Genomic DNA, 144,179 nt, shown 5'->3' on the forward strand with positions numbered 1-144,179 from the left:
ACCCCACCAGCGTCCTGATGGGTTCAAAAAACCCCTGCAGGTCTAAACATACCTCACCGGACCGGATGAGTCCAAACAACCCCTTCCAGATAGGTCTAAACAATCCCTGCAGGTCCAAACATACCTCACCGATGTCCAGGATGAGTCCAAATAGTCCCTACCGACATAATCGGATAGGTCTTAAAGATCACTGCAGGTCCACTTATACTCAAATTATCTCTGAAACTCTTTAAACATCAAAAAACAACAATATCCTATATGCGAAGTATCATTGAAAACATTAACATGAATTCACTTGAAGCAATTTAATAACTATCACTTCTATTGAAATATCTCTAAGTAGCCATCTCAACATTTTGTGCAATAATTTCTAAAAAGTAATAGTTCTGAAGGACATTCTTGAAATCTAACGTGATAACAGTCTTAGTATCAATAGACGAACTTTTATGAGAATTCAAAATTAAATACAGAAGTATCACAATTTATGGAATTACCAATTTATAAATAATCATTTCCTAGGCAATACTACAATCAAGTGCAAAAATATTAGTTTTTCAAATAATGAGGCAGACATTTGCATATGAATTTTACAATGTCTAAATATTCAAAAACAGTAGAAGGAAATCTCATAATTTTACTAAACGCGGAAATATCACATTTATTTCTAATAATTTACAGTATTTAAAATTCTGAAAAATAGACAGGAAAATTATAAATTTATTTCTAACAATTTACAGCATTTAAAATTCCTAACAATAGATAAAATATCACAGTTTGACTAAAAAGATTATTTTTCAAAACAATGAGGTCACTTACCTATAATATTTGAGAGAGAACTTTCGATAAAATTCGGCTAGAGAGAGAAAGAGTTCACTGCATTTGTAAGAGGGAGAGCGAGAAAAGAAGTTCTGTAGGGCGAGAGTCCTTACCCTCTTTCTATTAAACTTCTCAAAACTTATTATTATATTACTTTATTAAACTCCACTTAATACATGAGGTGTAGTACTAATATTAAATGTGTAATGTTTAAAACCCACGTCAACTAAAGGACGTGGCACTTGAAAGAAAAACGTAAAGGGTAAAAAATGAATAAGAGTAGTGATGGTCCATAAGGACCATAATGCCTATATGAACCATCATACTATAAAGAGCTTTTTTTATTTATATATATAAAGCTCATCCAAGATAGAGAGAGACTTTGTTATAGAGAGAGAATTTGTTTAGGAGATAGAGAGAGGTATTTTTCATGACACCTCAAGTAAGAGGTGTTAATAAAATATTAAATGAAAATATAAAATAGGTAAATAGATTATAATATAAAATGGGAGATGGCATACTAGCCTGTCACGTCAAAAGTAACAAGAGAGAGGGCCAAACACGTTAATTTTGGTATTATAGGTAACAAAAGAGAAGGCTAACCCATTAATTAAAAGGAGTAAGATAAGGAGTGGTCTTTTATGGACCACTCTATGTAAATAGTCCACATGGTATAATATTAGTATGTTGGACTCTCATTCAAAATTATTTCTTTATGTAAGTATTATATCTTATTTATTTATTTATTATTATTATTATTGTTTGTATTTATTTCTATCAACAATATTAACATTATTTTTCAGTTCCCAAAATTCAGGGTCGTTACAACTGTGTTCAGTTTGGTCAGGCAGTAGGGCTTCGACACTGTGTAAAGTGCCGTCTAGCAATTGAAAAGGGCAGTACGACAGTTGAAAATGGCGGTATGACAGTTGCAAAGGGTGGTCCGGCGGTCTGGCACTTGTGCGATACGGCAATGCGATAGTGAGATTCGACAATGTGCTGCTAGGGTCCAAAAGTCAACGTGTGTACGAGAAGGGCATTTTCACCTAAAAAATAAACTTTTTCTCTTGGGGGTATTTGCATAGAAAGTTTGTTTTGGGGGAAAAAATGAGATAAAAAGTTAAGGTAGGGGTAAGTTGCATTGAAAGTGTGGTCTTTGGGATGTTTTTGTAATTTTTCCTTTATTTTTATTTTTGGAGAGGTTGATGTTTTTTTAGAGATAGAATAAAATATTGGATTTAAAGAGAGAGAAAGTTGTTAGAGATAGAAAGAGAACTAGGTTTCACATATAGAAAGAGATTTTGGGTTCTTAGAGAGAAATTTAGAAACAAATTGGGTTTTTAGAGAGAGAAATATTGAGTTTTGAGAGAGAGATTGGATTTTAATAGAGAGAGAATGGGTTTTTAGATAGAGAAAAAAGATTGAGTTTCTAGAGAGAGAGTGGTTTAATATTTTTTTTTAATAGAGAGAAAATGGGTTTTAGAATGGGTTTATTGCCTTGCTCTACGCATTAAAATTTTGAAGAATGAAGCTTTTAATAAATAAATAAATAAATAAAGAGGCATGCTAAATGGGCCGGGCTTTATTTGGGCCCATACAAGACACTAACGGGCTAAAAAAGGGACAACCTAGCCCGGTGGACAAATTTCGGGCTCATCAAGCTCGACCTGGAGCCCGCTAGTGACCCGTTTACCAGCCCGTTAGCCAACCCTGCATGGAAGCCCGTAGGAAGGCCCTGTCCATTGGCAGCCCTGAGATTCTAAACTGACCATTTCATATCCTTCATATTTATTGTGAGATTGTCTACAAAGAGATCATTTACTTTTGAAAATTTGTTTCATGCGAGCTGGACCGCATTTCAAGGAAGTGGAAAGCACCATCTTTAAGATGGATGCAAGTAGGTTGGCCATCTAAAAAAAATGGAAATTAATGGTCCAAATGCTTTTTTACTAGAATTATTATTTCTAGTTTTTTAAATATATTATTTTCTCATATTCAGGATCTCCATGTTAGAGACTACATGTCCTTAAAAATTAAGCCTTAAAATCCATCTCAAAAATAGATTTATTAAGAGACCCGCATTTCTACATATGTGGGCTTCACCGCATAGAAACCAGGTCCTTTACTTTTTGTAAAAGAAGGTCACAACTATTCCCACTCATTAGATGTTAAATTGGATGGCTTAGAGTGAGTCATTAAGTTCGAGAATTTTTTGAACTTGGTGTTTAATCAGTGGTACTCTTATAACCACCCATATTGAAATCTAAGGGCCAAGAATGATTGTGACCCCTTTGCACAAAAGGTGGCCTCTTTGTCAACAATCTTATTTAGGAAAGGTTTCTATATTTCTCCAACAACATAGAAGTTCTATCCCCTCCTACCATCCAGCCGTCCAATTTTGTTCAAGAGAGCCACTCACCGTTTGATCTTAAATTCGATGTCTCAATGTATTTTATTTTTAGTTTTTTTTTATACAAATTGCATGAATATGAAATTTTGTACGTGCCATGTTCTCATTGGGGCGCACCTATGAAAAATATTAAAAATATTTTTTGATAAAATATAATGACCAAAATACTTCTTGAAACTTTCAAGGGTATTTTGATCATTTTTTTTATTGAAAATATTTTTTTTATATTTTTGCTAGTACGAGTTTAATAGAGGAATGGAAGTCCAAAATTTGGTATCAAAATAGTTTATAAAAAAAATTAAAAATAAAAATAGTGTAGAGACGTGACATTGTGATTGGGGCAATCTTAGCCCTCCATTTAGAATGGACGGTTGAATAAGGGGGAGGATAGAACTTCTATGTTATAGGAGAAGCATAGAAAGCTTGCCCATCTTATTTAATGCAAAACTTTTAAATCTTTCATATTTAGAACATGCAAAATATATACTGAGACTATTTATCTTGAATACAAGGTTGTCTCAAACTCACAATTAATTTTGACCATTAGATGTGAAATTGGGTGGCTACAGTTATTTTATTGACCAAGCTCAAAGTTCAAAAGAAATTTTTTAGAAATTTGTGATACGCCCAAGCTATCAGATTTCACATCGGATGGTTTTAAGTAATTGTGACCACCTTGTACTAAATGTAAATGGTCTTATTGTATACAATCCTTTTAGAATATATAGTATTTTAAGGCTTGAAATTTTTTTTTTCATAACCGCAATAGTCAAAGTCGAGATGATCAATTTGAAGGTTTTTTAATACCATTATAGTGCAAAAAGTAAAAGGTGATGCGATCAAGCAAGAGCGAATCGACGAAGGGGTAATAAGTCCCTAGTATTGTCGCCAAACTGGTCGGATGCCTCGATCTCGCCTACTCGGATCTAGGTGATCGGGTGACACATGTCTTGGGTTCGGAAGACCTGAGATTGAGATCGCTCTCTCGAGAACCTTGTTCATAGAACAAGGGCAGGGGTCCAATTAGTGAGAGACGAATTTTATTCGTGAGGTGGGGACCAACCTCACCTGGGTCCGTAACTTATTCGGGCTGACTTACGTGGGCACCCTCTTAGATCATGACGAAAAGCCCCTCAGCTGCTTCATCTGGTTCAAAATCGCCTCCCTTGACCTGCAATCTCCTTGTTTTTTGTACAACACTGTCATGGTTAACTTGTAAGATAAGTGGGCCGAAGGACCCACCTTTGTCTTAGGGCAATGCACATTTATATGGCAGAGAAGATGAGAAGTTATGGTAATGAAGAAGAAGGTTCGAATAAAGAAAGAGAAGAGAAGAGAATTTGACCAGGGGACGAGCTAGCATGATGGTTGGACTAGTACAGTGACCAACTCGGAGTAGTAACTAGATGGGCATGGTAACTTAGAAAGGCACGACGACAATACTACTCTAAACCAATGTCGATATGACTATCCTAATCTGGTGTGGCGGCAAGATGGACATGGTACTTAGGACTAGCACGACGGCAATACTGCTCAACAATCAGACCGCTATGATAGTGCTAGATTGATTCTACCCTCCAGTCAAGCGAGAATGAGGAGAAAAGAAGAAAAGAGAATGAAGAGAAGGAGCGAGAAGCAAAGAGGGAGGATCCTGACGGCGTTGAGCATCGCCACCCAAGCTGTGGAGTAACAGTGTCGTGGCCCCTGGACGACGTTGAACACTGCTGCTCACGGTGAAAGGGGCAAGCAGCGAACTTCAAACGGCGTTAGGCATCGCCATTGGCAAGACGAGAAGGCAGCGCATCCCTTGCTGGCGATGATAGGCATCGTCATTGGCAACACGAGAAGGAAGCACATCCCTTGCGAGTAGCGATAGCTTCTGGTGAGGTGCACAGTGATAGCTTCTTGTGAAGCGCACAACGACTGCTTCTCGTGAAATGCACGACGAAAGGTGTGGGACACAAGAGAAGCCTATAGATGACGATAGGCACCGAACACACAAAAGAAGCCTACACACGGTGATTGGCACTGATCGCACGAAAGAAGCTTGCGCACGGTGATAGGCACCGAGTGCATGAAAGAGGCTTGCGCGCGACGATAGGCATCGAGCATGCGAAAGAAGCCTGCAGACGGTGATAGACACTGCCACGACCCTTCGCGGGCGGCGATAGACATTGTCGTCTATGATAGGCACGAAATGGGGTGAGACCCCTACAGACGCCGATGAGAAGCGCCATCTTTAACGTAGAGGATACTCCTGCGGATGGCGATGATACTCCTGCGAACGGCGAGGGACGCCTGCGGACGGTGATGAGCAGCACCATCTGCGAACTTCTTTGAGAGATAGAGACGAACAAAGAAAGGGAGAAAGAAGCTCACGCATGGTGCTACCATTGCCATTCACGACCTGCGGAACCACAGAAAGGGAAAAAAAAGGAGAAGAAAGAGGCGTGCACGGCATTGGCACTGCCGTGCATAGCCTCTGAGAAAAACTTAGACGGAAGAGAAAGAGAAGACGAGAGAGAATAGAAGAGAGGAGAGAAGGGAGGAGAGAGAAAGAGGTTTACCTTAAACCTAGGGGTGCCGACCTAAAAGTTTCTCTCTCCTTCCTCTCTCTCTCAAGATGCAACCCAACAATGAGAAAAGATTGAAATTTTACTAAGCAAAGTTTGGTCCATGTACAATGAGAGTACGTGATTTATATAGAGTTTTGCCCAAACATGGGTGGATTGATCAAAATTAAACCTAATTGCCAAAAATTAAGATTTAATTGAATTAAATAAAATAGGAAAACAAGGTGCAAAATGACTAACAACTGGAGAAATTCCATAACAGTCCCTACTGCTACCCTAGAACGTAGGTGATCTTTCATGGATGATCCGGGGTAGCGTTGGTGTCCGTTTGCCCGAAAGATGACCGTTTTCTTGTAGGGATCGACATGGTGATCGATTTGATACCAACTTCGAGCCATTTTTAAGCCACGATCATGTGACTTGAAATTTGGATGAATCTTGCAAACTTCGGATCGATCGTGTGCTCATTCCTTGATGTTTTTCTATGATTTCTTCATTGGATCACACTGAGAATACCGTCACGATCGCAAGGCAATAAATGTAGCTTGATTTCATGCCCGAACCAAGATTTCGTAACTTTGGAGTTTTGGTCGGAATTTGGAATTTTGGTGTTGAAATTTGCAACCATTTCATTGGCGTTGTGTATGAAATCTGACCGTTCATCATGCGTGGGGTTCAGATCAGTGATAGTCATGGACCTTACGCATGCGATGCAACTAGTTATGTCGATCGGGCTCGCGAGCGCCGTGATTTGACCGCTTGAGCGAGGCATTTCACTATTGATTTTCCTGCAACTTTCTTCACAGATTGGCAACTTCTCTCTAGCTTTTCTCTGCACTTGGGCGTCATCACGGGGTGTTCCACATCTTAAAATACCCGTCTTGACGAGACGAACATGCTCACAAAATTTGAGCATGATCCGACTTTAGACGAGTGAGATATGAGCATTACAAGTCACTATTCATGACTACCCCTTTAATGGTGATTACTTGTAGGGTGGTCGCACAGGAATAGTGTGTTGCTCCTCATGTTTTGATCTTTGACCAATAACTTCTTCCTGGAGTGTTTGTTTAATTTGAAATTTGATCCCTGGGAATTTTCAACCGTGTCGGATCTAATGGGGGTGGTCCTATAGCTTTTCGACGCACAAAAAATATAGTTTTAGTTATGGGGTCCGTTTCAGGGTGTTAGATACTCATTCTGCCGAAATTGTTTCTCAATCTGCACTGCCTTAGATATGTCTAAATGTGACAAAACTTGGAAGAAAACTTTTTGAAGTCCTTATGAAGAACATGACTAGATCTGGGGCCATTCTGAGACTGTCAAAATTTACATTGTTTGTCAGGCTTTATTGACCAGCTTCTCTTTTTAATCCATATCGGGGACCCATGGTGTAGAAGAATGTCTTCAAACAAAGTGAAGCCAGCAATGTTTCTTAACTCGCTGAATCATAGGATGGGGTTAGGTAAAAATGGAATGAGAGGGTCGCACCCCCACCCCACCCAAAAAAATATTTATATGATGAGACTAGTGAGTGGTGCCTTGCAAGGTAAGTGCCTATCAAAAACTCCAATGCGCACTGGGGACCATGTGCATGAGTATGAGAGCATTACGAAGTGGATTTACCTACTTGTCATTGCCCTCCCTCCTAAGATATGGTAGAGGTCCTAAGCAATGAGATTGGCTGGATTTACCTGCTTGTCATTGTCCTCCCTCCTGAGATATGGTAGAGGTCCTAAGCAATGGGATTGGCTTAGCTTGATGGATAGGGCCTCTACTTCAGGAGTAGGTGAACTAAGGAGTGAGTGGGTAATGCTTGAGTAGTAACTGAGAATGATGATATTTATAATGATGAATGATAATTATGATGTTTGAATATGATGCCTGTCATAGATGCACTGATCTGATTACTAATTTACATGATAGTAGCACTGTGTCTTCTTATAGTTGCAGGAACTACTATGATGCCTGAATGGACTCATTAATGATGCATAGTATTTAGATCTACTTACTGAGCTTTATAGCTCATCCCCCTATATCTCTCCTCTTGTAGATTGACAGTGCCAGGCCGAGGTCGTGTTTTACGGTTGGAAGTTGAAGTCTTAATTCACTTAAGAAGAAACTCAGATCTTGTAGGTGGTTGGGCATTCTATACTTGAATTTTGTTTATTTTAGAAAATATGTACGTTTGGACCCGGGTGCCCCAGACTCAACTGTAATATTTTGGGAAGAACTTTATCTAATGCCCTTTTTATGATGTATGGGTTCTCTAAATTTTAATTATTCACTAGTACCTAGAATTATTGATTTAGATATTTTTCATGGTTTGCTCTATTTACCACGTTATTAAAGCATTGAATTCACTCCGACCTGAGTGATGTACGCTACATCGAGATTACGAACCCGCACCCAAGCACCCTTCGTCACGTATGGTAAAGGGATCAAGGGTGGGGTCGTGACAGTTATGGTATCAGAGCAGTCGGGATAGGATTCTTAGCCTAGGGAGTTTTAGAAGATTCCTTAGAATAGTTTTAGGATAAATTAGTGGCTGGGTGCTCCTGTGATAGGTTGAAGATGTCGAGGACTTGTGCCAACAATGCAAGTTCCAGCAATGAGAACACCGATACGCCCGGTGAGTTTTTTAGGACTCTGTGGGCAATGACCCAAATGATGAAGGAGTCGATGCCAGCCCAGTCTATGCTTACCCCAAAGCAAAATGATAGTAGCCTGATAGAAAGATTCAGAAGACTGGTATCCCCAACTTCTTAGGGCTCGGAGGGGTGGAGAAAGCTGAGAGGTAGAAGAGGGAGATAGAGAAGCTCTTGGAAGTGTTGCACTGCTCGGACGAGCAAAGAGTCAGATTAGGGGCCTTCATGCTAGAAGGAGAGGCGAAGTATTGGTGGGACTTGGTTAAGCAATCCTGGAGGTAGTCAGGAATCGAGACCACATGGGAAAACTTCCTGGCGGCGTTTGACGAGAAATACTTCCCAAACTCCTTCAGGGAGAGGAAAGAAATAGAGTTTATTGAACTCCAATAAGGGAGAATGACAGTTGAACAATACGCCGCTAAATTTGCAAAGCTGTCTAGGTATGTGCCTCACATTATTAACACCGAGGCGTGAAAGGCCACCAAATTTGAGAGGGGCCTTCGGCCGGATATCAGAGGAAGAGTATTGTCGACCAACTTGAAGGTTTACACCCCATTGGTAGACCTCACCCTAAAGTTTGGGAGGGACTGCGAGGACCATAGATCAATGAGGGAAGAAAGACGAAGCCCGTGCAATCGGGAAACTTTGGGAAGAAGCCCCGACAATTTCAAAGGAGGGATGTTAGGGCAATACCTTACCTGCATAACCAGAGGGCCAAGAAGAATTTCCCAGGTGGCATGGAGAATGATCGACGCCCGGTCTGTTCTCATTACTGAAAGGACAAGCACACGACCGCTAAATGTTACAAGAAGCAGAACGTGTGCCTCATGTGTGGCAAGCCCAACCATTGGGTTAAGGATTGCCCTATGATGAAGACAAAGGACGACCAAAGACGTAAGGATGACTATTTTCCCCCACCGAACAACAAGCTAAGGTGTCCACCTCGGTGATTAGAGGTACGTTCTCTATTTGTGGTGTTAAAGCTAGTGCCTTAATTAACCCTAGTTCCTCCCATGCTTTTGTTGCACCCCATTTTGCTTGCTATCTAAATGTTGAGCCTGCAAGTCTTGATTTTACTCTAGTAGTATGCACACATGTGGGGGATTCTATAGAAACTGATAGAGTGTATAAACAGTGTGGAATTACAATTGATGCGTATGACCTGCTTGTGGACTTGATCATCCTAGATATTCAGGATTATTTTGATGTTATTCTGGGCATGGATTGGTTGTATACACACCATGCCACCGTCAATTGCCATGAAAAGATGGTGACCTTTAAACGCCCTGACCAAACTGAGCTTCACCTTGAGGGCACTAAGGATACTCCCCCTCTACACCTTATTTCTGCTCTTCAGGCCTCTCGCCTCCTAGTTAAGAGATGTGAGGGGTATCTAGCCTATGTAATAGAGAATCGAGATGTTCAGTCCCAACTACAAGGGATACCAGTAATAAGAGAGTACCTTGAGGTATTCCCAGATGAGTTGCCATCCCTACCTCTAATTAGGGGAATTGAATTTGAGATAGATGTAGTCTCTGACACTGTTCCCATTTCTAAAGCTCCGTATAGAATGACTCCAGCAGAGTTGAAAGAGAAGTTGCAAGAATTATTGGATAAGGGATTCATCTGACCTAGCGTGCCATCCTGGGGTGCATCTGTCCTATTTGTGAAACAGAAGGATGGGTACCTGAGGTTATGCATCGACTATAGGCAGTTGAATCAAGTAACAGTGAAGAATAAGTATTCCCTGCCTATGATTGATGACCTTTTTAAACAACTCCAAGGGGCCCAAGTGTTTTCAAAGATTGATCTTCAATCGAATTATCACCAACTGCGAGTCATGGAGGGTGACATCCCAAATACCGCTTTCAGCACTCGATACGATCATTATGAGTTCCTTATGATGCCATTCGAGTTAACTAATGCCCCCGTTGTGTTCATGGATTTGATGAATATGGTGTTCAGACCTTTTCTAGATGATTTTGTAGTGGTCTTTATTGATGATTGTTTGAACACATTTTTCAGCACCTTGGTCCTCGATGCAGAATAAATAGGAAGCATGTCAATAAAGCCTACAAAACAGTAGAAATTTTGACAATCTCAGAATGACCACAGAATTGGTCAAGACCTTTATTAGCACTCCAAAAGGTCACCTGCCAAGTTTTATCACAATCAGACATTTCTAAGGTAGTGAACACAAAGAAACAGTTTCGACAAAAATTGACCTCTAGCATCCTGAAATGGACCCCGTAACTAGAACTATATTTTTGATGTGTCAAATAGTTTGTGACCACTGCCATTGGATCCGGCACAGTCTAAAACCCCTATGGGTCAAGTTTCGACTTAATCAGGCACTTCAAGACAAAGTTATGGGTAAAATACTTAAAAGGGGTAGGCCACACACTATTCCTGTATGGCCATCCTGCACCAAAACACCATTAAGGGTGGTTGTTTTTATAATCACGGGCAGTGACTTTCGGGGTCCATATCTCACTCAATTCAAGTCAGATTACGCTCAAATTTTGTGAGTATGTTCGTCGCATCAAAACTAGCGTTTCAATATATGGTACGCCTCGTGACAATGCCCGTCTAGAAGTTTCTGATCCGTGAAGAAACTTGCAGAAAATTCAACAGCAGCACGCCGCACTCCGGTAGTCAAATCACGATGCTCACATACCCGATCGGCATGAAACCAATTGCATTATGTGTATAAGGTTCGAGGCTATCTCTGGTCCGAACCTCACGTATAATGAATGGTTTGATTTTACACACGATGGCGTCGAAGCCTCTGTAAATTTCGATGGTCGGATTTCAAGATTCCAGCCAAAAATCCAAGACGATGAAATCTTCATGCAGACACAAAATCAAGCCGTGCTTTTTGCAACGTGATCATGACGGCATGATCAGTGTAATTTAACGAAGAAACGAAAGAAAAACATCAAAGAACAAGTACACAATCGATCCAAAGTTTTCAAGATTCATCCAAAATTCAAGTCTCATGATCATGGCTAAAAAACATGATTCATGGCTTGAAGTTGGTATCAAATAGATCACCATGCCGAGCCCTACAAGAAAACCATCATCTTTCGAACAAACGGGCATCAAAGCAACGCCGGATCAGTCATGGAAGATCATGCAAGTTCTCGGGCAACAGCAGGGACTATTATGAAATTCCACACATTGTTAGGCAGGGGATAAACAATCCTTTTCCACCCATTTTTAGAATTTATTTTAATTCAATTAAATTGTAATTATCTTCAATTTCAGGTAGTTTTTGGGCGTCCACCCATGTTTGGGCCCAATTCTATATAAACATGCAAAGTCAAATTGTAAAACGACCCTCCATTCATTTCACACAACCATCAATAAAGTTTCAATGTCTTCTTGAGTTCTTAGGTGCGTCTTGGAGAGAGAGAGGAGAGAGAAGAAAAAGGTCGGTACCTTCAATAAGATAACTTTCTCTCTCCTCCCCTCTTTCTCTCTCCTCTTCTTTCTCTTTTTCTCTCCTCCGTTCTCTCTTTTTCTTTATCCTCCCCTCTTTCTCTCTCCTCTTCTTTCTCTTTCTCTCTCCTCCCTTCTTACTTTTTCTTTCTCTCTCTTCCCCTCTTTTCTCATCTCTATCTCTCTATATTCTTCTCATCCTTATCTCTTTCTCTCTCTTCTTCTCATCCCTATCTCTTTTCTTCTCATCTCTATCTCTCTCTCTTCTTCTCATCTCTATCTCTCTCTTGTTCTCATCACTATCTCTTTTTTTCTTATCTCTATCTCTATTTCTCTCTCTTCTTCCCATGCTTTATCCCCTTCTTTTGACACAACAGACAAAGCTTAGTGCCAATTGTGTCCTCTCTCTCCTCTATACAGTATAGTCGGTAAAGCTCAACGTCAATTGTGTCCTCTCTCTCTCCTTTGTCCAGTACAATTGACAATGCTCAACGCCCATTGTGTCCTCTCTCTTTTCTTTGTTAAGCATAGTTGGTGAAGCTCAACATCGACTGTGTCTTCTCTCTCTTCTTTATCCAGTCATCTCAACAAAGCTCAATGTCGACATTATTCTCTCTCTTCTTTGTTGAACGTAGCCGACGATGCTCAAAACCAACTTTGTTATCTCTATCTTCTTTATCCAATGTAGTCGACGATGCTCAGCACCGACTGTGTTCTCTCTCTCTTATTTGTCTAACACACTCAGTGACCCTCAGTGCCAACTGTATTCTCTCTCTCTTCTTTATCTAACAGTGCCGGTGCATCTTAACGTCGACTGTGTTCTCTCTCTTCTTTGTCTAACACAGCTGGCAACACTCAGCGTTGACTGTGTCCTCTTCCTCGTCTTTGCCTTATACAACCGGCGATGCCTAACGTCGTCTGTGTTCTTCTCTTTTCTTTCACACTCTTATCCTCCTTTCCTTCTCTCTCTCTCATTCTTTCTATTCTCTTCTTCTTCTCTTATCTTACTTCATATTCTTTCTTTATGATCTCCACTCTTTCTGTTATTCTTTTGTTTGATTAAAGAGGGGTTGAGATTACCCTATCATGGTAGTCTTGTTGTCAAGCCGTAATGTTGTTATGTCAGAACTACTGTGCCCGCTTTATTTCCACGACAGACAAACCATCGAGTCTAGTTAGTCAGTATCGGTATTGACGTCTAGTAGTAATTCTGTTGAGCCGGTCTTAGTTATCGAGCCCTCTTTACTACCACGTCAGGCCAATTACCCACCAGCTTAGTCATTGTGCTGATCTCCCCGCCTAGTCAAATTCTTCTCTCTCTCTCATCTTCCTTCTCTTATTCTTCTCTTCTTCTTATGATTGTGCACACTTCTGTACGTTCACCAAAGAGGCATGGTGAGGTCTGCTGACCAACCTGCCTTATAACATTTTCCATATGTGTGTGATTGAAGAAAACACGAGAATACAAGCTGAGGGAGGTAATTTCGAACCAGTTTTACTACTTAGGGGCTTTCTTCGTGATCTAAGAGGGCGTCCACGGGAGCCAGCTAGAGTAAGTCTGGAACCCACCTTAAATTCCTCTCTCATCGATTGATAATACCTACCCTTGTTCTCGAACAAGGTTCCTGAGAGAGTGATCTCAAAAAGTCCCTAGTCTCTTTGAAACCCGAGACGCATGCCGCTCTATCATCCTGATCCGGAGGGCAACATCGAGACCTAACTAGCTTAACGACTCCACTGGGGACTTACTACTCAGCACACACAAGCACACCCTGTAAGGGGCAGGTGTCCACCTGTTCTCTTATAAACACTTGCTCACAGTTCTCGGCCTCTTAAGGCTAGACCACTTGCTCGAGGCTGAGCTGACCCCCTAGTCACTCGTGATCCTTCTTCAAGGGGCGCACACGCGTCATCATTTCAAACAGCCCCGCACCCTCGACTCAGGCACTCTCATGGGTCAACCCTGATCTTGCCTGCTCCTCCTCCTTCGAGCAAGCACCTTCAGCCATGGTACTCGAAGACCTTCCCCAAGAGCACCATCTTGAACCAGCCCCATCACTTTGGTCACGTCTCTGGAGCCCACAAGAGAGCTTGGGGCAAAGACCTTATAGACGATCAAGTCTTTCATCCTCCCCGGCCCAAGATCCTTCTAGTCACTGGCCCTCATCCTTTGCCACAATTGATGGAGATAACTTTCTCTTGTGTAAGAAGAGCTGACCAGCCACATGCCCGATCACAGTTTTGACGCAAGGTCCATCAAAACCTCAAAGCTAAATGTGATAGGGGTCTACGAATTTTCACCAAGCAAGTGACTAAGTCGATGAGGGTAACCAGCTCTGATTACGCTCTTCGCTTGAACCCCTTCTACCCTCTTCAGATGACGAAGCCTGATGAAAAGTTCCATGAGCCCTACACTGTGGTTAGCATTGTAGAAGACAACCTAGCCCCTCAGCAGCCCCGGTCCCAAGACCGTCAAGAACCAGTCCTCATGCGATCAGCATACAAAAATCGAGTTCAGTCAGGGCATGCTGGCCCCCTGCTGACTGATCTGCCGTGTGCGACCCATCAAGTCCGCAAGCCCTCAACTACAACTAAGGTTGACCTCCCTGGGGAAACAGTCAGCGTGATGGTTATAAACAAACCTGACTCGCAACTAGACCTCATGAACAAGTTTGAAGATATGGTGCGCACAATGATGAAGAAGATTAATCGTATAGACGCCGCACGACAATCAGCTAACCATGAGGTCAATTTCCAGCACTCGGATGGTGCACCTCTAAGGCAATCCCTCCCCTCTGCCTCATAGGATAATTCTGTCTGTCACCCCATCTCGCAGGCAAACACAACACCTTATCAAAGGTCGTACCCTTCATACATTGACCAGGTCCTGTTTCCCTCAGATTACAAGAAAGAGAAGTTTCCCATATTCAACAAAACCACGTCCACGAATGAGCGTTTCGCTTACTTCCAAAGAAGCGTGTTGAGAAACAACGGCTGATGGGAGACTCCTTCTCCATCAGTTTGTTGAAACCCTTGATGGCCCAGCTTTTCAGTGGTATGCTCGACTTCCCCCAAAATCGTTACATACTTAGGAGGAAATGGACAAGCTGTTCCACTAGCGTTTCTATGAGGTCGAGAGAGAGGTTCAAACCATTGAACTTCTCACCCTGACTCAAGATCCCCGATGAGCCCGTGGGCCAGTTCATATCAAGATGGAGAAATTTAGCTGCTCGCCATCCCAATCCCATGCTTGAGAAGGAATCAGTCCAAACTTGTGTGCGGAATGTGCTACCTAAAATTGCTCTACATGTTGAGGCCTCTAATATGACTTCCATGTCGGAGCTGATTTCTAAATTAGTCTGCAAAAAAATTCTATCACGTCACCATGACGAGTAACGACAACCGTCTGCAAGCTCTGGGAACAATCGGGGTAATGGTAGCTCTCGGACTAACACTTGGGGTAGCCAACCGAAATGAGTGATCAGTGTAGCTGTCACGGTCACTAATCCAAAGAAAGCCCCCTCCCAAACTTTGGACCTCTCTAAAGGGGTAAGCACAACAAAGATAACGCCTCAGGGGAGCAAGCAACAACAGTCGTACAATCGAGTACCCTTACCGACGAATCTTAATTGTGATGATTATTTCATCAAGCATAGGAACAAGGTCTACCACTTTGAGAATGAATGGGTCCCTGTGCTGTTCTGGTTATTATCCGAACATAATATGATCGAGCTTCTAAAAGCCAAATTCCCTGAGCAAGTTGGGTTCGATACTCAGGCAAATTATTGTGCTTGCCATCGAAGGATCAACCACCCCACAGATGACTGTTACACGCTAAAAGATAATATCAAGGCCCTAATCTAGAAGGGTCAGATAATTATCGAAGACTTAAAGAAGGCATCCGAGGCATCAGAAGCCTTCCATACAGTAGCCATCCAAGAGGAAGATGAAGCCCATGGTATTCTTCATGCCTTCTTTGTTATAATGCTTCAGGAAGGCCTAATCACACTGTAGCCGGCAAGGCAGCCTCGACGCCTTACTCAAGGCACTAAGGACCGCTGGTGCCTGTATAACCAGATATGGTGCCACTACCTGTGAGAATGCACCATATTCCATGATATATTCGCAAAGAAAATACAGGAATGTCAGAAGTTTTACAATGTTGCAGTAAGTGATCCCCAAACCACTGCTCCACCGGTGCAAGAGGATCTTCCAATACAAGACCTTCCCAATAACGATTCAGACTCTGCTGAACCCTCGATTTCCCAGCCATGGATAGTCCACCATGGGTGAAGTAGAGTCAAGTCCTTAAGACGAGAAGCAGTTTGCCCAGCTAGGGTTGTTCATAAGCTTAGCGAGATGAATCAAGCACCACCTTAGAAAATCAGAAGGAGACGCACACCAAGGGCTACTCGCCAGAGAAACGAGACTTCTCAACCTCCAGTTGAACAAGAATTTCTCAAGCCCCTTCCCCCACTACCAACCTTACTGGACTTCATCCTTGGCACGATCCTTCTTCCTTCTTTGTACCATCAAGAAGACGTTCCAATGTCATCTTCTCCTCAGAGCATGTCCAATGAGGGTGACGATGTTAAAAGCACTCCCCAAAGGTCTAAGCAAGGGAAAGACCTAAAAGACCCCCTGCACACGTCCAACCATGGTGATGACGTAAAAAGCTGCCTAGATCAGTCTGATGAGGGGAATGACCTTAAAAGTCCCCCACTTTCTGACCCTTCTCCTTCTCCTTCTTCTACTTCTCATATTTCTTCTCCTTTGTCTCCTACAGGTACAACCTTGAAATGTCCGGACTTTGAGGCTTTCGACAGAGAATTTGAAGGAATCAATGTAAGACGAACGCAACAAAAACGATTCAGAAAGACCCTGACACAAGCAGCAGGATTCCTAATAGTTGCTAATGCCCTAGCAGCTAAAGCTAAAGCACAACCATCTACTTTGAAGAAATCCCAGTGGCCCCCTGAGCCCGAGTTTGAGCTGAGACTTAGAGAATCAAGAGGGCAAAACTTCTACTCTCAGGAAGCTTGCCACATGGTACAAGTCTACGAAGTGCCAACCAACGTGGCACAAACATTGCAGACACCCGTTCAAAGACCGTGTGATTCATACGAGGACACTTCTTGCGCTACAAGCATTGAATCTCAAATTGCATGTAATCTCCAAGTCAAACTTCTTCAGCCTGAGAAACAACCTATATTTACGGAAGATCCTTCCATCCCTCAATCTGGGGAAGGTGCAGAAATTATGATCCACCCTGGACCTCTATCAGAGGTGGAGATGTCAGGATCATGGGTCTCTGCACTTGAGGTCAATAAAAAAACCTCTAATAGTTCACTTGTGAGACTAGTTTAATATGGACAAGATTTTGCATCAAGAGTTATCTTGGTTGGTGAAATGTTAAGTGCTCTTTAAAAGCCTGTTAAACTTGAGAATGAAAATTTCTAGAACTGTGACTATTCTTGCATCGATTTTCAAGTGGTCAAATGGGGTCCAAATGGGGCCAAACTGGTTTCGCATGAAAGATATGCTTGTCTATTTCAATTTTGCTTTTTACATCATGATAAAACTTTGTATGAGTTATAAGATAGGCCCCGAAACATGAAGGTATTCCACTGTTCCCAGTTGCAGGAACTCTTAGTACTATTACTCACTTTGCGTCCGGCGTGGAACGTCGTGTGCGTAAGACTATGCATATAACGCCGCGTGCGTAGCGCCTTGAGTGTAGCACCGGGCGCGTAGCGCCGTGCATGTAACGCCGGGCATGTAACACCATGTGCGTAATGTCGTGCTTGTAACGTTGTGCATGTAGGGCCGGGTGTGACACTGCTACTTGAGAGACGTTCGGGACTGGAATGATAGTTTTCACGTGATGCCATAGTGTTATGTGAAGCTATGCGTTATGTGAAAATTAATGATGCCATGCTATTGTGATAATTCCATGACAAACGCTACATGACGAGTGCCGTAATACTAATGTTGATTGCTAGGCATAATGCAATATGATAGCTCTCATACTATGGGTATTTTATGCTGGGTGTCATAATATTATGTGACTGTTGGATAGTTCGGAGTAAGACTCAAACTGTGCTTAATGAAAATTTGAATTATATGTCATGAGGTACTAATTTAGCATGAATGAATTTAATGCTTGAGCATGTTATGGTGTCATGATAATAACCACTATGCAATGGGACACCCATTGGTAGTGGGTACTGTTCTGTTAAGGTATTGTGATATTGGCCACTACACGATGGGGCACCCATCGGTAGTAGATACTGTTATACTGATACTGGCCGTTACTCGATGGGACACCCATCGGTAGTGGATACTGTTACATTGAGAAAAGTGAAGCCGACAATATTCCCTAACTCGCTGAATGATAGGATGGGGTTAGGTGAAAATGGATCGGGACGATCGAAGCCCCCCCTGAAATTTATATGATGAGACTAGTGAGTGATATCATGCAAGGTAAGTGCCTATCGAAAACCCTAATGCACGCTGAGAACCGTGTGCATGAGTATGAGGGCATTATGAAGTGGATTTGCCTACTTGTGATTGCCCTACCTCTTGAGATATGGTAGAGGTTCTAAGCGATGGGATTGGCTTAGCCTGATGGATAGGTCCTCTACTTTGGGAGTAGGTGAACCAAGGAAAGAGTGGGTAATACATGAGTGGCAAATGAGAATGAGATAATTATAATGATCGAATGATAATTATGATATTTGAATATGATACCCGCCGTAGAAGCATTGATCTGATTACCGATTTACATGGCACTAGCACTGTGACTTCTTATAGTTGAATGAATTGCTATGATGCATGAATGGACTCATTATTGATGCATAATACTTAGATCTACTTATTGGTCTTTATAGCTCATTCTCCTGTATCTCCCCTCTTGTAGATTGACAGCGTCAGGCTGAGGGCCTAAAGCTCGTGTTTTACAGTTGGAAGCTGATGTCTTATTTCACTTGGGAAGAAACTTAGATCTTATAGGTGGTTGGGTGTTTCTAGCCTAGAATTTTGTCTATTTTGAAAAATATGTACTTTTGGGCCTGGTGCCCCAGACTCAAGTGTAATATTTTTTGAAGAACTTTATGTAACGCCCATTTTATGATGTATGGGTTCTCCAAATTTTAATTATTCACTTGTACGGAATATTGATTTAGTTATTTTCCATGGTTATCTCCGTTTAGCGCATTATTAAAGTGTTGACTTCACTCCGACTTGAGTGACGTACGTTACATCGAGCTCACAAACCTACACCCAATCATCCTCCGTCATGTACGATAAAGCGATCGGGGGCGGGGTCTTGATAGTTATGGTATCAAAGATGCCAGGATAGGATTTTTGGCCTAAGGAGTTTTAGAAAAATCCTCAAAATAGGTTTAGGATAAATTAGCGACTGGGTGCTCCTTTGTTAGGTTGAAGATGTTGAGGACTCGTGCCAACAATGCGAGTTCCAGCAATGAAACACTGATACACTTGGTGAGTTTTATAGGACTCTAGGGGCAATGACCCAAATGATGAAGGAGTCAATGCCAGCCCAGTCTACGCTTACCCCAACGAAAAATGATAGCAGCCTGATAGAAAGATTTAGAAGACTGGCACCCCCAACCTTCTTAGGGCTAGGAGGGGTGGAGAAAGCTGAGAGGTGGAAGAGGCAGATAGAGAAGATCTTCGAAGTGTTGCACTGCTCAGATGAGCAGAAAGTTAGATTAGGATCCTTCATGCTAGATGGAGAGGCGGAACATTGGTGGGACTCGGTTAAGCAATCCTGGAGGGAGTCAGGAACCAAGGTCACATGGGAAAACTTCCTGGTGGCATTTGACAAGAAATACTTCCCAAACTCCGTCAGGGAGAGGAAAGAAGTAGAGTTTATTGAACTCCAACAAGGGACTATGATAGTTGAATAATACACCGCTAAATTGGTGTAACTGTCTAGGTGCGTACTACACTTTATTAACATTGAGGCGCGAAAGGCAGCTAAATTTGAGAGGGGCCTTCGACCGGATATCAGAGGAAGAGTAATTTTGGTCAACCTGAGGCTTACCACACATTGGTAGACCTTGCCATAAAGATCAAGAGGGACTGCGAGGACCATAGATCAAGGAGGGAAGGAAAGACGAAGCTCGTGCCATCAGAATGCTTTAGGAAGAAGCCCCGATAATTTCCAAGGAGGGATGTTAGGGGAAGACCTTACCAGCATAACCACAGGGCCCAGAAGAATTTCTTGGGCAACATGGAGAATGATCGATGCCCGGTCTGTTCTCATTGCTGGAAGGACAACCACACGACCGCCAAATGTTACAAGAAGAGTTACATGTGCCTCAGGTGTGGCAAGCCTGGCCATTGGGTTAAGGATTGCTCTATGATGAAGACAGAGGACTGACCCAAGATGTAAGGACGAGTGTTTTCCCTCACCGAACAAGAAGCTAAGGAGTCCACCTCGATGATCATAGGTACGCTCTCTATTTGTGGTGTTAAAGCTAGAGCCTTAATTAACCCTAGTTCCTCTCACTCTTTTGCTGCACCCCATTTTGCTTGCTATCTAAATGTTGAGCCTGCATGTCTAGATTTTACTCTAGTAGTATGCACACCTGTGGGGGATTCTATGGAAACTGATAGAGTGGGTAGACAGTGTGGAATTACGATTGATTGGTGTGACCTGCCTGTGGACTTGATCATCCTAGATATTCAGGATTTGGATGTTATTCTAGGCATGGATTGGTTGTATACGCACCATGCCACCGTCAAGTGCCATGAAAATAAGGTGACCTTTAAATGCCCTGACCAAACTAAGTTACACCTTGAATCAAGTAATAGGGAAGATTAAGTATCCCCTTCCTAGGACTGACGACCGTTTTTACCAACTCCGGGTGGCCCAAGTGTTTTCAAAGATTGATATTCGGTCGGGTTATCACCAACTGTGAGTCAAGGAGGGAGACATCCCAAAGACTGCTTTCAAAACTCGATACGGTCATTATGAGTTCCTTGTTATGTCGTTCGGGATAACTAATTCCCCCACTATGTTTATGGATTTGATGAATAGGGTGTTCAGACCTTTCTTAGATGATTTTATAGTGGTCTTTATTGATGATATCTAGATATATTCAAAGACTCGGGAACTGCATGAACAACATCTGAGAATTGTCTTGCTAACTATGAAGTCGGAGAGATTGTATGCTAAGTTGAGCAAGAGCGAGTTTTGGCTCCCTAGTGTGGCCTTCCTTAAGCACATTATTTCAAAGGATGGAATCACGGTCGACCCCTCTAAGATTGAAGTTGTGCTTAAGTGGGAGAGACCAACAAATGTGACTGAAGTTCGTAATTTTCTGTGGTTAGCAGGATACTACAGGCGCTTTGTAGAGGGATTCTCAAAGATAACGCTTTCCCTTACTCGGCTGGCCTAGAAGAGTGTGAGATTTATGTGGTCTGAGGACTGTAAGAGAGGTTTCCAGGAACTTAAGAAAAGACTAACCACAGCCCCGATACTGACCTTTGCTAAAGGAAATGAGGCCTTTGTGGTTTATACCAATACATCCCATAAAGGGCTCGGATGTGTGCTCATGAAGAGAGGTAAGATCATTGCTTACGCCTGCAGACAGTTGAAGTTGTATGAGCAAAACTATCCAACTCATGACTTAGAGCTTGCGGTCATAGTGTTTGCGTTGAAGATCTAGAGACACTACCTTTATGAGGCCCAATTTAAGGTGTTCACAGATCACAAAAGCCTCAAGTACCTATTTTCCCAAAAGGAGTTGAACATGAGGCAAAGAAGATGGATGGACTTGCTGAATGATTACGACTGTACAATTGATTACCATCCAGGCAAGACTAACGTGGTAGCCGACGCTCTAAGCCGGAAAGTTGTAGTGTCAGTGTCACACCTGATGATTCGAGAGATGAGATTGCTAGAGGATGCAGTGGAATGGCACCCAACTCTACCTCTCAATGAGGGGGACATAATGCTTTCGTGGATGAGAATAGAGCCCCAACTCTTTCAACGGATCCGAGTAGCACAAAAAGAAGATCTTATGAAATCCTTGAAGAAATAAAAATGGAAGGAAAAGAGAATTTCACTATGAGCAGTGATGAATTGTTAAGGTTGCCCATCTATTAGGATGAGGTGGGCAAAAGAAAATTGTTGGGTCATGAAATCATTCAAATAACCTCCGAGAAGATCGCCCTAATTCATGAGCGGCTCAAGAAATCCCAGAGTCAATAGAAGAGTTACATCGATAATCATAGAAGAGGCCTCGAATTTGAAGTGGGTGATCGAGTCTTCCTGAAAGTATTGCCGACAAAGGGCATAATGAGATTCGGTAGGAGGGTAAAGTTGAGCCCACAGTTTATTGGGCCTTTTGAGATTGTGGAATGACTTGGGAACATGGCATACCGGCTTTCCCTACCACCTGAATTGGCCAACATTCACAATGTTTTTCATGTATCACTGTTGAGAAAATATCAATTTGACTTGTCTCATGTGTTGAAGCGCAAACCAATCTAGATCAGGGAAGACTTGACCTATGTTGAACAACCAATTGGGATATTAGACAGGAGAGTGCATGTCTCATGCAATAAAGAAATCCCCCTGGTCTGGGTATGGAACATCATTCAAGAGAGGAATCAACATGGGAACGGGAGGATGAGATTCGGGAGAAGTACCCTCACCTTTTTTACTGATACTGATATGATTTTGAGGAAAAAATCCTTTTTAAGGGGGGGGATGACGTAAGGACCATAAATTTTCCCAGTCATGAGGTGCGCATGGCATTGGTTTTGAGGACAAAATCCATTTTGTCCTCAAAAAGGATTTTGAGGACAAAATCCTTTTTAAAAATTGGTTTATATAAAGGTTATTGATGCATAGATACTAAACCCACTTACCTGGTGTTCATAGTGTCTTCAAATCTCCCACTCGCAAGTCCCCTCAAGCTCTACGCAATGGTTTCTCCAAGGCAGCAGTTAACTCCCACTGGTTCTAGAGGGAGAAAGTGCAAGGGAAAAGTGAGGGGAACGATGGAAAAAGGGGAGGATAGAGGGCTTAAGCACGTGAGGTGGGTGGCATCCACTATGGCTAACCGAGTAGGTGGAGATCACTATAACTGATGTTCACGGCGCTGACAAGTGTGGCGCTGGTACATAGGGCAGCAATCACATCTTCACTTTACACTCACGGCACTACGCACGCACGGCGTTGCCTTCCTTTCATGACCGACATTACCTCTTTTCTGCCTTCACGTGCTGTGATACTCCATTTCACGCGGTGCGTTACTCCATTTCACGCGCGGCATTACTCCATTTCTCGTGTGGCGATAGTCCGTCGTGAAATGGAGTAATGCCGCACGTGAAATGGAGTAACGCCACGCGTGAAATGGAGTAATGTCGTGCATGAAATGGAATATCGCCGAGCATGAAATGAAGTATCGCCGCACGAGAAATGCAGTAACGCCGCGTGTGAATTGGAGTAACGCCCCACGTGAAATGTATCACAGCATGTGAAGGAAGAAAAGAGGTAACGCTGCACATGAAAGGAAGGCAACACTGTGTGTGCGGAGCACTGTGTAAAGTGAAGATGTGACTGTTGTCGTACGTATCAGTGCCACACTTGTTAGTGTCGTGCACGTCAGTTACAATGATCTCCAACTACTCGGTTAGCCACAGTGGATCCCACCCACCTCATGTCCTTAAGCCCTCTCCCCTCCCCTTTTTCCACCGTTCCCCCTCACTTTTCCCTTGCACTTTCTCTCTTCAGAACCAGTGGGAGTTAACTGCTACCTTGGAGAAGCCATTGCTTAGAGCTTGAGGTGGCCTGCAAGTGGGAGATTTGAAGACACTGTGAACACCAGGTAAGTGGGTTTAGTATCTATGCATCAATAACCTTTATCTAAACCAATTTTTAAGTATTGAAAGCGGGTAAAATGATAAGATAAAAACTATGAGCGTGAATGGGTTGAAATGAGATTTAAAATTCGAATTTATTCGTTTATTGATTGAGCAATGTAAATAATATTTGTAATCATGAAGATTTACAAAATAGTTCACTTGTGAGACTAGTTTAATATGGACAAAGTTTTGGATCAAGAGTTATCTTGGTTGGTGAAATGTTAAGTGTTCTTTAAATCATGTTAAACTTGAGAATAAAAATTTCCAGAACTGTGGCTGTCCTTGCATCACATTTACAGTCGTCAAATGGTATCAAAATGGGGCCAAACCAGTTTCAAATGAAAGATATGCTTGTTTATTTCAAGTTTGCTTTTTACATCTTGATAATATTCTGTATGAGTTATGAGATAGGCCCCGAAACATGAGGGTATGCCACTGTTCCCAGTTGCAGGAACTCGTAGTACTATTACTCACTTTGCACCAGCCAATGTGCATAACACCATGCGTGTAACGCCGCGCGGGTAGCACCATGCGTGTAACGTTGTGCATGTAGCGCCGCGCGTGTAACACCGTGTGCGTAACAGCAGGTGTGTAGCACCGTGCGCGTAGCACCGTGCATGTAACACCGGGCATGTAACGTCATGTGCATAACGTCGTGCATGTAACGTCGTGCATGTAGCATGTAGTGCCAGGCATAATACTGCTACCTGAGCGACATTCACGATCGGAATGATAGTTTTCACGTGATGAATACTAAATGCCATAGTGTTATGTGAATGGTGCTATGCAACTATGCGTTATGTGAAAATTAATGATGTCATGCAACTGTGATAATTCCATGACAAACGCTACATGATGAGTGTCGTAATACTAATGTTGATTGCTAGGCGTAATGCAATATGATAGCTCTCATACCGTGGGTATTTTATGCTGAGTGTCATAATACTATGCGACTGTTGGATAGTTCTGAGTAAGACTCAAACTGTGCTTGATGAAAATTTGAATTATCTATCATAAGGTACTAATTTAGCATGAATGAATTTAATGCTTGAGCATGTTATGGTGTCATGATAATGACCACTACGCAATGAGACACCCATTGGTAGTGGGTACTGTTTTGTTAAGGTTTTGTGATACTGACCACTACGGGATGGGACACCCATCGGTAGTGGATACTGTTATACAGATATTGGCCGCTACCCGATGGAATACCCATCCGAGTGGATACTGTTACACTGAGAAAAGCGAAGCCACTAATGTTCCCTAACTCGCTGAATAATAGGATGCGGTTAGGTGACAATGGAATGGGAGGTTTGCACCCCCTCCCCCGAAAATTTATATGATGAGACTAGTGAGTGATGCCTTGCAAGGTAAGTGCCTATCGAAAACCTCAATGCGCGCTGGGGACCGTGTGTGTGAGTATGAGGCCATTACGAAGTGGATTTACCCAGTTGTCATTACCCTCCCTCCTGAGATATGGTAGAGGTCCTAATCAATGGGATTGGCTTAGCCTGATGGATATGGCCTCTATTTCGGGAGTAGGTGAACTAAGGAGTGAGTGGTTAATGCTTGAGTAGTGAATAAGAATGATGATAATTATAATGATTGAATGATAATTATGATGTTTAAATATGATGTATGTCATAGATGCACTCATCTGATGACTGATTTACATGACAATAACACTGTGACTTCTTATAGTTGAATGAACTACTATGATGCATGAATGGACTCATTTATGATGCATAGTACTTAGATCTACTTACTGGGCTTTATAGCTCACCGCCTTGTATCTCCCCTCTTGTAAATTGATAGCGCCAAGCCGAGGGCCTAAAGCTCGTGTTTTGCGGTTGGAAGTTGAAGTCTTATTTCACTTGGGAAGAAACTAAGATCTTGTAGGTGATTGGGCGTTTCTAACCCTGAATTTTGTCTATTTTGGAAAATATGTACTTGTAGGCCCCATTGCCCTAGACTCAAGTGTAATAATTTTTGAAGAACTTTATGTAATGCCCTTTTTATGATATATGGGTTCTCCAAATTTTAATTATTCACTTGTACCTGGAATTATTGATTTAGTTATTTTCCATGGTTTGTTCCGTTTATCGCATTATTAAAGCGTTGCGTTCACTCCAACCTGAGTGACGTACGCTACATCGAGATCACGAACCCGCACCTGGTCATCCTCCATTGCGTACGGTAAAGGGATCGAGGGCGGGGTTATGACAAGATGGCTAGGCACGGGTGGAGGTGTGGTGTGGATGAGTGAACGTCTCAGCGCCGGTGATAGTGTGGTGTGGATGAGTGAACGTGTAGCGCAGGTGGAGGTGTGTCGTGGATGAATGAACATGTACGCATGGGTAGAGGTGTGGCGTGGATGAGTAACGTGTAAGCGCGGGGTTGAGGTGTGGCATGGACGAGTCAACGTGTAGGTGTGGGTGCGCTGCAGAGCTAGGAGCAGGTGCGCTACAGAGCTAAGCGCTGGTTGAGAGTCTACTACAAAGCGAAGCATGGGTTGAGAGTGCACTACAAAGCTAAGTGTGGGTTGAGAGTGCGCTGCAGAGGTAAGTGCGGGTTGAGAGTGCGTTGCAAAGCTAAGCACGGGTGGACGAGCGCGCGTAGAGTGTGGGTTGAGAAGTGTGCATTAAGCGTGGGTAGAGAAGTGCACGTTGAGCGTAGGTAGACAAGTGCGCGTTAATCGCAAGCAGACAAGTGCGCGTTGAGCATGGGTAGACAAGTGTGCGTTAAGCAAGGGTAGACAAGTGCACGTTAAGCGTGGGTCGACGAGAGGAGTGAATGAGATGATAGAAAGAGAGAAGGGAGTTGGGCTCACGCTAGGCGTGGGTCTGTGACTTCAAGTGAGAGAAAATGAGAGAAGAAGCAAGAGAAGGGAGAAAAAAAGAGAGGAGAGAGAGTGGACTTATGGTATGTGTGTGCTTAGGTTCACCCCATGCGTCCTCTTGAAGGCACATGAGAGAGAGCGTTAGGGTTTAGGTGTGTTGTATGAGATGTGGTGTAGTGTATGGTGTATGAAATGGGCTAAGGTAGAGTAGGGAATGGGCTGCAGTGTATGGTGGTCTATGGGTATCTCTCCCCAACAAATGTTTCTCTCTCATCTCCCTTCGGTCTTGCATGTGTGAGCAAGGCAAATATAATAAACTGAAATTCACTCCAAAATGCTACACATATTGCCAATGAATACTAAAATAGAGAGTTCAAAGAAAAAAATTCCAAGATCGTCATAAAAGATATATGGGGTTCCTTATATAAAGCAACCACTAAACATGGGTGGAATGCTCAAAAGTAACCCAAATTATCAAAAAATGCACAATTACTGAATTAAAATAATCATCGCATATTTGGACTAAATGACCAAAATACCCCTAAGCACTTTTCAAATGATAAAACCATCCCTCCATGAGGGGCCTCTTGCCATGGCTAGTCTTCATGAGCTTTTTCGGATACCTATGATGGTAATTCGGGCGATCAATCGTCGTAGAATTGATTCTTGAAATTTGGTGAATGTTTTGATACCCTTTGATCGTCTTGAATGGATTTTTTAGGAACCAAAATCCGGCCAAGTCCATAAACTTTGCAAATCTTTAACCATTAATGTTGCTTGAGTTGTGATGTTCCAAGTCTTCTTTTTTGTCACAAATTGGAGAGGACACTGTCACAATCATTTTGCAGTAATTTTCGTCCGTTTTGTTCCGTAATTCCAAATTTGGGAGGTCGTCGGAAAATGGGATTCCAGCGACCAAAAAAATGTGCATTTCTTCAATCTTAAATTCACATCATCCAGCTTCCGATTATCCACAAAACTTGTACCAAATTGTAGCTTTTCGACTTACGGTCGCAACGGACCAGTATTTGAGATGATATGGCATCAGAATCTTGAGCTATGGCCTTCCAAAGAATTGGATGTTTTCTTATGAATTTCCACGTTTCTGAGCACATCTTCTCTTTAGAAATTCACTCACCTAAGGTCACGCTAAGATGCGTGCCTTATATCAAAATGATTGGATCGTCAAGATCTAGCTCGTGTCCAAATTTGAGCTTAATTGAACAAAAAACGAGCAAGATACGGTCATTTAAAAATCATCCCGAAATGAGAAGACATAGTTTCCATGAATGGAAACTAGTTCGCTGAGGATGCACCACAATAGTATAAAACCCATCTTTTTACAGTAAGTTAGGCCCAGAATGGTCCCGGAGGGTCCGATTGAGCCAAAATTTGGTACACAGGGATTTTTCGACATTTCGAATATAATGGGGTGGTATGGTAGTATTTTGAAACCCAGAAAATAGGGCTATAGTTCCAGGGTCTATTTTTCAACATAACAGAAGTTGGATTTGAAAACCAAGTTTCGTCCTAATCATATCAAAACTTATCAGAACTTGATGAAACTTTGCGAGTGTCCTTCCAATATCCCAAACTACCATTTTTCATGCATTTTGAAGCCATTACAATACTTCTTTGGATATTTCCTAGTTTTAGGCTTATTTTTGTAGTGTTCCCATGGTCTGGTGGTATCTTGGGTACCGGTGGGACCAGGTTGCTACTAGCTCTCTTCTTATTCATACCGGGGATACATGTACATAAAAACTGATGTATAACAGTCACACCTTTGGGTTAAGCTCAATTTGACAGAGCTTACGTGCTTAATGTGTGAAATTTCTCTCTGTTGCCTAAGGTCAAGAGGTCTATTTATAGCCAAATTGGGCTCAAGATAGCCATTGGATTGTTTCTAGGGGCAATCTTGACTATCCCTTTCTTGGAGATATTTGGAATTTCTCTGACGCCACTAGCAATGGTGCCACTGGCAATGGTGCCAGTGCCATTAGGACATGCTCCATGAGCCAAAATGCCACGTGTTGTGTTCTGAATGGCTGCCCATATGGGGAGTCAGGATGCATCATTTCTTGAACTCCCTCCGATGCCATTCTGAGTGGTAATGATATCTCATGGCTACTTTGATGCATCATACAGTCGGCGGTTGAGTGGACATTTACTCAACCACCAAAAGTCGACACACAAGTCCGTACTGACAATAAGGGACACGTCAGTATGTCTCGATAGGTGTAATTCCATACTGACAAGGGGCACCGACGCCACTATGAATGGCGTCGAGCCCTCCTCTCTCCATTCTAGTTGCTGGTTCCTGCTGTTTTGGGGTTCACCTTCGTGTCACCACTAGGAGTGGCTCTAGTGCCATTTGGAGTGGCATCATTTAGTTTGATTGCCTTGATGCTAGTTCTAGCTCATCTCGCTTTTCAAGTGCCTTCAGCTCTGCCCAAGTGTTCTAAGGGCTTGTAAAGGCTAGTTTGCAGCTGGATTAAGGTGGGTGTGAGTGGTTCAAGTATAGAGGTAGCTAGCCGAGGGTATTTGGTCCGCCATGGTTTCCTCAATCGAGATCAGGGTATCTACAACAAGCAATATGATCATTAAATTATTTGATGAACTGCACACGCTCTGACATAGCTTATGCAGTGAGGTTTGCTAGCCATTATATGAGTAACCCAAGCATGGAATATTGAAAGCTTGTAAAGAGAATATTTAGATATCTTAGAAAGACCACCAATTATAGCCTATGCTATGGAGATGACAAATTAGAACTGCAAGGCTATAGTGATGCTAATTGGGCTGGTAGAGAGAATGAATTCAGATCTACATTTGGCTGGCTTTTCACTTATTGAGGAGCATGTATATTGTATATCATTGGGCAAACATATACAAAAGAGTATGTCACAATCGACTATGGAGGCGGAGTATGTAGCCTTATATGAGGTAGCCAATGTGGCAATTTATTAAAAAAAATTGCTCAATGGGATACCATTGGCCAAGTTTGAAAGCACTACAACAGTTGTTTTGTGTGACAACCAAGCTGTTATAGCTATTTCTAAATCCTATGTATCACAATACAGCAAAACACATTAATAGAAAATATTATTTTGTGAAAGAGTATTTAGAATGAAAGGATATAAAAATAACATATCTCCACACATATTTCATAATAGCTAACCCCTTAACTAAAGGTGTCAACATCAACACACATGACAGGTGTGTAAGGGCATTGGATTAAGATCCACAAGTTTCTTGTGATACATCTGTGATGAACCTTAGTGGTGTAGTTATGGACCATGTGGAATGTTATTTGATTACCCTTTGCCTATGTGACATATCCGCCTTTGTGGCGACGAGGCCTGTGTAGCATACCCGCCTTTGTGGTGATGAGACATGTGTGGCATGTGCAAGCGCCCTCCGAAGGTGATCAGGTTATGTCTTTGAACATTTAATGGTCCATATATGTGGCAAAATCCCTCAGAGGGGTAAGTGTTTCGAACCACCGCCAGCTAACAATCTTTTGACCATGTTACCCACATTATGAGACTAGATTGGGCAGTTATACTTACCAAGGCTTATTGCGCATGACCTCTAGCTAGTAGTCTTTTGACTTTGGATAGCTAGCTTGGATGTCTGGACAAATTGAACATGACCTCCAACTAGCGGTCTTTTGACTCTGTGATCTGTTTTGTGATGGCTCAACTAAATGTATTTGACATAACTCACTGAGCATGACCTCTAGTTGGCATATACCATGTTCCACTTTATGATGGCTAGATTGGACAGTTTGAGGATCTTTATGGGGATCATGGCATGATTCAATGTATTGATGGTTACTCATTTTTCAGATTGACAGATACTCTTTTCGGTGATGTATGTCTTCACGGTGTGAGTGTCCGATGCATTTCAGATGACACTAACGAGAGAGAAAAAGTCTATTAATCTAGAAGCATATAGATGAAGTTCATGATATGGTCGATGATCACCCAATACGTCACGACAATTGATGAACGTGTGAATGTGTGTGGTTGATGTTATTGAGTAGATGGATCATATATGTGGATGGATTTCTTGTTTGAGGATGTACAGCTTAAGCAACTTATATATAGGGCTAAAACTTTTGTACGTTGGTTTTACAAATATTTTCAAACAAGTGGGGAAATATTAGAGAAAATTTGTTTCTAAATATTTGCAACTTATATATAGGTACAAAATTTTTTTTTTCTCTCTTAAGCTTGTGAGCTAGGTGTTTGGGGACGTGATTTTCATCTATGTAAGGCCTTCCAGTATCATAGGATAAATTACAACACAGTATTGCATCTCATAGTAGTTTCTCTCTCTAGATTATTTTCTAACCATTGGTTTGCAACAGGCTTATCTTCCCTTTTATACATTATGTTCATGGAATGCTCAAAGTTCAACTGTTTTGGGCCAACAAAACATGGGTGCGTATGATATCTGAAGGTGATCGGTAACCAGCCTAAATCTTAATTACCCAACGAGCTTCCAAACTATACCTTTTATTGTCAGATGATTTTCAGTTGTCATGGAATCGGATGCTAGGAGTCCCTTGAAGCAGATAATGTGCCTACCATTATTCATGGCAGGGAAACATGCTGTTCCATTTATGAAAATGCTGATGATCGGGGAAAAGTACCTAAGAGAGAGGATTCTATATGCCTTGATTTTGGGGCGACTGCATGGTGGTCCAAGAGCAGCACAATAATGGTCTGGCACAAAATACCACGAACCCTGTTCCGATCATGACCAACTAAAAACTCTATTCGTAGTGTCCCAACACTCATATCAAATCCGAACATATAGATCAGGTCCACACATACATACATTAGAATTCTAATTGTCTTCATTTTATGTTGAAAGCAAATAAAAACGGATGTAGTTTCTAGAAGGCTTAGGCTTAATGAAAATAAAGTAAAGCCTCATCTCGAATCCTCGTCCAAAAAGTGCTTTCGGCATCCGAAATCTCCATGATAGCACTAAAATCAATTTTTAACACCGACTATAATTTGAAGCTCTAAAATGGTACAGATCTTGCAAATCCATGAACACTTATTTTTAGGGTGCAATGGACGGTCTAGATAAATGTCTTACAATATACATTATTTTTAGGGCTTGAAATTTTTATTTTTTTTCACAATCATAGTGGTCAAGGTTGAAATGATCAATTTGAAGGTTTTTTTACTCTAGAATTGAAATTTTCAATGAGTTTTGAGGTAAGACTTTACTTATTTTGATAGGGCAGCTCTATCAAAACATTTTCCAAATAAAAATGGTGTCCTGGCTATGTCCCAAATTTCAATTACTCAAACCCTAAAACAGCACGCATTTGCCTCACATGTTGTGAAGCTCGAGCAAGGAAGGACCCTCAATGAGTTGTTTTTTTTGGGTGAGTAAAAGGTGGTAAGTCAGTGGAGATTTGAGCTCCTATCCTTTGATGAGAATAGAGTCAGAGATCTCACTATAGAGCTCGGCAATATGACCGCCAAGGCCCCAAGCCATTCTCAACCCTCAATGAGATAACTAAGACTCCTTATCCATTTTATGACTGAACAGTAGATACGATGGACTTGTTTACTGAATGATTATTCTGAAATTATAAAACACAAGTTCGATGAACAGTAGTACCAAGAATCAGGCATTGGCAATTCAATTGGTACATTGGTAGCTACGAAAAAATCTGAATGCATCATCTTTTCCCATGCAATTTAATTCATGGAAACCTTTTTCTGCTATTAGCAGTGTAGTGCTAAACGCTAAAGAAATTTAGATTGATAACTTCTCAAATGAGATCGGTTCGGAAGATAAGTGCTTTAACTGAAACCACAACCAATTATTGATGCTGACTCATTGAGAAATAATTAAAGGAAAACTGTCATGTATAAGGGGACACATTCTTACCTTTGGAAATGGGGTTGGGTCGTGGTGATAGCATCACATATACCCCAGTTAAAGTCTAAACTTCTATTCTCACTTAATGCATTAAAAAATCATTAATGATTTCAAAAGACAGGTAGGAACTCGTTATCCCTACTGAATTACCTAAAAATAAAAACACATTCTTACATTTGTCCCCTAAAAACATAAAACATCCATCTTAAAGATGGATGCAAATGGATGGTCCCTGCAAAAAAAGTTAAAATCAATGGTCTTCATTTTTACACATTCATGATCTCCATGTTAGACATTATATATTCCTTAAAAATTAGGTCCAAAATCCATTTCAAAAATAAATTCATTCCTAACATGAGTCTTAGGACTCATAGGAACTGTGTCCATAATTAAATACTTCAATTCCACGGAAACTGTGCTCTAACTCCCTTACTGATGATCAACAAATTTCCAAACTCGACTTTATATTAGCAGGCCACTGCACATTTTCATTATCATTAAGACACAATCAACCAACAAACTAATGGGGTCTAGGTTTGACTTTCTCTCTCTCTCTGTCACTCTCTCTCTCACTCTCTCTCTCTGGAAGGGACTTCCATACAACTTTGGCCATTGGCCATGCCATGCTCACACCTGGCCAACTTCAGTCATAAGATTCTGTGAATAGTTTAATGCTTCACAAATAATTTCACTTACAATGTTTCCTAGGCAAGCATACTAACCAAAATAGAACAGTTTGAAGACCATCATGAAAGTACTTTCTAATTCATGAAAAATGCATTGCAAACCATCAAAGGAAATGCACCAGAGAACCATGGTCGTTTAGCAGAAATTTAATCATAAATCCCATGGATTTATAGAAACACCACTTATGTTTCCAATTTACCAACTTTGTAACATGGAGGATACAGGACTTGAGCTTTTCTCATTATCTTCTTCAGCTCAATCAAAGTACACATGACCACAAGAAGTAATACAGTAGAATTGAATTCCAAACAAATAAGATTTATCAAAATTTCAATGTATGGCATTCTAAATATGGCAAAACAAACATGAGAAAAAAATAAAAGCACGAACAGGTAAATACTTTTACATATGAATTGACAATGTGCGGCCCAGTATGTCATTGATGAAACGGACATGAAATTAGTGCCAATCAACTCATGTGCTTCCTCAGTCTTTACAAATGCCCCCTCAAAAATGTTTATACAACAAAAATTGAAGAATAAATTTCTTGTCCCATGTGATCACGAAACTTACAGCACATCCACTGATACTTCTTACAAGAATCACAGGAGTCAAAGATTACACTGCTAAAGCGGAACAAGTCAAAAAGCAAACTATGGATCTTGTCCCAATCTCTTCTCAGATGCCCGGCTTGGAAATCCCATTTTTACTGATGTGCAAGTAGTTCAAAAAAGCAAATTTTTCACACGAACTCCTTCAGGGTTCATCCTTTCCACAGAAAGGTTCATGAGAACCCGGTTCAGAGTTATTCTCAAGCATTTGCCTTTTTCTGTCAACTTGCAAGGAGCGACAAAGGGATTCCAACTTTTCCTTCTGACACTTCACTTTTTCTAGTTGTTTCTTCAAGGATTCACGCTGTGGAGATCACAAATAGCACGCATCAATGTTCATAATTAGAAGATCAAACCTACAAACTTGATATAAACCAAAAGTACATTATAAAAGAGAACGATAAGAGCTTACCATTTCTTCCAACGTCAGCATATAACTAAGTAATCAAAGTAAAAATCAATGATTCATGAGCTTGAAGTGGCAATAGATGGCCCTTATCGATGGGTATGATTAGTTCTTATCATGAAGACAAGGTGGATTTTCATGAGCAGAGCTCAATGGGCTGAAGTCAGACTAAGGTCAATTACATGTGAAAATATACCCAAGTGCTAGTCAAATTCGCGACGAAGGTGCTAGGCGCTTTAAGGGCAGCGAAACAGGACATCACTATTTTGAGTGTCCCAGGAGCAAGCTGGAACACATCTTTGTGAGACAGATCAGAACTGTTAAAGGGATGTTGAGACGGGGCCTATTTATGATGAGTTCGATGATGCACCAGAAGGGACTAGTGTAGAATTATATTCAAATGAAGGGGAGTTGCTTTTAATTAGGCAACTTATTATCTGTTCCAAAGGCAGTGGAAGACCGTGGCTCTGAAGAAACATCTTACACCTAGATTTACAGCATAGGGGAAGGTGTATGCCATTATCATCAATAGTGGGATAAGGTGTGTGTATGCCATTATCATCAATAGTGGGAGCTACATGGTGTCACACGAGATAGTGGACAAACTCAAGCCAAAGTGCAAAAAAATCCTCAACCATATAGGATCTCTGCTTGAAAGCGAGTTAGCGAGACCCCTGTTAACCAATTGCATGCAAAATTTTATTATTAGAAAGACCTATGAAGAGTCTATTTAGTATGATGTACTTCCTAGGGATGCAAACCATATACTATTGAGTCGCCAATGGACAGTATGACAACTTCACTATACACCGTGGGAGACGATATATATATTAATTGGAAGAACGGTGTCAAGATTATCCTGTAACCCTAAAAAGAGGATATCTAACCCAAATCCAGAAAAGGGTAAGGTGATGTTATACTTTCTATGAATTGGTTTCTTATTGAAAGCTGAAAACATGGGATTGTGTATAAGAATTAACAAAAGACCCCTCCCATATTTTTCTCCCCATCTCCATGATAGCCTATGGAATCAAATCCACGTTAAAAGACTAAAAAAATCTCACTCACAATGGACTTCACAATCTCAAATTAAAACTCAATTGCATCACATATACTCACATGAACTTCAATTACAGCCACTTACACATGAATTACAACCACATTTTGGACATCCATACCCTTTAAAATCCAAGTATTACACCTCTATTTATGTATCTAAACAAAGTCCAACCAAAACTACACAAGGAGATTGAGTATAGTCAACATAAAACTCAAGTGCTATTAAATTCAGCACCATACAAATATAATTAAACATCAATTCCAAATTACATACACTCCATAAAACTCAATCCCCACATACAAACACAAAGATACACAAGCGCTTACAAGATCTTGATCATGGGAAGCCAAATATCGAGCTCCTTGTGCCAAATATACCGCTAAGGACTTTGTTGCATACTATGGAAAGAGTACTCGTACAGCACCAAGAACATTTCACATCATTTTATGGGAATCTTTTAAGCACCATATTAACTACACTCTGGCACTTTTCCGCAGAGAAGTAGCTCATGAAATTTGATGAAAATCATGGGAGAAAAATGTGTACTCACAATTTGGTGATGAAATATGTAATATAGGTGGGAGGAATTTTTGGCATAGTTGCACCGTAATTTTAGGTGAATTAAATGACTATTTTGGATCCAAAAGTTGCAGAAAAATCAGTCAGAAAATTCTCAAGAAAACTCAATCATAATCTCTCCAAATTGTGATCAAAGAACTAGGAATTAAAGGCCCAAACCCTAGGATCAATTTGAACCAAATATCCCATGAAATAAGAAGGTAAGGGCTATGATGTCGTGCTATAAATAAAGAGTTATAGCCACCATAAACTCCATATATGCATGGCTTGCTGAAGAATTCTCCAAAATTAGTCACCATGGAGCTAGGGTTTGTCCTCAAAGCTTGAAATGAATCTTTAATGGAGCTTCAATCCCACTTTCTTCTACTTAGATCACACACTCTACACTTTATTTTCTCAATCTCTATATGAAGAGAGGGAGAGCCCTAAGGGGGGGCATGCCACTCTATGGATTAATTAGACACTCTCAAATCGGTGAATAGGATTACTATTTATAAGCTTGTACAGTAGATTAATCTTGGGCATTGACATTAGAGAGGACTTGATCCTTGCCATTCATCACTCTGGTGGGGTTATGTGGTCATTTAAAGGCCTTACGAGAGCATGAAAAACTATGACCATAGTGATATGATAACTCCATTGCAGTGTTCGAAAATTCGCCTGCCCGACCTCTTAGGCGGAAATATTTTAAAAACGACTAAGCGCTTGCTTGGCCGGATCATTATGGGTCTTGCGTCTGGGCACCTGCCTAGGCGCCGTCTAAGCGCTACAGTCTAGGGGCCGCCTCGTGACAGGTTGAGAAAACACGGAATGGGTCTCGTTGAGGGTTAAAAACAGTCATTCTCCCTCCCCCCCGCCGCCCCTCTAAAAAGGGGGGAAAAGGGTATTGGGGGGGCATTCTAAACGCTCGAAACCAAAACCGTGGCTTTTAGGGTGAGAAAAACTCCCCAAAAACCGCTCTTTCGAGATTTATCGAAAGATTGATAACTTTTTTATTTTTTCAATTTCTTCCCAAAACAAAGGCAATAGTTTGTGGGTGGAATTGAGCTTCTAGTAGTTGATTTTGAGGACATTTGGCAATCTAATAGACGAGGTTTGCACCGACATCAATTTGATTTTGCTATTTTTAAAGTACTATCATAATTGAAAGAGGGTTTTTATTTTTTACAAGTTACAATCTCTTTGAGACTTGTATCCGTAAATCTCGTGTGATTGTACTATTACATTTTTGTCTATTTCACGAGGAGTTTGGGGCTCTAAAATTTCCCTAAAACCTCCCTAAGGCTTAAAACCATGCCCGAAGAACTCCTTGTTTTTTTATTTTTCTTGAGGGGATTTCAATTTTTGTGAGGGCACTCTATCTTAGAGGGTGCCTAGGTGGCCAGGCACCCAAAACGCACGCCTAGGCGGTCGAATCTGCATTTTTTGAACACTACTCCAATGGGAGTATGTACGTTCCAGAGGGACCAAAGGATCATGGTCCAGAGGGGTCGATGTTGGCAATATTGATGCCAAGACTCAAACTAGGCTTTACGAACTAGGCCGAGTTGAGTTCTAAAACCCTATGAGACCAGGCATAAAGCACAACCGAGGGTTAGCCATTGATGAGGTTGGAGAGATGCTCAGGATAGTTGACCAAGGGACTTACTGACCCTGGTGTGATTGGTAGGCCTAAAGGGACAAGAGCTAAATCCTCATCATGACCATCACACGGCATGTACCTATGATTGTCGTACTAGGAAGTATATTCCCATACATTAATTGCGATGAGCATGCACAGGTCTGTGTGACCTAGGCTTGTCTCTAAGGTAGAACCTATAGTCCAGAGACTAAAATTGTGTTGCGATCACTTATTGGCTGGCTTTGGTAGTCCAATTATGAACCCTTATGAGGGACTGTGAGTCATGGGAACTACTGAGTCAATTTGAGAAAGTGAATGTGGGACATAATCACTAGTAGAGATGGAGTGCCTCAGTATATTCGCATTTTTGTTAACGTCAACGAAGTTGAACTTGATTCCCATCAAATTATTTTAAAATAATTAATTGTGTTAAATAATTTTTAGAATATTAATATGAATTCTTAAAAGGCTCTTGATATTTTATTTTATCAAAATCAATTTCTTAAATTAGCTAAAATTGAATTTTTAGGTACTTAAATATCCAGAGAGAAAAATAAAATATTTATGGTTTTCTAAAAATTAATTTAGATTGTGAAGGCCCACTTATGTGGGGTGTCAGGCCAGCTTGTGTCATGCATAAGCGGGGCGCCCCACTCTTACCTATTTTGTGAATAGTGTGGCTTTGTCCATGAAGCCATCTAGGTGATTTGAAATTGAAATAGAATGTTCTATAAAATAAGGATGATTATTTTCAAAATAGGAAGGTGTAGAGATTGATTGGAATTAAATAAATTACATAAGATATTCATACATTACATTTTTTTTTTAACACAAAATGCCTCTTTAATTTCGTATAAACTCTTCAATAAGTAATAGAGAATCTATGATTGGATTTCGTTATTTTCTTATGTTGACCATTTGCTTATGCAATAGACTCTAAATTAATTTTTATTTTTATTTTTGGGAAAATGACCTCTAACCCCCTCTTTGAAATTTTCATTCCTATTAACCCCTAGGGTTAACCAAAATCCCTTGCACCCCCTCAAGTTTTAAACTTTAGGACCATTAGCCCCCTAATTATCTTTTTCTTTTTTCTTTTTACAAATTTGATCTATTTGTTTTACAAAATGCCAAACCCATACGTTAGTCATCCATATTTTTTTTGTGACTTGATATATAAATTTTATTGATAATAATAATTTATAATTTTTATAATTATTATAATTAATTAATAACTATAATAATAACAATAACAACAACAATAATATATTAATTGTTAAATATTTCATCGCTTATAAGTATTTTGATAAAGTTTTTTAATAAATAAATAATAATAACCATTAAAAATAGTAACAAATAGCTTGATTAATCATTTTCAAGTTCAAACGATATTGATATAATTGTAAAATAGGTCATAATTTTAAAGAAATTTTTTTTTTTTTTTTCATGTCTAAATTTATAGAGAGATCCACAGAGGTAAGATTGGTTTTAGGCAACGGAAGAAGAAGGGAACGGAAAATTTTCTAAAATAAAAAGATCTAATTTGTACAAAACAAAACAAAGAAAAACACAATTAGGGGGCTAACAGTCCCTAAATTTTAAATTTGAGGGGGTACAATGGATTTTGGTGAACCCAAGGGGCTAATTGGGATGGAAATTTCAGGGAGGGGGGTAGAGGTCATTTTCCCCTTTTTTTCTTGGATTTCATACTTTTTTATGGGACTTTCTAGCAATAAAGTTCTTATTAGCATGCGTTCAGCACATTGATAATGCCAAAAGATTGATTGCTTTTTTTTCTTTTTTTTTTATGATATTAACTGTTTTAATAAAAGAGTACAACAATTAGGGTTGAGAATACCACAGACTGGGTCTCTCAACCAAAAAAGGGCCACTAAGAAGTCGACCTGTACAAAAAATGACGAGCTAAAACCCCCCAAAGGCAAAAATAAGAGCTATCCAAAGAAGAGGGGCTTATATAATACGCCCGTTAACGAGGGAAAAAGTTATGCAAAAGATGAAGAGAAAGGGAGCTCCTGCAGAGGTCCAGAGCAAAAAAGGAGATGGACCAGCGACCAAACCAAGGATAGTGCAGATATGTCGCAACTATACAAGGGTTGTAGGTTGATTCCGAGCAGCTTCCTTAGCCAAACGATCTAGGAAGTCATTCGACATCCTCTAGATATACATCCATGAGATGTCTATAACTCTGTAAATATGCTCAATCTCATAAAAAATATGGGCAAGATACCAAGGAGGAGAGGCCTTTCCAGAGACCCAAGATATAATGTTTTTGGCATCTCCCTCGACTTGCAACTGGGAACCCCATGAAGGGTTGAATTTCTTGATACCCATCAAAAGGATTGTAGCCTCTGCAAACCGTGAGTCTGCGAGGCCTAGGTGTTCTGAGTAAGATGCCAAAATATCGCCATTATGGTCACAAAAAATTCCTTCAGTACCAGCTGGGCTTGGGTTCCCCCGAGAGCATCCATCAAAATTGAGATTTATGGATCCAACCGGGGGAGGCGTCCAATTAGATGCTCTTGAGACGCAAGGGGGTGCGAGGTGAATAAGATTCTCCCAGTTGCAAAGGAATGTAGCAGCCGAAGTTCCAGCGAATACTCTGTCATTGGATGCCCAAAAGATTACCAATGAAGTAATCTTATGAAAAAGAGCTGGGAATTCGCTTTTAATTCCACGGAAAATTCTTGAATTTCTTTCGAGCCAAATTATCCATAAGGTTGCTGCTAAAGAAGCTTTCCAAAGGATTATGCCCGACTTCGGCCAGTGAGAATCGAAAGAACTTGATAGCAACGCCGGTATAGAAGGAGGGGTAACCCAAAATACTCCGAAGAGTTGGATAAGATGGCTCCAAAGTTGAAGGGCAAGCTGGCAATGAATGAACAAGTGAGTGTTCATTTCTTCCTCGCAAAAGCACATGACGCACCTATTGGGAGTTTGCATGTTCAGAGCAGGCGATCCAGTTAAAAGCTTGCACTTTTTGAGGTGCAATGGAGGACCACACTTTGGATAAAACTGAGTTCAGGTTGGGAAACGTAAGCGGTTGCAGCAGCCTTATATAGAAAGAGACCAACGAAAAAGAGCCCGTAGGAGAGAAAGTCTAGACAAGGTGTCCATCCCCGAAAGGCCAAGGAAAGTCGAGTGGAGGGATGCCAAGAGGGAAATGAAATTCATTCTGATAGTGACATATTTGTTAGTATATGCACACAAATACATTGATGATTTATCATACAGGTAATTGCAATAATATATAGTAATAATTGAGGATACTACACACACATACAATATACAAATTTATAATATGGGATGTTCCCCTTGTGCTCCCATATACATGTAATGCATATATAGGAGATTCCTCCCACGTCGCTCCCTAGGCAGCAGTCTCAAGCGCTCTAAGGGTAAGGAGCTTCAGGCAAGGGTCGATCCTAGGCTCCCACACCTGCACCTGCACGCACACCCGCTCCCAATAACTATGGTTTCTCTCCCTAGAACTGCCATCTGTCTCTCTAGCCAGTTCCATCTCTTCTCTCTCCACATTCCCTATCTCTCTTCATTTATTGGTGTCCATCTCTCTCTATTCACCATCACCACACCCGCTCCCAATAACTATGGTTTCTCTCCCTAGAACTGCCATCTGTCTCTCTAGCCACTTCTATCTCTTCTCTCTCCACATTCTCTGTCTCTCTTCATTTATTGATGTCCATCTCTCTCTATTCACCATCACCCCCCCCCCCCTTCTCTCTCTTTTTCAAGTCATTTTACAATCACTAAAACCAGTTTATAGTGGATGAAAAGCCCCTTATGTTGTCTTCCTGAGTTCCTCTACCCGTATCCCCTTTCTCACTCTTTACAGCCCCTCTCCCATACCAGCAAGAGAGACAATATAATTGTTTCCTCCTTCTATGCTTCTTACTTCTCCACTTACGGCTCCATCATTCCCATCTTCCTTGCATTGAACCTAGAATCTCAACCTCAAAAAAGACCCCAAAATTGTCTTAAAACCAGCAAATGAAGAAAAGATAACAGAGTTTAGTCACTTAGTTTGGTTAATCAATTTCTTCCATCTTCAAGACTCAATTCAAATCAGCAAAGGGAACTTATAAAGGAGGTTTCTTTAGAAAATGAAGAGTCAGAGTGCACTAGGGCGGGATGGCTTCAAAATGAAATTCTATAAATTCAATTGGGAGGTGATCAAGAAGGATCATTTTATAGCTCTTCATGATTTTTTCAAGAAAGTTAAATTTCTCAAACAAATACATTCCACTTTCATTTGCCTTATCCCTAAAGTCAATTCCCCTTGTGTTATGAAGGAATTCAGACCTATTGCCTTATGCAATGTTCGCTATAAGACCATAAGCAAACTCATTTTTAATCGATTACTTGCATATCTTTATAGATCATAGACAAGCGATGCTCCTTAATACTTCTCACAAATAATATATTGATGGCAAATGAACTTATTTCCCTATGTCACAAGAACACAACCAACCCTAAGATATGCTTGCAGCTTGATCTAAGTAGTGCCTGTAATCGTGTTTCTTGGAGTTTTGTACTTGCTAGGTTGCATGCATTGGGTTTTCCAAATATTTTTGTCTCCTGAATTCGACATTGTAGTACCACTCCCTCCTTTTCGGTACTTTATAATGGCTCCCCAAAGGGATGCTTCAGAGGTAAAAGGGGTTACGACAAGGTGACCCTTTATCTCCATATCATTTCTTATTGGTCATGGACTTCTTAAGCAGGCAATTGTATCATGCTGTGACACAAGGTATGCTACTTGGGGCTTCCCTCTAGTTGTGATTTTGGGGTTTTACATCTTTTTTATGTTGATGATGCAGTTATTTTTTGTGAAGCTTGTAGTACAACAACAAGACATATAATTCTATCATTTCTACTTGTGGAGAAACCACAGGGTAGAAATTGAATGCAAATAAAAATAAGGCCTTCTTCTTTGGAGTATCCCTGGGTTCCAAGCATTGATCTTGAAAGAACTGAGTTTTGGTGAAGGTTCTCTTCTGGTGAGATATTTGGGGTTGCCTCAGTTTCATGGTAATCTGAAGCATCACAATTGCCATAGTTTGGTGGGGAAGCTCATTGCTGAGATAATGACATGGCAGGCTTTATCGTTCTCTTATGCAGGTCGGCTACAACTATTGAGATCGATTCTCAGCTTATCAGCCATTTTCTGAGTCTCATCTTTCATCTTGCCCAAACGCACATGCAATACGGTAGAGAGGTTGCAACCAAATTTTGTAATAGCAGACATAGCTCATAAGAAAGGGATCCATCTATTGAAATGGAAAAATGTATGTCCTCCACTAGAAGACGGGGGGCTTGGGATTCGTGACATTATACAGTTCAATATTGCAGTTATAATAAAGTTGGTATGGAGGATCCTGGCATATCCTTCCTCTCTGATAGCACCTTTTTTCAAGCACAGGTACTTCAGGACTTACTCTATCTAGAGAACTCATACAAAGAATTGCTCATATGTTTGGAAAGGCATTCAAATGGGGTTATCTTTCTTGTTCCACAATGTTAGATGGATTATTGGAGATGGAAGGAAAGTAGATTTTTTTGGAAGATCTATGGTTATCAAAAAGATCCACTATGGAATCTTATGGTTCCATATTCAGCACGACATGGTAAAGGTTGCAAATTATTTACATGGCTCCCCACAGACTTGGCATCTGCCTCCGCCTACATATGGCCCTTTCTTGAGAACATCTGGCACTTTACTGAGAATATGGAAGCAGGTGGAGGATTTTTCAATTCCTCTTAAACCACAAGATGAATTTTTGGTATGGATTCAATCTGCTAATGGAATATTCTCGGTTAAAGAGACATGGAATTTTATTCATTGAAGGAGTTCTTCTCAACCAATTTTCAGAACACTATGGGCCTCTAAGTGTCATCCTAGGGTGAAATGGTTCTCTTGGCTGAGCCTTCACCATCGACTATCTCTTATGCATCAAAGAGGAATTACCTTGGCTCATATGCACCCCTTTTGTCACACTAATGATGATAATTTATGTCATCTAATGGTTATGTTTTTCGCAGGGGATTTGGAGGTCCATAGCATGGAGATGTGGTAAACGATTCACGCCGGACTTATCAATGGCAGCAAAGTTGTGGAAACAGATAGCATTCAAATTCAAGTATGATGGTCTTCTCAACATCTGCCATTCTTTATTTTTCACAACAGTTTGGATCCTTTGGGACGAGCACAATCATCATATGTTTCAAGAAAAGGTGTCCAAACGTGAACAGCTAATTAAGAGGATCGCTTGTCATGTTCGAGACTTGGCAGATGCTAAGGCCTAGTCATTTCACATTTCAGAGAAGGCAATTACAGAAAATCTAAAAGTAACATGACGTCAACAAAGAATCAAGTTACCCAGATTTGTTGCATGGTCATTTCCTCAACCACAACATTTTAAGCTAAATGTTGATGGTTCTTCTTTTCAGAATCCAAGCAGAGCAGGTTGTGGAGGCATTATCAAAAGGGACGATGGTTCTTTTGTTGTTGCATTTGCTATCTCCTTGGGTATCACATCCAACAATTATGCAGAATTCTATGGTTTGGAAGCAGGTGTTGACTTAGCTATTCAGATGGATTGCTTCCCTCTATAGATTGAAAGCGATTCCTCCCTGTTTGTGCAGGTTATTCGTGGCGGTTGCACATCTCCATAGGCACTTCACACCATAACTGCTAATTGCAAGTTCAGACTTGCAAATCATTCATGGTCTATTTGCCATATTTTTTGTGAGGCTAATATAGTGGTTGATGTACTTGCTAAAAAGGCTGTAGTTTTTTCAGATGCTACCATTTAGCGCTCTAGAAGGTGATAACTTTAAACTTTTCCTTAACCCATCAGATGCCCGGGTAAAAGGGCAGGGTTGTGTTATGTAGGCAGCCAACATAAAATTTTGCCAAAACCCATCATGAATCCTAATAGAGAATCAAGATTCATGTAGCCGACCCCAATTAATTGGGAAAAAACAAAAATGATGATGATGATGATGATAACTATTTAGCGCTCTAGACCTCCAAACTTTATTTTTGTCCCTTTACTTTATGATGTTGCACAACGACCCCATTGTAGGGTTGTAAAATAGTGTGCTGTAATTTTTTTATCTTTCATTAATAAAAACGGGTAGGGGGCCTTCACCTCCACCGATTTACCCCAAAAAAAAAAAAAAAAGTTCAGTCACTCAAATAGAGAGAGAGAGAGAGAGAGAGAGAGAGAGAGAGAGAGAGAGAGAGAGAGAGAGAGAGCATTAGCGGCCCTGTTTTTATGAACAATGAAAGGAAAGCTGAGTCACCACCAAATCCCCTTTCTTCCCTTGGAACAAGAAGAAAGGGGTTTGCCCTAACTGGCCTGTTTAGAAACATAATGGTAGAGATCAATCTGCTTCGAGCGATATAGAGGAGAAGGGGCAAGGAAATTAATAACTCATTGCTAACACATATAATTCTTGGAGTTGTGGTCCATTGCTAAAGGAAAGCTTAGCAATGTAGAGATAGGTCATCCGGTGAGAGGTTTCCTTGATTTTGTGGGTTATGGAGAGGTTCGGTTTCACATGACTTTTGTAGGGCATTGTTAATGTTATTCTGCAATATATGGGATTAATGACTGGGGTTTATAAAAGGAAAAACATAAGGTCATACGGATTGAGTATTGGGGCTATTAGATGGGCATAGAGAGGCATTGTTTTCACAAGGTTTTCATGGTTCCATTGATGCCACTCCACAATAGATGGGAGTGATCAGTGGGGGCTTTAGTTAGTTAGAGAGAAAGAGATGGAGCAAAGACCTTGGATTGAGGAAAAAGCAGGGGTTTGTTAAATTTTACCAAAACACCCTTTACATTGAATAGAATGAATTATAAGAGGGGTATTCTTGCTAAATATGCCATTCACAATTCCCTCTAAACATCACCTGTTGTTTTTTGAGGGGTGTGGACAATAGAGTAACTCATATCTATCTATCTATCTATCTACATACAAATATACATACATACATACATACATACATATATATATATATATATATATATATATATATATATATATATATATATATATATATATATATTATGCGGTTTGTATAAAGCCGAGGCTCTAAACAAGCAAAGTAGAGCACACCATCAAATAGTGTCGAGAAATGTGGTTTCAATACTAGAAATCTTTGTGATAGCCTTAGAATATATTTGCATCTCTAATTATACAATTTAAAGCTTCAAAAAAAGTATAGATCAAGCAGATCTATGAAAACTTGAAAATATTGAAAATTGACGATCTAAAAATGCATTACAAGATGCACTATTTCCAAAACATGAAATCTATTGTTTTCTCATGTCCATGCATCGTGATATCGAAATGATCAATTTTAGGATATTTGGGCATCAAAACAACCTCTTCTAGAGAAATTTTTAGGTGGGCTCTAATTTGATTATTTAGAGCCTCGGCCCTATATATATGGATATATATATATATAAGCTACAGATAGGTTGTCACCAAGAAACAAATAGCAATTTCGGTTATATGCTCCCAACTATCAAACCTTGATCGGATGGTCAAGTATGTATGCTATAGTTTGAATTTTAATCCGTTTTCTACAAATTAGATTAAGCTGAAATTTTAGGCATATCTACTTGACAACATCACACCATAGATAAACATAAACCAAATATTTCCAGAAACGTATGTGAGCAAAATACCCCTGACAAATTTTAGTAGTATCTACTTGACATTTGTTTTACTTTTATACTTTTTTCTTGTGTGCCACAATATGTAGCACACACGCCCAAAATTTCAGCTTTTGTAAAAAAATATTAAAATTCAAATAGTAATATACACTTCCAACCATCCGATCAAGGTCTATGGCTACAAGCATAACCAAATTAGTATGCATCTTAGGTGACAAACTATTTGTAACTATTTGTAACTTTTTTTATGGAAAAAGTTTATATAAGGTTGGAACCTTAAAATGTAGGATTACATATGCGCCTAAAAAATCCATCGAAAAATGTTGTTTTATTGTTGAAAAACCCTCTAATTGATCATCTTGACATTGAGATGTATGAATATGAAAAAAAAAAGATTTTGAGTCCCAGAAATAATGCATCTTGCAACACATTATCTAGACCGTCCATATTCAAGATTTTCATATATTTATAGATTTATTTGATTTTAACTATTTATTTAGTTTAAAATTTTATAATTAGATATAAAAATAGATTTTAAGATAATCTTAATATATTTTTACGCCAACATTACATTTTATGATAAAATTTGGAGGTGCGCCTTAATTGGATTGTTTGAGGTTGCAACCTTGTAGAAACCACACCCTATATATATATATATATATATATATATGAAAATGATCTTGTGAGCCAATGGGCTCACAAGAAAAAATGAGCCCAACGGCCCAGATTGAATCTGGGCCGATCTGACGATCACAGATGCCAGATGCTTTTTGAATTTTAATTTCTTTCCTACGAATCAAAATCACTTGAAATTTTAGGCATGTGTTCATCAAAAATAGGTGAATCTTCGAAAAATATCAAAAAACTATTTTACATGAAAACAATTGACCAAAATACCCCCGAAAAATTTTGGGGGTATTTTTGTCAATTTTTGTTGTGGAATATTTGTTTTATATTTTTATTAGGTGCGGCTTGATGAGAAGAACACACGCCTAAAATTTCAAGTGATTTAGATTTGTAGAAAAAAAATTAAAATTCAAACACTATCAGGCATCCGTGATCGTCCCAAATTCAATCTGGACCGCTGGGCTCATTTTTTCTTGTGAGCCCACTGGCTCATAGGACCATTTTCCATATATATATATATATATATATATATATATATATATAGGCTGGCGGGCTTGAATCCTATTTCATTATGCATTACAACACATTATCCCTAAAATGCTAGGGCAGTCGCCTGCAGATGATTTGGCTATAACTTTTGGAGTAGAGTAAACATTCACGATGCTGCTGATAAGCCCCTTTTTGCAAGTGGATTCAAAAAGAAACCCCAAACTCATTTTTTCCGTTATTATATGGCTTGAAATTGGGCGCCACGCTCATCCAATTAGAGATTTAATGTGTGGCACTCCCATGCAAAGCCTTAATGATGCTGGCAAAAAACACAAAATATTTTTTTAGTATGCTAAAAGAAATTAAAATACAACAGTATTATGACAAAAAAAAATTTAGTATGCTAAAAGAAATTAAAATACTACAGTATTATGACAATGTGAAACCCCAGAAGTTACATAGATCTCAAAATGGCACAAATAAAGAATTCAATTGCAAACAAAAAATTTTAGTAGGACCTCATGCCTAATAGAAATTCAAACATATAGTTTACATACCTCCTCCACAAGTTCAATGAGTGAAATATCTGACTTCTCACATTTGCTCTTAAGAAAAGTATTTTCCTTCTTAAGCTGCTTAATTGACTTTGCCATCTTGATGCCATGTGAAACAAAAGGTCAACTTGTTCAATATACATTCTAGAAAATGCAAAAAGAAACAAAATGGAGAATATTGCTTCAAAAGAAGGCATAGTCATACATGAAAACCATTGGCAAAGAAAGCTTTACTGATTACCTTCTCCATTTCCCTCTTAAATGATTCAAACACATCATTGCTTTTCACTAGTGCCTCCTGCACAAAGAAGAAGAATAAGACTCAAGTGTAAGAACTGGAAAACTGGATATTGGCTGTAATAATTTGTAGATACAAATGTACGTAAATACAATATTTCTCCTTTAAAGTATTACAGTGCTAATGACAAGAATATGGCTTTAAATTAATAATTATTCACTTGAACGTGTTGACTTTGGCATTATCAGACCTTGATGGTAGGGACGTGTATTCTTCTATACCTTGTGGATGATATAGTTTTATAAATTTCATGGTGATCAACACTGAAAACCTTAACATAGTACACAGTAACAGACACATCTAATGTTCCATTGCCAGCTATAATTAAGATTAATATCTACACTTGGTACAAGAGCAATGGATACGACTTAAGTTCATGTTTAACTACATACATGCGGCCAATATCATCATTTTCAAGAGTCCAAAGCCAGGTTGCCAGCCAGAAACCTTGTTTTCATGCGAACATAAAATATTGATGGCCTCCACCACTTCATTTTCTCCTCTACTGTCTTCTTGCCAGGAAAAAAATTTGCAGATGAAAATAGTGCTCTGTATGTGGGGCACTTCCAAAGAATATATCTAGGAGTTATTGAACAAATATGGCATGACGACATCCATATTCAAGCATGAGGAGTGTTGGAGTGTTTTGAAATGTAAGGGGATGCTTTGGCCATTCTGTATTCATCTGTACCACTCAAACACATACCGGTGCCCTACTGCTTTTAGCATTGAAGCTCTCCCGCCCCTTTCACAATGATCTCAAGGTTTGCTTTGATACCATAATGGATATCCAATTTATATGGTATTTATGGTCCTTCTCTTCCAATTAAACATATCATACAAAATATCATGGATGCACAACTATTTCAGTGACCGTTGTACACATTCAGCTCAAAGAGAAAATAGATAATTTCCTATCAGAAAGCCCTAATAAGTATACAAGTACTCAAATATGAATAAAAGCTTTGAAGAATTAAGGGAGGATATGTAAGGATTTGTATATGAGAGGAGTGACCTGGAATTGCTGAAATTTTTCTCCATCGGTAGTCAACTGCAAACGCAAATTCTTCTCAGTTAACAATAGCTGTGAAACCTGATCTGCGTATATCTGCATTTGGGATTGTTCATGAGAGGACTTATCTAAATGTTGTTGAAGTTTTAGTTCCGCAAGTTGTACTTCAAGTGATTTCTTCTTCAACTGCATTATAGCCATCAAGGCAAGATTACCTTTAAATAAACAGTCTTGGGTATGCATTCAATATATTGAATCACACAAGATTATAATTGCAATCAGTGGTTTTAAACATGGACACAGGCCAGGAACCAGGCAGGGCCCAAATCCGAGTCGACATGTCAAACTCAGCCAAGTCTGAGTCAGAAACAGCTGATCTCCAGAAAAATAACAAAGAAATCTTGGGAACTGATGATACTCGGCTAGTTCCAAAGGTTTCTCAGTAACAGCAGAGTGCCGGGTATGACTACCTTGACTGACCCCAAGCCAGATGGCTAGTCCTTAAAGCACTGATTTCAATGCATGTTTACATGAAACTTTTCATTAACACATGATGCACTTTACCTGTTGTACAAATTGCTGTTCAGCAATAGCATACTGTTCAGAGAGATGCTTCAATCTATTTCTCAACCTGGAAGAAATTTTAGATGCATATTTTCAGACTCATATTTGGCAATTAATCCGATGATCAAGTAACTATTGATGAGTATTCTAGTGCTTCAAATTTTAGCAACTATACAATAACAAGACATGATGCAGAGTTCTAGATATGGATAAACAAACACTGAAAATGGTCAATCGCATGAATTAAACAAATCAAGAAGCAAAGCCAACATGATTTTGTGTAAAATTATTTCTAGCAGCCATAAAAGCTAAAAACTAATCCAACACATTGCCATGTCATAACCTGAATTCACTAGGACTATATGGCAAAGAAGGTTTCTAAAGCTTTACATATTCCTGCTTTTAAATTTTATTTATTTATTTGTTTAGCTAACTAAAAAGAGAACCCACTACACAACAATTTGTGCCATTGGAGCAAACAAAGAGCGATGTGCCTAGTCAGGTGGGAGACAGAAAAATAGGGGAGGAGTAAAGTAAGAAAGTCTTAAAGTGTAAAACCAAGCAAGGAGCCCTCTCTGCCATTTCCATCTCGGGCTAAAGATTGCTCTAGGTCATTTGCCCCCCTAGAGACAATGAAATGTCGCTGCTTTCCCAGGGAAGGACTTTTATCGCTTGCAACTCACCTACAAGACTTCTTAACCTAGGACGCTCTTCCCTTGTCCACCATATAACATTTATAGGATTCTTTCTAAAATCAGTGGGTACAAGAAGGATTTGTTGGGGTTTTTGGCCTTTAAAGCCTGCAAGATCATGTAATTTGCCTTAGTTAACTGATCAAGGGTTAGGAGATCTATGGTCCTAGTCATATTCAAAACCTTCACCCCTAGGCATATGGCACTACCATAAGGGATTTCAAAGGGTCACCGCTTGTTGAGGTCGAAGAGATGCCCAGGGATGGTTTGTAGGCTAGGAGAGCTTCGTGGTTTCCTGTATAACTATGAAAGCAAGAGCTAAATCCTCAACAAACATCCATATAGCATGCACACATGACAGCCGCCTACCAGGAAGCAACCCAACAAAAGGACATATGTACATGTACATAAAGAACGTACCCCTTACACTATAGTGATATGTGCGTGTGACTTGCTTGCTCTAAAGGGGAGGGACCTATAATCCACGTTCCAAGACTATGGTTTTACTATTTATTGGCCAACTTTGACGAGACAATCATGAGACCCTTCATGAGACTGTGGGTCATGTGTCTCATTAGGTTGATTTAAGAAGAGAATCGAGGACCACAGTTACTAGGTGGGTAGAGTGCCCTGACTTCCTGACCCATTGGTATCACTCCACTTGTAGAGAATATTTTTTGTTTTGAAAATATTCTGTCAATCTTTGATTTAGATCAAATCTTTTTTACTTTAAATTCCTACAATATTTTATGACTTCTAATCAAGATAAGAGATGATTTTTATTGATCTTATCCTAGGTTGACCAGAAGTGGATATGGGCCAAAGAATCAGAGACCAAGGTTCCTACATTCCTCCGTAAATCATGATGGCTGATTCATGGGAAGGAAAGCTCAGATTTGTTTCTCTCTCACCTCACAGATTATTTAAGGTCCTATTGCCAAGATGAATTCTAAATCAAATAGGCATACCTAGACCCTCTTGGAGACTATATAAGGAAGGGACACCCACCCCCTCCCCCTCCCCCTCTCACTCGCACTCTCTACACCTCATTCTAATCTCTCTCTTCCTTGTCTCTCCATCTCTCTCTCTCTCTTCCTTGTCTCTCCATCTCTCTCTCTCTCTCTCTCTCACATCACCAAATGGCATCACACACCACCCTAGGCTACAATGGGTGATACGCAACCCAAAGATAACAGAGAGGAGCATGCCCAGCCCAAGACCAAGGGAGGTGCCTTCAAAGCATGCCCTAGAGAGGTCTAAAACGGGATCTAGAAACCCTAATCTTGTTTATGCTCTCAAAACCCTAGATTTGAAAGGTATTGCATAAGGAAGCTTCCGGACCCTTTAAATTCAGCACAGCCAATAGGATGAGATTGTGCCAACGGTGAGATAATCAAGTGTGAGGTGGACCAAGTCCTAAGGGTTGACCCTAAGCATATTCAAGTAAGTCTTCCGAGCTGTATGGTTTTATTTTTTAGTCATTCTTTGCTTATTTATTTGAATTTTCAAGAACATTATTTTTACTAAAATTTATAGCCAAAGCTTGTTTTTTAATCCTGGATTGTATCTAATCTATTTGGCAGTAAACGGAAAGATCATAAGTTGTGTTTGGGGATTTAATTCATGTTTATTGCAGTATTTTGTAGCACTTGTATGTGGAATTTGTTTTTTTTTTAACCTGTTGTAAGTGGATTCAAATTCACTAATAAAGAAAAGAGAAAAACTTTTACTGTATTCTTTGGAATTCCACATTGCCACTTCTTTCATTGGTATAAGAGCAGTCATATTTTACTACCATAGTCTAAGGATTTTCTTTTATTCTTGAGTCAAAAAAGAAGGCAGCAAAAAGCCTTTAAGGCTAAACTTATTAAATCTGAAAATTTCAATGGGGAGAATTATGAAATCTGGAAGGAGAAAATTGACTGCATCGTCTTCAAAGGACAAGGCTAGATGTTTACAGAAAACCCCCCACCAGGGCTAAGAGGGAGTGTTTATGGAAGGCCATCTATGTGGGATGCTTATACTCAGTGGGAGCATGAAAATATCCTGGCTAAGCATCACCTCCTCATGGCAATGGATACACAAGCCCTCATGTACGAGCCCCTGAAGACTACAAAAATCCATTAGAAGCGCGAAGTTGATTATGCTACTCCTCCCCTCACTAGAAGAACCATGGCAATGAAGCAGTACTTAGATCTAAAGATGAAAGAAGGGAAGTTGACTGAGCACATTCAAATTGTCAGAGCACTCATCTAAGAGCTTGAGGCTGCCAACATAAAACCAGATGAGAAGATGCAAGTATGCAAGTATGCTAACTACTGAACACTATGCCAAGCTCATGGGAAGACTTCACCGTAGCCCTCACAGCACAAGAGAGCAGGCCATAGTTGGACAAGGTCATCGCCAAGCATATAGCAGAGGAAGAAAGAAGGATGACTTGTGATACACCAGCTACAAATGAATCTGTAAACCTCATAAACCTCAAACCCAACCCACAACCATTTAAGAAAAATAAAAGCTAGGGCAAAAATAAGAATAAGAATAATGAGAATCAAAAAGGGGAACAATGGGCCTAAGAAAAAGAGGGAATTGAAGAATACCCATGGCAATGCAGCAGTACTTAGATCTAAAGATTAAAGCAGGGAAGCTGACTGAGCAAATTCAAATTGTCAGAGCACTCATCTAAGAGCTTAAGGCTGCCAACATAAAACCAAATGAGAAGATGCAAGTATGCTAACTACTGAACACTATGCCAAGCTCATGGGAAGACTTCATCGTAGCCCTCACAGCCAAGCGAGCAGGCCAAAGTTGGACAAGGTCATCGCCAAGCATATGGCAGAAGAAGAAAGAAGGATGACTTGTCATACACCAGCTACAAATGAATCTGTGAACCTCATAAACCTCAAACCCAACCCAGGACCATTTAAGAAAACTAAGAGCTAGGGCAAGAATAAGAATAAGAATAATGAGAATCAAGAAGGGGAATAATGGGCCTAAGAAAAAGAGGGAATTGAAGAATACCCAGTGTCATAACAGCAAGAGGTTTGGGCATATAGTCAGGTACTATAGAGCACCTAAGAATGTGAACCCCAAAGGCGATAAGGAGCATGCTTGTGTGTGTTGTGGTTCATATCTTTTAAAGGCTATGAGAGCATGTAAAAAGACATTTATAGTGGATTATACACTTTTGTGAGAGTGTATATTATTTGATTGACCAAGGGTTAAACGGGCTATACCCCTAGCAATGTCTAAACCCCTTACCTCTAGGTGTGAGGCACTACCGAAAAGGGTTTACAGAGGGTCATCCCCGGTTGAGGTCAAAGAGATGCACAAGGATGGCTTTTTCGGATGTGTTTTTCAGTTGACAAACCTAGGGTTAGGTGGTCTACAACTCTAGTCATGTATAAAACCCAAACTTGTGGGCATATGGGACTACCATAGTTTTAGAGTGTCATCCCTTGCAGAGGTCTGAGCGATGCCCATGGATGGTTTGTAAGCCAAGAGAGCTTCATGATCTCTTGTGTCCGGATGTAGGGCTGTGATAGCGAGGGTCAAAATCCCCAACAAATTTTCATACGGCATGTACACATGACAATCGCATTACCAGGAAGCAACCCTACAAAGGATACATACACGTGTGCATAGAAAGAGTTCCCCTTGCGCTATAGTCATATGTGTGTGTGACTTGCTCTTACGGGTGGGAACCTATCATCCACATTCTATGTGGGGCCCATAGGGCCCACACCTTTCACCTTGGTGGTGGAACGCCCGCTTCCTCTCTTCTTGATTTTCTTTTTCAATATAAGAAGTTCCATTAAAGAAGGATAACTTGTGTAATATTTGAAAAGACTATGTGACCTTATTTTGTAGGGAGTAGAGAATATTTTATATTTTGATAATGTTCTTTTAATCTTTGATTTTGACTATGACTTTGAATTCCTACAATCTTTTATGAATTCTAGTCAAGATTGGAGGTGTTGGTCATTTGGTATTATCGTAGGTTGACTTGAAGCGGATGTGGGTCAAAGAATCAAGAGATAAGGTTCCTAGATTCAAACTAAATCATAACGGATGATTCATAGGATGGATGGCTCTCTCACCTCACAGATTATATAGGAGTCCTATTGTCAAGATGAATCTACATCAAATAATCTACATCAAATAGGAATATTAGACCCTCATGGAGGCTATATAAGGTGGGGACCCCGTCATTCTCTACATCTCATTCTAGTCTCTTTCTCTCTCTTCTCTCTCCTCCATGCCCCACTCTATATCTCTATCTCTCCTCTTTAGCCACAAAGGGTGGCACGCACCACCCTAGGCTACTGGGAGTGGTACGTCAGGCAAAGATAACAGAGAGGGGTATGCCTAGCCCAAAGTAAGACCAAGGAAGGCGCCTTATAAAGGATCTAGAAACCCTAATCTTGTTTATGCTCTTAAAACCCAAAATCTGAAAAGGTATTGCCTAAGAAAGCTTCCCCACTCGGAAAATTCAGCAGAGGGCCACTAGGATCAGAATATGCCATCAGTTAAGTAATTAGATGTGTGGGTTGTCCTAAGTCCTAATGGGATGACCCTAGGAAAATTCAAGTAAGCCTTCCCGGCTGTTTAGTTTTGTTTTGCAGTCGTTCTTTGCTTTCTTATTTAAATTTCCAGGAATATTATTGGTACTAATTTATAGTCAAAGCTAGTCAATGAATCCTGGATTGTGTCTATTCTATTTGGCAATAAAAGGAAAGATCCTAGGTTGTATTTAAGATTTTATTTCTTGTTTACCGTAGTTCTTGTGGCACTTGTACGTGGAATTCAGATGCATTAATAAAAGAAAAGAGAAATATTTTTTATTTTATTCTGTGGAATTCCATATTGCCACTTCTTTTAGGATTGGGAATACATTCTCAGCCAGTAAGAAGTTCTTTTGTCACAGTCATATTTGCATAACCAGAGCCCTTCAGACCAGTAAAATCATTCCAATGGATCCTTGATGATCTCTCACGGCCCCACTTACCCTGGAAGGGCCAGGGTTACCATAGGAGCAGCCATCAAAGTCCAGCTTCAGCATGCCCATGGAAGAAGTGGTCCAAGTCACATGTATAATATTTCTGACACGCAACTAGTTGCCAGCACTTCCTATTCAGCGATCAAGTCTAGGCTCAATACTCAATGAATCCATCCCTACACCCATAAGATGATGAGATTCTCTAATCCCCTTAGAACGTACTCTCACCCTAAAACATTTGTCGTCAAATACATGTTTAATTCACTCCATTCATGTGCCCAAGAATGTGATGATAGACCTAAGTGACCAAAGAGTTTTATTCTTCAGACATAAATTACGATGCAAGTGGACATATGATGCTAATGGGCATTAAAGTATTGACATATTCATCAAGAATATTCTTGTATGTGTCCCTTTAGTGCTTTTAGATTCATAGTCACAGATAACAAGCAGAAATATTCTCATTTACAAGTTCTAACATGATCCTCCAAACATGGTATATGAATTGTCTTAAACAAAAGAAATGCAAGATCAGTTCCTTATAAAACCGAATCATGAGGATTTCATCTTGAAACTACAGAACTTAGGCTTTCATTGGAATTGAAGACTAATTATCTTAATACTCTAGGCTTTTTCATGTTTCTATGTCTCCATAGAATATAAACTTTGCGTTTATTCAGGCATCATAAGTTGTTTGTGTAATAAAGTCAAGAATAGTCAAACGACAGCTAATATGGCCAAAGGAGTGTAGATTTTGCAATGGGATTATGGAGCCACATTACATGCAGTACACAGAGTATACATGTGCATGAAGCCATACTGCATGCAACATACAAACCATACACATGACTCAATCAGCCATTCTCTACAACGAACTGTGGAGATGAACCACTCCTCCCCTTACTAGAATATGAGCATACTTAAGCAGCGGATTGGTTCATCTCAACAGATAATTGCCGCGAAAACACAGCCGAAAGTACAATGCAGTTTCTATATCATATGTAGTATGTTGTACCTTAGCAATTGAGATCTCCCAAACTGGTGGTGATCCCAGCAATTCCACATTCCCAGAGCAGGACCTTAGGTAGATCCCGCTCCCATATTCAAGGAAAGCCTCAGGGATTGGTCAATATATTTGACACCCATGTTAGATATATCTTTTAGAAGAACAAGTTTTAAATGCATATCAGTAAAAAAAAGAAAGTAATTATATTGCAAAATCGTGTCATGCATATCCCTAAGAGAAAGTGATGCTTTAATCCATATCTATCAAAAAAGAGTCTTAAATGTATTACAATAAAAAAAGAGAGAAATATAAATGGAAATCCTTGGATGGTATATATTCTTTTTTCAGAAGAAAAGATGCCTAAATCCACATCAATAAAGAAAAAGAAAGCCCTAAGTGCAAAGGTTTATAATCACATTATAGAAGGAATGATGGGTCCAAATGAGCAACTCCAGATGAAAAATCATGTCTTATCTGTCTATAATTATTCTCTTTCTAGCTATTCTGCAGTTTCTTTTAGGTTTATAATGAAGGAGTGCAAAAGAAAAGCGACATATTTTGATTGAAATTTACTTATATCTTTAATTAAAATTATGATATAATGATAATAAATAAATATGAGTTGCAATTTGTATGTAAAATAAATATCTTCCTAATATATATATATATATATATATATATATATATATATATATATGAGTTACGTTAGGGTGCTCACACTATGGAGTAATTTATCAATGTACTCAACAAAATTTGGACGTATATATACCCTTGTTTTGTACATGGAACTTTTTTGTAGTAAGGGTATTTTTTATCATTAGGAGGGATGTGATGTCATCCACATGGGATGTGTCATCACCCATGTGGATGACATCACACCCTCCTAATGGCCAAAAATACCCTTATTAAAAAAAATCCATGTACAAAACAAGGGTATATATGTGTCCAAATTTTGTTGAGTATAATGATAAATTACTCCATAGTGTGAGCACCCTAATATAACCCTATATATAGCTATATATATATATATATATATATATATATATATATATATATATATATATATAAAATCATGTGTACTTTTTAAATAAAAAAAATTCCATAAATTTTTTTAAGAGCACTCTTGTGATGCTCACAAACTAGGGAGCTTCTTACAAGCAACAATCAACCACCCCCACACTCACTCTCACTCCCGCTTCCAATAACTACGTGTTATACCCCATATTTTGATTATGACTTGATTAACATCATCTTCAAGGTTTAACAAAGAAACAACAACCTAAAATTCTCAATATGGGCAACCATATAAAATAACATTGTGATTCCAAGGGAGATAGCTTACATTTCATTTTCCTTGAGCTGAGAAAGACATTCAGTTTTCTGTTCATCCAGCTTGTTACTTACATCCTGGAATCATCAGCACAGAAATACTCATTGCCTAAACAAAACGCTTAGTGCCAAATTATGCATGTTACACATGCGAAGTAATGCATGCCTGATTGCACAAGAATAGAAAATTTGAGCCATTAAACGAACACTAGAAAACTACGAAAAGCTGAGGGTGTCAAAAGATATAACTCGCAAGCAACATGAGAATATAACTTGTAAGAAATACTAGAATAGAAAAGGATGAGCACAAACGTGGCCTTCTCACGTATAAATCTCGGAGACATAGTTCTTGGGATCAAACCAAGGATGAAAGCTCCCTACCTTGGGAGTGCTTGGGGAGCATCGTTTAGGCAGCCATTTGGTAGTGGCCTATGATATATGACTATGTGACCATAGTTAGCATTGTCTTAAATCCATATCCATTAAAAAAGACAAAGTAATTACGTTGTAAGATCATGTTTTATATATTTTTCAGATAGAAAAGAGAAACTTTTACCAAATGGGTCTTGCACCTTTAGAATTTATCATGCGATCCCAAGAAGTTGGGATCCAGCTCCCCAACATGTTGGAATCGAGATAGTTCCCTAAAATTTAGGGCAGACAATGATCCCAACCATAAGGAATTCCCAGCCTATCAAGGTCCCACTTTCCAATCCCACCCCCAATCCCAACAACTATGTATGGGCACCTATAGATAGACATTTAAAAAACTGAGAAATGTATAATCGACTCTTTAGCATAATACACACAGACAAACGATAACAAAACTTAATTTTAACCTAGACAACTATAGATTTTCATTTACGTGGATTTGGTGCATATCCATGGAGAAAAAAAAAAAGAAAAAAACTAGGATGTTGACGAATCGATCAAATCAGCTCACCAATTATGGGCAATTCATCCAATATGATGGAAATAATCATGGGAAAAAAAATCGACCTACCATTTAGGGATTGACCGAGTCTCCATTGTGAACTGCCCATTTCTTGACAATGCAAGTGATGGTTCAAAACCATCCAAGAACGATGGCTCTATGGTCACCAGTCTTCAACAACTAATGCAAACCATGACCATGAAAATGGAAAGCAAAATATTGTTGATAGGTAATCGTCAGCTAGAAAGTTATCAAGAAATGAAATAATTAGCACGAAATCAACGACACTGAGTTCAGAATCAGAAAACTTTTAAAACTCCCCCTGAGATCAAAATACCGTCAAACCAGGATTGTAACCCCATTTTCAGTGGAGTAGGGATCCCCCTACCAGTGGGATGAAGATCCTTTTAGTCAAGGATCATTATCCCTTTCAATTCGAGACCATGACACTTCTAAGATGAGAATCAAGATCCCATAAGATCGCCAGAGCGAGATCTAAGTGTTAGAAACTTAAATTTCAATTTATTTATTTTTTTTAGTAATCAACTAATTCTTCAGTGGCGCCCAAATTTTCAAATTGAAAAACTTCTCCCAAGTAGGTTTTTTGACCAAGGGAGTGGAAGTAAACTATGCTTCTGAGGGCGCATGGTATGTGTGCTCTTGTTATAAACCATAAACACATGACACAACACTCTCATTGCCTCGCTCTCACATATCAAACCTCCTGTGACACCCTCTCACTTTTTCCCATCCTCTACACATTCTCTCTACCTCATCCTCATTTTCCCTCTCCATCCCATTCTTCAAGCTCTCCTTCTTGAATCAATAGAGAGAGAGGACTAACTGGTTTGGTAGGTCGAGAAGGAGAGAGAGGGAAGGGGTAGAGAGAGCGGTTTCAACGGTTATGAGTTTGTATATGTTTTTTTGGGATATGGCTTAAAGGTGGAATAGAATAAATAAGAGGTTTAAAACAGTAATTTGGATAGTGAAAAAATGAGAGAGGCCATCTAATGTCTTATTGATCCATGGGTTTTACATGGACCCGAGGTTGTACACGGGATGACAGTCCACCATAGGGGGGTGGGCCTTTCCCTATTAATTAATCAATCTAACATGTCAAAATAATATAAACATGAACCAGGTCATGTCATCCTAAAATAGGGAGAAAGTTCTGTTCAACAAAAATCATGACTAATAAGTCGTTGGTACACCACAACTTGTGTTTCAGGCTAGACCCAATTGTCACAAAATGTATTAGTCATTTAAATGACATAAAGTTTTGGCTTAAGCTAATTTTTTTCCTCTCTATTTCCATGAATGACAAGTCACAATCCCTTATAATCATTGCAAGTTGGAGCCGTTAGAGAGCGAAAAGGTAACTGGTTTGAAGTGGTGATTGGACTTTAGAGAAATAAGGAAGCTATAAGCTAGATATTTTCCCACATTAGACTTCGAGAAAAACATGGACCAACAGCAGGATTTATCCTGTTATATGGAAAATATCTCACTCTGATACAGTAGTGATGTGTATTCGAAAGGAAAAGCTCACTAAAAATCTATTTTTGCACCATTTATCACATGTATGGGCATAAATAAGCACCTGCTGCTTTTGTGAAAACCACAGAGAGATTTCCATCATTATACATGTAGCAGACCTTGAGAATTGAAACTGAACCAATTAAACATTTTCAACAGATCTTTCCTTGAGAAAGTCAAGATTTGGATTGACAAAAATAAACATGTTACATAGGTTTTAGGAAGAAGACAAGCGAGAGCTACATCAAACCTACTTCCACACTTTCCAGGAATTCTAAGGTGATATTTCCATTGAAGGCATATAGAACAACCATCCTTTTCTGAGAAATTTATGCTATCAAGCTAATGTAGAAAGAAGAAGATATTTAAACAGATACATGGGTTTCTGATATATTTTAAAATTTGAAACCCTAAAATACCAATAAAAATGGAATTCCTTGTATGATTAGTAAATTTTTCTACGCATTGTGCCAACTTTCAACATTCAGATGTAGGTGCTAAAGGCACACTTATATATTTGAAAGGAGCAAACACGCGCACAGACACCCAATTTTGAGTATACAAATAAGACACATACATAAACCCAAAAATATCAGACATGAATACATGTGTGCGTCATATATTTTCTAGTTATTGCATGAATAGAATTTGAAAGGCACAATTCCATCTCATTAACAAGGTCAGCAGAATGGCCTTTTTATGGATATCAGGAAAAGCTACCTTTCTGGTTGAGGCATACTACGCAAATGAGGCATACTACGCAAATGAGATGATAGGGAGTGCTACTCATGAATGATTTGAACAACATATGTCCCACATATTCCATTTAAAAAAGGGCAGCCAGAGATGCTCTGTAGAATAATAATGCACTTAATTGACATATATAACAGATTCAAGGAGACGGTTGCTTGCAAACCTTGATGGCATCATCGAATCTTGTAGATAATTCTGATCGTAAATGCTGACCTTCCATTGAGACTTTCTTGCATTCATCCTGAACAAGGCAATCAAAAGCCTCATGTTTTGTTGGTTTCGCAGTGATCTAGATTTATTAGAGAGAAGAAATGGACTTCATAAGATACTAAAATACAAGTGCATTAACAACACTTTCAAAAATGCCAATACCATCAGTTAATCATCCAACCCTTCAGGAAAATTAATGTTTTCAAGTGGAAAGCTATGGGAAATGGTTCTAACATTCAAGGCCTTGATCGGATGACTGTACAACTTCACCGAGGAAAGGAACTATTCATAAATGAGGAAAGAAAAGTTAATTGTTTCTGCAGGGTTATGACATCATGGCGGGGCTTTGTTGATGAGAGAAGTTGCAAAAGTCCATCACCAAGGAATAGTGGAGCGGACCAAGCTGGCCATTTTTCGGATATGATAGTCAAGAAACTAGGCAGAGAGGCATCTCAATTAACTTCAATAGAAAAAATTAATTAATGTATTCTATTATGCTGTAACTTCCAACAGCATTCGAGGTTGGCTTCAAAGAAGCTGATAAAAAAGAGGCTCCAGATCTATATCTAAATTCCAGCCAGATTTTAGAAACACCACACAGCCTGAAGTTTGAGGACACACCAAGATCATATAGAACAAATGGATTTTGGAAAGTTCTGGAAGGGAAGGATAAACAACAATAAAGCTTTTTACAATGGACATCTACCCTAGCAAACACATGATTGAACTAGTAGTTTGCATAATAGGTCTCTGTTGGGGTTATGTGGCCATTTAAAGGACTTTTGAGAGCATGTAAAACTATGACTATAGTGATGTGATACTCCAATGATAGTATGGTCCAGAGGGACCAAAGGAGGCACTTTTACGCCATGACTCATCCGAGCTATGCCTGGGTTGATGTCTAAAACCCTTAACCCTGCGCATATGGCACAACCAAAGAGGATCATCCCTTGAAGAGGTTGGAGATGAAAGGAGTGGCTACGTAGAACTCAAGGTAATAAATTCAAAAAAAAAAATTTACTTCTATTCAATATACCTGAATCCCACCTACATGGGCCACTATATGTTACCGTAAAATTAAAATAATGCCCTAGATACAACCTATGATCTTTATTTTTACTATCAAAATAAATAGAAAATCTTGGAGCTTAAAACAAACTTCCACTATAATTTTTAGCATAAAAAATGTTCCTGAAAATTCACAAAGACTAAGAAATAATACTAAAATTAATTAAAACTACTGGGAAGACTTACTAAAAGAGGCCTGGAGTTACCCTCACAGGTCTTCGTAGTACCCCACACCCAATTCCTAACCAATGATGCACGTTTACCCCCTTTATGCTTAAAAAAAAAGTCGTGCCTCCCTAGGGGGTAATATGGGCCCCAGATGGGTGGCACACACATGTGGAGGCTGGATCCTTGGTCCCCACATGTACTTTGTAGAGTTTTGATATTTCAAAAATACCCTTTTGATGAATATTAAAGCAGAAATAATATTTTAAAATTCTGAAAATCTTTAAAAATCATAAAAATATTTATAATATCAAAATAAAATATACTGAGAGTGGACTGGTACCAGTGCGCCAAAATTTGCGACAATAAGGGCACTTCATTCACCCCAGAAACCATGATCCATAATTGTTTTCTTATACAACCATGACCCACTGTTTCATTTTAGAGGCTCATGATTGGCTTGTCGAAGTCGAACAATAAACAATGAGATCATGATCCAAATGGGGATTTTAGTTCCCCCCTTTGAGATCAAGTCAAACACTTGTCACCACAATACAAATGGGGCTCTCTCTATGCAAATGTACACATGTCCCTTTATAGGGCTGTTAACAACTAATACGGTTGTCATGTGTACATACCGTGCGAAAGTTTGTTGAGACATTAGCCATTGCTCTCACAGGCCTACAACCGCACATAGGAGATCACACAGTTCTCATGTCCTACAATCATCAACTTTGGGCATCTCCCAACCTCAACAAGGGATGATCCACTGCATACCCTTCTCGATTGTACCACACGCCAGGGGTAAGGGTTTTGAACACGACCAGGGCCATAAACTGCCCAACCCTTGATTAGTCATTACACACACTCCCACTGAAGTGCATATTCCATTATAAAATATCATATTTACAAGCTCTCTAGGCCTTTAAAGGCCAAAAAACTCAATAGGAGAGATGCCCAGGGTGGTTAACCAAGGGACTGTGTTACACTTGTGTGCAGTTGACTGGCCTAAGAGAATAAGGGCCAAAATCCTTATCATGGCCAATGCACGACATGTAAACTAGACAGTCGTCCTAGGAAGCAGCCCGTTGGGGCATGTCGCATAGATGTGCTTAAGAGATGACTCCTTGCACCACTAAGATAATGTGATAAGGTACAATGGGATAGTGTGCAAAATGGGACTTGGAATTTTCCTCGAGGGGTGAACCTGAAATCCATGGATACTTCACATAGAGCGAGAGAGAGAGAAGCATGCTCAAGTTTTTGTCCTTTTTGTTGTTTCCCTGTTGGGTACATTAGCTTCCACCACGCTCCAGGGATTTGCTGGTTGGGCATATACTAACAGCCCTAGGTCATCCATATGGTTGGACATATACTAACGGCCCTAGGCCATTCATATGAGAAGTGTTTGTTACTCTAACGTTTGTATTTAAAACCACAAAAAAGGAGGCAGAAGGACAACTACCATTAGAGTTGTTCTCTCAGTGTGTGAGAAGAAGAAGAAAGAGAAACCAAGGGAAGTGAGAAACATGAGAATGGAGGTATGAAACTCAGTTTCCATTGGCAAAATTTTATTTTGTAATGCATAGTCGAACAAGAATCCAAGAATGTGAAACAAAAGAGGACATCAAACATGAGATAAGAGAGACATCACGTAAGAGAGGAGATAGAGAGATTGTGCATGCAATAAAATATAAAAAAAGATCACTCACATGCAAACCCAAAGGAGTAGAAATCTCCATAAAAGCGATGATGAAGAGAGAGAGAGAGAGAATAACACAATTGTGAAGATGGATACTGCTTCATTCCCTACAAGTTAGAGAGAAATCCTCAACCGATTCTCCTCCTAGTTCTTCTACCATGAAATCTTGATGGAATCTCATTGGCAATAATATCGAGAAAAAAGTATATATAATACAGAGTTTGGGGTTGGTATAAATGCCATTAGGATACTGCACAGTTACAAGAGATTAAACATGCTGCAGTAATAATAATAAAAAACTCAAGCTATATTAAGAACAATTCTAATAGAAAACCGAGAATCAATTCATCCTACTATGACTCTTTCACTCTCATGTGATTTCCACATGCAAGATGAGATAGCAACAAGTAAGATATCAAGTCATGATCTACAAAGTATATTTTAGCACACAGAACGATAATTCGTATCGAAAAACCAGCAACATGATCTACAACAAAGCATAAAGTAAACCGAGTCCCGCATTTTTTGTAACTCAACACAACCTATGAATACCTTAACAAGAACTGAAAATTCTCATGAAAAAAAGGTATTGAATACAATTGTACCAGTCATAGAAAAATAAAAAAGTGACAGGAAACTCGGATTCTTTTATCCATAAGCAGTGAAATATTAACTATCAACAAAGCAGGCCATAGAATTGGGCCTGGGGTCGAGTGTTAAGCAATTGATGTTAGCAATGCTACATCTCAAGTTCAATTCCTACCACTGAGCATCCCAACAAAAAACAATGGCCATAAATTTCCTAAAAAACAATAACACAAGGCACCAAACAAATACATAGCAAAAAGAATTTACCATGAGCATCTTGTTTTGGCGTTGTAGCTCCCTGCACAAGGATTCGAGCTTTTCTCTCACAGCAATAGCTAAAGAAATAAAATACCTAGTACTTTAATTAAAATGTGTGCAGAATCAAGGAAGCAACATATAAAAAATTTAATACTAAACAAGATGGGCGTCAATCAAATTTTCACAAGGCTATCACTTTAATTCAAGAATACAGAAAGTCGATTATGTAGAGATTTTCCTAATCATCATGGTATGAATAAATTCATGTTCTCGTTGAAAAAGTGAATCTCAAGCAGAGCCAAATTTCATGCTGTACATGTATTCAATTTTCAAAGAAGGAAATTTATAAGATTGAAAAAATTTCATAGGAAATGCAGGTAACCTTCTACCACGTGCTACATAATTATCAAAATGCCACCAATTATCCGAAATATAGGGAGTAAGAGAAAGGGAGAAGACTAAATACCAAGATCTGTTGGCTTGTGAAATCAAAACACATGATTTTTCCAAGATCTAAGGAGTCTGCAAATGTTATAATAAGTGAATTGTCCCCACCCAAAAATGTTTGTATAGGGAGACTTCTTTTTTTTTTATCAGTAGAGAGCACTTGGACACTCAAGAGAATGCCCGGACATAATAAATCTGTTCCACCATAGCTTGAACACCCCTTTACAATGTCTTACTCCCAACTGTCACTGATACTCTTACTTAAGAAAAAGGTTCACCATCCTTATTGTCCCATATGTTGGCATGTTGTGGCCATTTATAGGCCTTTTGAGAGCATGTGAAACTATGATTATAGTGATATAATGGCTCCAATGGGAGTAGGGTCCATGGGCTCAATAGGGCATGTTTTGTCATGTTGTGACTCACCCAGATTTGCTAAGCTAGGCCTGGAATGGAGTCTAAAAACCCTCTAGCCCTGAGCATAAGGCACAAAAGTGAAGGATTTGCAGGGTTAGGCTTTGAGGAGGTCGGAGAGATGCCTAGGGTGGTTTGTTGCCAAGAGACCTCGTGACCATGTGTACAGTTGGCGGGCCCGAGAGGACTAGGGCCAAATTATCATCATTGCCATCGCACAGCATGAACACATGATAGTCGTCTTTGGGAAGCAAACCCTAAGGGAATGACGTGTACATGTGCAAAAGCGATGACCCCCAGCATTATAGGGAGTGACTTTGGGTGTCAATCTTGCATGGTTTCCTAGACATGTATGTATAGGTGTTGGGTTTTTGTGACCTTTAAGGACCTAGAGAGCTTGTAAAAATGATATATAATAACATATACACTGCAGCGAGGGTGTGTTGACTAACTAAGGTTGGGCGGTTTATGGCCCTAGACATGTCCAAAACCCTTAGCCTTGGGCATGTAGCACTACCGAGAAGGGTTTGGAGTGGGTCATCCCTTGTTGAGGTCGGAGAGATGCCTAGGGATAATGTTTGTAGGCCAGGAGAACTGTGTAGCCTCCTGCATGCTGTTGTAGGCCTATGAAAGCAAGGACCAATGCCTCAACAAATTTTCATACGGCATGTACACATGACAACCGCATTACTGAGAAGCAACGCTATAAAGGAACACGCATACATGTGCATAGAGAGAGCCCCCTTTGCACTGTGGTGACAAGCGCTAGACTTGCTCTTAAAAGGGGGGGAATTGAAATCCACATTCCAAAATCATGATCTCACTGTTTCTTGTCCAACTTTCACAAGCCAATCATGAGCCCCAAAAATGAGACTATGGATCTTGGGTCTTGTTGGGTTCGATAAGAAGACAACACTGGATTATAATTTCTAGGGCGAGTGGAGTACCCTTAATGTCGCTAATTTTGACCCATTGGTACCAATCCACTTCTAGTATATTTTTTTTGGTATTAGAAATGATTCTATGAGTTTTAAATATTTTTTATAATTTTAAAATATTATTTCTGCTATAATTGTTTTTGTTAAAAGGGTATTTTTGAAATTTCAGTACTGTAAATGATACATGTGGGACCAAGGATCTAGCCCCACATGTGTGTTTCTTTTATGAGTAGAGTCTGGTGGGACTGATTGGGTATGATTTGTCAATCCCGTGACTCACCTAGGTTGGACGAGCTAGACCTGGGATGGAGTCTGAAAAACCTGTAGCCCATGGCATAAGGCACAACCATTGAGGGTTTATAGGGTTAGCCCTTGATGAGGTTCGAAGAGATGCTCAGTGTGGTTTGTTCGCCAAGCAACTTTGTGACCCCTATCTATGGTTGGTAGTCCTGAGAGGACAAGGGTCAAATCCTCATCATTGCCATCGCACAACATATATACATGATAACCCTCTTTTAGAAGCAACCCATAAGGGTATTTTGTGCACATGTGTACAAGAGATGACCCCCAGCACCATTGCAATAGTGTGCGTATGTCCAGTGGGACACAACACGTCCTCAAGAGGTAACTTGGTATCTATAGACTAGAACCATGTTATCTTAAATTATTGACAAACTTTAATGGACCAATCATGAACCCTTGCGATGGGTTGTGGTTCATGGATTTTATTGGGTTGGTTTGAGAGGGTGATTGTAGCTCACAGTTGCTAGTATAGGCCGAGTCCCTCAATTAAATTGCATGATTCTTGACATGATGGATCCAATTCAAAATGAATGTATAAAATGCTCTACATATTTTATTTTCTCAAAATGATTTTTTACTTGGCTAAAAATTTATTTTTAGCCTTTGTTTTATGAATGCAAAGCTATTCTAAAAGCATTGTATGGTCTTTAAAAATTATTTTAAGAATTTTAAAATTTGTTTGGGGGTGTGGGGGCCCTTATGGAGTAGGGCCTACCACATGGGAGACTCACCAAAGTGAGGCGTGGGGTCCACAAGGGTCCCACATGCCTCCCATGCCCCACATTCCATTCCCTCACTCTCTGACTTGTTGGTCAAGTCTTCTAGAAAGAAGAATAAATTTTGGAAAATATTTTGATTGAATATTGAGAGAGAGGAAAGGACGATTCAGTGTTTTTACGGTAAGTCATTCCATATTTGGAGATTTTATGAGACACATGCTATATTTTCATAAAATCTAATATAAGATGGGAATGGATCCAGGAAACTGAGGGATAAGCATTCTATAACCTTTCCTCATGATGGCTGATTTATGGAATGGATGGTTGATATCTCTTCACTCCATAGAACTCCTTAGATAAAAGTCAAGATTAAGTCTCATTATAACGGCAAACCCTAGACCCTATAAACTCTAATTAGAAGCCATAAATGCCCCATTGGGGGTAGCCTTTACACACTCTTTCTAGACCTATTTTTCTCTCTCCTAGGGTTCCACGTGACCCTCTCTCCACTCTCTTTCTCTCTCCCCTTCTCTACAATAGACAAAGAAAGGGGTGCCATGCCCCAAGCATTTAAGGGTTTTGCCTTGGCTTCTCATTTTCTGAGATAGAGAGAGACCTAGATCATGTGCGCCATCGGTGTTGGAGATCTTGGTTGGGATGTACTAAGTCCTTGGAGATGATCCAAGGTAAGGTAATATGGTATTTTATGGTTCCATGTTTCTTGATTCACTCTTGTGCAGTGTATCTTTTGATTTTTATTTAATAAGAGAGTTTTTTTTATGGCATGCAAGTGAAGATACTTTTTTTCAAAAAAAGATCCTCGAGGGTATTATGGTCTTGTTCTATGATTTTTGAGTTGTAATCAGCGCTTGTAAGTGGTCTAGTAGGCATAAATAAAACAAAGTTTGAAAAAATTTTAACTATAAATACTTGGCCAGAACCACATTGCCTCCTTTTACCATATCCACAGCCATTAGCACTGATCCAAAATGAATTGGAATCAAATTTTGGTTCCTGAGTTTTAGTTTTAATCATGTATATCTTCCATGATTCATCATTCCATAAAGGCATCCATTTGTCATGTAAAGTCTCAAAGATGTTCAAATTCATCAAACATTAATATACTTTTCACATTGAAATACAGATTTTGGGTCTCGTACCCTTTTTATAGGTTACTACATGATGAATATACTAGTTAACCTTCATAGGGAAAAAAACCAAAAAAAAACATTATATATCATTCATGACGAAGGGGCCTGGATGATGTCAAAGATCAACAAGTCTGTCACTAAAGAGAAAAAAAAAAAGTGATTATAGTCAATGTTTTGGAATATGCACGACAAAAATATGCCTTCTAGTGTTAGTCTGAATCTAGGAACCTTCACATCACACCCCAAACAAATGAAAACTCTTATGTAATAGTGCATAATCCAAAGAAAACAAAAAATGCCAATAAAGAGAAACATTATATAAAAAGAATTTAGTAGCAAAGTGGTATTTACCTGTATCTCTTTCCGCAATAGCTTGTTGATACTTCCAAGCAAGCTCAATAGACTCCTTTTCAGACCTTGAGTTGTGCTTTCCATTATTGCTTTTAGATTTGCACGTGTTCTCATAGGATGAAAAGATGGAATATCAAGGCAAGATCAATGGAGTACTAAATATGAACTCATTACCAATTACAATAATATAGCAAGGGTATTTAGTAAACCCAAAAACAATAAAAAAAAATGAAAAATTCATAGCGAATTTTTTTAACTAAAAACAAGGTATTTTTAGAATACCTTTCAAAGACCATTTGAGAGAGAGAGATATGGGGTGTTGCCCACAGCGTCAAGGGAGGATTCGAACCCAAGACCCTCACGCACATAAACAACACACCACCATGATGCAAATTAAACCATCAAAGTATAGCGAAATTTTACACTACAAAAGATACTCGATGACTAAGTATTAGAAGTGAAACATGAAAAAATTCTACAGGTCTCTCAAGGGATCCATTATTTTTACACCTCACCTTGTAAACCCATTTGAAATATATGGGTTCAACTCCATCAGATAATGGCACTAAGGCCCATGCTTCTTGTTTGGATCCTAAGCCCTACGCTTCTTCTTGTAAGAGTAGATCTCTTCCCTCATGGCATTTTGCTATACAATATAACCCTTAGGTTCATTATACAAACTAGGTACTAAGATCTCTACCTTGCATTTTGTGTCCTTTAAAGGCCTTAGCTCTTAAATTTAACTTGACTCTACTTTTCTAAATTCTAAATTTACTCAGATATATGGACTCTACTTATTTTTATTTTTAAATGCATTATAACCTCTTGGTAAGCCAACCATGGTCAAACTGCCCCCAACTTGCAAAGGATGGCGCAGCAGATTTTTAACTTGACTTGTACATTGTCCGGCTGCTAACGCAACTTCAACACATTCGAGATGGTGAATATTCTATTTACCCTCATCTCCGATCAATTTATTTCAACAACTTTTTCCATACTTTTTCTTAAGTAAAGAATTGTAATAGGGCAATGATGTACTATGAAACACATACAAAGAAGAGGAATAGACTCGAGCAGAAGAGATTCAACAAACGTGTTTTCGTTCAGTACAATCAAAGGCTGAAGGGGCGCCATCAAGAGCGCTTTCAAATTGAAGTCTCCATAATTGTGAAAGATTTAGATCCAACAAGCGAATGGTTGGTCGAGGACGATGCCGAGGATGAGCATGTATTCAAGGGAGAGAGCTTGACAAGGCGCCAAGTGCAAGAGGAAGCTGGTTTGGCATCAAGCCCTATGAAAGCTACTAGATCCCAAACACAGAGAAAGGGGAAGGAAGTGGCCCAGGAAAAGGGAAAGGGGAAGGGGAAGAAGAAGGTGCAGACGAATAGGAGGATGACAATCTTAGAGGAGAAGGATGCAGACTCAGAGGAGACAAGGGAAAAAGTTTTTAGGTAGAGGAAGAGGATGAACACTAATGATGATGGCTTGGCATCATCATCAGATTCAGATGCATTGGATGTCGAACATCAACCTCATGTTGCTAGTGATAATGAAAACTCAACCTCATCATGTTCATCATACTTGTGGGGTGAAGAAGATTACTTTTTGTAGTTTATGGCCTCTGATTGACATGTGTGAGTTTTTGTTTTATGTCTAATGATTATCTGTTGTGACTTGTGACTTGTGACTTGTGACTTGTGACTTGTGAGATTTAATGGACATCTCAAGTTTCTTTTATCTTTTAATGTTACTTTTGAGTTTTAACTATATTTGATCTGTACTTCTAACTTTTGAACAATATATTATATACAAAACTTACTTAGGAAATAAAAAATTTCAATTCTATACAAAATAAAAAGGGGGGAGGTGTGGGGGTCCAACAATCCTCAAGGATCTGTCCCTCCCCCCAACGCAGGCCGCCTTTGTGTCTAGGCACCCGCCCAGACCCTTGGCAGCCTAAGCGGCCGCATCCGCCTTCTTGAACATTGTTACCCATGTTATCAGTGTAATAAAAATGCACATCCTTAATTGTTGGAATCAAAAGAGGAATTGGGATCAGGATCGGGATCGAGATCGAGATCGAGATTGAGATCGGGAGCGGGACATTGTGAATGGATAGATCCCTATGGTTGGGAGCATCATCCATAAAATATAAACAATAGGGATTGAGGTCCCCAATGTTAAGGATCGAACCTTTTGACGATCAGGACCTCGACCTTTCGGGCTCTCGACCCAACCTTTTGGGGATCTTGCTAGCAATTTTAAAGAGTATACATAGTCTAGAACAATATATACTCTTCAAAGTTGAGATCATTTTATTTACACCGGCAAGCTACGCAATGATATTAAAAATATAGTAAGTTGCATTGTTACCTGGCTATAAATAAAAGAAATTATTGAAACGAGGCTATATAGAATTCTTAGGCTATAAATTCAAAAAAATTCTTTCTTTCTTTTAGTAATTGCCGAAAATTCTACCTACAGGTGCACAAATACAATAAATTCAGCCTAATACAATCTAGGATCTTTATAATCTTGTTGCCAAAATAAACTTTATTCAACTGAAAACAATATTGAGACTTTACAAATAAAAAATAAGTCAAAAACATATTCAAGTAAAAACTAAATAAGAAAGGCAAGATTTACTAGCTTTTGCCTAGGGTTACCCCACTAAAGCTTAGCAAACCTCAAACCGGATCACGTGGCCAATGGCGCACTTAAATTTCGAATGTTGTTGACCTCTCAAATCTAAATTTTGGAAGCACCTCTGGGTTACCCTTAATGAATTTTATTTGGGGCTAGAGAGCAACGACGGTTTCGCAAAGAAGACCCTTTAAAACTAGGGCAAACTACAAAGGCACAAACCCTAAGTCTAGGTCTAGCATGCCCCTCCCCTCTCTCTCTAGATTACCTTGGACCCTTAGGGAGGGTGGCGTGGCCCTACTAGAGAGAGGGAACTAGGGAGAAGCCTAGAAAGAGAGATGAGAGAGAAGTTTAGAGAGGGGTGTAAGAGAGAGAAGGAGAAGAGAGAATAGAGATGTGTGAAGATTGAGGGGGAGAACCCCCTTATATATAAACCACTGGGGCCTAGGGTGTCCCAATCAAATTAGGAGTTTAACTTGATCTAGAATTATTTAGGAGATCTACAAAGTGAGAGAAAAATTAATTTGAGCCATTCATCTCCAAGATCAGCCATCATGACCTAGATTGGATCTGTAGGAACCTTATCCTCTGAGATTAGACCCATGTCCACTTCTAATCCATCTAGAACTTTGACTAGTCAAATCTTATCTAAACAATCAAAGATAAATAAGGAATCCTATCCTCTCACAGAGATATTTAGGGCCTCTAATTAAATTATGACTTCGTCCAATATTCTAGAAAATAAGAAAATCACTAAGATAATCTTATCCAAAATATTTCCAATAAGAAAATATTTTATAACTTAAAACATTATTTTTTATTTTAAATATTAAAACAAGTGGCACAAAAAGTGGGTGCCCCACTTAGTGGGACGTATGGGCCCTGATAGGCTCCATGTGATGCCCTAATGTGGGTTCAACATGTGTGAGGCTGGGCCCTTTAGCCCAAAGTCCCACACAAAATATCGAAATTTACAGATATACCCTCATATTTTTAAATGTTCAGAAATACTCTTTTAGGGTTTTTACAAATTAAAATTCATTTTTCAAATTCCAAAAAAAATCCAATAATCATAAAAACATATTTTAAGTTGAAGAAAATATTTCTAGAGTTTCATAAAATTCCAAAACACACAGAGATACAACTTAGAAGTGGATAAGTACCTAATGGATAAAAAACAAGCGAATGTCATGGCACTTCACGTATGCTATGATCCATAATCCACTACTGTCTTCTCAAACTAACCCAACAGGACCCATGACCCACAATCAAGTGCAGGGGCTCATGATTGACCCATCAAAGTTAGCCGATAACTAGGAATTCACATAAGAGCTTTACAAGATCCATCCATCAAAGCCATCAAAACCTACTCCTGTGATTAATGATCTATTACCACAAATTATAAAAGTTGTAGAACAACATTTTCACGATAGGAATTTTCAACATACACCAGGTTTGTTCCATAGTTGTGGACCTGAGAAATACTTGCAGAAGAAACAATGGAAGTTAAAAACATTTAGCAATGGCTGCCTTTTCTGCTCGTCGACACGCTGCGTTTCTTGCTCGTCGGACTCCCTTGGCGGTCGGCTATTCCAATAAGACTATTGAGTCGTCTTGGCTGAAAGGTAGAGTAGGAGGAGATCAAAGAAGGAATCTGCCCTTCTTTAGACGTAGAGGTAGCTGCAGTTCGAAAACCTCTACTTTCTTCAATTGGGAGGCCATTTACAACCTCTATTCTCGTCCATCCTTCAACAGTTTGGATCTCCTCGCCCCCAGATTGTCAAGCTTATTCTCAGCCTGTGGGCCCTGCTTCATTTCCTCATATAGCTGCCTCCTTCCCTCCCTCTCCCCCCGTTCCTCCACCCTCTCTTTCCACCCTAAGGATCCTTGAAGCTTCGTCCCCCTCTAGCCAATCCCTTTTCATTGATATCTCGGATTCGGTTTCTCGCCCCCTCTCAGCCAAGTTACAAGCATCACTGGCGGGGTTCTTTATCCCTCAGAGTAATGACATAAGGGGCATTGAAAAATGGGCTCAGAAAACTTGGGGGGAAGCTAATATCTCTTGCAGAACTCTATCGTCGGGAGGTATCCTCTTCTCCTTCCCCTCTCTGGATCTAACCCAGAAAGCGTTGCAAAACCAGGCCAACCTGATCTTCAAAAGGGCCAAGTAGTCTCTCAAAAGTTGGTTCCCCAAATTGGATCCTCTGCGCCTCAAAAACTTTGGGTCACCTTCAACAATATCCCCCTCCATGCCTGGTCCCCTGTTACCTTCAGGAAACTGGCTGGAGAGTGTGGCAGATTGATCCCGATTCACTGGAAATCTTTGGAGTTTCTGCCTATGGGGTCGATGTAAGTGTTGCTGGAAACCCCTGATCCTTCCTTGCTTCCCCCTAAGATTTGGATTACGGTAGATAGCGCCTTCTACCCTATAGAAGTTCGCTGGTCTGCGGACTCGTGGGATCCCACTCGCCTAAAGGAGAAGCAGCCACCGGAACAGTGGATTCAGGTCACCGGGAAATCCAGGTGCCGGCCGTCAAAACAGATTTCCTCAAAGAGAACTCAGCTGAGTCACACAGGGAGACACGTGTCACTAATCAGAGGTAACCAGGCACGTGCCCTTACAGGGGTTCCTCAAGCTCCAGATATCTCCCCGGACATGTGTGGAGAGGAGACTGCCCCCTCTGCCAGAGCCACCTACTCGTTGGATACGCCTGCTAATCCTCCTGCCAAAGCCATCCCATATTCGTACCACCGCCCTGAACCGACTTTATTACCGACACCTTTCCCCAAGACTACTGGGCCACGTGTCCCTGCCTCTACCACCTCGCTGTCCACCATGTCTCATCGGGATTTTTCTGAACTGACTTCGTCGCCATCAGCCCACACTATTGATGGCAACGCGTCGGCCTGCTTGTACTTACCCTCCTCTTCAAAGACCTATTCGGCTACCCCAGTCGCTGATGAAGCAATGATGAAAGGCTCAAAACCTCCTGCTGATAATAGCTCTCCTATTCCCAGCAAGGCTATACCCCAAAAAGAGCCGAGGAAACCTCTGCCTTATGAGAATGTCTTATCGGGCATGCTCACTGGCGAAGAAGCTCTTCATTTGAAGCTCGCTCCTCCAGAAGACCAGAACCAGGACCTCCTTGGTTTTCAAGGTATCCCACCCTGTGAACCCCCTCTTGATCTTTTAGCCTGTTTACTGTCTCCCCACTTTCTTACCGCTCTTCTCCAACTACACTTACCCTGATATGGACTGGTCCCACTACCCATTTGGGATACTCATGGTACTCACTCATTACCCTTCTTCGCTGGACTTGGAGAGCATTGCTTCCTACCTAGCATATTACCTTCCTTTCTATCCTGTTCTCTCCCCCATCTGCAGGGTTAGCTCTTCACTTATCTCTTTCTACCGCGCTCATGGCAACCCCCTTATCCCTCGCACTGCATTCCCTCTCCTAGATATACCTATCCCGCATTTCCACCTAGCCCTTAACCCTTCCTTCATTGTGGGTCATATTATAGAAAATGGAGCTTTTTCCCCCAACAACCCACTACCCCTCTGCCTCCCCCTCCCCCCCCCCTCCCCCCATGCTTAAGCCTCTCATCCCTTAACCTTCAACCACCTATCCCACCCTCTCCACCTCCAAATGACCATGTTTGCCTTATCGCCTTTAACCTAACCCAATCCCTCATCCAGAGACCCTTGACCCCGTATCTGAACTCTCCTCCTGCTTTGTACCTAGGACCTCCCTTTTCCTTCCCTTCTCCCAACCCCCCTCGTTTCACCCAACCTTCCTTCGGAGGCTCAAATTTTTTCCACCAGGGCACCTAGGAACCTCAAGGTAGGAAGGAGGCATCCTCGTCCCAGCAAGAGTCGTCAATGCTAAGTAGCCCACCAGACATCACGCCCGACTCCATAAAAGACAAGGTTAAGTCTTTCTTCAGCTTTATGGGTCTTCACTTGGAAGACTATCACCACCAGCTTCTCTCTCTTGACTCTACTACCGGGGATAGAGGTCAAAGGAGGAAAAACGGTTATAGGGAATTGATTAACCTCTTTTCATCCTTAAACCCTGATCAGATCGTCCCTACGGATCAATCCACCATATCCCCCTCCTCGACTGGAAGGTCCCCAGCCAGGAGATCCTCTAGACTAGCAACGGCCCCCCATCAATTTATTCCTTGATGATTTTCATATCTTGGAATATCAGGGGGCTCGGTCAATACTCAATCTGCCCATAGGGGGCCTAAACCTTTCCGGTTCGAATTAGCCTAGACCCAGGAGGAAGTCCTGGCATCCCTCATCCATTCCTGGTGGCAATCCTTCTCAAATTAAGTCACTGGAAGAGCTGGGTTTAGGTTACATAAAAAATTACTGCTTCTGAAGAAGTCCATCAAATCGTGGTTCTCTACAAGGTAACTTCTCTGCCTTAAAAAATTCCCTCCTGGATACTATTCAAGGTCTGTATAGGCTAGAGGAGTCCAGACCCCTTTCTCCTGATGAATCTAACCTCAGGATATCCACCAAACAAGATTACCTAGCCACCCTAAAGAAGGAAGAGCTTTTTTGGTATCAAAGGTCTAGAGTCCAATGGCTTAAAGCAGGGGCCCTAAATACCAAGTTCTTCCACATACTAACAAATAGTAGACGACGAGCGAACCTAATTCTTTCCATCAAAGTTGATGAAACGGTGCTCGACTCTGTACCAGATATTGAAGAAGCCATCATTTCCCACTTCAAGAACCTTTACTCTGACCCTTTTCTTCCCAAACCCAGTATGGCTAACCTAGAATTCTTGAACCTCCCCACAGAAAAAGCAGATTGGTTAGAACGTCCTTTTGAAGAGGAAGAAATCGAGTTGGCAGTGAAGGGCTTGGCCCCTGACAAGGCGCCAGGTCCGGATGGATTCCCCATGGCTTTCTTCAAAATGTACTAGAGCACCTTTAAGGAGGATTTCCTCATGTTCTTCGAGGAATTCTATAAGCGTGGCATTCTAAACAAAGCTATCAATGCAACTTTTCTAGTAATGGTATCTAAACTAGAAGGTGCAAAGGACATAAAAGACTTTCGATCCATTAGCCTTCTGAATTCCTCTTACAAGATTCTTTCAAAAGTCCTTGCTTCCAGAATCAAAAAGGTCCTTAATTTGGTCATATCCCCTTCCCAGTCTTCCTTCATTAAAAATAGACAAATTCTAGACGAGGTCCTAGTAGCACATGAGTGCATACATTCTCGGTAAAAAATTAAAAAGCCAGGTCTTATTTTCAAAATTGACTGGGAAAAGGTATACGACCACGTAAACTGGTCAATCCTAGACCAAACTCTTAACAAGATGGGGTTTGGAGAGAAGTGGAGGAAGTGGATGAGAGGTGGTTATTCCAGTCCATACTTCTCTGTCTTAGTTAACGGCACTCCTAAAGGATTTTTCCTTGCGTTTAGAGGGCTTAGACAAGGAGATCCCCTCTCCCCCTTGCTTTTCACTATAATGGGAGAGGTTTTCAGCCAATCCATATCCAAAATCTTCAAAGTTGGATTGCTCTCTGGCTTCAAAACTACTAGCAGATCAGGCCCTTCTGTGTCACATCTGCAATATGCAGATGATACCTTGGTTTTTCTTGATGCAGATAAGAGAGAGGTCCAGAACCTCAAAATATTCCTTGCTTGTTTTGAAGTGGCTACTGGATTTAAGGTCAATATGGCAAAGTCCAAAATGATTGGAGTTGGCCTTAACTCCACCCAAACAAGGACCTTAATCCTGGAGTGGGAGTGCGCAGTGGAAGATCTCCCAACTTCTTATCTAGGGCTCCCCCTAGGCCTTGGCAAAACCAAGAAACAAATGTGGGCCCATGTCATAGACAGAATCAATAGACGACTGGCTAGATGGAAAGGGCGATACTTGTCTATGCCAGGAAGAAGCATTCTAGTCAAAGCATCCCGAGCAAACACACCCATATACTTTATGTCACTCTATCAAATCCCAGCTTCAGTCTCTAAAAGAATAGAACAGATTATGAGAAATTTCCTCTGGTCAGGCTCAGGAGACACAAAGAAAATCCACTTAACTTCTTGGGAAAAGTTATGTACTCATAAGCTGAAGGGAGGATTGGGGATAAAAAACCTTAGAAAACAAAATTGGGCTCTTCTGGAGAAATGGCAGTGGAACCCATCATTTAGAAGGGCACTTTCTGGCGAGGAAATCCTTCTATTCTCCAACCTAAGTGCTGAACTCCACGATGTATTCTTAGCACTGACAGGGAGGGACATTATGATCTGGACTCCATCCCCTACAGGGAGATTCTCAATAACCTCTTTCTATTCGGCTTTGGTAGAGGGGAACGATATTGTTGACCCATCAAGCAAAGCATGGGGGGCTAATGCAACTCCAAGAGCCCAGTTCTTCCAATGGTTAGCCACTCAAGGAAAACCCCTCACCTTAGATAATCTTCAAAAAAGAGGATTCCAATTTCCTAATAGATGTATAATGTGCCTAGAGGAAGAAGAAATTGTTTCGCACCTGCTGATACAATGCGAGTTTGCTTACTCAGTTTGGAGTGAAATTATTCAGCTTTTCAAGCTATCCTGGGTGACCCCACCATCTATCCAATCCCTGGTTACTTATCCTACGATTTCAAATGGAGGAGCTCTGGGAAAATCTTGTGGCAAGCAACGTTAGCAGCTACTCTATGGCATATTTGGGGGTAAAGAAACTCTAGGATCTTCCTAGGAGAGAAGAATACTACCCAGTCTCTTTTCCATAAAATAACATCCTCCGTTATTTTCTGGGCCTCTCACCATAAACTCTTCGTTGGTATCTCTGCCTCCTCTTTTATAAAAGAGTGGGACAAACTTCTTGTCCTTGGCCATAAGAGGAGATTGATTATCCCTCAATGGATTCCCCCCCCAAAGGGCAACGAAAAGATTAACTTTGATGGTTGCTCCTTTGAAAACCCTGATCCGGCCAGTATAGGGGGAGTGTTCAAAAATCACGAAGGTGCGGTCCTTCTCACCTACTCAGAATTCATAGGAACCAAAGACTCGCAAACAGCTGAAGCCTTGGCGTTGTTAACTGGAATCAAACTTTATAACAACTCTTGGGGTAGAGTCTTACTAATTGAAGGAGATGCTAATAACATTATAAAGTGGGCCTCTGGTAACAGAGACCCACCTTGGTACCTGGGACACATTTTTGATGAGATAGAACACCTTTGCAGGGACCTGGAAGTTACGTGGAGGCACACTCGAAGAACCGCAAACATAGAACCAGATGCACTCGCTAAGGCAGCAGCCCGACAACCCACCTAACAACCACGCTCTAATGTTGTTTGTCTGTTGTTGTAATAAGGCAATTTTACAAGCCCTCACTATGTTAAAACCCGTCTTGTAGTTGGGATAGTCCTTGTAGTGTTAGTCTGTGCAGGTCCTCTCAGGGACCACGATGTTGTTGAGGACTTTTTTGAGGCCCTCACAGTATCGACAAACTCTTGTACTATTCTCTCTCTCTTAATACAACGTTAATTTCTATCAAAAAAAGTGAGCCGATAAACAGTGGAACCACAGTCCTAACATGTAGACTACAGGTTCCCCCCTAAGAGCAAGTCACATGCACACACGGTGCAAGAAGGTGCTCGCTTAATGCACATGTACACGTGTCCCTTTATATATAGTTGCTTCCCAAAAATGCCATGTGGAAGTTTTGCTGAGGATTTGGCCTTCGCTCTCACAAGCTCCTCCTCTATACACATGAGACCGCATAGTTATCCTGACCTAACAAACATCGTCCCGCCCTATCTCAACAAAGGATAACCCATAATAAACCTTCAACGGTAGGGCCACATGCCCAAGATAAGAGTTTTGGACATGACGCGGGCAATAGACCACCCTAGGTCAGTGAGCCACAGTACACTCCGACTGAAGTACACAAATCACTATAAAAAATCTTATTTACATGATATCTAGGCCTTTAAAGGCCACAAACCCCAGCAAACATTAGTTTCATCATTATCTTGGTATTTAAGGTGTGAATCAAGATCCCAAATTTTAAAAATCAAGAACCCTTGAAGACCCCATTCTTGGAGCACCAGAGGGAGATTTTGAAGCCTAGGTTAGGTGAACCAAGCGACTATGTCCATACCCCAGTTTTGAGTGGGGTTGTGGATTGGTCCATGAGGGACCAATGGGCTCTATGGATGGAACGGCCATTACAGCTCTATAGATAGAAGACTTTAAAGTAGTGTGACATGAGCATCAAAGACTCTCACCTTGGTTACAAACTAGGTCTAAGCTGATCAAGTAGGAAAACCAGGCCCTGAGCTCAACAATAGCTTAGTGCCTAATGCACCAAAAATTGAGGGTTTACTTGTTTTCTTATCGAGGTTGAAGAGAGCCCATGGCTGATATGTAAATGGGAAATTTTTTATTTTTTTATATAAGTTAACATTTGTATTGCTATAAAGAGTTGGAATACAATATTGGGTTAATTCGAGAGTACCCACTAGATGAGTCTCTCGGTAAAAAATAGGTCCACCGACCCTGTACAAAAAAATGGGCTTATAAGTCTGCCCGATTACAATAGATTTACAATGAGGTTACAATAATGGGCATATAGGTTTGCCCGTATACAAAGAGAGATTCTACTACGTGTACCCTCTGTGGTCCAGAGCAAAAAAGGAGGTGGACCGGGTTTGGTCTTCTACTTGGGCCCTAGCCCCATCCTTCACCAGGAGATCTGCGAACTCGTTTGACATCCTCGAGGTATGCATCCAGGACACGACCATATCCCTGCAGATGTATACAATCTCATAAAAAATCGAAGCGAGGTATCATGGAGGTGTGGATCTCCCGGTTGCCCATGATATAATATTACGCGCATCTCCCTCCACTATAAGGTATCGCCCCCAAGACTGATTGAAGCTTTTGAGGTCCAGCAGTAAGGCCATTGCTTCAGCATACTGAGAATCTTGAAGGCCAAAATACACGGAGTAAGTTAATAGGATTTTGCGATGCTGGTCTCTGAAGACACCACCAGAACCTGCATGGCCGGGTTCCCTAGTGAACAACCATCAAAGTTAAGCTTTATGACTCCTTCTGGAGGTGGCTGCCAGTTGCATGATCTTTGTGCCTTCCATGGTCGGTGGTACAGGAAGTTTTCTCATTGACTTGAGAAGGTATTCGCATAGATCCCCAAAAAGATCCAATGGTTGGAGGCCCATAAAGTTACTAAGGATGTAACCATGTAAAAAAGTGCTGAACCTTGGGTAATATGGCCTTGGAATATCCTGGCATTTCTATCTATCCAGATTACCCAAAGGATGGCTGCCACAGTGGCCTTCCATAGGATTCGTCCAGCCTTCGGTCGGTGTGAGGCAAGGTTCGAGGAAATGAGGTCCTTGACCGTTGGGGGCGCAACCCATAAGACACCGAACAGCTGCAACAGTTGACCCCAGAGGTCATGGGCCAGGTTACAGTGAATGAAGAAGTAAGGATTCGATTCTTCCACACACAAACATATGACACATCTATTGGGAATAAGAATCCCTTTCTTTTGAAGCTAGTCAACTGTAAGTACCCTCTGGGAGTCCGCTATCCAGTTAAATGTCTAAACTTTTGGAGGTGCAATTGTGGACCAGACCTTGAATAAAACAAATGGAGGATCAAGAGGAAAGGTGGGAGGGTGGATGAGTCTTTTGTAAAAGGAAGCCACCGAGAAAGTACCATAGGGGGTAAGGGACCAAACCAACGAGTCCCTCCCTAGTGTTGAGATGAAAGAACGATGCAATGCTGTCGAAAGATGGAGAAAGTGGTTTGTTTCCTCTTCTGAGAGGTTTCTTCTGAAGGAGGGGTTCCACACTCTTCTGCCTCGCGCCAGCACCATTTCCTTCGCTATGGTAAACTCTTTCTTAGAGGCAATGGAGTAAAGGGAAGGGAAGAGGTCCCTTAGAGGAGTGTGTTAGAGCCAAAGATCTAACCAAAAGCACACTGTAGTTCCTTCTCTTGGATGAAACCTGATGAATTTTTGGAACAGTGAGAGGGAAGAGCCTTCAGAAATCTTATATTTACAGCGTAAGACCTAAGCCCAAAGGGAGTCCGTCTGAGTTGCAAGGCGCCACCACCATTTCCCTAAGAGGGCAAAGTTATGTTTTCTTAGGATCCTGATTCTTAAACCCCCCTGTTATTTGGGTAAGCAGACCTTATCTCAAGAGATTAAATGATATTTTGTTCTCTCTGCCTGTCCAGACCAGAGAAAATATCCCATTAGTTGGTCTAGCCGGTTTGCCACTGAGGATGGCATTTGAAAAAGAGACATGAGGTAAACCGGGGCATTGGCAAGGCTTGCTTTGATCAAAGTAGTTCGGCCAGCCTGAGAAAGGTATCTCCCTTTCCATCCAAACAGACGCCTATCAACCTTGTCTATCACATGTCACCAATGTAAGGCATACGAGAAGTAAATAGCACAAAGGACAAACATCTAATAGTGCTTATAGGCCCCCGCAAGCTATACCATGGCCAAAATCATGGACAGCTTGGCTTTAAGCCTTTAAGAAACCAACGTCGATCCCATGTGCGTGCCTTAAAGGAAATATCTGCAACTAGATTTTCAATAACGATGAATTTTTCCACTTCTTGATCTTCAATCTGTTCTCTTTTGAAGTACTAATCTATTTCGATGTGCTTAAACTACCCATGATGGACCGAACTGAGAGAAATTGCAATTGCGCTATGGTTATCACAATGGAGCAGGGTTGAAATATTCGGCCGCCTGGCAACTTAAGTTGGCGGCCAAACAGCCTAGGCATAGCCTAAGCAGTAGGCCCTAGGCGGGCGTAGTACGGCACCCACCTAAACACCAAGACAGCGCCTAGGCGTCTTGCAAGGGGGGCGCCTAGGCAGCACTTCGAAAGCCCTTGGCCAAGGGCGGAAAATGCCCCATAGCCAAGAGTTTTTTTAGTAATTTCCCCCTTGAAAAGGGGGAAAAGGATTTTGAAGATTTTAGAGAAACTCTCTAAAAACCAAGATTTGAAGAATTTCAAGAGATCATATTGTTTTTCAACCTCCTTGAATCCTCCCAAAATCGAAGGATATTCATCCCAAATCTTTTTGAGTCTTTTAGAGGTTGCAAAAGAGGAGTATTGGGAACCAATAGTAACCGATTTGGGCTGTTATCTATTCCATTTCAAGAAGGTTGACATATTTCAATATTTTTAATTAGGGTTATGTATTTTTTATGTAAAATGTATTATGATAGTATTTCTTTTTTTTTTTTTTTTTTTTTGATATTTTATGATTTGTATTTGATATGATATCAACTACTTGGATTATTCTCCCATTTTGATTTTTAGTTTGGGAAAGCAATTAATTGAGAAAAGTCCATTGCCCCCAAATCAAGCGAATACTTTTGTTTTTTTTTTTTTTTTTTTTTTTTTTTTTTTTTTTTTTTTTTTTTTCTTTGCATGAGTTTACTTCTAAGGTTCATAACTTTTATCCCCATAATTTGTTTTGCATGAGTTAGTTTAATAATCTTCGTATTCAATAATTACATGAGTAAAATTTACTTTGATATTATTTGTAATTTTTAGATCAAGGAACCAAATCAATGGGGAAATTCCATTTCTTCTAACCGATTTAGTATTTTTTTTGTTGCATGACTTGGTATACATTCATGATTCATACTTTGTTTTTCCAATTTTATGCTTTAAATCATTGAAATTTTTTGTGTGTAGATTTTACCCACAACTTTTTTTACATTATTTTAAGTTTTTTTTCCTTGAGCATGCTAGCTTTATTTCTTCTTTGAATTGTCAAGAACTCAAGATATTGAAGGGTCAATGTATTTATTCTTTCCACTTCATTGCCTATATGTAAATTTTTTGATGATCATTTTTTAATATTCTTTGGATGGTCAATTTTAAATTTTAAATACTTAGACTGCATGGTTGTAAATTAATCTTGCTTTTGTGTATGTATCTACAATTTCCACTTCTCGCAAATGTATTCAAGTTTGACTTTGTTGGTTCTGTGTAATTTTAAGGATTAGATGATAAGTTGATAACTAAGGGCCGTAGGTGAAAATGTCTTCCTCAAATTCAAGTAGACAAGTTGATCCATGTTAAAAATATGGATACTGTCCCAACCCAAATGAAAAGAATATGGTCGCTTGAAAATTTTGCAAAAAGGAGTACAATGCTGGCATTAATCGATTGAAGAAGCATTTGGCCAACAAGAGAGGGGATGCATCGCCATGTACTCAAGTGCCTGGAGATGTTAGGAAAGAGATGTTGAATCTTTTAAAAGGTCCAAAAGAAGAAAGAAGAGACAAGATAAAAACTAAATAAAGACATTAGAAGATTTGTAAATACCTACGCTATAGAAGACGAAGATGACAATGAAGGGGGAGGGGCCTCCATATCTAGACCAAGTACTATTAAGCATAAGAAACCTAGAAGAAAGGGGCCTATTGATACATTCTTCCCCCCTCTTGATCTTGAGGTAGTGGTTTGAAAAAAGGAGTAAGCATAGACTAGTCTGGAGAGTCATTTGAAGAAGCAAGATAGGGAAAGGGTTAATCAGTATGTGGCACGATGGTACTTTCAAGTAGGTCTACTATTTTGAAGAGTTTCCAATCAATGTTGGAGGCAGTGAGGCAGTTTGGCCTAGGAAATAGAGCCTCTACAACTTATGAGCTCAATGGATCTTTGCTAAAGAAAGAGTGATCTAACAAATGAGTACCTAAAAGACCCACAATGATGCTTGGGGCAGATCTGGGGTGACTGTTAAGACAGATACTTAGGGCGATAAGAAGTCAAGGAGTGTTATGAATTTATTGGTTAAATGTCCCAGGGGATTGTTGAGAGGACGGGGCCACATATTTTCTAGACGCCTTGCGCAGCTCATTGTATTAACCTCATGCTTGAGAAAATTGCAAAGAGGAAAGTGGTGGATGAGATATTAGAAAAAGCCAAAGTTGTAATAGGTTTTATTTATAGCCACACCAAAGTTTTAGTCATGCTGAGGAAGTTTATAGATAGGGTTGACTTGTAAGGCCAGGGGGTCACAAGGCTTGCAACTTGTCGTCGGATTCTCCGAATAACCAAAAAGACAAATTCGAACCATATTTGTCTCCTCATATTGGAAGGAGAGTAAGTGGTCCAAAGAAGTAAAGGGAAAAAAGGTTTATGACATTGTTTTGACAACTAGGTTTTGGAGTGAGGTTCAGTTTTTGCCTCCATATTTTTGAGCCACTTGCAAAAGCGCTTCACCATGTGGATAGTGAAATGGAACAGGCAATGGCGCATATTTACAAGGCAATGGAGGTTGCAAGAGTAGAAATAAAGATGAACTGGAAGAGAGATTAAAGCAAATATGGCCCCATTTTCAAAATTATAGATGACAAGTGGGATTTGCAGTTGGAGAGACTACTACAACTTGCAAGGTACGATCTCAACCTCGCTTATTTCTATCTAATTTTGAGGTAGAGAGTAGGTGCTAATTCATTGAAGCAATTAACAAGTGTAATGTGAGGCTCAACCCCGACTCAGATGTCCAAGACAAAATGTCTATGGAACTTCACTTGTATCGTTACTCTATGAGGACACTTGGGACAGATATCGCAATAAGGCAAAGGACAAAAATATATCCATGCAAGTTGAAGATGTATTTGTCGTTTAAATTCTTACTCCATACTTCATAATAAACTTGACTTTAAATTTCTAAATTTTTAATTTACTCATATATATGTACTCTATTTATTTTCAATGTATTATAGCTTCATGGTTGGCCAACCATAGACAAAGTGCCCCTAACTTGTAAAGGATGGCACAGAGAATTGTGAACTTGACTTGTATATCGTCCGGCTGCGAGTGCAACTTCAGCACATTTGACATGGTAAATTTTCCATTAATCATCATCTCCTATCAATCTACTATACTCACGTTCTCTAAAAAAATTTAAATAATGAATTCTAATAGTGCAATGATGTACAATGAAACAAGAATATACAAATAAGAGAACAGACTTGAGCAAAAGAGACTGAATGATGCAGATCAAGATCGGATAGACTTAATTATTTCTTTATTTTTATGAGTGTGTTGTTTTTTCTTATTATTATTAGAGTCAATTTTTACAAATAGGATTAGTATGGGTTTTTTTTTGTTACTTTGATAAACTCCATTTTCTTGGAGTAAATCTATATCTTTAAATTTTGAAAGTCTTTCTTTTTTTTAGGAGGGACGAGTCTTCTTTGGAAGGTCTATTTTTCTTAAAGTGAATTCTTTCTATTAGTAAGGGTTGTTAAGAGATAAAGAGTCAGTGGGTTTTAAGATCTTTTGGATAGGAGTTAGCTTGTAGAAGGAAGGTTATGTATAGTTTTTTTTTAGGAAGTCCATTTTGTTTCCTATTTTGAACGAATAGTTTTCTTTTAATAAGGGGATGTGGATGGAAAGCCATCAATTAAAAGGATGGATTATGTTGTTGGAAGCGAATCTTTAGGAAGCATGGTGGTAGAAAATAAAAGGGGGGATGGACGTGCAATGTAAGGATGGTTATCGATTTTGGTTGAATAAAAAAGCTTAGTGTAGAGAGAGAGTGAGTGAGAGAGCATGGTGGGTTTTTTCTTTTGTGGATTTTGTGTAGAGATAGAGTGGGAAGTCTTACTAAGTCAGGTTCTCTCAATAGCTCCCCCTTATGTTTTGAATTCCAGGATAGTGGGTAGCCTGGTTGGGGCTTTTGGTACATTTTGTTTTTACATTAATATAGATTCGACTTTTATTTAAAAACAAAAAAAAAATCTGATAGTGCTAATTGTCATCCCCAACAACAACATTAGCTTTACCCAATCAACAAGATAAGCTTTTCAAGGGCATACTCTTCGCCCCAAACTTCTGTTTCTAGGTAATAAGTAATAACCCTCAGGCAATACCCCAACAACTATATTCAACAACTACAGATCCACAACCACCTAGTTTATAATTATTATAAGCACCACTCATATCTTTGTACAAATGGTGTTCATAGATTCCATACAGCGCAAGAAATAATCTTCAAGGACAAAAAACCCAACAGATTATTATTTGTCTTTAGCACAAACAAATTATTTCAATAGCTTTTATGTATCGATGTGCATGTAAATGAAAGTACATGCCAAAAGTATGAACCCAAGGAGTTGACAGACTCACGAAGTCCCCTTTTCTCTCGAGAATGTACAATTGTTAATGTACATTCATATTTTCCATGAAAGATAGCAATTTCTGATTCTTTACTGTAAATTCATGAAAGTAAACCATTGGTTCCACTTCCATGCAGAATGCTGCATTTAGCTGCCTATGCAACACACATCATAGGCTTCCAATAAACATTCCCAGGTACATGATGAATTGCAAATGCACACTTCCCAGTCATTGTGATATAGTTAGGGTTTTCCTTTTCCCAAGCAGTTAGGGTTTATTTCTTAGGAAATGCTAGGTTTAGTTTGGTCTTTAAATTTTTTGCAAATGCATACTTCCCAGTCATTGTGATATAGTTAGGGTTTTCCTTTTCCCAAGCAGTTAGGGTTTATTTCTTAGGAAATGCTAGGTTTAGTTTGGTCTTTAAATTTTGTAGAGATTTTAGGGGTATTTAAGTCATTTAGCATTAGATATTTTAAGGGCGGCAATTTGGACTACTGATTGTAGAGATTTTTTAGGGTATTAGGGTTTGCTTTTGTCTATGATCAATTTTACACGAGTAGAGAAGAGTAATTGGTTATGAGACTCCTGAAGAGTTTTTTGGGGTGGATTTCTTAGCACGCTCTAGGTAAGAGCACAATCTCTCATTCTTTCTCATCTTTATTTCTATTTCTTTTTCTTTTTTTCTTTTTCTTTTTTTGGTTTAGAAAAGGTTTAAAATTCCAATAATAGAGCTCCATAATCATCAAGAATATGTTTAAAGGAAAACATGATGGACATAGAAGTTTAAGCTAGAATAGAGTAGAGCATTACATACCGGCTTAATAACACAGCTGCTATCAGTTTCCACAGAAGCCTTATCATTAACATTAGCAGGTACCTTGATGCACTTGTCAATGCCTGCATTCCATGAGAAATATCATGAACTTTTAAGAGTACTAATATCTTTCATATAAAAGAAAATCTAACCATGTTATATGCATTTGACTACAATTTTCTGGAATTTTAAATACACCATAAACATATGAATAGTTTTGATACAACCCAAGTAACTTAGATCTTCCGATCAAAACCAGATTAAAAGTAACTTAGTTTTGTAGGACTTTATGTAAAGGTAAACTGTAAGCGCATAAAAAAAGCAGGGTCTAGAAATTTGCTAAGCCAACTCAGAACCACCAAAATCGGCTCATGACCTGCAGGTGACAGGTCCAGTTCCCCCTGGGAACAAGCCGGTTCTCCTTTTTTTCTTTTTTTTTTGGCATTACAAACTTGAAATTTAAAAAGTTGATTTCTATTTCGTTTCTTCACCAAATCTGCTCAAAATTGTCACAAATCATTCATCTCCCATTGATCTCATCTAAAATAGCCCAAAAACAATTTTACAATCACAACAGTTTATTTACGAGATTCAGAAATACTTCCAACACATCAATAAGGCATAGTTTTTTTACAAGATTAAGAGATCAAAAACTCATAATTTTTAGCTCATAATCCTTGATTCACTATTTCTTTAATTTTTCCCCATTCTTTTCCAAAATTCATGAAATTTGTGTCAAAAAGTCCACATTGAAGCACTCTAACAAATATGTAACATAATTTCTTCAATCAAAAACCTTGTTCAAAGAGATCTAGGGTCAAAAGTGTCAGGTTGTATTTTTGTAAAAGAGGCCCTGTAGCGAGAAAAGGGATTTTAATAGAAAGCTCAATTCAAATTTGCTACAGCCAAATTTTGGGATACTACTTTAGCTATGGTAAATTGAACATCATCATCATCATCCAAGCCTTATCCCAATGAATTGGGGTCGGCTAATAGGTCCAAAAATCTCATTTATTTTATAGAAACTCATAATTTTCCTCCTCGAAGACTCAAACAAAAAGACATTACCCCTAAATAGTGAACATTGACTTCTAATTTCATAGTTTATAAAATTATTAAAAAAACAGTGGAATCCAAGTTTTTCACATTTGACTCCTACTGATTTCCTCTACTATCAGTCTCACTTGTTCTTCAAGTTTATACATAGCAGTCTTACTATACGCATCCAAACGGAAACATTGCCTTATTTCGATCATTAGTTGTTTTTTTTTTAACATTTCAGGATTAAAAGAAACCTGCAGTTTACAAAATTCCAAACTAAAAGAAATGTACCACGACCAACTAATGTCACAAAACATATCAGCGAATACCACCCAACGAACATTTACTGTTCAAAGAAATTAGGCAGTTATTGATTGTTGATTTAGGTCAATCTAGAGTACTCCACGAACCTGCCCTTCCACAGCAACAAAATAGGGAACAAGAAAACCCAAAAAAAACCAATATTCCATGTGTTCCCCTTTCCATACTAACTCTTAGAAAACAGTTTTTTTAAAGATCAGGCATAAAACTTAGGACTTGCCCAAGCCAAACAACCTCAGGCAGGTGTCAATTTTCAAACTGATCAACTCACTCTCATACAGGTTTGGAAGTAAACTTGTCGGTGTCCTTATAAGGCTCACCTATTCTTATAGAGGACTTTGTCCAGTTCAACCTCCTATCTGTTGCCCGAGTCTTACCGAAAACAGCGGATATTCTTGAGAACATCCAAGTATATAAGACAAGACTCACAAAGACTCTGCAAAGTCCAGAACCGACTCTGACTCTTTAAACACTGTCCAAATTTAAGTATGAACCATTAAGGTGCAGCGGATATTCTTGAGAACATCCAAGTTTATAAGACAAGACTCACGAAGACTCTGCAAAGTCCAGAACCGACTCTGACTCTTTAAACATTGTCCAAATTTAAGTATGAACCATTAAGGTGTCATTTCCATACTGGGGCTGTCTAGAACCCCAGTATACCAAATCAAGATTTCCCGATTACCATCCCCAAATCCCAAGTAAAGTTTTTCTCGAGGGACAACCTGTGAGAAAGACAAGCCCTAAAAAGGGTTATCTTCCTTTATTTACTTCATACCCCTACATTGGAACCAAAGCAACAGTAGTATCTATTTGGGAGTTGATTTGGATTGTGGTAAGTTGGCCATAGAGATCCTGGCATGCATAACATGATCCAGCTGAGATTCAAAGACTTCCAGACACAAAACAATAATTCATCACATATCAAAGGCCAAAAAAGAAGCATCACATACACAGTAAATGTCTCATATACGTGACATGGACTTGGGCTACATGAGCTTTATACATCTTCTACATGTCACACAGTATGTTTGTACTCTTATGTGTTCTACCAAATACGCCATCATGGAGATAACTAGCTCAAGAAAGACATGTGTAAATGTTGGAATATATCAATAATGTCAAGAAACCAGTATTAATTCTAGAGAGCAGTCAATGATGCTATAGTTTTCCATTTGTCAATAGATTACAAAAGGTTAGTCACTCTGAGAGTCATCAGGAGGAAAAATGCACTCACTAAGGATGGAAATGATTATCTCGATATATTATTATGTTCTGGCACTAGTGATAAAATGAAAGTGACTGTAAAAATTATGCATCGCATGTTCATGTTTATATATTTCTTTCCCTTTTATAAGGTTATAAGTTATTATAATTAAATTTTTTCTAAAATCATGTACTCCAAGATGATCTACAACATTATTTCAATTATAACTTTGGTAGGAAATAGGTTTTTTTTCCCCTTTTATAAGCTTATTAAGTTATTATAATTAAAAGTTTTCTAAAATTATGTACTCCAAGATGATCTACAACATGCCACACTTACGAGACTATTACAAGAAGTTATTTCAATTATAACTTTGGTAGGAAATAGGGATAATAGTCATAGATTAATGAAGCAATACAAGCAATAATTTGAGTTTTTCAAACAGGGACTCAGCTCAGGACAGCCAAGTCCCAAGTCCAGATGACTTGTAGAATCTATATTCAAGTACTTAAATGCCAAGAAAGTAATATCCAATAGAAACTATGTTTCGTAGTTATTTGACATATCTGGCTCTCTCAACCCCATATTACTTAGAATTTAAAGGCATCATGAATCTGATCTCAACAGAGAATACATGAAAACAAAATCAAAGTGGTAAAAGCATTACGAAGCCTTTTTTTGTCAAGAGACAGAAAAAAGTCTTTTGACAGGCTATGCTTGTTATTGCCACTTCAATATTAATCAGCAAAGAGCCCCAGGTGCATGTATATACCATTGGTAAACCATTAAAGGAAGCAGAGAATTCATGCATGCATATGTCTGTGTGTGGATCACGTGTAATCCAGTAAAAGATAGCAGAGAAAGTTAAGGGATAATTACATTGAACAGTTACATGTACACCACCCTCATGACGTTGAAGAGATGTGTCAGTTATGATGTCATCACTTGGGGTTATTCTCTCAGGAGGATTAAGGCCCAACACAGGGACAAGAGATTCAGGTGTTCCCAAGGTAACCCTGTGTGTAGTCATTGTGTCAGCATGTTCAGCACACCGATGCTCCACGCTATTCTGCTCACCAACTACAAGCGAATTTCCACAGGCTCCATGGGGAGCTTTATCTGACAATTGAACGGGGAATACCCTTTCCCTTTTTATCTTCTCAAGTTTGGAATCAGAAACTTGAGCTTCATCAGTGATCCTGCAGTGTTCAAGCAATTGAGGGACTGACGAAATATCCAATAGTGTACCATTTGAAATTGAACAATATGAAGCATCTGATGAAATATCCCCTGGTAGCAGATCAGTAAATTTGTCTGTTGCCACTTCATTCCTCAATTCAGTTTTGTGATACCCGTCAGCATGAATTTCTCTGTAGCATGTTGAGGATTCATCCATGTTTGAGATCAAAGGCATAGGTTGAGAAGATTCAAGAGTGCTTTCAACAAACCCATCTGGTAAGGAGCCAGCTTCAGGAAGTTGACTTGCTGGTGAGTTGTCCATTCACAAGCAAGTCGAGTCTAGCAATGGGTCATCATTCAATAAGAGATTAGTTGGCTTTCAGAGAAAAGATCAGCTGTGTGACAGCTAATATTTATTGTCATGATTGTACATTTCAATGGACACACATTTCGTATAAAAAAATAAAATAAATAAGTAAATATTCTATATGAATCAAAAACTAGACAGTTCAGACTTCAAACTGGATATTCTATGGCGTTAGTGCAGCACCGAACCAAAGAGGAGAAACTATCTGTAAACTAATGTACGGTCCTGTAATAATAGCAAACATTTTTCACATAAACAGGCAGTTTGACTTCTGTTCAGTTGCTATCTTAGTAGGAGGGTAGTTTAGCCACTTCAAATCAATCTAGCGTTCACCACCAATTTACTGTCCTAGAATTTATAGCACATAGCTAAGTTGAGAAGACCTAGGGTATCAAGGACTACAAGTTAATTCATCAACGAGCTGATCTCAAATACCAGGGCGATAACATAGGTTAGCTCTTTTTTATAGACAATATCAATAAGTCAGTTCTCCAAGGATGGCCATAATCAAGATAAGAAATTCAGTAGAAATGTTACCAATTTCATGCGAATAGGTTTCGGAAGTAATGGAAACCAATATATTCAAACACAAAAGAATAGATCTGAATTTTGAAAATGTTTCAACAAAAATTAAAGGAAAGGATCTAGTAGAGCTTCCCTCTTTAGTTTCTTCGCACGGCCTACTCATTGTCCAACACCAGCTCAAAACACATATCATATATTCTCGTTTTCGAGAGTGAACAAGCCACCTGCAAGTCACCTGCAAGTCAATCGACTAGTCAAGGGTTGTCGATACCAATGACGACGCCGGCCACTCCAAGTTGATTGTAGCGGCCAACTCCCACAGTATTCCAAAAAACACGGAGGGCGGCACCTAGGTGGTCATGGGGGTCCCGGCTGCCCAGTGCCTAGGTGCACATCCAGATTTCTGGGCTGCCTAGGTTGAAGAAGTGAGGCAAGGGAATATGAATAATACAACATAAAATACTACAAATTTTAATATCCAATTGTCCAAAGTTCCAAACCATTGCAAACTCGTAATAGAATACTAGCAAAACCAAAAATCAAATATAGTCGTAAATTAGTAATACAGGCACAATCCATAATCCATAATCCATAGACCATACTCCATGCTCCATGGGCCATACCATTCCATAATTCATAGTTCCATTCAATGATATAGCCATACAGGCATACACAAAAGAGTAGAAACTAAACAATACGAAAAGGAAAATATACACTCGAAGACTCAGGAGTCAGGAGTCAAGAGTCTTCAGTCATCATTAAAAAAAGTGGGGAAAGTGAGGTAAGCCTCATAACATGCATCGAAGTCGAGTCCATCGCCATCAGAGTCATCTCCCTCTTCAACATAATGCTCGTCCTCCTCCGTTGCTTTTGAATCCGCCTCTTCCTCTTCTTCTTCTAATCCCCTCTTCCTCTATGCAAATGGTCTAGAGGCCTTAAGAGTGTTCGCTGCTCTACTCGATGCCTCTTCACCCTTTTCTTGTTTTTTGTGTTTTACTGAACTCAAATATTATTTAATCTCCTCCCTTGTAGCTTCAGGAACATTTTAATATTCCCTTAATACCGGCAAGGTGTTTCTTGAACTGTAAATACCCCCATTAGTATCATTTCCAATATAATTACACCTTATACAATTTTTGTCATTTGGATTCGGGTTACAACTGTACTTCCAACCCGGATCATCACTTCTAAAAGAACCAGGAAAAAACATTTCCATATAACAAAGCTCCTTTCCTTCCGTTTTTGGTTTTGCCAAATTCACATATTGTCTAATCTCATCTCTAATAGCTTCAAGAGCTTTTTTACAAAAATCAACTTCCTCTTCAATACCGGCAAGGTGTTTCTTGAATCATTTAATACCCTCATTGGTATCTTTTTCACAAAAATTACACCTTATATAATTTTTTTATTTGATTTGGATAATAACCATACTTCCAACCCAAATCACCACTTTAGAAGAGCCACTAGAAGACGTATCCAAATGACAAGGCTCCTTTTGTTCATTATTATATCTTACTGAACTCAAATGTTGTTTAACCTCCTCCCTGATAACTTCAAGAATATTTTTACTAGGGACAACATTCCCCATAAAACCAGCAAGGTGTTTTTTGAATCAGTTTATACCCCCATTAGCATCTTTTTCGCAATAATTATATCTTATACATTTTTTTTCATTTAGATTTGGGTTATAACCATACTTCTAACCCGGATCACCACTTCTAAAATAACTAGAAGGAGACATTGCAATAACATATAAAATCTCAAATATGAAGATTCTTAACTAACCTTTTTGCTCAATCTTCAATACTTAATATTTGAGATGTTTCCCAATCTCAAAAGCTTCCGAAAACCTTTCTAATAAACTTCAAAAATCTATAAAATTAAATCCAAACCAAAAGGATGATCTATGGATTAATTTTAAAAAAATTTGAAATACCCCATCGATCTCACATAAATATAAAAAGGGGTTTTTTAAAAAAACATTTCACTCCAAAAGGAAACACAAAGGGTTTAGGTCATACAAGAACCCAAACAGCCCCCCCCCCCCCTTCTTCATTGCCCCCATTATTTAAGGGGAAAAAGGATGAACATGCCCCCTGAGGGGGCATTTTCAACCCTAGGTGGGCGCCAGCCCAGGGCTAGGCATTGAGAGCCCACCGCCCAGGGACCGACAGCCCAAAAGAGCCGCCTAGGCTTGGGAGATGAGCTGAGGCCCGCCTGGCCCTCCTAAACCGCCTATGCGCTAGGCAGGCCGCTTTTTAAATCATTGATCTCCCATCTCAGACCCTTGCACTAGCGTAGCATAGCACCACTAGATGGATAGCTACAAATGCGCAAATGCTAAAGTATTTAAATGGCCATTCGACAGCCCTCCCGCCTCTCCATTAGAGTCTTTGCATCCTGCTTCTTCGTAACCTTTCTTCCCTTGTATATCTTGCTGGAGATCATCCAGTACAAAAGATCCAAAGTTACGCGATCAAAGGCAGGAGACAAAAACATCGTCTTTATCAGCAAAATTGCCAATTGTAAGAGAAGGACCAATTCAGTCACCCACGTTAAAGTGGATTGCAAACTTTTCAAGGACCCTACGAAGAGAAGGGTCATAGTTGATGTGGTACAAAGTCTAGGAACATTATAATTTAACCAAAAACAACAATACAACTTTGTGCCTTAACACAAAACTCTTACTTATACAAAGCAAATACACAATAACAGTCCTTTAACACAATGATAAAAACATCTTAGACTTTACATACCACTGAAAATCAACTCTAGAACAGTCCCCTTATGGGGCAAATTACATGTCACTCACACCAACTCGAAATTGAAACACTTGGTTACATACAATGGAAGTACACCTTCATATAATCAAATTACATGTACTAAACTGCCCCAACAGTAACAACAGAGAATGATAACAACAAAACAGAGGTATTAGAGTGCCAAAAATACTTGGGAAGCCAATGGTTCGAACCCCTTGTGCCCGGCCCACGATCGGCGCTTTTGAGGACTTAATATTATCCCAAAGATGAGCACACAAGTGATTTATATGACTCAAGGGTATCTATCCACTTTGGGAAACTTAAACACTTTTAAAAACACTTCTTATGGTCCATACTCAATAACACCATAAACAATTTGCAAAAGGAACTAAGAAGATCCGATCAAATTTGTGCAAGATAGAGCAAAACTATGTAGTATAGTCCACCGGACCACCAAAACAAGATTGCATGCAAAAGTGTGGACTTTATATAATTCAAAGAGGTAATAGATCTCTAGTATTTGAAAGTTGAGTATAAGAAATGCACCAAAAAAATTCATGTAGAGAAAATCAAAGGCAAATTATGCTTAATCAAAGGATCATCAAGGTATGAAGCTTGCAGTCTAATGGATGATTTCCCTATATAAGTCTTTCACAAAGATCACATGAAGCAAGGATAAAAGGTTTGCAAAGCTACTGTAACAAAGAATTTACAGCAACATTTGAAGTGAAAGTAGATGAAGAACAATAAAGAAGAACTCGATGGAAGGGTTACCTTGATGATTGCTTAACACGAACTTGATATCATATAGTGAAGGATCACCTTAAAACTCCAACCATGATCAATGGAATGCTATGGAACAAGTTCTACAATGGCTGGTGCATGGAGCTTATGGAAGTTCTTGCTCTCTCTCTCTCTCTCTCTAGATTCCTTTTGCTTGTTAAATTCGTTTTTCAAAGATTGGGTTAAGTTTGGACCAAAAGAATGTATTTATATGAAGTGTTTGGCTGGTGCATGGGGCTCATGGAAGTTCTCTCTCTCTCTCTCTCTCTCTCTCTCTCTCTCTCTCTCTCTCTCTCGCTAGATTCCTTTTGCTTGTAAAATTCGTTTTTCAAAGATTGTGTTAAGTTTGGACCAAAAGAAAGTATTTATATGAAATGTTCGGTAAGATTAGATCTCAACCCCCGATGCACATCATAAATGGCACATAAGAGGTTAATTATCCCTAGCTACTCATCCCCATCCACCACCAATTATCACTCACTAAAACCCTAGGTCAAAGCCACATTTACCTTCTTGTCTTTAACCCCATACTTGTATTCCAAACTAGTCCAAGTGTGCTTACAAAAATACCCTCAATATATCTTTAATTCAAGAGAGCTGAGAATGTTCAAGGGCAATGGGCAAAACATTAAAAGGCATTATGGAATGGGAAAGGGAAAAAGGAGGGCTATGACACCACCAATGGGATCATCTCAACCTACACCCTTCACATGCACTCTTACACCTTCACATGGGTCACACCAATGAGGTGCATCCACATGAAACATTCACATGCTTTGTAACCTATGTGGATTTTAATTTCAATAATAATTTTTATCTCAAAAATTCCCTTGGCTTCACACAAGCCAAAGGTGTCACATGTGTGAGAAATACCCATGTGATTAAAATGTGTCTTTAAGTTATAAGGTTATAACATAAGGTTTGAAATTAATTTAAATAAATAAGTAACAAAAAAGGGGGGGCTTACGCCCAAACTAGAATGGGGGCCTAAGGTGAGGAGCCCATGGTGCCACGTGGACACCCTATGGCCACTCGGGTGCCACGCGACATCCGCATGGATGTCTTCATGTGGAATTAAAGTCAAACAATTTAGAAAGACACATTTTTGTGCTTTAAAAATTCCTGAAAAAATCTCCAAAAATCTCAATAAATATTTGAAACATGTTTTCATATTTTTACATCATTTCTAATCATGATTAAATCAGACTCAATGTATATGTGAGATTTCAAGGCTTTGACTTAGAAACGTGAGTACTACATTAGGCTAGTTCCGAATGATGTTCCACCAATGTCTCAAGTTGACCCAACGAATTGATCACATCAAAGTCACTGAGCCAAAGCTTCCCATCATCCTGCTTCTCAATGGATTACAAGTGTACCCCTGTGGGACATATTACTGTTCTATTACAGGGGTCCTCTCAAAGCACATGTACGTGGGCTCTTCCAATGTCAGATAACACATATGGAATAGTGGCTCCCTATGCGTATGAATGTGCACATACCATGGAACGGTCTCGTGCTAAGATACGGAGTCATGTCCCTTAAATCTTGACCATTCCATACAAGACTAGCTCTCATCACAAAGACACTCGAGTTCTTTTACACTCGATTGGTAACTCCAAGCCTTAGCTAATCACATCAATTATGAGGCATTCTAACCTACATTGTCCTGACTCGGAGGTGACCTTCACACCTCCTAGAGAGAGAACTCTCTCAAAGCGTAAACTCTCAATGCCTCATATGTACCCGAGTTATTAGAACATGAGCCCCAGTTCGGAAAGCACCCAGATTCTATCTCTCACTCACTCCCATTGAGCGAGAGACTCTTAGCATTAAGGCCTTGAAACGTCATATTGCCAACAATAGTAGGATACTTCAAGAAACTCTTTACCTCCAAGCCCATGCTCAACCTTGGATGTCTAAACTTTCCTTCCTAACTTTACCCTCTAATAAAGCAACCTGCCTGGAGAGGCTAGTCTCAAATGATGAAATTCATCACTTAGTGGCAGACATTGGACAGGACCAAGCTAAGGCCCTGACAGCTTTTTTGACATCTCATTCAACAAGTTTTGGGATACTCTAGCATATAAGCTCTTCGCTTTCTTCATGAGTTTAATTCCTAAGGTTGAATCCACAAAGACACAAACTCTACTTTCCTAGCCCTAGTGCCCACACTAGAGAGCGTTAGAGAGTTCAAAAAATTCCATGTCGTTAGCCTTCTCAATAGTTCATACAAAGTCATGACCAAGGTCTTGGCCTCTTGGCTAAGGGAGGTGCTAAATCTTATCATTTCCCCAAATCAAAGTGCTTTCATTAATAATAGGAAAATTTTAGATGGCACTGTCAAAACCCATGAAGGGATTCACTCGAGGCATGTAGCCGCCCAACGAGCTAGTGATTAAACTACTGGAGTCGGGGCATTTTGAGGCCTTGACACCATTGTTTTCTTAGGGTTCTTGTTCACAATGGGATTGGACAAGAACATTGTGACGAGCATAATCATTGTGAACTAAGAACCAGAATTAGTATTTATGGAGTCACAAAACCCCTGGTCTTGAGGATTGAGCGTGTGAGGGGTATCAAGCCAAAAGGGTTGAGGGTTGTCCCTAGTCAAGGACGGCATAAGAGCACTTCATGACAGTGAAAGCTAGGGAATATCTTGAGTATTTATGTGTATGTATGATTCTGGATCAAAGAATTACTCTAGCTAGAATATTACTGTGAGAATTACTATGAGCCCAATATACGAAGGCTAAGCTTTGAGAGGACATGAGCCAAATCCCTAACCTCGAGCCATCTCGCAACATGTGCATATGCGGTTGCAAATGGGAAGCCACTCTTTCACGGGATGATCCATTGGAAAGAGTAATGCACATATGCTAGAGAGAGAACCCCCGATCTACAAGAGCACATGTTCTTAGGGGTGCACTTGAAATCTACTATGATACCAAAACCTAGGCATCTATTGCATGGACTCTGATGAACCAAGTAAAAGCACCTTTTAGAGACAGTGGGTCAAGATTTGTTGCGTTAATTTGTGAAAATGACAAGGTTATGGGACTAGCCCAATGGCATGCCAGACTATTCAACTTTTGTTTCCTTAAGGATCCTAATTTCCAGCGGGAAGGCTCACGCTGATCAAAGCCACTTTAGCTAACATACCAGTATTCCAGATGTCTCTATTCCGAATTCCTGCCTACGTGGCCGCTAGACTAGAGCGAATGATAGCAGAATTCTTTTGGTCTAGGGAGCACGGGCATAAGATCCATCTCATTGCGTGGCCCAAACTGTGTTTACCTAAGTCTCAGGGGGGTCTGGGTATTCGCAATCTTAGAAACCAAATATTGCCCTCTTGGGCAAATGGTAGTGGGGGTACGCGACCCACACAAGCCACCTTTAGAGATAAGTTATTAAACACAAGTACTGTCAAGGCAATGATAATTGGGTGCCTATTTGCAGATCTAGCAGCCATATATCTGGTTTCTGGAGGTCTATTTTAAAGTGTCGCGATTGTTTTCGAGCCACATTCGATTTCGCCCAAGAGAGGGGACCAGGGTGCATTTTGGAATGACACCTAGGTCGGCAATAGGCCTCTTAGGGACCAGTTCCCAAACCCATTCCTTATAGTGTGTGACACAACCTCAACTATGGCAGAGAATTTTGGACATGCAGGTCATCTCAGAACTTGGTCACCAAATTTCAGGAGAACACTTAATGATTTTGTGCTCAAGGATTTCAGGGCTTTAGTAGAAGTTCTCCATCCAGTGTTCCTTCCAATTTTCTGCACGGGTAAGATCATTTGGGATCCATCACCCTCGGGGATCTTCATGGTATCCTCATTCTTTCATTCCCTCGCCTCCAACCCAGCTACTAGCAATCCCAGTACTTCACTGCTATCAAAAGCTTGGAACCCCATCTTACCCCCAAGGATTCAGGTTTTCTGTTGGATTGGACTCCATGAGAGAGTGTTGACAGTTGATCTTCTCCAAAGAAGAGGATTGTAGTGCCCTAACAAATGTTCACTGCGTTTGGAGGCTGAGGAATCAAATGCACATTTATTTTCTCCATTGCAAGTTTGCTAGAGCCCTATGGTCCTATATTTTGGACCTTTTCCACTGGACTTGGGTCACCCCAAGCTCCATGCAACACCTATTCAAGGCTTTCCTCTATACCCCCTGGCCTAAGGCCAGCAAAGAATTTTGGAAAACATATGTTTCAGCCACTATGTGGGTTTTGTGGATCGAAAGGAACCATAGAATTTTCAGAGGTAAGAGATCTTCAGTCGCGACGTTAGCTGACAAAGTTGGGAACTTAGTGGCATTTTGGGCCACAAACCATAGATTGTTCACGAACTGCCCCTACACTGCTTTCTATAGGAGTTGGGACAGCTTAATTCGGGTAGTCAGCCCTAGGATCTCGCAAACATCTCTTTTGAGACCACTCGAGCCAGGCTCCAGCAAGCTGAATTTTGACGGGTGCTCCCTTGGCAACCCAGGACCCTCCGGAGCAGGAGGTCTCTTTCGCTCCACTGTTGGTCAGATCTGGCAAGCTTATTCTTGCCCCGTAGGCTTTGCTGATTCAACTCTAGCTGAAGCAAGTGCCCTTTTAGAAGGCTTTGTAGATTTCAAACCACCTAGGGGCCTACCCTAGTGGTGGAAGGAGACTCCAAAAACGTCAGCTTGTGGGCATCAGGAATTTCCTCTTGGCCATGGCGTCTAAATGACATATTCAATGAGATAGCCCACTTGACACAGGATATCTCAATCTCTTGGTGCCATACTTTTCGGGAAGCTAACTCAGACGCTGACTACCTTGCTCGTAAGGGAGCGAACTCTAACACCCCGTTGGGGTCTTAGATTTTTACAGTGATACCTTCCAACTATTTTGAGTTGTAATTTCGTTTGTTTCTGTTGTGCCCTTTGGGGTAGAATAGGGTGCCTTCTATGAGGCCCCCATTTTGTGTACATCTTTTACTTAGTAATACAATTATAGTCAACATTTCTCAAAAAAAAGGATCCTAATATTTTTACGACGTTTTAAATCAGTTCGAAATATTGAAATATGCTTAAAGATTAATTTTATTGAGTTATTGAGAATTTTAGATAATTTTTCCGGAGCAAAAAATAAGTTTTTAAAATTTGTTTCAGAGAAATTTAAACCAAGGACACATCCACGCTAGCACAGGTGGGGCCCGAGTGGGCCAATGGGCCCCACACAGCTTGTCCATGTGGGACCCACATCAACCCACACTAATGATGTGGATGACATCAATTATGAGGAGGCGTGCAGTTTTAGGATTTTTTGGATGTGTTACTTGTGGTAGATAGGCGTAACATGTGTTATGTGTTTAAGTGAACAATTTGTCACACTGTGTTAATTTGCACATGAGAGTGCACATTAGCACATGGATGTGGATCTTCTCACAGTGGGTTTGATAGTTTGGTTGAAACCCTAAGGACAAGTGGAGATGTGCATAACCACTTGTGTGCCATGTGTCTGTCTCCAATTGGAACCATGTGAAAATTCGTTTTCAGAGAGAGAGGTAAGGAGGGAGAAGACCTTGATTCAAATAACTTGAGGATTAGTGAAAAAATAATTTGGTCTAAGGGGCATGCCCCTCCAACCATATCTCTCTCTCATATTTGTCTCAACACTATGGCAATTTGGGATTATAATTCATTCAATATAATTCAATTCATTATTAATAATACTATTTAATACTTTATTTTTGGAGAAACTAAGAGGAAACTTCGGACATGGAAATTGAATTAAAAAGGATAACGATGATTAATATCATCCCTACGTCCATGATAGCTAGTTTTAAGATGAGTAGCTACAATCAAGCTTCTCTCTTACTCCATAGATCCCTTGAATCAATGGTCCAAAATTGATCTCAAAGGAACCTTCTACACTCTCTAGCCTATAAATAAGACCTTATGCTTCGGTTTCGCTCATCAACTCAAACCCAAAAGGCCATACACCCTTCTAGGGACAGAGAGAGAGAGAGAGAAGGGACATGCCCCTCTCCATAAAGAAAGAGAGATGAAGATAGCCACCATAGCCATGGAGGTGCTCTAGCCTATGAAGCCTTATGCGCTCCATCACCACTGATGATCAATGGAGCTTCCACACCCTCTATTCTCTACGACATCGTGGCTGGCTAATCACTAGAGTAAATCAGTGAGATACTTGGCTTCATTTGGGTCCATTCATCCTTTGATACATTACCCTTTAGAGCTTGATTTAATCCCTTACATATCAAGTCCAACTGCCCACAATTTGGTGCAGTTTCCACGAGTATTTTCCATGAATTTCTTGTTGAAGTTTTCTGATATTGTTCTGAGTTAGATCAGCAAGGGTTTTGAGTTTCTAGTGAATATAAATTGTGTTTTGATAAGCCCCTCCATGCCAAAAATTTTATCTCCCATTTATATGATCATTTCTCAAAAAACTGGCACCAATTCTAAGCTCTATACCTCCCACACATAAGCTCTCTCTCTCTCTCTCTCGCTCTCTCTCTCACACACACACACACGATTTTCTACCCCTTCTTTGAGCATCTTTTGAGTATTTATTGAGTAATATCATTGTAGTAAGGTTCTTGATTAATTGCTTCCCAAATTTGAGATCAATTTGGACCACGATTCTTGTGCCAGTGGTAGTGGTATCTCATGGAGTGTAACAAATCGTAGGCCATAAGACAGGCCCACCACATCTCTATGTTTTTCCTTCCCATAATTAAAGACTTTAGTGCATGTATTTGGTTGAGTCTTGTAACTTAGAGATTGAATGGAATTGTACTTATAAGCCAAGCGTTTGAATGTATTCAGGAGAAAGTTGTATGGTGCAGAATTTTGTATGTAAATGACATTCTAAAGTGATTTATCAATCTCCAAGAGTGTTTTTTAGTGGAATTGTGAAGAGGGTTGATGCAAGGTCATGTAATTTTGTTTTTGGAGTGCCTGTGAAGCTCTTATAGTGTTTGTAAGGGTATCTTTGATTGCACTCAACTATTTGAATATTTCAAGATTTCAAGCAATTAAAAAAAGATCTAATACTGAATGAGAAAGACCATGTTTGACAACTCATAATAGTATCCTTAAATATATAGATAAAGGCTCCATATTCATAATTCTAAAAATTCAAGTACAAGTTGAATTTTTTTGGATTTATTTAATTCAAAGAGAAAAATTTAAATATTTAAAATTTTTTTTAGTATTCTAAAATATAATATAAGGTGTGAGGGCCCATTGAGACTTTGGGCATGGCTCTCCATGTGTGGGGGGCCCCACTCCCTCTTCTTTCCTATCTTTTGTGGCTTTTGTGTTAAGCCACCTCCTTGATTTAAAAATAAAAAGAAAGTGAAGTGGAATGGCAAATAAGCAAGTGCAGAGATTGATTGAAAATTGATTTGTAAAATATAGTATGTTTTCTACACAATATTTGATGGGAATAGAGTTATGAAAACTAAGAGATGATGGTTCCACCTCATTCATTTAATCTTGATGGCGATCTAGGGAATGAATGGCCGAGATCTCTTTCCCCCACAGATCTCTATGATCAAAGGTCAAGATTGAAGGTCAAGATTGAAGGTCAAGATTGAGTCTCATTATGATGGAAAACCCTAGACCCCAAAACTCTAGCCTCCTCTCTATAAATATTCTCTATGAGGGTGTATTCTCTACAATTGTGAAATTGGATTGGCCACTCTCTCCCATTGGCAAGTATGCCCCACTCTAGTTAGGGTTTCGAATTGTTTTGAGCCTAAAGAAAACCCTAAGGTGGGCATGCCCAAGCCACAAGGCAGCATGCCCCGTTCTATGTGTTTGACCATTGAGGTTGTGTTTTGTGCTTGAGTTGGTTCTATCCCATGTCATGCTCTCAGAAAGTTTTGTCTAGGCTTTCCCGGATTATGAAACAAAGTTAGAACCGAGATCCCGTGTACCATTAGTGGAGGAGACCTGGTGCGGGATGTACGAAGTCCTTAGGGAATACCAGAGGCAAGGTTCTTAGTATTCTAATTGTTCCATGTTTCTTAATTTTTCATGCATTGTATTTTTGTATAATTATAAAGAATTGTAATGGTATGCAAGAGAGCATCCTAGATTGTATTAAGCTATATTTCATGAATAAGTTGTGATTTTGGACAAATGTAAAGTGTTCTAGCTGGTATGAATAAAAGAAAGAAAAAATAAAATAAAAATTGTATACAATTGGCTAGATCACATTGTCCATCTTTCACTACACTATGTGGGTAAACCCGTTGCATTAGAAGGGTACCATGATGCAAACTAGATTACGGATTTTGATGAATCCATGTCTACTAGCGATGGATCTTCACATATGGAGGGGCTGCCTTTGCTTCGAAGTTGTACCGCCATATCCATGACGAAATCAGAGTTAATAGCCTTGGAAGCCACTAGCAAAGAGGCTTAGTGGCTAAGAACTTGTTGGTAGACATACCACTGGTTCATGGGCCCATGTCTGCAGTCTCGATATGTTGCAATTGTGAAGCTGCAATACAACGAGTGAAAATTAAGTTTTATTACGAAAAATCTAGATATGTACACCTGAGGCATAGTCAGTATAGACTTTTGTTGGAAGATGAAGTTATATCAATACTCCATGTTCGCTCTAACCAGAACTTGGTGGATCCAATAACAAAAGACCTTGCAAGGAACCAAGTCTGGAAGACAGCTAGAGGGATGGGATTGAAGCCCATTTGTATTGTCACAGAGCGATGGGAACCCTACCTAAGGACGACAGAGTCCCAAGACCATGATTCCAAGGGAAAACAAGTCCCTTGTGTAATGTCTGATATATGTTTATACCAAAATTTATTTAATGAAAATTTACAAATTTTTTAAATAAAAATTTATAAATTTTTTAAATAAAAATTTATAAATTTTTTAAATAAAAATTTATAAATTTCTACCCCATCTCTGCTATATGATATAATTAATCGCAATGACTGGAGAGGTTGAGCATTCTCCTTAATTATTCCATTTGCCTCGATGATGTAAGTCTTACGCTGGGACTTGCGCACCAGAACATCCTCCATGGACTCAACTATATGATGTGCAAGTGGAGGTCGCTTCCTATGAAAAGTGGGCATTCCCTAGAGCACTCGTGAAAAACCAAGAACGGAGCAAGGCCTTAAATGCACAAGCATTTTAGTAAACCACAGAAAAATAATATGTGATATGTGGGAGGCTTATCAATAATGGATATAGTTCAAAGGTCGTCCACTCACTGTCCTAGTAAGCATTCTGCATAACATTATTTGAAGGTTCAAGTACGTAGGACACCTTCACTTATGCATTCTTTTTTATGTGAGTGTCTTATTTGTTTTGAAACAGATGGGGGATTGTTGTTTAGTTGTTTCAAAATAAAACTACTTGTTTCAAAACAAATGTTTTATTCATATATTTTTTTTAGGGACTATCATATTGTAGGTGGTCGTGGAGGACAACCACATTTTCTAGACCACATGGTACACTTTATCTTTTACTCCCTTTTTGAAGCATGATGTGCATCTGCAAGCATGACGTGCTTTCCTATGCTTTTGCTTTTAATTGCCACCATATGATGTAGCAACTTTACATTATTTAATATTCTTGTGACACATATTTAATGATCTGTTACCTTCCACCTCATGGTATATAAACCCTTGCATGTATCATCCAAAAAAAAAAGAGAATTTTTAATGGTTGGTTGTGCTCTCAAACAAGCTCTTTACTACTTCTCTCCTTCAATCAATGACAGTCTCTTTCTCTCTCTTACCCAATACGTTGTTGTTAGCCATATTTCATGCTTAATTCATGTGTTTTTATTATCTTGGTGAGCCATGTATTAGTTGGATTTCCTAGTTCATCCTCACGTTGAAGGAAGGAAGTATAGAGAGATTTCCGTGTGTTTCTAATTTTCTAATAGGATTTCGGTACTTCAGTTTATAAGTGTTGATCCCAATCAAGGTGTTTGTGGCATCAATACCAATTGGAAGACCTTTTGTTGTGGTTTTATGCGAGTACAATGAGAATGCAACTCGATAACTCAAGAAGATTTTAGTCTGGCTGAATGCAGGGGGGTGCTCACTAGGATCCTATTGCATCTTGAAATTGTACTGAGTAGGGGAGATCAACACTTGAAGAAAGCGAGTACCATTTGTGCCTCCAGATCTTGATATACTTTGGCTCCCTTCAACCCCTGAAACCAGATCTAATCCCTCGGGATTTAATTAGGACTAGAAATGTTTTTATCGGTGTAAGACTCAAAATCTGATCTAATCCCTCTGGGATTTAACTGGGACTATATTTACTGAAATTCAGATAGAATTCTGACTCTTGTTAAGGGGAAGTTCTGCTTAAAAGTTTGTTATGAGGGAGTAAGAAAAACCAACATTAAATCCCAATACAATAAAAGTAATGTTGTTTCTATTTAGAATGACATACAAAAAAAGAGATTGTAGCTTTCTATACATTATGAATATTCACAAAACATAAACAATTTGGCTTCCTTTTACACTGTAAAATATTCTTAGGGTAATTATACTTGAGAAATCATTAGATAGTGAAAATGCCAGTAAACTATTTAACCTATGACAATGGGGTAACAAACCATGGATAATTTTTTTATTTATTTTTTTTATCACAATTATCATAGTTAAAGGGACCAACCGGATTCAAACCAGTGACCTCTGGGAACAAATCCTGGAGAACTCACATGCAGAGCAAACAAACAGCCAATTCATATTCATACAATCTATGAAGTGTAATGGACAAATAAAAGGCAGCAATAAGTGCAGCAAACTTTCCATAACATAAGACTCAGAGCAAGAAAACCCAAGAAATTGCAAGCTGAAGCGAATCATGTACCATATGTCATCTGACTGATAAACTTTTAAAGAAGCAGTTGAATATGAACTATTCATTTTATCATGGAAAAAGTTCTTTAATTATTAAGCATAAAAAAAAGGATTAACAACTATTCTGACATTTCACATCATACATTTCATTGTTTCTTCAATTTCAATTTATCAATCAAACAACAGATGTAGAAACGTCAGTCATGTAGCTTTAGAAATCCACATTTTTACAGGTGGGGAAGAGAAATAATACCACTGTTACTTTCAGATGAGGAAGTAGATCAAAGGGTATTAAAGGATGATGAAGCTCCCGCCACACTCTTCCTTTTCCCTCTTTTGGAGTGTGCAAATGCTCTTTTCCTTCTCAGAATTTCGCGGAAATTTTCCGCTTGCTTCTTTTACGGAAATTTCTTACCAGGATATGTCCTCGTGCTTTTCACTAGTTAAAAGTTGAGATCGTCGTCTGGAAGCTTCGGCGCCGGAAGCCAAAACTTCGACCAAACCTGCACAGCAGGGGAGCGCACGCTTCTCAAAAAATGAGAAGTAAGTGAGCTTCTCATTTAATAAAAAACGAGTGCTTTTTATGAGAAGTTGCCCCCTCTTGTTTTTTTTTTTTTTTTTTTTTTTTTAAAGGAAAATTTAGGTATGGATTAAATATTTTTGGTATTAAAAAATCCTAAAAAACGTAGTTATTTAAGTTGAGGTCCTACTTTTTTTAATTTTTTATTTTTTAAGGAAAATTTAGGTATAGATTAAATATTTTTGGTACTAAAACATGTAGTTATTTATGTTGAGGTCCTATTTTTTTTAATCTTTTATTCCAAATTTTCCCTTGGCTCAAAGACAGGTACATTGCATGCACAATGTTCCTAATTTCAAACAACTCTTTTGGGTCCAATGGCACTGCTAAGAGCGCCCTAGGGCCAACCATATAGGGCAGTGCGAAAGAAAGATCATTATTTAACCTTCCAAGTGGTTGATATTACAATTTTCATGCCATCGCCACGCTTGGGTCTTTTTGGATCCCTTTGGGTCGGTTTGATGAACAAAGTCTTGGACCCAGGCTTCTTTTTCTTTTTTTAATGTTGTTGGAGGTTTACAATCTTGAACTGCCCACGCTTTTGTATCTCCCAAGTTTTGGATGTGGTTTGAGGTTGTTATTTTCAAGCCACAGCTTTCTCATTTTTCTTAAAACCATAGGCTGGTTCGATGTTGATAAAATCAAATTACTTTTTTTCTCTTTTAATTGTATACAATGAGACTAATTATTTTTGTACAAGAAGGTTACAATTATTTTTAGTCTGTGAATGTCAAATTCAATGATGAAGCATGTAAAGCTTTCAAAAATTCTCTAGGCTTATCATATTATGGCCCGAGACCCAACTCAGTCGACCCCTTACTCTCTGGTGTATGAGAGTGAAGCCATATTACCATTGGAGATTCATTACCTTCCCTCAGGATAACCCTCCACTATTGAATGACAGAAGAAGAACAAGTTGCTCTTCGTTGTCAAGAACTAGACACACTTGATGAAAAGATATTGCAAGCGCAAGAGAGTCTCGAGATTCACAAAAATCACATGCAACAGGCCTTCGACAAATCAATCAAGATATATGAAGGGAGAGCTAGTCCTAGCAACAAGGAGACCTATTGTCGCCCATGGCCAAACGAAGGGAAAATTCAAGCTAAATGGGAAGGTCCGTTTGTCGTAATGAAAGCCTTCCCCAATGGAGCCTACGTGCTAATTAATTCTAGCGCAGAAGAAGATATGCCCCAAATTAATGGGAGATATTTGAAAAAATAGTATCCCTAGATGAAGGTCCAAGCTACATGACCGCTAAAGTCATAGCACATGTCTTGGCTGTATGACACTAAATTGCACCATATGCAGTCTTGGTGGCATGACGTTAAAATTGCTTCGCAAAAAAAAAAAAAAAAAACAAACAGGGGTCTTTGCGAAAACTAGAAATGACGCACACCCTAGGGCTCAAATGAAAACCCGAAATGGGCATTCGAGCTATTCAAGTCAAGAAGATGGCATCCCCAGGGCAAAGAAAGTCCCTTGGCCCATTTCTTATCCCCATCATCAAAAGGGTGAGCATGCCAAGGCGGAAGAAGAAGAAAACAAACCACAGAGCAGGAGTAAGGATGCAAATCGAAAAGAAGATTTTATTTCATGAATAAAAGGGTTACATGATTATGTTTACAATAAATCCGTAATTCCCAGAAAGATCAAATGATTCTGAAATAAGTTTCCATCCAGAGGTATCGCTTCCCAAAATGCGTTACCATTTCCTCAAGGCAGTTGTGTCTTATAAAATGATCGGTCATTCGTTTCTAAAAAGAAAATGGAATACTAAAAGAATGAAAGGCACCTCTTTAGAAGGGCAAAATTCTTCACTCCAAATAAAGCTTGAAATGCCCAGAAATAAACTGCTCTCTACTTTTCACCGTGGAGCCAAGGTGAAGAGCCAGGGGGCGATTAGAAGAGCAACCATATGTAAAAAGCCTGAGCAAAGCACTCATACTCACTATAGCAACAATTCACCGAAGCGCTGAACATTAAAGTTGATCAAATCATTCGATTGGTCAACCAGCACAAGGAGGATGTTGGGCCAGCAAAGACCACCACAATCTGCCATCGTGACTAGATGGATGAGATTGGGTTTAGGCCTGACCACCCTCAACACCTTATGCACAGCCTTAGACCTTACACTCTGGATCTCAATCAAACATTAGGGATCTAAAGGCACAAGTCCACCATCCAGCGCAGGCTCATCACCAGCACCTTCATAGGGTCGAACACCTTCATCAAAAGGGGAAACGCCAAGACACACTCCAAGGCTGGAGGCTCAAGCATCAAACCCAGCAAAGGGCATGGCCACCCAGAAGAATGCTTGAAGTAAGAAGGGTCTTTCCTCTCTCTCTGCGAAGGAAAGAAGACAAGGAAGAAGCTTCTCGAAAAGAAAGCTGCCCTCCCGCTCTCTCTCGGCCTAGCTTTTTATTGGCCCATCATAAAAGTGCTCCGTCTCCAAGGATGCCTCGATTAACACCTAGTCAAATCCAACGCCGCCTCGCCTCCCAGGCGTCATTATCAAAGTTTCACACGACAGATCTCCCGTTGCTTCACGTTCCAAACATCACTTTATTTAACCACGTGTCAGTCTCCAGACGTTTCGCCTTCCAGGCGTTACTGTCTTTGACCATGTGTCAGTCTCCGGACACCTCATCCTCTAGGTGCCGTCTTCTTGCGCACGCACTAATCTCCGGATGTTCTGCCTCCTGGGTGACGTGCCCCATGTATGCATAGGCACGTCATCAGAACTACCCACTCCCCCGGGTAACACTTTATCCCTCACGGATCCATGTCATCAAAATGACACTTCACCAGTCAGCAGCCTGTGAGGGAAACAGCTGCCCAGGGCTCAATGCACCCATGCATGAAGTGTATCTAGGATACCTCCTTGTATCAAGCAGGCGAGAATGTCACACTTCCATCCCCAGATACCTCATCCACGACATTCATTGCTCCAGTGAGATCCCTTCAAAGAAGAAGTTAGGCGCGATGAGAATCATCGTAAGTAAAAGAAAAAAAGCTTTAGGTGGACATAGCCATTGATGCTATTGGTAAAATTGCCAAAACAATAAAAAAAAATAGGTATGTGAAAACCCGCAAGGACGCCATGAGTAAAAATGACAGGCGAACATGGCCATGAAGCCATGAGTAATAGTGTTTTGAAAACAAGGATACCGAGCATGGTAAAAACCCGTAAGGGCACCATGAGTAAAAATGGAAACCAAGAGGTGGATGTGACCTCGAAGTCATGAGTAAAAATGCCTCAACAAAAGGACTTGGTGAAAACCACCCTTGTGGTGCCACTCCTACCCGGTTCAAGTGAAAACCTGAAAGGGCACTTGAACCAAACAAAAATCAAACTCTCCAGCCCAAGTGCCAAACAAACAACTCTTCGGCCCCAACGCCAAAATCTTCAGCCCCAGCACCAAAACAAATCTTTGGCCCCAGCGCTGAAACAAATCTCTGGCCTTAGCGCCGAAACAAATCTCCGGCCCTAGTGCCAAAATAAATCAAACTCTCCAGCCCTAGCCCCAAAATCTAACTTTCTGGCCCCAGCGCCAAAACAAATCTCCGACCCCAACACCAAAATATCTATTACAGTATCTAAGAGGAGCAAATATCGTCTTGAGATAGTGCTCCTGTGTGTTTGAAACTGACAAAGTTTCAAGCTTATAATTTTTTGAATTTGTATTACCTTCTGCCCCTTTTCACCGAGCGACTTTCTAGCATCGTTCCTTTTCATGGAGCTTAGGGATAAAGCTCTTGAACCTCTTGGATTGAATGCATTATTTGTCACCTTCTATTAATATTATTAGGTTGGTGCTCTACTTTGTCAGGGAGGATTTTTATGTATCTGGTTGTAAATAATATTAGCCCATGTATTCCCTCATAAAGATAAAAATAATGGCAATCGATTTCTATTCACCATTTCCTTCTAATGAACCTTTTGATATCGATTTGGTTTTTATTGAGAAACTATGTTATTTGATGTTTTTTCATTGACTTTAAATCCATATTTGGAAGAAGGTGCAGGGGTCTTTATCCTTTGGATGAAGGTGCTATAAGGCTTAGGCTTTATGGAAACAAAATAAGGGATTGTCTACAAAGAGACCATGTACCTTTGTACATGAAAGTCACAATCATTCTCATTCACTAGATATCAAATTGGATGGTTTAGGGTTAGTCACGAAGCCTGAATTTTTTTTTTTTTGGAACTTTGTGTCTATTCAATGACACGCTTACAACCAACCATTTTGAAATTTAAGGGACAAGAATGATTGTAACCTCCATGTATAAAAGGCAAATGGTCTTATTTGTAGACAATCCCATAAAATAAACCCTCACTCAAATCCTCGTCTAGAAAGTACTTTCGGCAGCGGAAATATCTATGATGGCTCTAAAATCAACTTCCAACACCAATAATAAAATTTACAATTAAAAAAGGGATATAGATCTTGCGGATCCATGAACAATTTATTTTAGGGTGAAATGGATGGTTTAGATAATTTGTTACAACATACAATAATTTTAGAGCTTGAAATCCTATTTTTTTTTCACAACCAAAATGTTCAAGATGAGATGATCGATATAAAGGGTTTCCAATGCTTGAATTGCAAATTTTGATGACTTATAAGGTGAGGCTTTATTTATTTTGATAGGGTTCAAATCATTTTCATTACCGTATTGTCCAAATGTGGTAATTTTTAATTATATAAACCTTGCTGTTAAACATTACATAAATTAGAATGAGGGTGTGAAAGTGGATCTTCTTTCTTCCTTTTCTTAACTGATATTCGTACCCAATTCCTATTGTCTAATGCCATGAGCTCCAATAATTCTTTAGGCTTGGGGTTGATACCCCATTGTTATAAGTAAAACGTGGGATTGCAACCCCATTGTTAGAAGGAAAGCGTAGGTTTCTTATTAGATGGCTTTCTTATATAAGAGTACGTGTTCGGTATTTCCTCGGTTGTGAGGATTTTTTCAATCTGAAAATTTTGAGAACCATTTAAAAATTAATAGAAGATTATTCTAAAAAAATTTGAAATTTGGGTTTTATAAGACTTAGATGTTACAATCTAAAAATTGGATGGTCTCTATTCAACCTCGAGTTTTTTTTTTAAAAAGTGTATAGAGAGTACATTTAGAACTTCTTTTATTGAGGTTAATCTATGGGTTGAAAATGTTATGTCCCAAAATTTGCAGTCTTAAAATTATTACTAGATGAAGCTTTACCCAAAGGAGTAAATGGACATTCTACCCCGGTCGGAGTAGAATATATTTGGCCTTATATACTTGGAAGTTTTTTTTTCTTTTTTTTTTTAAAAAAGCATTTTTTGCCTTAATTGGCTTATACTGATTTGTTGAGGAGATTAGAGGAACTGGACCCATGGGGTGCACAAAATTAGGGGTGGCAATGGGTCGGGTACCGGTTGGGTTCGGCCGGACCTAGACTCAACCCGAATAGTATTCGGGTCCAAAAGTTGGACTCATACCTAGACCCGTTGGGTCATGGGTCTGTCGGATCCATTGCCACCTTATAACTATGAGTTTTTTTTTTTTTTTGCCTCTTGTAGTGAATTTTTGAGGTGCAGCTTAATTTGATTGTTTAGGACCTCAACCTTACGTAAACTTTTTCCTTTAATGATATTTTACGAAGTAAAATAGTTTGATAGGGTTGTGGCCCTATCCAAATAAGCAAAGCCTCATTTCATACCTCACCAAACATTGCAGTTAATCTAGGTTATTCAACCCATTCATCCGAATTGGGGACTTTCTCATCCCCGCACTCGTGACCGTCCTAGGGAAGCGAGCTTCTCAAGCCTCATTCCCTACACTTCTCTTGAGTCAAGACTCACAGTTCGGCTCCCAAGTTTTCTCCTTGGTTAGTGCAAGAAGGGACTTGAAGGTCCCTAGCTCCCCATGTCCTAGCCCTGGTGGACCCTTCACTAAGGCCCTTCGCATTGGTGGTACACATGCCACCACACTCAACCTGCACCCTGCTACTAGCAAGTCCCTTGAAGGTCATATTATTGAAGTACGCTGAAAGGCTACCCTATCTTCTTCCATGAAAGGCAAGCAGTTCGCCATCGCTCCTGAGGGTCGCCGCAAGGCAACCCCCCATACTCATTCACCACCCCGAACCTCTATGCTTAGAGGCTCGACACACAGAGGCAGAGTTATTGGGGCCTCCACGTCTCACACAAACCTAATGGCTCGTGGTCAAACCACTCGAGCCACACCTCGGGGAAACTTTCATGTTGCCTTGAGTTCGCGTCCAAGGTTAGGCCTTCTCAGGCCGAACCCTGCACGCACCATGCATCTGCATCCCACAGCTCGGGGGTGTGCTAGTGCTGCTCTAGCTCAAGGACACGAGGGTCGACCACTTCGTCCTCCCTCTCATCACACAGCTCCCCCACTCAGTCCCTGTGAGAGATGAGCTCCCACGGTCTCAAGAATAAGGTCCCGGGCATGCAAGAGGTACCGCTTTACCAAAAACTGTTTCCCTCATACATCGACTTGGTATCGTTTTCCCCAAACTATAAAAAATGGAAGCTCCCCTCATTCAATGGTACTATGTCCCCGCACCAGTATACTTCTCACTTCCAAGCTGCTTGTCGAGAGACGACAATTGATGGGCGACTCCTCCTTTATCAGTTCGTCGAAACTCTAGAAGGGGCCAACCTTCCAGTGGTATGCTCGGCTACCTCCAAGATCGATACACACATGGCAAGAAACGTGGAAACCATCGAGCTCTTCACTCTAACTCAAGACTCTAGTGAGCCGGTCGATAAGTTCTTCGCCTGATGCAGAGAGTTGGCAACCTATCATGCCACTCCCATGACTAAAAGAGAAGCAGTTTAGACCTGCATACCAAATATGTTGCCGGAGATCGCCCTGCATGTTGAGGCCTCCAAACCACCCTCCATGTCAGAGCTCATCTCTAAAGTAGTTCGTATAGAAGGTCTATCCAAGCACCATGGTGGATCTCACCAGCAACCCTTTAGCATGGGAAACAACTGGGGCAATGGAAATTCTCTCTCTAACAATCGGGGCAACTAGCAAAAAGAGGTGATTAGTGCGGCTGTCACCGTAACTGACACTAAGAAAGCCGCCCCTAAAACTTTGGACCTCTCCAAGGCACATACACCTCAAGCTGGAGGCAAGCAACATCAATCCTATAACAAGTCCCACCCCATAAAATTATAAATCAAAGTGACTACTGGATCTAGCACTAGAATAAGGTGTACTCCTTCAAGAAGGAGTGGGTTCCTGTGCTGTTCAACTACTACTAGAGCAAAACATGATCCAGTGGCTGAAGGTCAACACCCCAGAACCAGCTGGACAGGAGACACAAGAGAGGTACTATGCCTATCACAGGAGAGTAAGCCACCCCACTCAAGAGTGTTATACGCTCAAGGAGATTATCGAAGCCCTTATTAAGAAGGGATAGATAAATCTGGAAGAGATAAAGAAAGCATTCGGGGCAACTGAGGCTTCCCACACAGTGATAATCCAAGAGGATGACAAGGCACCTGCTGTCCTCCGTGCAGTATTCTCAGTAATGCTTGAAGAAGGTCTCATCATGCCAAAGCCGACAAGGCATCCCAAATTCATGCCCTCAGGAATTAAGAATATCTAGTGTTTGTATCATTTGATATGAGGCCATGACCTGAGTGAATGCATTGGCTGCCACGAGCTTTTGGCAAAGAAGATGCAGCAGAACCAAGAAGTTCATGGTAACCTAGAAGGACACCCTCAAGTCCTTGCTCCACCAGTGCAAGAAGACCTCCCGACACAAGCTCAGCAAAGTGCGCTAGACCCTCTACAAGCCCTCTTTAAGGCAATGCTCTAATAGGGCCTTGTCACTCCCAAGCCCACCAGACAACCTAGGCATCTTGCCCAGGGTACAAAAAATCTCTGGTGCCCATATCACCAGGTATGGGGCCATGAGTTAAGAGAATGCTCTGGGTTCGAATCTATAGTTGCGGAGAAGGTACAGGAAGGCCACATGCTATGTGTCGTTATCCCTTGGAAGCTTCCAAGCCATCACTCCCGTCCAAGAGGAAATCCCACTACGGGTCCTCTATGAGCCTACACTAAACCCTTGACTTCTCAGCCCTGGGAAGTCTATCATGGACAAAGTAGGCTTAAGTCCCTGAAGTGTGAGGCAGTCCACCAAGCTAGAGCTACTCATTAGCTCGATAGGATAGACCAAAACACCTCACAGGGGATCCAAAAAGAGACGAGCACTTAGGTTAACTCACTGAAAGAATCATATTCCTTAGCCACCAGTCGAGGAAGAATTCCTCAGGCCCCTTCCTCCACTGCCGACCTTACGGGATTTCATCCTAGGCGCAATTCGCCTATCCCTTCATCCGATCAAGTGGACATCCCTGAGTCATCAGCTGCTCGGGACTCGTTCAATATGGGTGACGATACTAAAAGCACCTCCCAACGATTAGAGCTGAGGTAAGACCTAAAACACCCCCTGCACACGTCCAATTCTGGCGACGATGTAAAAAGCGTCCCAGGACATTCTAACTCCACTTTTTCTTCTTTTCCTCCCTCATGAATTTATTTCACAGGTACAGTTCGGCAATGCCTAGACTTTGATACTCTAGACAGAGAGCTCGAAGGCACCAACATCAGCAGGTCGTAGCGGAAGAGCCTAAGGAAGATGCTGGCAGGCGGCTGGATTCTTATTAGTCGTTGATGTCCTGACAGCCCAAGTCAAGTCCAAGCCTTCTTCGAGCTCTTATTCTCATGAAGCCTGTCACATGATTCACATTCATGAAGCGCCACCCAGCTCGAGGCAAGTACCGAGTGACTCCAAGCACGATGCCATGGACTCCATGTTGAAAGTTACCCTTTCATTGCTTGGTCCGGTCAAGAATCAGAAATCGTCTCCCACACTGAGACCCTCCTACAAGTCAAAATGTCAAGATCATGGGTCTCTGCATTCGAGATTGATAAGAAGCATCTTAAATCCCCTGACGAAGAGATGTAGGAAGCTCCGGAAGAGTGGGAAGAAGGTGGTCAGGCCACAGCTGACGAGCTTTAAGAGATAAACTTAGGGGATGAGGCCAGCCTATGGCCAACTTTTATCTTGACAAAAATGTCCCCAGAAGACAAAGAAAGTTATATTTCCCTCCTCCAAACAAATCGGGATATCTTTGCTTGGCATTATCATGAGATGCCCGGTCTAGACCCTCAAATTGTTGTCCTTCGTCTCAGTATTGACCCATCCATCAAACCTATGGAGTAGAAATCGAGAATGTTTAAACCCGACATTGAGATGCAGATCGATGCTGAGGTGAACAAGCTTAGGCAAGCCGGATTCATACGTGAAGTAAAAGACTCCAGATGGCTGGCAAATGTTGTCCCAGTCAAGAAGAAAAATGGCCAAATCAGGGTCTGTATTGACTTTCGCGACCTTAACACTGCCTGCCCAAAGGATGACTTCCCCCTAATGTTCATTGAGATGCTTGTCGATTCCATGGCTCATTACTAGATCTTCTCCATCATGGATGGATATTCTGGTTATAATCAAATCAGGATGGCACCAGAGGACGAAGAGGCCACTGCATTCTTGACTAAAGGGATGTCTTTTCTTACACTGTGATGCATTTTGAGTTAAGGAATGCTAGCGTACCAGTGAGCCATGATGACCATCTTCAGGGACATGATGCATAAGGAGGTCGAGTGCTATGTGGATGACTTAGTGGTGAAGTTGGAAGCAAAAGACGCTTACATGGAGGACCTTAAAAAGGTATTTGAGCGGTTGCGAAATCACTAACTCAAGATGAACCCATCGAAATGCACCTTTGGCGTACGCTCAGGAAAGTTCTTAGGGTTCATCATGAGGTATCACGAGCTGGAGATCGAGCCAGTCAAAATCAAGTTGACTTAGGACATGCCATCACTTACAACCCTGCGTGAGCTTCGGTCTCTCCAGGGCAAGCTAGCCTACATTCAAAGGTTCATCTCGAACCTCTCAGGACGATGCATGCCCTTTTCACACCTGCTAAAGAAAGACACTCCCTTCATATGGGATGAGGCGTGCCAAGTTGCACTCGATGATATCAAGTAGTATTTGCTGAATCCTCCGGTACTATCCACGACAGTGTTAGGAAGGCCTTTCATCCTATACATGATCGCTCTTGGTAGGGGCACTCTTAGCACAAAACAATGATGGGGGGAAAGAAACAACACTCTATTATCTCAGTCATAGGATGCAAGGTGCCAAGAAAAATTACCCTCCCATCGAAAAGATGTGCCTAGCCTTGATCTTTGTGGTACAGAAGCTCCGCCATTACTTGCTTGGTCATGAGGTCAAGCTAATCTCAAAGGAAGACCCGTTCAAGTTCCTTATGACCCAGCCATGCCTGTCAGGATGCTTGGCCAAGTGGGCATTATTGCTAATGGAGATTGACATCACGTATGTACCACAGAGGGCTGTCAAAGATCAAGCCTTAACAGACTTTCTCGCGGCTCACCCTGTCCATTTAGGATCTCCCATGTCAAGTGACCTCCTAGATGAAGAAGTCTTTTGTACTATGCTAACTTAGCCGTTGGAAATGTACTTTGACGAAGCATTCCAGTCTGATAACGAGGGTACTGGAGTCGTGTTCCTAACTCCCGATGGTGGAATGATTCCTCTATCCTTCTCACTCGCAGAGGCATTTTCTCATAATGAAGCTGAATATCAAGCCCTCATAATCGGATTGGAGATCGCCCAGGAGCTAGACCTAGAGCAGCTGAACATCTTCAGCGACTCTGAGCTCATCATCCTGCAGCTTAATGGAATTTACGACATAAGGAATGATACTCTCAATCCTTATCATGACACAGCCAAATCTTATATGGCCTAGTTCGACGATTTTTCCCTAAGTCATATCCCTAGAAGGCTAAACGCGCAGGCCGATGCACTCTTAAAGCTTGGTGCTACTATTAAACTGTATTTATCAAGGCCCACGCCTGTTTAGGTAACAGAATGGAGACTTGACTTGAGAACCGAAGTTGATGCAGATGATGAGAGAGATGTCTTCCTTGAATGCCTATCTTATCCTTTTGGAGCACTCCTTGCAGCCAAGGATGTCATTAAGGCAGAGCAAGAAATATCCAGAGGTAAAGAACCCAAGGCTGAGGAATAGCAGTCGGGATTCTTTGACCCGATATGTGCAGAGGTTGAGCAAGTGAAAGACTGGAGGGAACCTATCATGAACTTCATAAAGCACGAAAGGCTGCCTGAGGAATGGGAGGAATGCAATGGTATACGATGGATGTCTACCAAGTACACCCTTCTCGATGGGGATGTTCTCTTTCGTCGATCATTTGATGGAATTCTTCTCAGATGTGTCGATACACAAGAAGCAAATAAAGTATTAGAAGAAGTGCATTCATGTATCTATGGGCTGCACCAATCCAGCCCTAAACTTTATGAACGCATACGTGGATTTGGCTATTATTGGCCTTCAATGGTGGCTGAAGCCCAAAACTATGCTAGAAGATGCTAGGTGTGCCAAATGCACTCAAGCTTCATTCATCAACCCCCGAAACCTCTCCACCCTACAGTGTCATCATGGCCCTTTTCCTAGTGGGGTATGGACATTGTAGGACCCATTGACCCTCCTTCTGCCTCGGGCCATGTCTTCATCCTAGCAGCGACGAATTACTTCTCCATGTAGGCTGAAGCGGTCATGCTCAAGCAGGTTCCAGGGGCCACTATGGTCAACTTCGTGCGTCACCACATCATATACCAGTTCAGGGTTCCAGACAAAATAATCTCTGATAATGGCCCTCAGTTTAGAAGCCATCACATTGATCGCTTAGTTAACTAGTTTGGTCTTGAGTGGAGGTACTCGACCATGTACCACCCTCGAGCAGATGGTTGAGCTGAGGCATTCAATAAAACCCTGTGCGGGGTGTTCCGGAAGTCAGTCTCGAAGTCAAAGAAGAATTGGCATGAGAGGATGCCTGAAGCTCTGTGGGTCTATCGCACCACCACTCGGAATGCTGGAATTCCAAAACAGTCCCTATTGCTGCTCTAAAACGTGTGTGATCTGCCATGGATGATCTGGGGTTGCTTTGGTGCCCGTTTGACAAAAAGATGATTGATTTCTTGTAGGGCTCGTCATGGCGATCGATTTGATATCAACTTCGAGCCACAGATCGTGTTTTTAAACCACGATCATGCGACTTGAAATTCGTACGAATCTTGAAAACTTCGTATCCATAGTGTGCTCATATCTTGATGTTTCTTCATGATTTCTTCACTGTATTGCACTGAGCATGCCTTCACGATTGCTTGGTAACAAATGCAGCTCGATTTTGTGCTTGGACAAAGATTTTACAGCCTTGGGTTTTTTGCAAGAATCTAAATTCTGATGGCTGGAATTTATAGCAACTTTATTCCCTTCATGCATTAAATGTGGCCGTTCATTATGCACGGGGTTCGGACCAATGGTAGCCCTAGATCATACGCATGCGATAGAACTAGTCTCATCAATCTGATGTGCGAGCGTCGTGATATGGTCGCTCGAGTGGGATGTATCAATGCTGAATTACTTGCAACTTCCTTCACGAATTATCGATTTATCTTTAGCTTTTCTCCCTACTCGGGCGTCGTCACGGGACATGACACATATCGAAACGCTCGTCTTAACGAGACGAACACACTCATAAACTTTGAGTGCTATCCAACTTGGGACAAGTGAGATATGACTCCCGAAAGTCACTGCCCGAGACTGTAAAAATAGTCACCATTAATGGGGATTTGGTGCAGGAAGGGCGCACGGGAATAGTGTGCAGCCTGTCCCTTTTCGGTCTTTTACCCATAACTTTGTCCTGGAGCACCCATTTAAGCCAAAACTTGACCCATAGGGGGTGGTTTTCAACCGTTCCATATCCAATGGTGGTGGTCCTTAGCAATTTGACGCACTGAAAATAGAGTTCTAGTTATAGGGTCTGTTTCAGGGTGTTAGAGACTGATTTTTTCAAAATTGTTTCTTTGTCTGCACTGCCTTAGACATGTTGGATTGCGACAAAACTTGGCAGGTGGCCTTTTGAAGTCCTTATGAACATTTCCACTTGTTTTGGGGTAATTTTGAGACTGTCTAAAATTTCACTGTAATTCAAGCATTATTGACCAACTTCTCTTTTTTATTCTACATCGAGGATCCAAGGTGCTGAAAAATGTCTTCAAACAGCTTGCCCCACCGAATGTTGTACTCTGAGAGAAGCAAGAAGGACAACATTCGGATAATTTCCTTCGACTTTATTACTTTTTTCTTCCTTGCCACAGGACCACGTGAACGTTGAGGAGATCCACACAATGTTGTAACTAGGATGCTGAGACGTTTGGTTGTTTTGTTTACAGGTCCATCCATGGAGACTTTAGGGGAGAAGAGACTGTTTTTAAGGATTTTGTCGAAGTCCTCATCTTCAAGGGACTGTTTGTGAGAGGATTTTCTATGCACCTCGTTGGTCAGAATTAGGCCTGTTCGGTGACCAAGTTCCATGCTTTAGAGCACTCTTCCCATTTGGTATGGGTTTCATTGTTTTGTTGTTTGTTCTGGATGGTCTGCTGAAGGGCCTTTGGTCAGGGTCCGTCAGCGCTACGCACCAGATTTTTCTTGGCAGGTAGGGTACCTCAGTTTATCGAGGTGATCGACTTTGGGTATAACCCCTACTTACTGCTACCAATTTCAACAATCAAAGATACCTCTCTTCTTTGTTTGAGGCGTCCCCTGAGGGCTCAATCCTGTTGTTGCATAACAGGTCCAAGTTCTGGCTGATTTGGCTTTCTTGGGGCTTCTTCAGCATCTTGGAGTGCGTTAACGACCTCGTGGGAATAGTGCTCTTCTTCATGAGACTTGTCTTTCTTTCTTGGCAAGTCTTTTGTCCTTCGAGTGCTTTTTGCGAATGGACTCAGGCTGTCGGAATATGTCCTTGATGTTCATCTTTTTGGGGCTTGGTATCAGGGTATTCTGACACCCAAGATTTTTCTTCTTGAATGCTGGCTGAAGCTGCCAATAGAGGCGAACGCTGCATCAATTTATTAGTCCAAGCGTCCTTTATGAATATTCACTTGAACTTAAGAAGTGAGGTTGTAGAAACAGTTTTCACCAACTTCTTTTTATTTGGGGCTCTTTTAGCCATGAGCTTTCAACCATGTCCACCCTTATCCCTCCATTTTTACTCATGGTGCCCTTTTGGGGTTTTCACTGTGCTCTTTTATTCACGGGACTCTCTTACTCATGGTGTCATGACCATGCCCGTCCATCATTTTTACTCATGGAGTTCCCTTGTCCAGGTATACACCATGCTCGTTATTCTCTTTTTCTTTTCTTTTTTTTTTTCTTTGTTTTATTTATTCATTTTTTTTTTCTTTTTTTTTTTTTATGAAGGCGTGTTTAAGGTCATGCCTTCGAGACCTGTGCGAAGCCTTTTAACGTCATGTGACCAGGACGTGCACTACAGTTTAAGGTCATACAGCTGAACCATGGTGGGGATGGATGGTAGTCTTGTGGAGGCCACAGAGCGATTGTGGTGGTGGTTTGACTCACTTTGAGGAGATGGCACGAGGCTACGTATGAAAGATGGATAATGTATGGATGGAAGATGGAAAGTGATGACCCACTAGCTTACGGTGAGTATGGATAGCGAGATGGCTTACCGTTTTGTGAGCACGGATGAGACTAACTGGGGAATAATGAATGGTAATGAGGTGAACAAGTTCACTGGGGAATTGATGGAGGTGATGTGCGCACATGGACGGGGCGGTTATGGAAGACTTGTGTGAAGACACATGTAAAGGGCATGTGCACGTGTGTGGGGGCGAGTTCAAGTCATACCTCTGAGACCTGTGCAAAGCAATTTAACGTCATGCGTTCAGAACGTGCACTATAGTTTAGGGTCATATAGCTTGAACCATGGTTATGCAGTTTAGAGTCATGCAACTAGGACTATGCAGTTTAAGGTCGTGCAACTAGACCTCCGCTACAGTTTAAGGTCATATAGTTTGGACCGCCGCTACAGTTTAAGGTCATGTAGTTTGGACCAGGGTGTTAAACCTTTTAACATCATGCGGTCAAGACGTGCACTACAATTGAAGGTCATATGGCTTGGACCGTGGCTATGCAATTTAAAGTCATGCAGTTAGGGCTATGTAGTTTAAGGTTGTGCAACTAGACCTCCACTACAGTTTAAGGTCATGTAGTTTGGACCATGGTGTTAAGCCTTTTAATGTCATGCGGTTAGGACGTGCACTATGGTTTAAGGTCATATAGCTTGGACTGTGGCTATGCAATTTAAATTCATGCAACTAGGACCATGTAGTTTAAGGTCATGCAACTAGACCTCCGCTACAGTTTAAGGTTGTATAGTTTGGACTATGGCTATGCAATTTAAAGTCATGCAGCTAGGACCATGCAGTTTAAGGTCGTGCAACTAGACCTTCGCTACAGTTTCAGGTGGTGTAGTTTGGACTATGATGCTAAACCTTTTAAGATCACGCGACCAGGACATGCACTATCGTTTAAAGTCATATAGCGTGGACCGTGGCTATGCAATTTGAAGTCATGCAGTTAGGACCATGCAGTTTAAGGTTGTGCAACTAAACCTCCGCTACAATTTAAGGTCATATAGTTTAGACCATGCAGTTTAGGGACATGCACCTAGACCGAGACTGTGCAGTTTAAGGTCATGCAGCACAGACCGCAGCTGTGGGTCGCCATATAAGTGAAGCTTCAAGGGGAATAGAAGTACGGATGACAATTCAACTCCCTGGGGATACACAAGCAGAGGGCTTAGACGGAGATGTTGATCCGATGAGGAGTGGCAAACAGAAGCGGATTTCACTGGGGGTTCGAGGCAAATATGGCTTCTTAAGGTGCAAGATGAAACTCAATGGGGAATAGGCTTATGGAAGCATTTAGTTAGCAGGGGTTTGCCAGTGAAATTCCATTGATTTTACGATGATTTTTCAGTGTTGTGGAGGGAGAGGGGAAGGTCCGGTGGTGGATTTTTGATGAGTGGAAGTGATTTTTTGGTGATTAGCCGAAAGGTCATAGGGGAATGAAAGTCATTGGTAGTGAAGGTGAACTTGTTCGCTATCGATCTCTCGTTGATATTTAGCCTTGGACGGAATTTACCGCCCAATTAGGGTTGTATTTCCAAACAACCCGACTTGCCGACAGCTCCTCATGGCGTGGCAGGGTCCGTGCATGACGGGGCTCTCACCCTCTCTAGTGCCCCCTTCCTGAGGACTTGTGCCCAATCCGTAGCTGAGGACTCTTCTATTGACTACAATTCGAGCAGCAGGGCCACCTGATTCCCATGCTAGGCAGTTCCCAGTCAACACGTGCGAGGACGTGCGTCAAGCCACATCGTGGTCGGCAGTTGTCAGGCAGCACTCCTGAGGCTTGAGGTGACACGTGCTATGGCAAGTGCAGGAGATACGAGCGGCACTGCCTAAAAAATCACATGCAGTGATAGTCTTGAAGACATGGCTCGTGTTATCCTTTTGTGAACCTTGTCGGTGCTAGTCCTTGAAAACACAACTGGTGTTAGTCCTTGAAGACACATCCAGTGTTGGGCTTTGAGAATCTATGGAATGAACATGTCTCGAATCAAAGGCATGTATGTCTACTTTCAGTCTAATTTTTATGTCATGATGAAATTTTGCCTGGAAGAAAAGATATGACCTAAATGGAGAGGCATGGCACTGCTCACAGTCGCTGCTATTTACAGCATCTATGGCACTCCTTGGGCATTGCTTTTGACCCAGCAAACGATGTCCAAAAACCTTAAAACTTCCACCATTGGAAATTTTTATGAATGTACTCAAAGTTGCATGTTTTGAGGTTTTTGTAATATTCCACGGATTTTGAATTATGACCCAAAATGCGTGAGTATGTTGCTGCACACTAGTGCATGGAAGATTTCCAACAACAAATGCTCACTTTGTAATGAGCTATTGACCCATCAAATGGCCCCCCAAATTCTTTCAAATTACTATCTTTGTAAAGGTCTTTGTGTTAGCTCAAAGTTTCATGTTTAAGGCATCTTGAAACTCCCCCTAAATCGGGAGCTACGCCCTCGCAAGAGGGGCATGTCACTGTTACTTGTCATTGCATCATTTTACAACCATGCGGCGCTAAGTTATCTTGATATATGATAAATGTAAATTCCACACGATAAATTCCATACGTATGCCATAAAGATATGTGAATGACGACGTGTAAATTGCACTTTGTGAGAAAGAGGTGCCACGAATGCGATAGTGATGAAATGAATTCATAATGAATGACAAATGCTACTGAGATGGCTTATGAGTAAATGCCCTATGAAAGCTTATGAAAGGCATGTCTTTTACTTAAAGCTATGATGTTATAATGTTACGATGAAATATGATTCATATGTACGAGGCATTGATTTATGAGAATGTGATTCATCCAATATGAGGTATTGTATTGGCCACTACGCGATGGGACACTCACCGGTAGTGGATATTGTAATGATAGTAAAATAAATTGGCCACAACGCGGTGGGACACTCACCAGTAGTGGATATTTTTACTATACTATAGTTAATGACCAATGCTTATGTTAATTTTGACCACTACGCAGTGCGACACTCACTGGTAGTGGATACTGCTATGATAGTGCCTGCTACGCGATGGGACACTCATTGGTAGTTAGGAAAGAGATGTCGGCATATCCCCTAGCGTGCATAATGATAGGAACGGGTTAAGGGAGAAGATAGAGGGTCGCACCCTAGATTTATGAAATGAAATGATTGATGCCTTGCAAGGTAAGGGCCCAATGAACCCCCAATGCACGCTGGGGACTGTGTGTGAGTGTTGAGGGTATTACGAAGTGGATTAACCCACTTGTCATTACCCTTCCCCATGTACGTTGGTAGAGGTCTTAAGCAATGGGATTGGCTTAGGCTGATGGATAGGGCCTCTATTACGGGAGTAGGTGATTTAGGGAGTGAGTGGATAAGAATTGATTTTCTGTATAGGGAATGTTTAGTATTACAATGATTGGATGATTAATGATTTCATTGAATGAAAGCTTATGATCACACCGATTCAAAGGTAACTATCGTTTAAATGAAATGTTCATATTTGCTGCCTTGGCCTGATATGCATATATGCTAAACTATGACTTTAAATTGATGAACTGTATTGTTTTCACACATGGATAGAACCACCATAGATGCATGACACTAGACCTTCTTATTGGGCTGTATAGCTCATCCCATTATTTCTCCTGTCCTTGTAGATTGATAGCGACAGGTGCAAGGCTGGAAATTCATGTTTGACGGCTGGAAGACGAAGCAAGTGTTCTTGAAGAAGCTACTTAGACCTTGTTTATGTCTAGCCTGTTTAGCCCTGGTTTTGTTTTGTTCTTAATGGATATGAGTAATGTTGGTCCTAGGTGCCCCGAACTAAATGTATTATTTTGGAAGATTTGTATATTATAAATTTTGGTGTGTGAAGTGTTTCCTTACTCTTCTGCTAGTTGAGTTTTTATTCTAGTTCTTTTCCAAGGTTTGCTCAGTTGCCAAAAATAAAGGCATTGAGTCCACTCCTACCTGAGTGACAAACGTTACATTGGATCACGAACCCGTGCTTGATTGCCCGTCACCGCGTATGGTATGGTGGTCGGGGGCGGGGTCATGACAGATATGGTATCAGAGCAACCATGAGAGGATTATTGGCCTAGGAAGTTTAAGAGAGTCCTTAGATTAGTTTGGGTAGGCAAGTGGCTGGGTGTTCTTGTGACTAAGTTAAAGGATGTTGAGTGCTCGTAACCACAATGCGAGTTCTAGTAATGAAAATACTGAGGCACTCGGTGAGGTTTACAAGACTCTGGGGGCTATGACCCAAATGATGAAGGAATCGATGCCAACCCAGTCTACCCCTACACTCGAGCAGAATGATAGTAACCTCATGGAGAGGTTTAGGAGAATGGCACCCCCAACCTTTTTGGGGCGTGGAGGAATGGAGAAGGCTGAGAGGTGGAATAAACAGAAACATAAAATCTTAGAGGTGTTACACTGCTCAGATAAGAAAAATTCAGGCTAGCGGCCTTTATGTTGGAAGGAGAAGCAGAATACTGGTGGGACTCGGTGAAGCACACTTGGAGGGAGACAGGGACCATCACCTGGCAAAACTTCTTGCCGGCATTGGATGAGAAGTACTTCAGTGATTCAGACAAGGAAAGGAAGGAAGTAGAATTCATTGAACTCCAACAAGGGGGCATGACTGTTGAACAATACGTCGCCCGATTTACAGAGTCCTCTAGGTATGCGCCCCACATCGTAAATACCGAGGCACAAAAGACGGCTAAATTTGAAAGGGGCTTGCTACCAGATATCAAGAGTAGGGTGATGTCAGCCAATATAAAGTTGTACACCCCGATGGTAGACCATGCTCTGAAGATAGAAAAAGATTGCGAGGATCGCAGGTTAAGGGAGGAAGGAAAAGGAAAGCTATGCCGTCGGGAAAGTTTGGAAAGAAACCCTGGCAGTCGTCAAGAAGAAACGTCAAAGGGAGGCCATACCCACCTAACCCAAGGATCCCGAAGAGTCTTTTGAGCAATATGGATAATGACCTATGCCTGATTTGTACTTATTGTGAGAGAAGCAACCACACTGCCTCATAATGCTACCGGAAGAAGAATGTATGGCTGAAATGCGGCAAGCCTGGCCACTAGGCGAAGGACTGCCCAATGATGAAGATCGAGGATCGCCCGAAGACCCAAGGACAAGTGTTCGCACTCACTGAACAAGAGGCTAAGGCATCCACATCGGGGATCAGAATGCTCTCAATTTGTGATATTAGTGCTAAAGTCTTAATTGAGCCTGGATCCTTTCATTCATTTGTTGCACCCCATTTTGCTCGTTACATGAATGTCGCACCTACATGTCTCAATTATAATTTAGTAGTATGCACGCCTGTGGGAGGCTCTATAGAGACTGATAGAATATACAGACAGTGTAAGCTCACTATTGATGGGTGTGACCTACCTGTGGATCTAATCCACCTAGATATTCAAGACTTTGATATGATTCTAAGCATGGATTGGTTATTTTCACACCATGCCATTGTCAATTGCCATGAAAAGACAGTATCCTTTAAATGTTCTAATCAAGAAGAAATACACTTCAAGGGAATTAGGGACAATTTCCCATTGCACCTCATCTCTACCCTCCGGGCCTCTCACCTTCTGGCTAAAAAGTGTGCAGGGTACCTGGCTTATGTAGTAAAGAATCGGGATGTTCAGACCCTATTGGAAGGGATATCGATAGTAAAAGAACACCTTGAGGTATTCCCAAAGGAATTTCCATCCTTACCTCCAGAAAGAGAAATCGAATTTGAGAAAGAAGTAGTACCTGGCCCTGCTCCCATTTCTAAAGCCTCATATAGAATGGCTCCAGCGGAATTGAAAGAGTTAAAAGAGTAGTTGCAAGAATTATTGGAAAAAGGATTTATCCAACCCAGTGTGTCATCCTGGGGTGCACCGGTCTTGTTTGTGAAGAAAAATGATGGATCCTTAAGATTATGCATTGACTATAGGCAGTTGAACCAGGTGACGGTGAAAAATAAGTACCCTTTGCCTGGGATTGACGACCTCTTTGACCAGCTTCAAGAGGTCCAAGTGTTTTCAAAGATTGACCTCAGATCGGGTTATCATCAATTGTGGGTCAAGGAGGGAGACATTCCAAAGATCGCCTTCAAAACTCGATACAATCACTATGAGTTTCTTTTGATGTTGTTCGGGTTAACCAACGCCCCCGCTGTTTTCATGGATTTGATGAATAGGTTGTTTAGAACCTTCTTTGATGACTTTGTAGTGATTTTCAACGATGATATCTTGGTATATTTAAAGAGTTGGGAATTGCATGAACAACATCTAAGAATGGTCTTGCAAACTTTAAAGTCAGAAAGATTGTATGCTAAGTTGAGCAAGAGAGAGTTTTGGCTCCCCAGTGTGGCCTTCCTTGGGCACATTATTTCGAAGGATGGAATCACGGTCGATTCCTCGAAGATCGAAGCCGTACTTAAGTGGGAAAGGCCAACAAATGTGACCGAGGTTCGTAGCTTCCTGGGGCTGACAGGGTACTATAGGCACTTTGTAGAAGGATTCTCAAAGATAGCGCTTCCGCTGACTCGACTGACACAGAAGAATGCAAAATTTGTATGGTCAGAGGAGTATGAGATGATTTTCCAGGAATTTAAGAAGAGATTAGTCATAGCCCCAATTTTTTTTAGCCTTGTCCGAAGGAAATGAAGACTTTGTGGTTTATACCGATGCATCCCATAAAAGGCTTGGATGTGTACTTATACAGAGAGGTAAAGTTATTGCTTATGCCTCCAGACAGCTAAAGCTGCATGAACAGAAATATCCCACTCATGACTTGGAGCTCGTGCAGTAGTGTTCGTGTTAAAAATCTTGAGACACTACCTCTATAGAGCCCAGTTTAAGGTGTCACGGACCATAAGAGCCTCAAGTACCTATTTTCCCAGAAAGAGCTGAACATGAGGCAAAGAAGATGGATGGACTTATTGAATGATTATGATTGTACAATTGATTACCAACAGGGCAAGACTAATGTAGTACTTGACGCCTTAAGTCGAAAAGTTGTGGTCTCTATGGCACATTTAATGGTTCGAGAAATGAAGCTGTTAGAGGATGTGGTGGAGTGGCACCCATCTCAGCCCCGTAGCGAGGGGGAAGGAATGTTGTCATGTTTAAGGATGGAACCCCAACTCCTTCAACAAATTCACGCGGCCCAAAAAGGAGATCCCCAACTGATAAAAATCCTCGAAGAACTGAACATGGAAGGAAAATGAGATTCTCTGTGAGCAGTGATGACTTGTTATGGTTTAAAGGCCGAGTGTGTGTTCCCAATGACCAAAAAATAAGTAGGGTTATCCTAGAGGAAGCACGCCATTCTCGTTACATGATTCACTCAAGGAGTACAAAGATATACCAGGATTTGAAAAAGACCTTCTGGTGGAACAACATGTAGCAAGATGTGGCGTAGTTTGTCGCTAAGTATTTGACGTGCCAGCAAGTGAAGGCAGAGCATCAGAAACCTGCTGGACTGCTATGGCTCCTACCCATACCAGAGTGGAAATGGGAACACATCACAATGGACTTTGTTTATGGATTACTGAGATCAAGTGCAAGGCATGATAGTATCTAGGTTGTGGCGGACAGATTAACCAAAGCTGCTTACTTCTTACCGGTTCGCACGACCTATACTCTAGACAAGCTAGCTCAGTTGTACATAAGGGAAATTATGAGATTGCACGGAGTTCATATCAGCATTGTGTCAAACATGAACACTAGATTCACCTTCAGATTTTGGGCAAGTCTGCAGTCAGCTTGGGAACCAGACTTACTTTTAGCACCGCCTTCCACCCCCAAACAGATGGACAGTCAGAGAGAACCATTCAGACCTTGGACGACATGTTGAGGGTATGCGTCACTAACTTTAAGGGGAGCTGGGAAGACCATCTACCTTTGATAGAATTTTCCTACAACAATAGTTTCCAAGCCAGTATTCAGATAGCACCTTATGAGGCCCTGTATGGGAGAAAGTGTAGGTCGCCCAACTGTTGGGATGAGGTGGGCAAAATAAGATTATTAAGGCTTGAAATAGTTCAGATGACTTCTGAGGAGATTGCCTTAATTAGAGAGCGGCTCAAGATAGCCCAAAGTCGGTGCAAGAGCTACACGGATAATCGTCAGAGAAACCTCGGATCGAGTCTTCTTGAAAATATCACCAACCAAGGGTGTTACGAGATTTAGTAAAGAGAGGAAATTGAGCCCACGATTCATTGAGCCTTTTAAAGGCCTGGAAAGAATTGGCAGCGTGGCTTACCGACTTGCTTTGCCACATGAACTAGCCAGCGTCCACAGTGTCTTCCATATATCACTGTTGAGGAAATATCGACCTAACCCGTCCCATGTCTTGGACTATGAACCAATCCCGCTCAGAGAAGATTTGACCTATGTTGAACGAGCAATAGGGATATTTGACAAGAGAGTACAAGTGTTGCGCAATAAAGAAATTCCTCTGGTTCAGGTACAATGGCAGTATCATTCAAGGGAAGAATCGATATGGGAACGAGAGGATGAGATTAGCGAAAAATACCCCCACCTTTTTAGTTAATGTTGATATGATCTTGAGGAAAAAATCTCTTTTAAGGGGGGGGATGATATAAGGGCTACAATTCGATTAAACTGGACCACTCGCGGCAATGGAGACAGAGAAGAAAGTCGAGAAAAATAGAAGTGCAAGGCCAGCGCTAAGGGCGAGGATTAATGTTGTCTGTGTGACTTAGCCTAGTGCCATCCATGTAGCAAAAGCTAACGCTGCACGCAAGGGTGAAGAATTGGTAATGCTGCGTGTGAACAAGGATTATAGCCGAGCACGAAAGGCATAAGAAGTATCGTCGCACGTAAGCATCACTGCGAGTGGGAGCTTCACGCCGTCAGTGACGAAGGAGCAGAAAAGAGAAGGTAAGAGGAGAATGCAACGCCGGCTGAGTAAGAGGAAAACGCAATGCCGACTAAGTAAGAGGAAACCATAGCGCCAGTTGAGTAAGAGGAAAATGTAGCGCTGACTAAGTAAGATGAAAATGCAGTGTCGCATCCTGAAACTACCCCTAAATCGGGAGCTACGCCCTCGCAAGAGGGGCATGTCACTGCATCATTTTATTACCATGCGGCGCTAAGTTATCTTGGTATATGATATATGTGAATGCCATATAATAAATTCCATGAGAATGCCGTAAAAATATGTGAATCACCCCGTGTAAATTGCACTTTGTGAGAAAGAGGGGCCACGAGTGTGATAGTGATGAAATGAATTCATAATGAATGCCAAATGCTACAGAGAGGGTTTATGTGTAAATGTCATGTGAAAGCTTATGAAATGCATGTCTTTTACTTAATGTTATGATGTTATGATGAAATATGATTCATCTGTATGAGACATTGATTTATGAGAATCTGATTGATCCATTATAAGGCATTGTATTGGCCACTATGCGGTGGGACACTCACCGATAGTGGATATTGTTATGATACTGAAATGAATTGGCCACTACGTGGTGGGACACTCACCGATGGTAGATATTGTTATGATACTGTGATTAATGACCAATGCTTATGTTGATATTGACTTTACGTGGTGGGACACTCACCGGTAGTGGATACTGCCACGATATTGCCTGCTACGCAATGGGACACTCATCGGTAGTAAGGAAAGAGATACCGACATATCCCCTAACCTGCATAATGATAGGAACAGGTTAAGGAAGAGGATAGAGGGTCGCACCCTAGATTTATGAAATAAAATGATTGATGCCTTGCAAGGTAAGGGCCTATCAAACCCCAATGCGTACTAGAGACTGTGTGTGTGTTGAGAGCATTACAAAGTGGATTAGCCCACTTGTCATTGTCCTCCCTCCTATACAATGGCAGATGTCTTAAGCAATGGGAATGGCTTAGCCTCATGGATAGGGCCTCTACTGCGAGAGTTGGTGATTTAGGGAGTGAGTGGATAATAATTGATTTTTTGTATAGGGAATGTTTAGTATTACAATAATTTGATGATTAATGATTTCACTGACTGAATTCCTATGATCACACCGATTCAAAGGTAACTATCGTTTAAATGAAATGTTCAAATTCGCTACCTTGACCTGATATGCATATATGTTAAACTATGACTTTATATTGATGAACTGTATTGTTTTCACACATGGATAGAACCACCACATATGCATGATACTAGACCTGCTTATCGGGCCGTATAACTCATCCTATTATTTCTTCTCTCTTTGTAGATTGATTGCAACAGGTGCAGGGCTGGAAATTCGTGTTTGGTGGCTGGAAGACGAAGCAAGTGTTCTTGAAGAAGGTGCTTAAACCTTGTTTATGTCTGGGCTGTTTGGCCTTAGTTTTTTTTTTTTCTTGATGGATATGTGTAATATGTGGCCTAGGTGCCCCGAACTGAATGTAATATTTTGGAAGATTTTTATATTATAAATTTTGGTTGTGGATTTTTTCCTTACTCTTCTACTAATTGAGTTTTTGTTCTAGTTCTTTTCCATGGTTTGCTCGATTACCAAAAATAAAGGTGTTGAGTCCACTCCTACCTGAGTGAAAAATGTTACATTGGATCACAAACCCATGCTCAATCGCCCATCGCGACGTAAGGTACGGTGGTCGGGGGCAGGGTCGTGACAAGCTCGGTTTGGACACGAACTCTCCTCAGGCTTTAACACGTCACTTCATTCCCTTTCGCTGGAAATTGCAATGTGGATTCGTCAGTACTCCTCTATAAAAGTTCACTCAAATGGTAGGTTGGCTGGCAAGAAATAGGATGTGGAAAGAAATGGTGAAAAGATTCGCCCCATGCGTGCAAACGCTACGCGCTTGGGCGATCAAGGCAACCGAAGGGTTAGAACTCTCTTAACGATCAGCTCAAGAAGACTCCTCCTGAGTAACTAAGGGAGAGAGCGTATGCGTCTCTCACTGCTTAACTCGATTGTACGGTGAGGAAGTTAGAGCGATGGTCTAGGATTGGACCTCTTAGGTTGACTCTAAAATGTATTGAGTCGAGCATATGTCGAATAGCGGGATGCTATGTCGTGCCACAGGTTTGCTCCGTTTTTACACTAGAGATGTAAGGGGAAAGAGACGGGACCGCGCGTTTGCCGAGGGCATAGGCTACTGCGCAAGGCAAGCAACGAGTGAAGAGAGAAAAGAAAGAAAGAAGAGAGAGAGAGAGAGAGAGAACCAAGCCAGACGACTAGGATGGACTAGGGGTAGTTTCTCTCTCTTTGGCATTAGATCCAAGGGTTAGGAGCAAAAGACAAGTAGAACGAGCTTAATGCCTCTATTTCCTTAATGAATGATCCGACCTTTTTACAATTGACCTAAGCTTCTTTATATAGAAGACCCACCGAACAGGGGTGGATGCTCAAAACTAAGCTTAATAACAATTAAAAGAAATTACAATAAAATCTCAAATTTAAGAATAGTGACCAAAATGCCCCTTAAACCATTTTGTTCTAATGATGAAACCATCCTTCTTTGAGGGGCCTTTCGCCATTGCGAGATCTTGGAAGCTATTTTGAATGTTTATGACGGTGATTCAGACGATCCATCATTGTAGCTTTGATGCTCATTTGATTATGAAGAGTTTGATGTCTTTTGATCGTTTTTTAGGCGAACTTTTTCCTGAGAGGTAGAAATCTGGCTAGATCGTGAACTTTGACTGTCAATGTAATGCGATCCATGGTGTTTCGAGTCTTTATTTTGAATGCAAATTAAAGAGGAGACTACCACTGTCGTTTTGCACCAATTTTTATCCGTTTCGATTCTAGCTTGAAGTACTCTCTGAATTCGAGAGATCTCCGAAAAAAGGGATTCCGGCTACCGGGCGATCTTTCTTTCTTCAACCTTCGAATTTGTGATTTATCCGTTCTTAGATTTAGTGTAATAGTTATACAAGCTTATAGCCCTTCACGATACAGTCGCATCGGACCTGGCTATGCAATGATCCGATCTACAGATCTCGAGTTTATTGCTTCATGAAGTTCGAGATGTCTTTTCTTCAAAAACTCTTATTTCCATGGTTCAGGCCTCATCTTTTCTCTAGAAAAACTTTGGTTTTGGGTCACATCACAATACGTGCCATATGTCAAAATGACCAGGTCGTCGAGACCTAACTTGTATCTGAATTTGAGCTTGTTCTGATTCCAATCGAGCATTGTGTAGGCAGTTGCAGGTCATCTCAAGATGTGAATAATCACAACCTCTATGATTGGGGACTGGTTTGATGAGGCCACACCTCAATGGTGTACAACCTATCCATTTTGTGGTAATTTGGGCCCAAAATGTTCTTGGGAGGTTCGATTGAGCCCAAATTTGGTCCCTGAGGGTTTTTCAATGTTTTGGATGCAATGGCAGTAGTTTGGTATTGTATTGAAGCCCCTATCATAGGTTGTAGTTGTAAGGTCTCTTTCTGGCGTGATAGTACATTTTTCCAAGGTCGCCTAGTTACGCTTATTCTACAGTGTTCCCTTGGTCTGCCTGTGTCTTAGGTACTAACAGGACTAGGTCGTCACTGGTTCTCTCCTTATTTGTACCAGAGATGTAGGTACGTCAAAAATAATGTACAACAACGACATGAACCATGATCTTATGAGGCCAAGCTTCCGAGGAACTATGATGTTTCAATTCCTCACCACTTTTGCTACATCTCATGTGTCCACTTCTTTGCCTTCTTTGCCCTTTTGTGTCCCATCGCTCACTTGAAGAAACCACAACGAATCAAAATACCCTAGGCAAGTCACCTCTATACCTTAACCACTCATTCTCACCATAACCCAACCGCAAACTAGCCTTTACAAACCTCTAGAACACTTGGGCAAAGTTGAAGCCACTTGAAAAGCGAGATGAGTCAGAACCGGCATTAAGGCAATCAAACTAAAGGATAATCTAGAAGCATAGAGACTCAGCACCACTCCAAATGACGTCAGAGCCACTCCTAATGGTGACATGAAGGTGAACCCCCACAACGGTAAGAACCAGCAATCACAATGGAGAGAGAAGGGCCCAATGCTATTCATAGTGGCGCTAGTACCCCTGGAACTGTTGCCAGATCAGAAGCACCTCAAAACGACAGCAGCTTGCAAAAGTGACGTAAAGTTACGTGATTATGCTTGTCAGTATGACCTGACACCTGTCAGGACGTATTTACGTGTCCCTTGGTGTCCGTTTGGGTATAAACACTTTGGGAAGATCATAATAGGGTGGTCTAACCAAATCCAGGAACTTGGATTGAAAGATACTTAAAAATCCTTGTGGGGTGGGATCAACTCATGAAATTCATTATATTTTGGTGGCCAGGCTCTTCTGTTGGATTATTAATAGGGATTTACCAAAAACGAAGAACGATGATAATCATGTAATCACGAGTCGTTGTTTATAGTTTTATATCTCTTGAATTTGAGCTCTTGCCTTTCACGTTCTCTCTTTTAAAAAGAGAAAATTGGAACCCAAGCAGAAATCACTCTAACTAATTGAAAATGCCAACTTGCAAGGTTTTCTTAAGATTCTATATTATTTTTATTCCTATTTTTATCTTGTCTTTGATGTTAACTTAATCCTTTCACGCACGCTTGAGATCCCCCCAATTGGAAGTCGAAAAAGTATTCCTTACTTAGAAGATATATGCATTGTTAGTAAAGTAAATAAAACCCAATTACCCAAAAGAAAAAAAACAACCCGCAACCATTTAACAAGAGAAGGAATTCCTCACACAATCCAATAACGTGCATCTCAAGTTTTTCGAACTTGAAAAACCTTTCAATTGACCATCACGACCTCCAAATATATAATTAAAAAAAAAAAAGAAAAGAATTTTAAATCCCAAACATAGTTCATTTTATAACAAGTTATTTGGAATGTTTATTTCTCTTCTAAAAACTTGTTCAATATGCATCATTTTTTAAATTTAAAATTTCATAATTAAAATTGAACATAAATTTTCAAACCATGATAAGGTTTTCGACACCATGACAACACCTTCCAACAAAATTTAGATATGTGTTTTACTTGTATAGTATAAGGCGAGCACCTCCTATACACCTCACCCTTAGAGTAATAACATACAGGATTGTATTCTATAAGACTATTTATTTTTTGATACAAAAAGGTTACAATTATTTTTAGCCATCTAATGTGAAATTCAATAGATGAAAATATGTCACGACATTCAAGTCCTCGTACAATGGTACATTCTCACCATTTTGTTTAAAATCTAACTGTCAATGACCTATAAATGATGGAAAAAGTTTATATAAGGTTGCAACTTTAAAATGTTGAATTAAAGATGCACTTCAAAAATCCATCAGAAAAGGTTGTTTCAATATTGAAGAACCCTCTAATCGATCATCTCGACATTGAGATGTATGAATATAAAGAAAAAGAAAGATTTTGAGTCCTAAAAATGGTGCATCTTAAAACATATTATCTAGATCGTCCATTTTCAAGATTTTCATATGTTTATAAATCTAATTTATTTTAATCACTTTTGGAGTTTAAAATTTATAATTAAATATGAAAATAGATTTTAGATAATCCCTATAATTTTTTATACCAAAATTACATGTTATGATAAAATTTGGAGGTGCGCCTTAATTTGATTATTTAAGGTTGCAACCTTATAGAAACCACACCCATAAAAGATCACAATATACATTTCTAACCGATCATCTCGATATGCAGATACACAGATGTACCTCAAAAATCTATCTAAAATGTTGTTTTAATGTTGAAAAAACACTCTAACCGAACATCTTGACATCGAGATGTATGAATATGAAAAAAAACGTTTTTGAATCCTTAAAATAGTGCATCTTGCAACCCATTATCTACACCGTCCATTTTCAAGATTTTCATATATTTATAGATCTACTTAATTTTAACTATTTTTTTAATTTAAAACTTTCTAATTAGTTATGAAAATAGGTTTTAAAATAATACTAAAAAAAATTTACAACAAAATTAAATCTTATGATAAAATTTTAAGGTGCCCCGTAATTGGATTGTTTAAGGTTGCTACCTTATAGAAACCGCAGCCATTATATTAGTGACTGACTTTCCCTTTTATGGCTGCAAAGTCTCTTTCGCCCTTTTGTGATGACTGAAATTCAACGAATCGAGAGCCAACGCAGGAAGAACAAGCAATTCTAGGGAGGAGAGGGAGGGGCGGCACTGACAGACACCCAGGATGTCAGCGTCAATCCCTGGAATTCAGCAGCGGATGGGAAGGTAATGGCAGGGTATTTTAGGAAACATGCCCCCAATGGACTGCCGTCTTGATGAACTTTCCATAAATAATGACCACACCATCCGCACCCACAACGACTCTCTTTCTTTATGATTTTTACTTATTTACCCTTTTACTTTACTAAAATTCCTCATTCCCATATATCCTCCTTCCCCTCCTGCAAACCCAAACCCAAGAACCAGACCATGGGGGAGTACCAAACCCTCACAACTCTTATGGACACTAACTGGTTCCAACAAAACATCCTGGTTCACAGGTCCTCATCCACTTCTCTCTCTAAAATCATTGGCGATTCTATCTCTAAGATCGATGGCGATTCTACAGAGATGCAGTTGAAGGTGCCTCTCTTAACTACTGAAATTGACGAGTGCCCACCTCTTCCCAACCTAAGAAGACCGCAGCTTCTGAATCTTGAAGAACCACCACGAGAGCCGGAACTGGCCGTGGTGGAGTCCACTCAGCTCAAGCTAAGGCGCACAGCTAGTAGATTAGACTCCGGCAAGCCCCAACAAAGGAGGAGCAGGCTAAAGAACAGCAAGAGCTTGTCGGAGCTCGAGATTGATGAGCTTAAGGGGTTCATGGATTTAGGGTTCGTTTTCAATAAGGAGGATCTGAGCCCACGCACCATGAGTGTGATCCCGGGTTTGCAGAGGCTCGGAGAAGAGGAGAAGTACAGAGAGGAGGAGGAGGAGGAGGAGGCTGAAAATGAACAAGTGAGGAGGCCTTATCTTTCGGAGGCGTGGTTGATTAGGAGGCCTGACTCCCCTCTTCTGAATCTGAGGATGCCCCCTCCAACTGCTGCAGGCACAGAAATGAAGAGGCATCTCAGGTCATGGGCTCGAACTGTCGCATCTGTTATCCATCAAGAATCATAATGAAAGTAGCATCTGCCACCCATTAAGAATCATAGTTAGAGCAGCAGTCATGAAGGTCTTTGTTATTGCAGAGCAACGTCAAAACTGTTGTCAAAAGAGGGGCTATTTTTGGTTGCAAAGCATGAATATGACAGTCCTTTTATTGGGCGAGTTCTTGTGAGAGAGATTCTGGGCAGGTCACCCTTGACTCTATCTTGCTTGTATGGAAGTTTTCCGAATGAATGATTCAAGTTGGGCATAGATGGTGATAGAAGACACGAGGACTAATGAAGAGATTTTAGGCAGGGTAGATAGAGATGGGTGGGTTTTAATCTTAGTATCATGAACTGCAAATTGCAAGGCTACTAGAGAATAATGTTACCCCAAATATGCTCTGCTCATGTTTGCTAATGACATATTCTGTAAATTTCTGAAGCTGCAGCCTGTAAAAGATAACCAAAAAAAAACCATTCTTTGCCCTAAAGCAGTCAACCCTGAAGTGAACATGGCCTGGGTGAGGCCTTGAGGATTTCTCTTACGATATACACAAGAAGGAGGGAGTGAGTGATTGTAATTCAGTATGAAAAGCATGCATTCTCCAGACAATCTGCTGCGAAGCACCAACTCAGTCGATGTCCTCTACAGACAGTGCTGTTAATGCAACTTCGTTGTACTATGATTACTGGAACATGCTACAATGGGAAATGAAAAAGTAGGATTTTTCTGAATGATGGGATAAAAAATGCTTCCACAACTGGTAGTATTAGATAGTTTTACTTGTGCAGTGCTTGTGTGCTTGGGCACAAGGTGGTGGTGCAGGTGTAGCGGATAATGTATAACTCATAAATTTCTATGAATCTGGACATACAAATAAGCTTAAAAACTTATCCATACCATGCATATGCTCCAGACTTTAGACTGTAGAGCTTTATGATTTTTTGCACACAGGGCAGCTGTGGCTTGAATATGTAAGTTTGGCAAATTCGGGAATAAAAAGCCTTCCAACATGGAGCTGGCCTTTCCCTCGCAGGGGAAGAATTAAACAACCGATGGGGTAAAATCTCATGCAAAAAAGATAATGTGAATGCTATTCTTCCCAAATTCACCAAATTCCCAACAGAGCGAGATTATAACTGCATACAGACAAAATTGTACTTCTGAAACATTTATCGAATAATAGCAACTGGACATCGTTCTGCAGCTGTCACTGTGGGATGCTAGGAATCAGTCTTGGGCTTCAGTGCTTGGCAGTTGATATTGGCAACTACTTCTCAAGCTTGTTTCATACTGTCAAACCACAGAAAAAAAAAATACGGATAAAAAAATCACAGGGAGCATGATCTCTATCATTGTTTCCGCTTTCAAATGACTTACCCCTTCACTTCCATGTATCATATAATCAAAACAGTACTTACGACATCCATTTCTTGAGTGGCATATTTACACAACTTATTCAGATCACATCCTCACAGACCCACACCAAGCAAAGCGCCATAAAAGAAACAAGAGTACTCTGTTCACATTTTTCCTTGAGAGGCAACTCTCCTTTCAATATTGGAACAACACTTTCTGATCTTGGCGAGAATAAATGCCAACTTGCAACATAGTCTTTTGGTGCATCAGATATGAAGATTGCAATCAGATCCGAGTATCAAAAATGCAACAACGTATAGAACAGGCGAAAGCATAGAAAGGACAAACATAACAAAAAGAATGGGCCAAAAAGTTAATTTTCAGGAAGACATTTAAGTCAACGCATATCTTAGTTGTGCGCCAAGTCAGCCACAAAACCTTCCAGATGCTTTTACAGCATTTTAATCCCTAAAAGAACCCAATTGGTTGACCCAGAGTGCTAGCAGCAACGACTAGCCCATAATAATCTACTGTAACACATTCTAAATAACTCAAAAAAAAAAGCACATTAAAGCGGAATTGAAAACATAGCAGATTTTAATGCTTGCATGAGAAAACCAGCACACACATTTTAAATCCAAAAGAGAGCATGATCCAGGGTTCAGCATCATGGCTGGGTATCCATTACTAAGTATGATGCTTGGATCCCATATTACATAACCATAAAATAGGGTTTGATCGGTCAAAGTAAAGTGAAAAGGCCCAATATTATCATGATTATAATTCAATACCTTTACCTGTTTGCACCAAGTGAGTGTCCAAAAAGTGAGACAAGATAAAGTAATTTCTTGGTAAACAGTATGCAAAAGCCATGATGATTAACCATAAATATATTAGCCACTCTGTGTAGGTGAAGTAAAGTGCAAAAAGCTAAATATTTAATCTTATCATGACTACAATTCAATGACTTACCTGTTTGCACCAAGGGAGTGTCCAAAAAGTGAGACAACATAAAGTAATTTCTATGTGAATATGCAAAAGCCATGATGATTAACCATACATATATTAGCCATTCTTTATGGGTACATACTCAAATAGACAAAGGATTACTCAATTGTAAAGATAAAATTTTGCCCAGAACTCATGCACCACCACACTAGTAAGTGTACAAAGTGAAAGATATATGACTGCAAAGCATGGGTAAGCCAGCAAAAAGAGGCTTGCTAAAAGACAATTTTTAATGTTGAAAAATGTGACAAGTAATGCGAGTACATAAAGTAAGAGGCATCCACTAAAAATGGACGTTCTTCAAAGGATTATAAAATAATATTTTATGCAAAACAATTGCACTAGCTCAGCAAAAGGAAGAAATTCATAGTCTGTGCTTAGAAGTGAATTCGCCTTCAAGGAGTTTGACTCCTGCACTGAACAGTGCCAATCAGAAATTCATAGTTCATAGAGTAAGCACACTTTCCACATAACACTGAAGTAATTAGCTCGTAAACACTCGTATGCACACGACTAGAAAGAAGACAAAAAAGAAGATACCATGACACTTGATTGATGAATAGAAAACATTAAAAACTTCATGTTTCCAATTTCATGTTGGACACACACCATCATTTAGAGATGTTTTCAGAACTACTGTTCTAATGGGTAAAGGATCATATCTCATAAATAGCCTTAACATTGGATGCATTATCTTGAAATGACCCATGGAGCAAGCACTTAAGGAGCCACTCATTAAAAGTCAACTCGCTCACAAAGGTTCAACTTGTTTCTTAATGAATGGAATTGTCCTAACCAAGTATTGGCCATGGCACCAAAAATCATAGAAGAAAAATAAGAAGAAAACACAGGATTTTAGATCCTGCTTATCCACAGAACAACAGGAAAACGTGACATCAGAATGTCTTGAACACTAAGTGCCTTCAGTATATGTATTTTGGGGTTGCCAGAGGCAATCCCAGCCCTTCATCTGCCTCCTAAGAACCCTAAAAATCCTTATGTAAAGCCCATTCCAACAATAACTCCTATTTCAACAATAATCTCAACTATCCCTTTATTTAATGACATGTGTCTCCTCTTTGGTATAAAATCTTTATCCATACCAACTACTGATTGCCATGAGTTTGAGTGCTCGAGGCAATTCCAGCCCATATATACCTCCTAGAAACCTCCTAAACTATCCGCATCAGAGCCCATTCCAATAATAACTCTTATTTCAATAGTGAATCTCAACTATCCTTACATAATGGCATATGCCTCCTGTTTGCTCTACAAACTCTAACACCACCTATAATTTCTACACACATTATCCCTTTCCTAAAATTTCCGCATGCAATATCTCTCCTTCAACCCTTTCTTTAATTTTTTCTGAATCTCTTTCCTCTTTGATTTTTTTTTTCTGAATCCCTTTCCTTTTTTTTCTGTTTCCATATTTACACGGAAATTTATATTTAAGAATCCAAAACTTCTCTCTCTATATAAGGTAGTTTATTAATAACTCCTCTATCTCATAAGCTCTTTCCACAGACTCTCACCCTCTGGACCAGTGTGTGTGTGTGTGTATTTATGAAATGGTGAATTGGTGACTTGTCAATGACTTGATTCACGTACCCGGATGCACGCACGTGCACAGCCGCACACACACACACACAAAGTCACTGATTCAGTATTTCATTAAATTGGAAAAGAATTTCTGAATTATAAATCCATCATCTACCAAGTCATCCAAAATTAAATTCACAGTGAAAATCACACACCCAGACAATTATTTGTTCGATTTAGTCAAGAACAAATAATTGTATTCTGAAAATGATCAAAATCACTTGAATCTGAAATGCCAGTAGCCTGCTATATTTATTCTCATTTATTCAGAAGAAAAATAAGATAACTAGAAAGCACAAAAGACATCAATGTTTATGAAGAACATTAGAGTATGACTCTTTGGGTTTATGGCTCAAAAAGCACAATCACAGAATGCATATACGCATATACCATCATTAAATCATCCTCAAAAGCCTCCAACAAAATAACTGTTGTGTACTCAAGGCCATATGATCTACTGATTAAAGCACTAGTTTGTTTTTCGCAAGCACTCATGCAGCGCCTCAACTTTGACCACTTTTGCTGTCTGCATCAATACACTTGGCTTCTGAGTCCAAATATATTAGTTCCATCTGCGTTGCTTCCTTCATATTGTCCAAGATTCATATATCATAGAAGTGGGTTCCCCGAGCAGGGGTCTCAGTGGTGGAATTCCATCTGTAACTTATGTCTTCTCAACTTGTAATATACATATAGATAATTCCAGTTACAAGTACTCCATTTGGATTTATATGTGATTCAACCAAACAATTATATGCATGAAATGCAACCGGCAACACACTTTTAGCAAGACCATCCCATCAGCTTTCCAAGAAGCAGCTGAAGCAAAAGAAATAAAAAAGAAAGGTAAAGACGCAAGGGGGGGAAAAAAGATAGAATATATGAGTAATAGATTAAACAAAATTGAAAGGAAAAAGAAACAAAGAAATAGAAAGCCAGCCGGTAGCTGACAGTATGACTCCAAGCAAAATATATTTAGTATTCTATCATCCATACAGAAAATGTTCTAATGCATCCGGTGCATTAGTGCAGATATGACTGCACACCCATAATACATACAAAAAGGGTTCAGTACTCCCATAAATTGATGCTTCTTTTGATCTGAATAGCCAAATCTTGCAAAAGCAAGATTTTTCTATATTTGATTGGCCATGGGTCACAGGTCAAAAGCAAGAGTTTTTTGCAATATGATTACCATAAACAAAAGGCTTATGGTATTATTGCTGGATTTCGTATGATTTTAAGTAAGGTGATGCACAAGAACAACAAGCTGTTACTACAATCGAACCTTAAAATTCATGGGCTCTAAAACAGACAATAATTTAGAATCAGTACACAAAGCTGACAGATGTTAGTTCAAATGGTACTAACTCAATCAAGCTCAATCATAGGAATATAATATCTTAATATAAAATCCACACACTGATATGTCTATCATGGATCATCTACATAGATTATATAATGGCCAACAAGCATAATCACATGAGTCAACGACATTTCCTTTATGAATAGATGAAAAAAGATAGTTATAGAAAAACCCAGTAAAAATGCATAGAAATAATAACAACATGTTCAGCCAAATTTATATTTGTGTTTGATCAAAGTTTAGTTCCAGTTTTAAAGAAGAAGGCATAAACTCCTACATCATTTGAACCAATCGTAAGTAGGATTTCAACAATACAAAAAATGCTTCTTCAAGCAACCTGCCCGAAAACAAACATGGCTCTTTACGATTTGGACAATCGATAATCATATTCATTGATAGAAGGATAGATCAAGTTGACCTCAGTGAGAACATTCAACTAACACATACATCACAGTATAGAGAGGATAAAAGAGGAAGGAAGAGAGAGAAGATTGAGATGAAAGACACAA

The 144,179-nt window shown here is 40.2% G+C and overlaps 4 protein-coding genes across 12 annotated transcripts in view; 2 read left to right on the forward strand and 2 right to left on the reverse strand.

Moving 5' to 3' along the window:
• The first annotated feature begins 8,373 nt into the window (after window positions 1–8,373).
• On the forward strand, window positions 8,374–10,077 carry LOC148780942 (uncharacterized). The gene is made up of 2 exons (XM_088874677.1): window positions 8,374–8,431; window positions 9,560–10,077. Exons 1-2 carry the CDS (start codon window positions 8,374–8,376, stop codon window positions 10,075–10,077), a joined length of 576 nt encoding a protein of 191 aa, XP_088730803.1.
• A 23,563-nt stretch (window positions 10,078–33,640) lies between these two features.
• On the reverse strand, window positions 33,641–107,570 carry LOC18440397 (uncharacterized). Of its 9 annotated transcripts, none has more exons than XM_006850544.4 (12): window positions 107,266–107,570; window positions 91,412–92,050; window positions 87,964–88,046; window positions 69,345–69,453; window positions 65,031–65,098; window positions 61,194–61,271; window positions 57,821–57,885; window positions 49,782–49,848; window positions 49,221–49,403; window positions 48,149–48,205; window positions 47,911–48,006; window positions 33,641–34,146 (listed from the first exon to the last, which is right to left on the reverse strand). In XM_006850544.4, exons 2-12 carry the CDS (start codon window positions 92,031–92,033, stop codon window positions 33,988–33,990), a joined length of 1,587 nt encoding a protein of 528 aa, XP_006850607.1. In that variant the 5' UTR covers window positions 92,034–92,050; window positions 107,266–107,570; the 3' UTR covers window positions 33,641–33,987. The 9 variants fall into 9 exon arrangements, 8 of the variants coding, with proteins under 8 accessions (XP_006850607.1, XP_088730278.1, XP_020526721.1 ...); XM_088874152.1 differs by having other exon boundaries at window positions 91,412–92,838; window positions 107,266–107,429; XM_020671062.2 differs by having other exon boundaries at window positions 107,156–107,324.
• Window positions 107,571–136,952: 29,382 nt separating this feature from the next.
• Window positions 136,953–139,230, forward strand: LOC18440396 (uncharacterized). The gene has a single exon (XM_088874883.1). It carries the CDS (start codon window positions 137,577–137,579, stop codon window positions 138,360–138,362), a length of 786 nt encoding a protein of 261 aa, XP_088731009.1. The 5' UTR covers window positions 136,953–137,576; the 3' UTR covers window positions 138,363–139,230.
• A 3,295-nt stretch (window positions 139,231–142,525) lies between these two features.
• LOC18440395 (protein THYLAKOID ASSEMBLY 8, chloroplastic) overlaps window positions 142,526–144,179 on the reverse strand; it is a 17,169-nt gene continuing 15,515 nt past the window's right edge. Inside the window, exon 3 of the mRNA XM_006850542.4 lies at window positions 142,526–143,123. The gene's annotated coding sequence lies outside the window, so the exon portion shown is untranslated. The remainder of the gene's footprint in view (window positions 143,124–144,179) is intronic.

This window comes from Amborella trichopoda, chromosome 8 (genome assembly GCF_054954075.1).
Source record: "Amborella trichopoda isolate Santa Cruz 75 chromosome 8, AtrichopodaSantaCruz75HAP2 v2.0, whole genome shotgun sequence".
NCBI lineage: Eukaryota > Viridiplantae > Streptophyta > Magnoliopsida > Amborellales > Amborellaceae > Amborella > Amborella trichopoda.

Bases quoted from the DNA above. Each gene is read 5' to 3' on its own strand.
- LOC148780942 (XM_088874677.1), top strand. From the start codon at position 8,374: ATGTCGAGGACTTGTGCCAACAATGCAAGTTCCAGCAATGAGAACACC. The intron at 8,432-9,559 runs GTGAGTTTTTTA...GGGATTCTATAG, and splicing joins TGAGAACACCGATACGCCCG to AAACTGATAGAGTGTATAAA.
- LOC18440397 (XM_006850544.4), bottom strand. From the start codon at position 92,033: ATGGACAACTCACCAGCAAGTCAACTTCCTGAAGCTGGCTCCTTACCA. The intron at 65,099-69,344 runs GTAAATACCACT...TTATTTCTTTAG, and splicing joins TATTGCGGAAAGAGATACAG to CTATTGCTGTGAGAGAAAAG. The intron at 48,206-49,220 runs GTCACTCCTCTC...TTCTTTGTGCAG, and splicing joins AAAAATTTCAGCAATTCCAG to GAGGCACTAGTGAAAAGCAA.
- LOC18440396 (XM_088874883.1), top strand. From the start codon at position 137,577: ATGATTTTTACTTATTTACCCTTTTACTTTACTAAAATTCCTCATTCC.